This window comes from Centrocercus urophasianus, unplaced genomic scaffold (assembly GCF_019232065.1).
Source record: "Centrocercus urophasianus isolate 14NV4802_14NV808 unplaced genomic scaffold, USGS_Curo_1.0 seq_11, whole genome shotgun sequence".
NCBI lineage: Eukaryota > Metazoa > Chordata > Aves > Galliformes > Phasianidae > Centrocercus > Centrocercus urophasianus.
The window spans coordinates 80,539,303-80,682,472 of record NW_024884253.1 but is presented as its reverse complement, the minus strand read 5'-3'; the positions used below and the strand labels follow the sequence as shown (position 1 = coordinate 80,682,472).

Here is a 143,170-nt window from a genome sequence, read left to right as displayed (position 1 = left end):
CCCACATCTTTTCCTATGGAGATCGAGAGTTATGCAAGGCTGTAAATAAAAACTCTGCCCCCAAACATGCAGGGGCTGTCTGCCCCACATGCATCCTCGGGGAAAATTCTCCACATTCCCCTTTTCCTGGGGGGAAGGATAGGCCTGGGAAGGACAAGTCTCCTCCTTCTCATCAGGGGAATGCATTCACGAAAACTAAGGCATAGCCTCTACAATTTAGAAAAGGGATGCAGCAGTGCCCATGCTGTTTCGGTGATGTCCAAACCCAAGACAGAAGAGAGTTTCACCAAACAAGCTATTATAGCTCAGTTTGCTGTTTATCAAAGTCCTAAAATAGATGCACTGATTTTGTAAGTACACCTGTAGCAATTTCGAGCACCAGAACAATACAAAGGCACTATTAGTATTTCAGCTTTTTAAAGTTTCCTGGCATCTTTCATGCTGTGAATGCTCGGGAGCTTTCAGCTATATATACCCTACATAAAACCTTCATCCAGTGAAATCTGAAAGAGCATTGATTCGAATGAAGCCATGTTTTCCACCTCCACATGCTATTTACACATCTATTGATTTATTAAACACGTCAAAGCAGCCAGAATGAGACACAATCTTTGTTCAGCTTGGCCCGCTTGATAGTTCTGCCAGCACCCCAACTTTCATTTGCTGACTGTTGACCGTTAAAGATGAGAAACCTCAACACTTACACCAATCTTTCTTTTTTTTGGTCTTGGGAACCATGGAAAATCCTCAGTCGCTAGATTTAAAGAGCTTACATGTTCCAGGAGCTTTGAAAGCAGAGCCTGGGAATGGCTTGAGGTGTCTCTTTTTCCATGAGCTGCTGAGCTCATGGAATCCACCAGTTTTTTCCTGCGGAGTTCACAATGGGCATGGCTTGTTCCCAGGGTAACTGGCATCCATGGGGAGGTACAGATCACCTCACCCACCCCCAGGAAGAGGAGACAGACCTCCCACGAAGTGCAGGTAATGCTGATACAAAAATAACCAGTTCTTCACAATTTAAAGAAAAGCAGCTTCCAACAATAACCTACATTTACACCAGGGAATTAGGAGCACGGTGATACGGCTCTCAGCCATTGCACAACACGGCAGTCAGGCTCCTGCCAGTTCAAGCACTGCTAAGAGACCTTCCTGAGCAGAAAAGCCATCTATCTGCTGTGAAAGCTGGACGTTGAGCCAAGACCTGTTCCACAAGCTGCCCAGGACCACAGTTTTGAAACTCACTTGGAAACTGGTAAGTTGTACTGACGCCTGTTTGGATCACCTGATAAGGAAGAACCATTGACACCTGCAGCTGTTAGAAAAAGAGGCCAAAAGAAATACATTCTCCAAGTCAAGGCACAAGTTGTATCTTCATTGAGAAGCACTTGTCATTGCACTCACACTTCTTCCCCTGGAACGTACAGAGAAATCTCATAAAAGGGAGCCTTTAGTAACACAGCTACATCTCTCCCACAGCATGCAGTTCCACTCTCTGGACCAGCAGTGTTTCACCTGAAAAGCAACCCTCCTCCCACAGCTCTCCTTCCTCCTGTCCAAAAGCATCAGGACCTATAGAATGCAAAATATTTGTGCTGCACTGCAAGTTGATGTGAACATCAATTCAAGATATCTTCAAGCTTTTGGAAATAAGGAGGGGACAAAGCTGGCAAGTGCATGCACAAGATGCCCCAGCCACCTTTTGTCCTCAATACACACACAACTTCATCACCACCAGGAAAAAAGCACACACACAGGAAGAACAGCACACTGGTATTCACATCCTGGTGCTTCACGTCTGCTGAGAGATGATTTTAATCATCTGAATTTAATTTGATGAAGAAAACACATTCTGTGTAGTGAACAAGGAACTCAAGCTAGGCTCTTTTCCCTGCCCAAAGCTGCAAGTGGACCAAATTAAAAGTGACGTTGCTCCCTAAAGGAAATGAAAGGAAGTACTGCTACTTAATGTGCAAAATGCAAAGCAGTTCTCCCTTGTCCAAGCAGCAGCGATAGCAGTGTGAAGGAGCACGGCCTCAACACAGGAATGGAATTTATTGCTGTGATGCAAGTACTCCAAGCAGAACACTCCCAGGCACTGATACATCTGCACACTGACATCACCTGCTGTACGGAACGGGACTAACAGGGGCTCTCACTCAAACCAGCTAATCGCACACGATAAAAGAAAGGCAGCCATGCTTCAACGTGAGCATTTTGTTCCCCTCATCTTTAGGGAACAGGCATATACCTAAATTAACAAAAAAAAACGTTTGTCAGCGGTTGATCATCCTGTTTTCCAAGGATGGATGATGCTGACAACCCATTCCTACAACACCTACAAGCAAGGTTGCACTGTATCAAGAAGGCATGTGCTCTAGCACCTGTTAAAATCTCCACCAGAAGATGACAACCGGAGAAGTCTTTCATCTACCAGGGACTGGCACCTCCATTATTCACCACACCACACATTTATTTTCAGAGGCAAATTAGCAAGTCACCCAGGCACACCGGCAGAGAAGGCATCTCTAAGATGCTTAACTTTTTGCTTAAAAAGTGACTTAGAAGTCAGAAATTCATTCTTCCAAGCTGACAGCAATTGAACTGTCAAGTCTTTCAGCCACAGAGTGAAAGCAGCTCACCCAACACTTTCTGAGGGCTCTACACAAAGTAACATCCCTTGTGCAAACAGATCTTTACAGAAACACCAGACACCAGGACCAGGAGATGCCTTCTTCAAAGGCAAAAGTGGCCATCAAGATCCTAAGATTTAACATATGAGATTAAACCGGTAAATAAATTAAACACAAAACGTTTTTTTGTCGAGGAAGGTTAGATGCAGGAAAACGATGGAATTTCAAAGTCGCATTCCAGGTGCAGCAAAGGAGATGGCCATCAAGGTGTTAAAGGCCCCTCTCCCTAATGGTCCTTGGAATACCTGTTTCAGTCCAGGAGCCTAACAACGCCCCTGGGGGATTCTGGCAGCTTTTCTTTTCCCTCCCTCAAGCATCTCTGTGGATGGCCTGGGCTCTTCAGGTGAATCCTGCTGTTAAAACAGCTGCCTTTCTCTGCATCTTTAAAGAGGCATTCAGAGTCCCTTAGCATTACTTAGTTGAATCACTCTGAATAAACAGTCTCCACCCATCAACTCCTTCTTTTGTGTAAAGCACCTATTCAAAGGCAGCCACCTTTATTGATTGCTAGGCTGGCCAACCTGAAAGCAGAAATACCACCATTAAAAAAAAAGCACAACAGGATACAGCAGGGCACCCGTGCTATTTCTAAAGGAAGCACGGGTCCAGGTGTTGCTCAGTCGCATCAGACAATTCATCTCTGTCTGCAGCAAGTATCTGAGACACAGCTGTGAGCCAGGATCCCACTGACTATCCTCCCTTTTGTCCAGGCCCTTTTCCTTGTTCTGACCCTTTCCCACCGTTGCAAGAGAGCAGCACAAGACAAGCCAGCCATCCGACACGAAGCCACAGCATATGCTCCAACTGGCAATTATTGACACTTGTAACATTTCATCACAAAACATCAGCAGGAGCTGTAAGCAAGTTTTGTCACCCTGCTGGGACTGAGACAGGAAGGGGAAAGAGAATGGGATGCTCTGGTGCTGCTGCCCCACACTGACTGCCATGTCCCGGGCCCTCAGGGCTGCGATAGGGACAGCCGGAGGGAGGGAAGGACTTCAGGTGGGAAAATGCCACAGCTGGCAGACATCAAAGATGAGCCACCAGAGCTCTTGCACTGAAAAGCAAAGAGGCAACGCTCCTGAAATTCCTGTTCAGAAGTACCCCAGAGCCAGACCAGCACTTCCCATCCCAACCTCACCTATTTTCATTTGTAATGGAACACTGATAACCAAACCTGACCCGGCAAAGCTCTCTCCAAGCCCCAGGCCCTTCCCAGCCCTACACAGGCAGCCCACTTTTTGGAAACCGCTCCCAGGTGATGCACTGAGGGTACCTAAGCCTTGCATGTAGAGATGCTCCTAAATGGAAGGCGGGGGGGGAGGGGGGAAGCTCCCACAGCTGCTCTTTTACGTAGGATATTAAAAACCAACCAACACACACAGAAAGGATTCCTCTTATGCCTCCCCGAAGAAAATCTGTGTTAAGTTCTGAACAACAACATGACAGGTCAGATCTCTCACCCAGCAGCAAGCAACTCGCTGTCTGTCATTTCAAAACGCAACTCTTCTCACCCCCCGAGTTTACTTTTGCTCCTCCAGATCCTTTTCCAAAGAGTTGCAGGGTACCTGAGCACTACATCCGCGACGAAGCTGCACTCAGAGGAGCGTGAAACAGCTCCTGGCTCCTTTCCAACGTGCCAAATACTCTTGAAGAAAGCGCATTCTAAAGCTGTAATCCCACACTTTGCTCGGATTCAGAAAGGAAGTAAAGGAAAAAGACACGGAGCAACAGGCGTTCCCAGTGCCGCTGCACGCAGCGCTGCCATCCCCCTCCGAGGACAATTACCTCCAAGACAGAAAGCACCAGGTCGGCGAGGCGGCCGGCTCACACTGCTAGCGCGGCCCAACAATGCGCTCGTTTTACAACAGCCTGCATTGCACTGGAAGCAAGCAGGCATGATTTCACATGTTGCAAGAGTGTACACCTAAAACACACATTTCCAAACCCAGGCATCATCCATCAAAAAGCTAAAAGGGGCTTTTTCTGCACGCGCACGGAGTTGAGCCTAACAGGATTTACTTGTTTTCTGCCCGTTCCTGGGGAGCCTCCGCAGTCCCTGCAGGCTGCTATCCAACATGCATCAGATGCTCCTGGAGAAGTGAGCAGCAGATAACTCCGCAAGGACATTTGCAAAGGGCAGAGAGAGCCCAATCCTGGTCACATTTAGGCATACTGAGAAGGGTGGAATTACTTCTGTGCCTGGATAACTTGACTGCTTGACGCAGTCCTAAGGAAAGCCTTCTTCATGCTTCTAAGTAATTTCTGCCCAATGTCTGGCTATCTAAAATTTGTATTTGAAGTCAATCAAGAAAACCATTGCAACTTAAAAAGTGAATCCCTTACAAAAACACTCAGGTTAATTTTAGCATCCTTCTGTTTAGCTGCTTAGCAACACTTATCCTATGACCTTCTAAGCACCACCTACTTTTACAAGGGATAATGAATATAACCAAAGGGATTTATCTATATGTTTTTAATCTATACGATGCAAGTACACAAACAGGTTATACTTCAATAAGAAATCCTACTGAAAGCAATCCAAGCTGCATTTCTGCCTAAGAAGAAACTTTTGTTGGCTAAAGCCAAGCTATTGTTACGGTTGCAGTGCAACTTCAATGCAGACGAAGCGATAACATCCTTAAGGACCGAGAGAAGCAGGACACACGGCGGTGTCTGTTTGCCTTGGGAAACAACTGCACTTGCATTCAGTACCGAAGATTACGGATATTACTCAAAGATCATTAAGACACTTGGCTTGCCCAGTTTTGAAACATCAAGCCTCTCCTGCACCCTCAAAATCACAACACGAAGGGCAGGGGGGCAGTACGTGTTGCAAGGTATTAAGGACGGCTGCACAACCTGCGGGAGCTGAGTCAGAGCTCCTGCACCAACATCCGCACAGCCCAGCTCTGGGTGAGGGAAAAAATGCCAGCAGACACCCTGCTGCTTTCTGCCTTAAAACACATATTTTTTAGGGTCACTACTTATCGAAGGCAATTGGAAATAGCGGCTAGGAAAACAACCACTACTGCTGGACAAACAACAGTTTGACAACTACCAGCTTCCTGCAAAGTAGAATCAGAACCTTAGAATGGCCTGGGTTGAAAAGGACCACAACGATCATCTTGTTTCAACCCCCCTGCTGTGTGCAGCGGCGTCAACCACCAGACCAGGCTGCCCAGAGCCACATCCAGCCTGGGATTTTGAGCAGAGAAGGAAAGTAAAAGGAAAGGTTTGAGCTGTCCTCTGCACTGTATCCAGAGGACGGTGCGTTTCCAACCACTGATGCAGTGCTGTCCAGGGGTGGGATGCCGGCAGCAGGAAGGTGGAGCAGCAAAAGGGCTGCATCCCACCAGCAGGTGAGGGCAGCCCTGGTCCCTGGGCTGATGGATGATGGGCTCCTGCTGCTCCTAGGTTTCTAACGAACAAAAGGGCCCATTCTTCCCTGCACATACCTAACACCCGTTAAGGCTAATGGGCATTATGCAGGCACACCAAGAGAAGACTGTATACCCCTAAATCTTCAAAGGGAAAATTAGAACCTAAAACAAATATGGCTGGCCTGACCCTGAGTCACCGCATCCCTCTCACTCACGCTGACCCGGCGGAAAACAGGAACTGTGGTAACAAAACGCAGGGCTCGTTTCAGACCTCGATGCAACAGCCTCAGCCACCCTAACAGCTGTGAGCTGCGTGCTGCAGGGTGACAAGACGGCCTTAGTTAGCAACTGCTCCTGTTGTTAATAAGCAGAGTTTTTTTCCCCAAGGCAGAGCGCTGGAATGGCAGCGCACACCAACTGTGTGCTGCCCCAAACTCGGCCGTAGGACTCTGTTCTCCATGGCGAGGTGCAGGCAGGCAAAAAAGAGTTGGGATGGCACTGCTGTTCCCCACTCGCTCCGAATGCAGCTTGCTGCAGGCAGGATGCTGGCAGCTCGGGGAAGCAGCAGGGCATCAGCGGTTGGGCCTGGTGGTCTGAGGAGGGCTCGGCTCCCCCCACCAGGATGCAGCTGAGAGGTGGGACAGGGGGAAAAGTTTAGGAAAGAATAACAAGAAATGAAAAATACAGAAAAAGAAGGAGAAAAAAAAAGCCGCATGTGTGCAGAGGAGAGGTGGAGGGAGAAGCAGAGGGAGAAGAAGCCAGAGGAAACTTATCTGCGACATGACAAAGTTCAATCCACCGCCCTCCCTCCTCTGCTCGCAGAAAAAAAACCCAGTTGCAGCATCTCGCTGCCCGCGGCCCTACTCTGCCCGACAACAGCGCGGCCCCTCCTCGCCGGGGCTCGGCACGGGACCCCTCCGTGTCCCACAACGCGTGGCTCCCGGGACACCGTGGGAGGGCGGCGGAGGGAGGCTGAGGAGGCGCTGCCCCAAAACTTTGTCTCGGGTTGGGTCGGAGGAACGGGACCCTCCCGGCTCGGATGCGGCCCCGCTCCGCACAAAGGCGGCGGAGGGCGGGGGGGACACCCTGCCGTCTTAACAGCTCCCAGGGAGGGGGACGGAAAGTTGTGGGGGGGGATGCGGTACCTGCGGAGGGCCGCCTGCATCCCGGCCTCCTCGCTGCGGCCTCCGGGCGGGCCCCGGGGAGAAGTTAAAGGGCTGCGGGCCGGGGGCTGCCGGCGCCGGGCTACGAGAGGTGGCTTCCTCGCAGCCCCATCCCAATCGCGGCGCTGGCTGGTTAAAAATAAACTTTGCAGCGGGAGGGGGGGATGATCTGGCCGGATTCCTGAGCTCAGACGGTTTAATATGGATGAGCATCAGGTCCCGAAGGCAGAACGCCGCGGCCGGTGCCGCTGGTTGGTAGAAAGTCTGCAACAGGGAAGGGGGAAAAAAAAAAGCAAAAAAAAAAAAAAAAGCCAGGAGCCGCGGAGGGAGGAGAGGAGAGGGAGGAGCGGGGGAAGGGAAGAGGGAGGCTGCACGAACTCATCATCATCTCCACCGCTGGCAGCCAAACTTTTTTCCTCCCCTTTTTTTTAAAAGGAAACTTTTCCTTCCCCCCCGACAAGCGCTTGCAAATTCACACCACCGCGAGCTGCTCCCTCCCCACCCCCCCGCACACCCGAAGGGGGGGGGAGAAGGAAAAAAAAAAAAAGAAGAAAAGTTTATTTTCCTCCTCTCCACTCCTGCTCTCCTCTCGTCTCCTCGCCGCCGGGGAGCAGCGGGCGGGGAGCGCCGCGTTGCGCGCGGCCCGCGGTACTTACGGCGCACTTTGCTGGGGCTGGGCTGCTTGCGCCGCGACATGCCGCCGGGATGGGCGCCGGGGGCAGCGCGCCCGCCGGGGAGCCACGAACTTGTTCCGGAAAAAGGAATCAAAATGGCGTTTCTGGGGATGTGCAAAGTTCATCAACTCCGCGCTAACTTCCCGTCCTCCGCGCCTCCCCGCAGGGGAGCGATGGGCGCGCTTCGGGACCCCACCGCGCCGCGCTGCGCGGCCGCCCCCGCCCCCGGCCCGCCCCCGCGCTGCCCCGCGCGGCCCGATAAGGACCTCATCACGTGGCGGCCGGCTCCCTCCCGGGGACGCGCCGCCGTCGCCGCCTGGGGCGCGGAGCATCCCGGCCCGGCCCGCGGGGTGCCCCGGGCGGGGGGAGCCGCTGCTGCGCGGCTCTCGGCGGGGCCCCCCCGCAGCTCGCCAGGTGACGGCCGCCGCCGCCAGGCAGCTCCCGGGCACGGCCGGCTGCCTGCCGTCCCTTTTTTCTTTACTTTTTACCTCACGGAACGCTCATCCTGCACGTTTCTGGGTCCCCGCGGGGGTCAGGAGTCTCTCAGATGAAACAAAACAGGCTGAACAAAACCTCATTCCAAGAACGCGTTGTGTGTGAGCGGGGGCTGTGCGGTGCACCTGGTTACAGAGTGCGTGCACGCAGCGGGGTGTGCTCCTCCCTGTCGTGGTACCGCAGTGTGAGCTGGAAGATTCAACAGGTGATGGAGGCAGGTTGTCACAGGGATCTGGCTGGAAAGCCAGTCCGGAGCTGTGTGGCAAATACTTTAGTTTCATGCACTCGCAGTGTGTAAACTCTCCATCCCGAGAGCTCGATGGGAGGGAGAAAAAAAAAAAAAAAAAAAAAAAAAAAATAAAAGTCAAATAAAACTGGTTGCGAGGAGTGCCTCAATGAGGAGCTGGCTTTCTCTTTAAGGAAATGGTTATTAACACTATTTCTAAGCTAATAAAGCCTGGCCTCTTAGCACTGCTATTCAGGAGGTAGGACCTGAAGTCAGCAGCTGGCACTAAGGGAGTCGAGGCGTGGCCTGGGGGCACCCGGCTGGTGCCAGAGACCTGGTAGCCTAGCTCAGTCTGCAAGGGGATTCATATGGAGAGGGATTGGCATGGAGAGGCATCCCAGGTACCAGCTCTTTTGCCTGTGAGGCATCGGTGTTAAGCTTGCCTTAACTCTGCCCATCCCGCATAAAAGCACCCCTGTCAGGAATACGCATAGCCCACTCCAAAGATGTGAGCTGTGCTTTGTCCCAGGGATAACCATCCTCCCTTTCAGGCTGCAAGTAAAACATCTGCTGTTCTGGTGATCTGGAAATGCCAAAACTGCCAACGTGAAAGGTACACAGGCGTATTCGGAAGACAGACCTTCAGCTTTACCTTATGGGTCTTTGCTGTGGCCGTGTCGGCAAGCTGAACTGCTGCCAACTGGGCCTTGTGCAGTGCTACCTGTGAGCTTCGTGTGCAAATTTCAGTGCCAACAGATCCATCAGAGCCAAACTGGTGACTGACAGAACAGCTGCATGCAGCTTACCCCACCAGACAGTAGGCATTAGAAAGTGTAATTGTTTGGCTATGAGGTTCTTACTTTATGAAAACAAACAAACAAACACAATGAAGAGAAGTCATTAAAAATAAATTCAGTGCAAAGTGCCTTCACCTTTTTCATCCTTGTCCCTATTCCAACTGCCAACCTGCAGCTGTAAAGGTGTCAGTAAATCTAACAGCACTGCAGGTGTCTCACATCTTTACATGAGTATCTTTGCTCTCAGGCACCAAATGAAACCCAGAACTGAACTGCAGTTGTCCACTGCAAGCTTGGCCCTCAGAACGTTTATGTTCACACTAGAAGACTGCCACGGTTTCAGCTCAGATGTGCAGTCATATAAACCAGCCGTAGGTTAGGCCCAGAGTTCACAACCTCAGGCCTTGTTTGCACAGATATTTGCATATGTTGCTGTCGTTTCAACCGGTGTTCTCTACAGGCTGGCACCTCACATCTAATTCACCTGTGGCTAAAGCCTCTGGAACGCTCCTTGAGGAGCTTCAGGCCACCTCTCCGTCACGTTTCTGACCCCCCTCCCTGCATTTCCTACCTTCAAGGTGCTCAGGCAGACCCTGCACAGGAGGACTGGCCAGGGAAACTGGATCTGTGTTCACTTCAGCATTTCAAATCTGCCCTAGAAGCATGGAAATGCAAATAATGCGAGCATTCTAAATCTCACGCTGGAAAGAAAAACGGGATTTTAGTGCTTGGGGAAAAGATGTGATGAATTTTTAAATCACACATTTTTACGTTATAAGCACCTCTTCTTTTACAGAAAAAAATTTAATGAAAAGTGAATCAGTGCATGTTACGTTAATGCTGTAGATTAAAAAAAGTTATGTAATAACTGGAAAACAGTAACTATCAAAGTTTATGAAAGAGCCTAAAGTTCTGTGTCTTTAACAGCTTAGGAATTGAGTCTGGGCTATCACTGGGCAAGAGAAATTAAAATGCAGTTTTCAAACTTTCCATCATTTGAACTTTTATGAACCATTACAGATGTCAAAACCCACTGTGGTCTGAGACTGCATGTGAAATCTTGAGCAGAAGTTTTCATTTGTTCATTCCAGTGAAAGGGAAAGTAGATATAACTTTTGCCTAGTAGAAACCACTTTTATGAGTAAAATGACTCCCTCAAATGTTACTGCTTCGCTTAAGTGATACAGATAACCCTTTCATTCTGTGTTTCTTTCCATCTGCGTTCTGTGTTTCGTCCCATCTCCTCTATTTGTACAACCAAAGTACCAAATTGCTGTTTTCCTAAGAGTGCACATGGTTTGTGCACTTTCTGGATATCGTGACAGCAATTCTCAGCAGTGATGGTAAACATGATAAGGAGCAAGAAGACTTTCTTCATCTCCTACACATCCTCACACACCTCTCTGCTCCTACGCTGCGTTGTTAAATACCATTAACAACAGTGCATGCACAAGAAGTTGTTCAGTGATGGTATTTTCTGTATCATTAGTTCCATTAAAAGCACTCACTGGGTGACATAGCCATATTGCTGACAGGAATGTCACCTGCTGCAGTCCCAGGAGAAGGACAACTCTTCCCCTACCTACAGTTCGAATATCAGAGATGGTTATTAAAGCTGATCAAGGAGAGAAGACAAAGAGGATATGTAGCTTACATGAAGGCTGCAGCTTGAGGATAAAATGATGTCTTAAAGCGAGGAGACCAAAGCAAATGTTGGCATTAAAAGGGGAGGTAAAGATTAACTAGAACATCAGTTTTTTTCTACTCTTGTTAGACATTGCCAGTGTCTTCTGCTTTAGATCACAGTATTGAGAAGTTACTTTAATTTCTTGCGATGCTTACTTTTCACTCTCAGCCAAAACAGCTATGTGTAAGTCGGTTCTTACTAGCCAAGGTACATGCTGCAGGAGTCAGAGCAGGCCCTGACTTCCAGGCTGCATCCAGAGGCTGGGCGAGTCCAGCTCCTCTCCCTGCCCAGCTGCAGAGGAGATTACCAGTATCAGAGGTCCCATCCGCCGCTCCAGCTCACGCCTGCACAGCATCTGGTGCAGCAAAACTGACATCTCCTCGTCCCCTTGCCCCTGTCCTGTGCCTGACAGCCTTGCTCCTGCCAGGAGGCAGAATTCGGCTGACATCCTAACGCAGGGAAAAGTGCACTTGGAGGAACAGAGAATGCTGCCCCGAGGGCATTGAGAAATAAGTCTTTATAAACCTTAAGACCAAGAGAAATGCTCAAATTTCCTTTACATTTCAACCGAGTATTTCTTGAATAAACATGCCACTGTTAGGTCTCCTCTAGGTTTAGGATTTTGTTTTGGCTTTGAGGGGCTGCTTCTCCAAGTGAAATGTAGGTTTCTTAAATCAAAAACTCCTTGAGAGTAAAAGTAGAACTGTCAAGTGTGTCCACCATAAAGGCAGGGTAATTATCCAGGGGAAAAAAAAAAAAAAAAAGTGGGAAGTTCAATTAAACGTATTTCCTGCAAAATGCTTGGAAGGCTAAGCTTGATGAATTCCAGCAGAGGAAAACAACGCAAGATGGCACACCATGTAGTACCAGCAGCAGATGCTGTCAGATGACACGATATCATACAACATCCCCATTTTCCGTATGTGGGTAAATGTGATGCACCACCATGCTCAGCTGTCCTGGCCTCTGAAAATCCTGCAGCCAGGGAGATACGGGCAGAGTGGTGAAACTTGCTCTTGCAGCCACCCCACCCATATCTCCAAGGGCAGCTTTGGATGATCTGAAAGTCAAGGCCACTGCTTCAGTGCAAACTTATCTTACTATCACCCTTTGGCGGGTGAAAGAAAACTCAGGGTAGCACAGTGTTTAAGCAGTTTGCCTCACATCTCAATGGGATAGCAGTTGCAGGGCTGGCAATAAGACTCATCTTTCCCTCAAAATCCTAGTGTGGTTTTCTCAGGTACAAAGCCATCCCCACTGCTTGATGTCCTCTCCTCAGCAGACGGCATTTTACTGATAACACACAGCAAAAAGAAGAGCTCGCATGTGAGGTGTTTGCTCCCTGTTTGCTTCAAGCCATTTCAGCAGTGCAAAGCAGACCTGCAGCTGACTCACCTAGCCAGCTAAGAACAACACCTCTAGCCTGAGGACTCATCTGGAAATACAAAGGCAGCATGAAACCCAGACTGCTTTTTCCCCCATGTACCACTGAATGTAGGGCATACTGTAGGACCGGTGGGAGCCTCTGGCTGCCTCAGTTGCTTTCCCATCTCCTCTTCTTTCACTGTAGGAGTCTCTGGCAGATGCAGTGCAGAGCAGCCCTGGGACTGGACCACCTTGATGAAGGAGTCCCTTCCCCAGCCCTTCTTTTCAGGGCATAAAAAGTTGCATGAAGTATTCCACAAAGCAATTTTAGCAATAGTCAATGTTTCTAAATCCTTTCTGGGGAAGATCAACAACTGCAACCCATTCTTTCAGGAAACTTTAAGATTTATTTCCTGTATAAAAATGGTAACTGTAGAGACAGGCTAAAGTGATGGGCAAGCAACTAGCCTGTCCTTGATCCCTGTCAGTGAAAAAGAACAGCAGGAGCACAAAAGAGTGTTATTATAATTTTAATAACCAAAATTCCCAAAAGAGGATGATTTTAAAAAGTAGAGTGTTTTACATGGATAAAACCAAGGAAAATCTACCTGTGCATACTTAATTGCCTAGCAAATTTTGGAATGGCACAGCCTACTTATTGCCTAAACTGCTCCAAACTGCAGCGTGACAAACCAACAAGCAGATGTTTGACATTTATAGTCTCAAACAGTTCTCTGATCACTACTGTACAGCCTCAGAAACAAGTTGCATAGCCTACGTGCTACGTGTAGAGACGGAGTGGGAAAAAGAACAACGGTAAGCAGAGCCACCCACTGCAATACTTCTGCTTCATTTAAGACTCCTCATTGTTGCTGAGAAGTGTTTGCTGCCAGGAAATGCAAAAAACACACGCGTGGAAAAATAAGTTAACGTTTAGTGCCCAGTTTGTGCTTTGGTACTGAGCACGACACATTCAATCTTACTGACCACCCAGCCTCTCACACCTCATTGATTGTTAGTTTAAATGGGATTATTTTCCCTAGTGTAGGCAAATAGTGAGCCAGCTGTGTGTTTCCCTATGTCCAATCTGTTATGGAGAGCTGATTCTGAAACCCCCAACAAACAAAATAAATGCCCATTTATTCATTTGCAGCTGTTCAAAAGATGCTCTGGCACCAGCAGAGACACCAGGAGCTGAAGGAAGGCAGTAACATCCACCTAAAGCATTATTTACTATCTGTTGGCTTTATAGCGTGTCACGGAATCATAGGGGTTGGAGAGGACCTCTGGAGATCAAGTTCAATCCCCTGCTAAAATTAAGAATACCTGCTGTTCATTCCATGTGACTGCCACAGTACAGCTCCATGCGGTACCACGTTAGTTTAAAGCATCCTCAATTAGGGAGTATTCAGCAGCTTCCCTCTGGAGCTTGGTCCATACTCTTGCAGATGCTACCGTTAGGATGTTTTCCTTGATCGCTTCAACCTACATTTTTATTTTCTTAACTTCATGCCATAGCTAAATATAGCTGAAAAGCTGCGAGTAGAAAACTGTGTGGGGAAGAAGGAAACCCCAACCAGCCCAGGGGAAACACGGTAGACGGTGCTTTGAGATGCGCCCACAAAGCAGGAGAAAACAGACAGGGCCAGGAAGCAGCAGAGAGGTGAAGAAATAGGAAGTGAGGCAGCAGTCATGAAGAAAGTATGCAAGGGAGCAGTTACCCTGCAGGGAGGGGAAAAGAGGGACGACTTTCAAGGGCAGAGATTAATGTAACTTGGGGGAGGCTGCAGTGACAGGATTTGGGGAAGAGAAGAGAGGAACACAACAACCGGGGAAAAAATGGCCAGAGGATGCAGTAAACAAAGAATCAAGGGGGAGCAGAAGGAACTGTCCCGTAAATGATCATGAAAAGGGTCCCTTGTGCTTTGTACCTACTTAAATTTGTGCTTAAATTTGTGCCTCCTTAAACCAGAGGCAAAATTGCCTCGGGCCAGGTCTCTGCTGTAAAGTTGTGCAGGCCTACTTAGAAGAGGCAGATGTACAACAGGGTATGATTTGCAGCTGGTGTTACAACTGAGCTACACTACCAAAAGCAGCTTATGTTCACAGCTATGTGTGCAGAGCTACGCTTTCATCAGCATTCAGACAATGATAAGAGAAGCCATATTGGCAAAAGCACAATATTGCTGATGGAAATTATAACTAGGGTAGATATACTTCTGCTGCAGCACGCAAAGATGTAACTAGCTGGTAGAGCTCTATGCTTGTCAAAACAGTCACCCACATGCGTGCAATTAGACTGTCCATGGCAGAGGTAGGATTAAGACAGGCAAAAAGAATTCTTCTGCTGGTACGATGAAATTATTTTCACAGCTACCACAAAAAACTGTCAGCAGAAGGTTTCTCATGGCAGAGCAACACCGGCTCGTGGACCAGAGGGCCTATGAGAGAGAAGCGGTTTCAATCATTTCTGGAGCATTCATATAGGAAAATACTTAGCCGTGAAAAGAAGACTCAGTACTTGGAAAGTATCTGAACGATAAGAAAATGTGGATGAAAGGATTTGAGTCATGTTATTGAAACTTATACTTTCATTTATCATTCAATTGTCTTGATTTTTAAATAAAGGATAATCAAGAAGAAACTATTTTCACAACTTCTTCTATTTTCCTTCATTTTGGTCTTCGACTTATATTACAGATAATAAGTTCACATTCTTGTTTCCTTCAGTGAGACATAAGTAAGGTGAGATCTCTCTTAATGAGAGAGGGAAGATCTGGTAGAGGGTAGATTGGGTAGATATGCTACTAAACATCTTTCCCCCTCCCCGTTTCAATGGCTTTGGTGATCAGATGGAACTCTGCTCTATCTAAACTGAAACTTGAAAATGAAAAAAACCCCAAACCACTATTATTAAAATGAGCATAACAGAGCTGTTACCTGAAATGATTCACTGAGTGGAAATCTCGACTCTTGAAAGACATGTTTTCTAAGCATAGTGCACAGACATCCGTGTCTTCCTCAAGAGAGCTCAGAGTGATTAGAAAGGCCAGAAGACATTTGAAGTCCACAGTTTCAGCTTGCAGTCGATGGTCTGGGTCCCTACGACAAAGGGTTATGTTATTTGAGATTTGTGCCTGTAAGAACATCCTGAGATCCTAACAGTCATGCAAAATTTTTTCCTGCAACTTGTTGCAAACTGATAACAGACTGCTGTGGCTTTCTAAATTCGCTGGTTATTACATTTGATTAAATGGCAACTGCAAATAAATAATAAGTTTATGAATTCAGTTCATGAAATTATGTACTTTAAAGCACTCCATTCTTAAAATTATGTATCTGATGTACTCAGTTCACACTGTCCTTCTGGATTTGTTTGATTAAGCTGCTTTGCTCTACGTCATTTCCCTCTCAGAAGTAGCTGAAAGTGTATCTTAGAGTGCAAATCAGCAGTCTGAATAGATTAGCAAAATCACCTTAAAAAAGTCATAAAATGCAAAGAAACAAATAGAAAAGACCTGAGGTTGGAGCTTAACTTCACTAGAATAAGTGTCATACAGAAGGCAACCCAAGAGAAGCACTGGGGAGAACACTGGTAGCACAGTGGATTACTGCACTGGCTGTCTACCTCTAGAGACATGGGTGCAAAGCTTGATTCAAAATACACCTAAAAATGAATGTGATGAATTCTCCATCATGTTTTCTAAGCAGTGGTCCATGTATTAAAATACATGTAATAAAAAATGCTGAAGGACACCAGTGTCTTCCACAACTGTTTATCCCACCCATACGTGCATATGGCTGGGAAGTTGCATTAAGGTCTCTCAAACTGAAAACGAATCCTTCATTTCTTCTCCTGTTCATTTTTAACTTACATTTATTGAGGCTTTGCTATGGTTGTAGTTACATGTAATAAAAAACAGAGAAAGAGATGCATTCTGAGCTGTGGTTTCTGCTATAGCAGCAGGAATGATTCACCTCAGAAAATGTAGCCTGTCGTTCTCTGGGCACAGGCTTGAACAACAGAAACACTTGCTTTTGCTAAGCTCTCAGTCCATCAGCCAATGGACACAATTCACCACAGTCTGAACTTTTTTCTTGGCTTAATCTTGAGGACAGATCTGCAGATGACGTTTCTGGTCTAGACGCTCGGTTACTGACACAGCAAAGCAGAGGAAATATACACTGTGCCTCCTTGTATGTGGTGATTGAATGGAGCTGATATCGTTCGTCCCGTTCTACTACAAACACCACATTACCCAATGATACTGGAAAATAAAGAGAAGGCCCAAGATTTCATATTCAGAAGTGGACAGTTCTTTTAAATCTTGGTACTTGGATAATACTGTGTGTAAATAGCTACAGCAAAACCTTGCGGCAAAGCAAAGCAACTTGGGGCTAAACATGAAGAAAAAAACAGAGGTTTGGAGAGTCAAGACAACAGTGGAATGAAGGGAAAATAAGATGAGAGTGGTGTATAATAGTTCAGCTCACAAAAGTTTAGTAACTGGGAAACGAATAGAGACAGTTCCTGGCATGATTTTGGGTTAGTGCTGACTGCAGAGAACTGGTGTACAGCTGGAGTACTCGTGTGAAAATGTTAGCAGCATATGTAATAAAAAACCACTGAACTGGAATTATACAGAAATAAGTTATTATTGAAACACAGCTGTACTTTGAACAAAGCACTGAGGAATTTAAAAGACAATGATTTGCCAAAGGGAACAGCATAAACTTATCTCAGCCAGTGAGCCACAACCAGTTCCTGTGGCTGCTCCCCACCACCGAGCACAAGCCCCATTTGCCTGCAGTAATGAAATGGGACCAAAAGATTTCATTACATGGCATCCACCGCATCAGTTTCTGTGAATTTATGTCCACTCTTCATATAAACTAAAACCATGCCAAGTGTCTCGCAATTTTTTTCATCCTTTTTATCGTTGCTATCACACTTATCATATGAAAGTTGATCACAAGGGAACTGTAATTATTCCTCTAGCAGCTAGTGGTGATAACATCAAAGCAAGAATATGTTTATAGGGTTAATGTATGATTATTTTAGCATCCCGAAGGCTTTAGGCTGCCATACCACCCGATTATCCCAGGGCTACGTGAGAAGAGGGAACTTCATGTAATTAGGAGGCCCTGAACTAAGGTTTCAGATTCAGCAAAATATGTCATGTCACGACTCATACTGCCAACCCAAATTGTATATAATGTAGCACCAGCTTTTGTAGAATTTAGAAAATGGAACAGATATGTTGAAAACCAGACTCCAGAATTCAGTAACCACATTTTAGCTCTGAAATAGCAAAAGCATGACATTTACTGGACGACATAAATGTATGTATCAGGTTTATCACACCCAAAAGAGCAAGAGATCCAGTAGGTCATATGCTCCACCTCTGGTGGGAACCAATACTTCGGCCATATTCGATTAATTAGAAAAAAAGCCATTTTTTTTCCAGAGAGGATAATGGCAGCTAGATTTCTGATTCTACGTTCTCTAGGCACCTACACAGCCTGATTTTCAGAGATGCTGAGCACATTCACTACTGCTGAGCAACCCTGAAACAGAAGTTCACAAGTATGGGTTAGATGCAAAACTACAGTCAGAGAATCATAAAATCGTAGAATCATTTGAGTTGGAAGACCATCTTAAAAACCATCTAGTCCAACTCCCCTGCAATGAACAGGGACACCTACAGCTACATTGCTCAGAGGTCCAGCCTTACCCTGAACGTCTCCAAGAACAGGGCATCATCCACCTCTTTGGGCAACCTGCTCCAGTGCCTCATCACCCTTATTGCAAAAATCTTTTCCTTATGTCCAATTTAAATCTATCCATTAAAAAAAATCATTCCATTAAAAAGAAAAAATGAATGCCATAATGCTCACAACTAGTCGTGAGATCTCTGATGGAAATGGAATGAAAATGAATGGAAACACTTTTTTGCAACCCAGGTAACTGCCCAGACTCCTGGGATATCGTATGAGTCAGCTTTGACTCAAGAAATCCTCCCAGGAAAGGCTTAACAAGCACTCAAACATTAAAGTGGGAAAAAAAAAAAAAGAAAAAAAAAAAGGATGTAAAAGAATTGCACCTTGAAAATTGGTGGAAAAATTCCAGAGCAAATGTACTTACCAATAGTCTGTGCTCTGAATAATACCAGGAAGTTAGTTTAAAAGTGAAACTTGGTAAGAAATATTCTCTGAGAATCCTCTGCAGTTTGTCAAATGTGCTGCAGCATGTTGAAACACTTGAAAAACTATTACTAAGAAAATAAGTTAAATTCTTCCCAGCGGATTCTGAATAGTTGGGAAAAGTGATGAAGGCCACTGCAATTAACTGAGCACATGAAACAAACAGCTTTCATGCAAATAATGCAAAGGAGTAAGAGGTTGAAATTTAAAGAAGAGTGACACAAGAGCTATTTATGTAGATAATTTCAAGATAAATATGATTAGTAATGTTTTATTTGATTATCAGGCACCTACGATAAGGATTTGGAAACAGGATAACAAAATGGTCTCCTAAAATGACTTTTTGCTGTTATGCAAGAAAAGTGAGAGGATGGAGCCAGCTGTCTGGGGATGGAATACTGTTTCCCAGTGCAGAGAGGAGGCAGTGTGCAGATACCAGCAGAGAGAGTTGTTAAAAGTACTGCATATAAAAACTGCCAGGTAACAGACATCCACTTGTAAATGTGACCTGCACACATCTTTAAACAATCCAGTAATATTAGGAGATGTTTGCCCAATGCTTCTGAATACCACAAGCTTCTATGAATTATTAACCTGAACATTAAATAGCCTTGTGTTTTGTGATAGAGTCTCCACAAAACTCTGGGGATCTGTTCTTACTGATGATCCCACGTGCTCTCTGCCAGTCATGTCTCATCCATAAACCCTTTCTGCAGACTTCAGAGGGCCTACAGTTAGAAAGGTAAAAGTTGTCTTACGACAATACTTTCTTTAGGGCCTATTTTTCACTTCAGCATTTTATTTATCATTTGGTATTTGCATTAACTCTTCATAGCAAAATTCCCAGTCCCATTACACAGACACATTGTTCCATTGTAGGAATATGCAGAATGGTAATATCACCCACACAGGGCTTTCCAGGGCATTCTTTTAGACAATGAGTGTCTAACCCAGTCCAAGGCCTTTAGATATTAGGAAGAAGTTTTTCCCCCAGAGGGTGGTGAAGCACTGGAACAGGTTGCCCAAGGAGGCTGTGGATGCCCCATCCTTGGAGGCATTCAAGGCCAGGCTGGATGTGGCTCTGGGCAGCCTGGCCTGGTGGTTGGTGACCCTGCACACAGCAGGTTGAAATTAGATGATGGTTGTGGTCCTTTTCAACCCAGGACATTCTATGATTCTGTGATATGATTTGAGTTACACTGAAAACAAAACGAAAGCTGTCAGTCAGTGAATTGAGATAACAGATTAAGGACCAGAGACTCAGAGTTTTGTACTGGCCCATGATTCAGTGCAATTAATTAATTTATTTTTAATTGGAATTTTAACACTAAATTACTCTGATTTTCTTTCAAAACCAACTCAATGTCAACTTGGGCATGTTCATCAGCAAGAAAATCAGGCAGTGTGGCTAGGTGGTCTAAATGCTCATTAAACTGCTTCTGAACTACTTCATGTCAGCAACATCCTCCAAGAATAGCTTCTCACTCCTGCTCTGAAAAAACTTGAAGTTACAAAAATGCTGACATACCCAACTGTAAGGAATTCCAGAACCGTGCAGTTCACTTTCTATCAGTTTTCTGCAAAAAACTGAAAGAAATGAAGTAACACTTTGTAATAAAATATCAAGGCATAAATGATTAGAAACCACCCTGATTTCACAGATCAAGAGAAAAGATAGCATGCTTAAGGCATTTAACTACCTCCTCATAAATACAGGCTGTCTTAAGGTTAATAATCGGTTAAAAGAGAAATTTCTTTTTTCTTTTCTTCCCTCATTAAAATATCTGATCCTCACTTCTGCCAGGATCCTGACAAGATCTTAAGAAGACCACAGTAAAGATATCACACCACGCAAACATTTTCTTATCTGAGATGCTATTGTACCCTTGCCAGGTTGGAGAGTGGAAGATGCTAACTGTGAAAAAAGTTTTGCTGCTTTCTGTATGCTAATATAACGTGGCAGAACCCCCCCATGAAGTGACAATGGTGCGTAATACTTCTGCAACAGCTACTGCTGCCTAATTTCACATCATGTTCTTCTTGATGAATCTCAAAGTACGCTGTAACAAAAAGGTCGGTTTTGTGAGCCCCGTTCTGCAGCTGAAGGAACTGAAGCAGTGAGAAGGGAACTAATGAACAAGATGTAGAAGGGCCAGGAACAAGAGCTGCCTCTCCTAGCTCCCGACCTCCTTATATCAATAGCGCCCATTTCAGCACAGGAAATAGAACAGGCTGTCATTAAAGGAGGAAGAGCTGTCAGCCATACAACCATGTTAAAAGAAAAAAAAAAGTTAGAAATTACAGAAGTCGCATCACTCTGACACACTTCTACTTTTACAGCTTTTGAATGCAAACCAGACTGTAGCTGGACTCTATGCACACTGGTAATAAAGAAGAATCTGCCGTGCCTCGGACACTCAGGAATAGATAGAGAAATAAATATAGGGAATGATGGATTGATGCTTTTATGAAAGCAAGCTGGGGGTTGAGGTATACACAGGAAAAAAGGAGGGAGCCAGAATTTAAAACAGAGTGGGAGGTGAGAGGGGGAGGGTGAGGTTTAAGGGAAAGATTTTGCCATGTCCAGGCTTTTTCTCTTGCAGTAGCTCCTGACCCCAGCTTTGGGGGTGAGACGGCCCTGTGACACAGCGGAGCTGGTGTGCGTTTGTTACGCAGAGAAATAATTTGAGGAGGGTGTACAGGTGTTTCCTGTGTTGCAAAAGTCACCTCTACAGAGACTCTTGTTTGCCATTACCTAAGACTTCAAAGAAAATACCAAGACATGTGTAAATGGTCGTGTCAATACCAGGATCCATCTATTCTCCACTTAGCAAAGCAGTCGTAGACACAGCTCCTGGGAATGCCCAGGAGGAAGCAGCAGCAGCAGCTCTTCAAAACATGGCCCTGAACATAGAATCTACTGGGTAGCTACTTTAGGAAGCATCCCCAGTGATTCATGTACATTGCCAGAGTTTCACTCTATATGTTTTTAACACAAGATGTACAGTTATCTCAGTACCTTGTTGGTTTGGTTTTTTTTTTTTTTTTAATCTTATACTACTGACAGTGGAAGACATCTCATCTCTAGCAAATTTTTTTTTGTCCCGAGCTCATATGTTTCAGGCTAAATCAAACCCAGTTCCTCATGCTCTAACCTGATGCTAATACTTGTTTGCATTAGAATGCGTTTATCTTGAAAAATGACATCAGTGATTTCTTTAAAATACTGTCCTACCATTTTATGCCATTCAGTTCTGATTTCTCAGAGCAAGCCACGAACAATGCTACTGTTTTTCATGAGTGCTGAGTAACCCATTCTGACCTGAAGTGCTTTGCTACATGTAAAAAAAAAGGGGTGCTGTGAAGTACTGAGTGATCTGCATTTGGAAAGGTGGAAGATGATGCGAGCATGCTTTGCAAAGACTGTATGCATCCACAGTTTTCCTCGTGGAGCCCACACAGCAGAGCAAGCCCTGCCGGGTGGCTGCAGAAGAGCTGATCCTGTCAGCGCTCACCTTTGCTCTGGGCTGGGGTGGGAGGACCTATGCACAGCCCTGTGACCTGAAGCACAGCCCTTTTGTGGGAAAGAGTACAACCCTGGGCAACGAAACCGTATTTCACTTCAAGGAGTTCTACTTAATGGGGGCCTCAGAGAAAGGAGGATTATAACACACTAGCTGTTTCTGATGAAGTATAAAAACCCTGCGTTTCCTGTGGTCCAGTCACTGCAAAGCCTCTCCTGTGGGTGTTGGCTGAGTTAGAGTGAATTAAGATAAGGGGAGCTGGTGGGTGATTAAGACTTCAGTATGCATGTTTTGAAATGGGATCCACTGCTAAAGTTTTGAAAAAGTAGGGTAGGTTAAGCATTTGGAGTCCACCATGTTCTTACTTGCAAGATGCAAATCTTCTGCTCTCCTTCTGAAGCATCTCACTGGAAGAAGGGCTATAAATCATTAAATGCCTGGCTTTTGTTGCTTGGGACACTACAGAAATCATGGAAATGTGTTTAATGAACATTCTTCTAGTTCAAAGCATTTCGGTACTTCAGTTCTGATATTGTTTCCAAACTGTTTTCTCAAGGCCCTGCAGCACACGGTGTTCGAAAAAAAAAAAAAAGTCGTCAGACTGGTTTTAACACATCTTTTCAGTGCTGATAAGCAAAAGCTCATTGAAATAATTCTGAGTAAGATGCACGTGGAATATACCTTTCTGAAAACCTGAGCTCAGGCTTGGAGAAGAGCAGTTGCATCGCAAGCTCCAACAGACGCTTTCGAAGGTATTAGAAAAGAACAGGGATGTGTCTCGCAGTGCTCTGAAGAGAGCCTCTGTCACATCCTGTTAACCTTGTCTGCTCTTAAACCTGTTTTGTGAGTACAGCGAGTGGCTGACAATGCTCAGCTGCGAACAGCTTTGAAACTACACGAGTGAGTTTCAGAAGCAAGGCAGACACTGCTGGATTTTGGTAGCTAAAGGTAAAGCATTCAACAAACAGCGTGCTTTTCTTAATGGAGTAAACGATTGCGTCGTGAGACTACTTTGCTTAACAATGCCATCATTAAAATGGTAATAGGTTTTGAGGTCCCTATTCAGCCTGGTGTGGGATCGTACCTTTGCTGCTATTGTTTCATCCTGTTTACAAAGAAGTTTCTGCAATTCCGTCTGGTAAAAACAAGATGTTAACCAAGGAAATAAAGCTCCAAAAATAGCAATGTGGCCGAATCTTTAAATCTATCTTAATAGGACCCGATCTCTAATTTTCCTGAAAACAAACAGCCTCTGGATGTAAAATTATTCCCCTGCAAAGTGGAAACAAGACGAGCTAACGACTTTTCTTCTTGTCACTAGTATTAATTGTGTTGGAAATGATGGTTTCCGGACCCAAAATGTGCAGAAAAGTTATGGAGTGAATAAGTATATCCAAGCACACTGTTAACACGATTTGGTAAAACTTCATACACCTTATTTGCCCTCTAATAGACATGAGGACTTGACTGAACACAACTAGAAAAAAGAAGCCTTTTTAATTAGGTTTTTCTTTTTCCTCCTGTTTTTTTTCAGTATACAAAGCAAAACCAAAGCAAAATTACTTCTGCAGACAGACTCTGGTAGCAGAGCTATAACTTCCCCATATTTCCTTTCCATACTTTTGCATTAACAAGCCTCCCACGGTGGATGAGGCTCATAGACACAGTTTGGCAGTAAAGGACGAGTCTCAGATGCCACAGTCAAATTGCTTCCAGGGGCCTAATTCTCCATTATACCTACACTGTGTTCCATGTCTTGCTGTATTATCTGGTCCTTCTGGGGATCGCTAAGGCAGCAACACAGATTTAGAGCAGCGTCAAGGCCCCTGCCATTTACCCTTGAATTGAAAGGCCTTTGCTAGAGCCAAGAATAGCTAGAAAGCAGCAACTTGCTGGCCACACCTCCCTCCGCACACCATAGTGTGCATCCCTACAGAAAGGAGTGAAGAGAGTAGATAGCAAAGACTGTGGTCCCACTTTGAGCGCAGGACGATTTTCTCATGGCTATTTCCATAAGGCTCAGCACCCCCTTTGCTTGTCCAGAGGGGCACAAAAAAGGCCCAGCATAACAATGAAATCAGATCCTCCTTCCCAGTAAGTGAAGGAGTGGTTGCTGAGACAAGCACTTCTCTGTCGTGTTTTGTTTTCCCAGCTCTCTAGGCTGCCTCAGCTCACACTGAAGTTTGCTGATTATAGGTGTGACCATTGAGACTTTCTGTCGCAGTGTCCGAATAGGAAACTTTCTAATCTTTTGTTTTCATCCAGTATCGAGGGATGCTCATGGGATCCACATGCCCAGATCTGCAAGCTTCCACGGAGGCAAGGGCCTGTGCAAGCAGGTGGCATGAAGGACCGTGTCCACAGCCAGGAGAGTTCATAAAACCAAGTGATGTTTGTCCACAAAAAATAAGCATAAAAAACCAAAGCAATTACTGATCTTAAAACTGAGGATAAAATTGTTGAAATATTTTCCATTACTGGAGGCAATGGGCTACATTCATCTAGGATGTACCACCCAGGTTGGCCACTGATTTTTTTGTAAGAGCTTTGTGCCCCACAGCACTTAAATCATTATCCCTTCCTACTTCTTCTTCTTTTTTTTTTTTAAAGCAGGAGTAGTGTTACAATAGACTAGCAGTGTTTTACCATCGTTTGCTTACTTCTACATAGCTTTAATTATTACATTTAGCTTCTAGAAGCACGTGATTTGGGAAATCAACATCATACGTTATCTCACACAAAGAGCGAAACAGTAAGATTCGCTTTTGAAAACTGAATAGCCTTCCGAGATGAATGAGGCTGAAGGGATGTTTGTTTTATTTATAGCAATACCTCCTTGACAAATAATTCAAACGGGTTACAAAGGAATAGTTGTGCAGTTTACTTCAGTGACCTTGTTCCCATAGAAATGTACACGCATACCCTCCTCCACGGACTGGATGCATACCTATCTGCTGCTGCGTGGCCCCCACCCATAGTGCATCTCCTCACTCCTGACGTGGGTCTGACTGCTCAGTTCTCCCCTGCTGATGCTCAGACTGCAAGCAGAATAGGTCCCATACAGCAACCTGGATTTTCTTCAGAGAAGTGCTTTAGAAAAAACAACACCGGAAAAAAGCTGAAGAAGAAAATGATGTATCACAGTATCTGCCCTCCGTATTTCCTTTCAGTTCTTAATTCTCACTCTGAACAGCACTTCTCCACCCTAGTGAATAACTGTTTCTGTTCCTCTACAAGAGGAAGATGATCATCAGACAACAAAAGCTAGAGGGAATAGGGACGAACGCTGTGTGACTGGGCCTCACGTTGAATTATTTTTTGCTTGCTCTTTTAGTTTGTTTTCCACCTTGAAAGTATTTAGTGTGAGGATTTCCTGCAGGAGAGTTGATAATTCTCTCTGTTAGTAACAATACTGAAGGTTATTAATGTAAAGTAGCAATACTGAAAAGACAATGGATGCAAAATTAAGTGTTTCAGTCTTTTCTTCCTTTGCACCTCTTCACTTTCAGAAAGTAAGGTTATCAAACAAAAATCACTTGCATCCTGATTCTGCGAAGAGGCTGTACTGCAACAGAGCTCTGCACCTCCTGCTACACCGGTAAGGCAGTTAATTTCTATCTTGTTTTCCTAATGGTTTACAATACGTTGGGGATAAAATCTGAACATTTTACTGCCGCAGGAAATGTAAGCCTTGAACTTAACTAACACAGTTTGTTGGGATATTTTGTAAATGTTTCCTGAGCTGACTGCAAGAGTTAGGCAGCCAGTGCAGCTCCAGTTTTCTCCTCCTCCAAAAGTGAGGCTCACCTATGATATTTACTGCATCATTGCATCCAAGCCAAACTTGGTTACTGCGGCAACTAAGTTTTTCTTCTCAAAGGGTCACAGGGAAACACATCCTTCAGGATCCCCTAGTAACCGTCAGCCGTACGACTGTGGAACATCAACAGTGAAATGCCTGCTTTCCATCGCTAAGGCAGCGCCGCCTGTGCCTGCAACAAGGGGGGCAGAGTCTGGTTACATTCCTGACCCACTTTCACATCCCTCCCTCCTCCTCCTCCATCTCCTCCTCCTCTCTCAGAGAGCACAGCAGCAACCAGCAGGGCAGCAGGAGCCTCCCTCCATTTAGCAAGGCTCCCAACGCCCGTAGCCACCGAGCCACGTGCTGTCTCCTAGCAAGCGGCAGAAGCGCAGGTTTCCCCAGCAGCAGGCCAGGCCCTGTGTGAGTGGTGATGGTGCTTCTTTTGCCCAGGCCTTTCACACACCCGCACCACACACAGCGTGAGCTCCCCCTCACTCCTCTCCTGGTGGGTGCGTGGAAAGCTGGGCGTGCACCTTGCTCCCTCCCCAGCACTCATTCTGCCATCCCCTTGGATTAGCCTCGGTGCGCCTGTCTGACTGCCCTGCTCTCCTCGCCCACCTCCTTTATGTAACCTCGCCGATTCGCTCCCACTCTTATCCTCCTGGGGCTCATCCCTTTCCCCAGATATTGCAAAACCCCCTCCTACCCATGGTGGGCAGGTGGGTGAGTAAGAGGAGGAAGCCCATGACCGGCTCTGTATCCTGGTGGCTGCTCACAGCACCCATCTGTTACTCTGCAAGCAACACTCCCTTTCCCCGCAGGCAGTGCAGAGGGATTTCAAGCCATTCAGGGGCAGGTGTGAGCCTTTGTGCCCCACTTTGCTGGGCCCCACCACTGAGGCTCCCCGTACATCCCTGGCCTCCTCACAAGGCTGCAGGGCCCCGGCCAATGCAATGTGTACGGCCCGTCCCCACAGAGGTGCCCATGGCCCCAAGACTGCTGGCCTGAGACACCGTGTGGAAAAAAAATAAAAAAAAAGTTCTCCGCTCCTTATGCTTATATAACTTAAAACCACCTGTTTTCAAGTTTGGACTTGATACATACTTCTGCTCTGCTCTTGTAAGTGCTTCAGCACATGGTACACACATGCTTGCGTCAGTGGAGAGGGGGGACTTAGTGTTTAATGTGACCCCAAATCTTCAGAGCTGGACCAAATTAACAAAAATAGTTGAGTAATAGATTAATAATGACTCAAAATAACATGACACAGAAGCAGGAGATTGTTTCCATCACCATGGTTTTCCAGATACTCTCTCTGTAAATGTGCATGTAGCAGTGTTCTAGATACTGAACGTGTAGTACATTCATGTTTTTAATTATTAAATTCAAACTAAATGTTCATTCTTCTCATTTAAAGTAATGTTTCACATGTAGAAATGCCTTGAAACACATGTAGGTATTAATTACGTAGGGTTTAAATGACCCCATGCTGTACTGTGTGTGACCAGCACAGAACTGGCAGCGCTGCCTGAAGCATGGATGGCACTCAGGCCTTCCTCAGGTATTTCTGCCTGACGTGAGTTCACTCCTATCATGGGGAAAAGCTGCTCACTGGCAGGGATGGGAGTACGAGGCTGCACCAGATTTTGCTCCCCGCTGATGGTTTTATTAAGCCAGGCGAATGCGGTGGGCTTCCCTTCATTGGCTGTGACCACCATGGTGACTGTGAGCCCAGAGACCGCAGGAGGGACAGCAAACAGCTTGGGCTGCGCGTGGGGCGGGAGCCTGAGGCAGTTATCTAAAATCACCTCTCTTCAAACACCCGCCGGCAGCCCTGGAGATGGGCACAAGAGGGTCCAACCTAAAACAGCGTTTGCCAGAGTGCGAGGCACGCTACCATCATAGGTGAGGCCTGGTGCGTGCCTGCCCAGGGAGCGGAGCTGGGAGCACCCCAAGGAGGGCCCTGTGAGGCAGCATGGTGCCAGAGCAGCCAGGACACAGAGGGAATCGCCCTGCTGGCCTCTCCTCCTTCCCGTGTCCTCCAGCAGTGCTGCTGGCTGCTGGGAAGGATGGGGCATAAACATAAGAAGGGAGGGGGAGAACAAGAGGCAAAAACACAGACAAAACGCCTTTTATGCCTTAAATTTCCAAACAGATGTTAGGGCCTGTCTTTTTCGCTCTCGAGGATTTTTTTTTACTTTGCTGTAACTGCTGCTGCTGTGGTGAAGTCGGCTCCTCCAGCAGCATACCCCAGTCGGGTTCCTGACCTTGCCTCCTTTGCCTTGCAGAGTGCTGCAGCTCCTTGGCTCCATCGCTTTTCACCTTGGGATAGGTCAGAAACATTACCCCGAGGTAAAAAAGCTCACCTCTTTCAGCTGTGAAGGCAAGGCCCAGCTCTGCCTCAGACATCTCCCTCCGTAACTGGAATTTCAACAAGTACCTGCCCCTAAGATTAATGTTGCGCAGCATTCCCAGGCACGCCCCGCCACAAACACGGCTGATCTTCTTCTGGGCCCCAGCACAGCACCAGCAGCCTCCTGCCCGCAGCAACGTGCCCCAGCTCAGGAGAGAGCTTTCCTGCTCAGCCTGAGACACCAACCCACGCCACTCACTAGTGGGCAAGTGGGGAAACATCTGCCCCATGGCGGGACCGGCAGAGCAAGCTCTTACCTAGCTGCAGTGCCTCCCTAGACAGGAGATCTTTTCCTTTCCCCGCTGACCCTGTTCTTGAAGATTTATATGACCAATTTATAATCTCCTTTTAATTGCAGAGATAATATATTTAAAACATATGTGCTTCCCGCAGCGCTGTGTGCGCTTTGAGTGTTGTCTGCCTTTTGCCCCGTGTGCATTCACCGAAGGTGCTTGTGCATATGGAAACAATCAGACTACCCAAAAGACAACACACTTGATACTGTTAATTACATGGAGTAAACACCACTGGGACTATAACCAGTCTCTAGATCTGAGTCAGTACTTTGCTGCTGAGCTAAAGACGAAAGTCCATTATGTGCACTCATACAGCCGGCTAAGTCCCTGCTGCACACACTGCTGATTTCTGTACATGCTACATGGCAGAGAGCCAAGGAATTATAGCGCAAACAGGATTTTATAACCAGCATTATTTAAGGATGGGCAAACTGTGAAACTGCAAAAGTCAATGATTCTAGTGCACTTTCAATTAATTTTTATTGTCAAGTTGTATTTCAGGATACTAAAGACCTCTGTGATGACAAGAAGGAGGCTGTGGGAATAGGCAGGAATACAGTATGCACGGTTCTTCTGTCTGATTTATGAATCAATGAATAACCTATCTAAATGGCAAGTTATTTCTTTCCTCTCATGCTAGATGGAATTCATCTTTGTCTTGAGTTCCTGCCAGAAAACACAGATTTAAGCAGTATAAATACAGGTATCAGGCATTATATTGTGCAAATGGTGTATCTGAGTCCTTGCACTGAAGTAAATATCACTTTTTGTGCACTAAAGATGGCTGTAATACGTGTGTTGTTCAGACAGTTCATCATATCATAGAAATAAATAAATGGAGTTAACATCTCAGCAGCTTCCAGAAGGAACCTCAGAGAGGATGCTGAATTTTAAAACACCAGCATACACTGACGTCTACATGCCCAAAGTTTTAAGCCAGAACTAAAGCAGGCTATGCGTGAGCAATCAAACTGATGTGGGCTTCCTTCCTTCTTAGGTTGAGTGTCCAGTTCATCAGCTTGGTATCCTCCATGTCCCACTAAAACTAGTAGGGCAGTTTAAAGGGACATGCCATGCTTAAAACCTTTCAGTTTTACCTGAGATTAGTTAGAAGGTTTGGAAGGGGTTGGCAGGAAGGCGGAACAATTGCATAAACCTTGTGTCCTTAGAAAACCAAAAGAAAAAAAAAAAAAAGAAAAAAGAAAACAAATCCACATGCACTGGAAAATACTGAGGGAGCTGGGCTGCAGTTAGGTGTCCTCCAGCTTACAGCTGGGAGAGGCTGCTTTGCTGGTGTGGTTTCTTCTGTGCTTCCTCAGGTTATTGCTCCATTGGCTGTCTGTCTAGCTGCCCTTTAAACAAAGTCTGTGAAATGATCCACTTAAAATAAGTGATTTTTTTTTTTTTTTTCTTAACCCAAAAGTCTTCAACAAAGTCTTCAATGCAAAGCTGTATCAACTCTTGACTCAGTGGATTGGGACTGCAGATGTAAGTCTCTGCAGTACAGGATGCAGTCTGCATCTTTTAGATGTTGTACTGAGGGACATGGTTAAATGGGGAAATACTGGTGGCAGGTGGATGCTTGGGCTGGATGATACTGGAGGTAGGTCTTTTCCAACCTTGGCGATTCCATGGTTCAGTGATGGTGTGTCCATAACCTGAAGTGGCAAAAATGTGTCTCTGTTGAGGTATTCCTACTTTTCTCAGGTCCACGGCCATCAAGCAGCCTTGCTCCTGCTTCTGTACTGGCTGATCACTTTGTGCTCAGCTGACACAGATTGTTCTCCATACAGGTGGGCTGGCACACAGTGTACACTTAGCCCAGCTTCAGATGTGTTGAGCATTTTCCTTTGGATCCACTAGTTTTGGCAGACCACATCTATGCTGATTTTTGCTACTGAAACTCTATCACACCGATTTGAGAATTTAAATAATGGCAAAGCCAAGCCTGCAACATTTGAAATGTTAGCCAAGTTGGATGTGTTAGCAGCAGGCTTATCTCCACGTGAAAGCCTGTGTATGACAAGGCAAAGCATGGATGCTTTGTACACTGTCACAGTGCACGTAGGCAGCAGACACTCATGCAGGCTGTGGCAGAAGCCACCATCACTGGCTCTCTCCCAGTGCTGGAGGTTTCTGAAGCTTCAGTCCAGGCTGTGGACTGAGTGAGAGCTTCCTCTCATGCATAGAGGGACGTTGTAAACAAAAAATGTATGTCTCTGTTAAGCTGCCCCTGTTCTGGCTGAGAAAATGCAAAAAGCATTCAAGCACAGTTCAGCAAAGCAGATCTGAAGGGATTGTAACCACAGGCACGAAGGATAACCTCTTCCACCAGCACATTAACCTGGGAGGACGTGCATCTGTAGCCCAGCCCCCTGTGTGGACTTTGTTAGATTATCTCTAGGGAGATGACTGCAGAGGAACCTGCTGCTCATTTGTAGTGTGAAACCACGCAGCTCCTCCTCTGGCTGCCACTGTGCTCCTGCTTATAGGGTAGCTACTCAGTTCATCTGTGTTTGCCTTGAAGAAGGGGGAAGGTGTAACCTTTTCGTACACCCAGCGTTGTTTATCCCTCCATGAAACTCAGGTGAGCTGCTTCTTTGTTGACTGCAAACAGGGAGCATCTTCACAGGGAACTTTTCCGCTTAAATCAAAGTGAAACTTCACCCTGGGCTTTCTTATTGCTGCCTCCTGAGTCACCACATCCTTCTCTTGTCACCACCACCTTTCAGTTTAGAAAGTGGCAATGAGACACAGCATTCAGCAGTGTGAACTGGGTCTGTGTGTGAGGAATGAATTTATAGAGGGGTTAAAATTTGCCCTTTGAAAGCAGAGAGCACCAGAAGGTCCACCTGGGGAGTCAGTTTTTGGCGTGCTGTACTTTTACAGCACTTACCTACATTTCTTGTGGAGACAAGCCCCAAGGAATCTGAAGACTTGGCTTATTTTCCTGATCCTGCAAAGATTTCCTGCCTTGCCCAGCCATGGGTAAGTCTTTTAGGTGCACATTTTCAAGCTCAGGCTTTAATTTCAGCCCTCTGGCTTAAGATATCCAGAATCTGTCCTGCACGTGTATTAATACTTACAGCTCCAGCCAAAATTAACAGAAGCTGCCTATACACAAAAGTGCACAGAAAACGAGATGCTACTTAGAAAAACAAGGCCTGCCCTGTCTTACTCAGCTTGCTTTTGTGTTTAGTGGGGATGATAACACCTGTCCAGCTGCGAAGACATCAGGCTAAATTAATTAAAGTTAGCAAAGGATGTGAAGCAATTAATTAGTTGCTTGCACGTGTAAAGGAGAAGAGCTCTTTGAGCACCGTTTCTCTTGTTTTCGTCTTTCTATTAGAATCAAATGAGGATAAACATTACCTCCTTTGCAGAAAGCTCAGCTAAATGTTATATGCCCATGAAGAGTTTGGTTTTACCTGCAAGGATTAAGGCATGAGATTTTGGTTCCTCTCACTTGTTTATGAGCGTGAATTTACTACACATAAATCACTGCAGGTCAGAACATTGCTGTTGCCTTAACACAAAGTAAGAGAGCACAGAATCACCCTTTAATGTTGTGCAATTGGACAGGATTTGGCTTGTCCTCATTTTGTGTTTGGAGAACTCAGGCTGCCCTTTGTGCTCGATGTTCTACCTCTTTTTCTCTTGAAGGTCCAGTGGAGAAATCCGACTGGGCGCGTTTGCATCACTCACTCACTGCCTGTTCTTTGTCTGTGTGCAGTGTTTTGCTGAAATTAAAGCACAGCTTTCTTCTCTTTGCTCACTGTGGGATTTCCCAGTGTTTCACAAGGATGCTGTTTGATGAACATTTCAAGCTGGCACTGATGCTGAAAGAAACAGTCATGTTTTCTTTATGTTTTACCTGTTCCCTTGTATCTAGTCCAGGGTGCATGTGGCTGTAAGATGGACCAGATCAGGGAGGGAATCTGGCTCAGAAAATAGCTGTTTCTGTCTTGTAATCACATTTGTTTTATGTGGTTCCCTTTCATGACAGGGCTTAGCAGCAGGGCAACGAAGAGGAGCTGGGGAGAGAGGGAGGAGAAGCCAGGCTTCTCCAGGTGGGGAGCCTTACTGTTTCTCCATGTCTCTGTCTCTCACTCCGCTATCTCCTGGACGTGGCAACAAGCTAATGTGACTCAGGAGCCAGAAGGTGAGGGGGTTGCTGTGGATGAAGGCCTACATTGTGTCCTTCTGAACCCAAGGCTATTCCCCTCCCCCTTTCCATTCTTTGGGTTACTCAGCAGAGCTGCTCCGATTCACATAAGCTAACAATCTGTTTGAGAAGAAACAATTAGGGCTGTAGAAGTTGTTGACATCCTATTTTCTTTTCTTTTTTTTTTTTTCCAGTGACATAACGGGTACTCCAGCTAGCTCATCCTTTTGTGCTTTCCATCTCTTGCAATGAATACGTGAGGATGCATGAGGGCAGAACTTCAGTCCCCCCCAAACAGCTGGGACCAACAGCTAAAGACGCTCAGTGTTTCTCACAACCCACAGCGTGGCTTTTGAGCTGGCTGGTAATTGGAAACACTGTGCACTCCGCTGCTCGGTCTCACAGGCTCCCTGGCCAGCTGTGGGCTGCTCACCACCACCACCACTGAGCCCGCAGTGCAGGGATGAGCCACAGCACACAGTGAGGATGGGCTGTGGTTGCAGGAGGCCATCAGGTTGGCTTGTGTGTCTTTTTCCAGGCAGTCGAGTGCATACTCCCTGCTTCTTCTTTTTTCATGATCTTCGAGAGTTCAGCTTAAAGCAGCTGCAGAAAAAAAAAAAAAAGCATTCTGCTGCAGAAGAGCCAATGGCCCTGGGAACAGACTGCTTTTATAAAGAGCCTTACGAGAGCCAGATGCCCCCTACCCTGACAAAGACTGATCAGGTGGCTGCTGGTATCGCCTTTCACTGCTCTTTGGCAAGGGTGGAAACACAGAATGATGGTGAGTTTTCAGGTGGAGATGTGTTTTATTTTTGCTTCAGTGATGTAGATGGAAGAAGTCGTTCTATGCAAAGCAGCACCAGTGTAGGGATGAAAAGGAGGACTATTGGTGTCTGAGAATGCGTGCAATTACTGTAATTCTCACATGCAGGGTGCTACGGATTTATGCTTTGTGAGAGGTCAGGTCAGATCATCAGCATGGAAAATAAATCCATTGGATGTATCTCTGGGGGGTACAGGAGGCTGTGCTGCAAGTCTCTTGGCAGGGGATGAGTTTTTTGGACAGGCAGTCACTTTGCAGATCGGAGAAGGGAGGAATAGATGCTGAGCTGAGCCGCAAGTCTTTGCAGAACCAAAGCACTAATTCTTCCTGCAACCACTCTTGGGTCATTTCTGAGCCAGGTGGTAAGTCAGGATATTTCTTCAAAATGCCACGTAGGGCTTGCAGAACTTGCAGAGATTATTCAGACCGTTTATTGCAGTGTTGCAACAAAATCTCCTTTTTCCTTCCCTCTCTCATAATCTGAATCCTGCTCACACCAGTACCTAACACGCATTTCATCAATTATTTTGGGGATGAAACAGGAACTCCCTGCTTGATCCAGCAGCCTGAGAGATTTGTATCTCAAGAAGATTTTTTTTTTATTTTTTTTTTTACAGTTATAAATGCCAAGAGATGCGACACAACTCCAACCCTAACCTCGCTCCCAATTCACTCTCAGGCATTTCTCCAGCACTTCTCCTCCCGAGCGGCCGCAGCAGGTGTTCGTGGAGGAAGAGGAGGATGAAGCCCGGCGTCCGGGCCAGCCCCGCCGGCTGCCGAGTGCCAGCAGAGGGTGCTGCGCCGTGCCGCCGGCCGGCAGGGACGGGTGGAACGGGAGGGATGCGAGAGGGACGCGGGAGGCTGCGGCCCCAGCCAGCTCCCTGCCTGCCAGCCCCTGCTGTGGTTGCCAGGCTGCTTGGTTTGGTTGCCCCGCAGCTAGCTAGCTCCGTCTGATGAACCTCTGGAGAAAACAAACGTTTGTGGCCGCGTTGACGTGCAAGGAAAAAAACATCGGCATCGCAGATAATGTGGTTGGTACATCTCGAGGCAACGTGTGTGGAAAACAGCACTTAAAAGGGTTGGTTTATTAACTTTGCACTCCTGTGGTGTAACCAGCCATGAGAGAGAATTAGTCTCTCTTTAGCAGAAGGCATCACATCCCCCTGCTTATCTCCTGTGCTGCTGCTCTCCCCAGCAGCCGCACGCCTCGGTGCCTGCTGTCCCACACGTCCGGGGCTGCTGTACAGAGCGCTCCTTATACAGACGTCTCTTGGCATGAAGGCACTCCCCGGGAGCACGACTGTAGGTTGAAATTCTGCCTTCTTGGAATAAGCAAATGCCAGGGGTTTATTTCCTATTAAGCTAGCACGGCAGTTTGTGCATTTAGCTGCAGTTTGCTGTCTCCAACCAGATACGGGTGGATACTTTATGTTTTCCTTCCTCTTTATATTTCCAGCCTGGGAAACAGCAAAAAGTTCGTGCAAAAGCAACATCTGTGAGAGAGAGAGAGAGAAAAGGATGAGGCAGGCTGGCCAGGCAGCCAGCCTCAGGAGATGGTAAGACAGAAGAGCTATTCACTGTGAGGCAGTTGCTCCTCACCCTGCTAGACTATAAATTGGACACCTTATTAAGAGCTGATCCTCCGACAGCTCCACCCCGGGCTGTGCTCACGCTCCAGAATAGAAGAACGTAATTCTGTTTCGCTCTGGGTGCCTGCTGTTGGGTGAGCACATGTGCGAGCAGGACAGAGGACACGAGGCAGAAGGAAGCAGCACACTTTTTGGTTCAGCTTAGGAAAATAAGGCAAACTTTTAGGAGGGAACGGGGAGGAGGTTGGATGGCAGAGAAGTTTGGGCTCTCGCACTATGATGCGCTGGTTGCCTTACCAAATAGTGAAACCAGTACTACATTTTTTCTTTCATTTTTTTTAACTTGTTTTCGCAGTTGTAACTTAAAAATGCTGACTCACTTGCACTGTGTGCCAACACAAATGTTGCTGCAGAAATCAATCATCGTGAGAGCCTGGTGAGATATAACCCCAGAGTGGTACAGGCTGTGAGTGGGCCTCTTTGGTCATTCCAGGTTTCTTCTTCAGACCATCCACCTGGTAACTTCCTTCTTGTCAGGTGAGCCCAAAAGTCTGAGCAGACTTAGGCAGATGGCATGTTGAATTTTTGCTGTGGTGAAAAATTCACAGCAATGTGAGGTTAGCAAATTCATCAGTTGTATCATCCTTGGCAAGACTTCTGAGCTTTTCAGCCTTTGCAAGCCTTTAACCATCTGAAAGGTTCTTGGGCTTGCATTTGAAGTGCACAAGCTATTGCCAGTTGCTGTCAGAAATAAATATCTTTGTGTATTCTTCAGAGCTTGTTTTTGTGCTGAAGAAAACAGGATGGATTGCAGGCCTGTTGTGCTGTATCTGAACACTATTCCTGCTCATACAGTCATGTTTTTCCTTCCAAGTGAAACCAACTGGAGGAATCATGCAATACTAGATGTGTTGGGAGGATTCTGCATTTTCAGAACATCTGCTCATTGATTCCTCTGTTGAGGTTCCTCTGTTTTACTTTCCTTGGCAGGCAATTTAAACACAGTTAGATATATTGCAACTGAGCAGTGATCAGGTAACTCAAAGTAACATGGAAATGTGACCTTCATACAAGCCCCTCTTCTTCTCATGTGAAACTGAGTTAAGAACACAGATTCAGGTGCATTTCAGTGGCATCTCCTAGGCTTGCTGACTTGGGTTGCAGCTCATATAATTGAAAAACAGCCTATGTATTTCCTTTAGGAGGAAACACATTTTTTTCAGACCTGAAAAATCTGGGATATTGCTGTGGCTCATTTGAAAATGGTCGCGTGATTCTCTAGGCTGTGATTGCCTGGCTGTAGCTGGCGTATTGGAAGGCACTGACTCACAAGATGTTCCTGGGTACCTTAATTTGTGTGCCTCAGATGACTTTACATGCTTATAAAAATGAATACAAAGCATCTTCAGCTTTTCTCTTGCTTTTCGTCTCCTACATTCTACTTGAGGGACTTCTTAGTTTTGCCAGTGATTTTCTTTCCCAGTAAAACAATGTGTCTGAATACACACTCTGTGTGCAAGTCTGTCTGTGTATGTGATTTCATTGTGCCCTAACCTCCCCAAAAGTATGGGCTTGCTGGTTGGTTTTGACTGAATTTGGCAAAATAATTGAAATTTCAAACTGAAATTCCAAGAATGTTTTAAAAAGAAGGGCTAGGTAGGTACAGGAGAGGGCTTTTTTGTGCTACAGGCACCCTGGTGCTGTCAGCTCAGACCACCTTTTACCGTGTATCAGTGAAACTGCACTGTAGTGGGCCCTTGGAAATCAGTCTTCAACACATCTGTCGGACATGGATTACCTGTTAGTACTGGTGGTTACAATTAGAATAGAGGAGGGGAGGCTGGGTTGAAAACCTGGAGTTTTGCCTTTTGTTCTAGACTTTTGAGATTTATGGTTTTCCCCTGTATGTAGTCAGGATTTTGCAGTTGTGTCCTAGGCGCTAGAGAATCTGTCCCTAGTGCACCTATCCTTCAAATTGGGTATTTACTGTGTCACAGAGCAGTACGACTGCCAGATTTCAACATAGCTGCGGCTGTCTTTGCACCAATTTTTGCTGAGGTGTTGAAAGATTTGAAAATAAGGCCTTTGGGACTAAGCGGTGAGCAGAGCAAAGATCAGAGTTTGAACTTGCTTGGAGGTCTTGTGTTGCTGAATAAACAGACTGACATTTTTGTTTGGGGCATCATTTCTAAACCCATCGTGTTCGTAGAAATCAAGCATAAGGAACAAGTTCAGTCTAGCAGGTCATCTGATCAGAAATAGCAGAGAAGAAGAACGGAGGTATTTGCAACAACAGCTGTTGGGATTTCTAGAAGGAATGAGTTCAGATAAACATTAAATCTCCATTTTGTCTTAGTGCCAGTGATGGAGAATGACATTACGGAAATGTGAAATGCTTTCCTCTACCATCTTCAGCCCAGGCTCTTGCAACAATTCAGCCTCTGCCAACTTCTCTTCATTCATTTGCTGATCTCAGCCAAGCCCTTGTAGAGCTGGGTAACGGTGTTATTTGCATGGGAGGTGAAGATGATGGAGAGATGGGTGTCATATGTGTACTGCTGACAAGTCAGTCCATGGTGCCACTGAATCTTCTCTACAGGCTTTATATAGATATTGAACAGGCTGGGTGAGGGGAAAGAATTTTATGTTATTCAGCAGGTGGAAAAGGTTTTGGAGGTTAAGGAAAGAGCAAGTGTTTATCATAAATCTCTTGAGCTTACTGCAGATTGATGTAAGGGATGTCTGAAGACGAATCAGCTCAGTTCCAAAGGGCTGTGGACAGGCATTTATTTTCAAACAGCTGAGCTGGCTGCAGATCTTACAGCCATTCCAGATGCTTGCTACCAACCCTCTGCTGATGGTTGCCATAACCATTGCTCTGCTGTTAGAAAAGGTAGTCCAAAGTCTTCCTGATCTATCAGGTGAAGTCCCTCAGATAGTTGTAAGTGCTGATAAAGGTGGTGTTGTTTAACACAGCTGAAATTGCATTACCTTTACAAGAGAGGATGTTCACATACTGTGAGTTTTAGAAAGGAGAGAAAGGAGAAAAGAAGACCTCAGCCTATCCTATAGAGCATTCCCACAGCCCCAGACAGCTTCTGCATTGCCTCCTGAGGGCCTGAAGATGGGCAAGGCACGTGTGTGTGGGGCTGGGTACATCTTCTGCAACAGCTGCTGTTTTGGGGTTTGCTTTTATGAGTGAACATGTGCTTGGATATTTTGTATAGATCTTGTGCTTAAAATATATATAAAATGCTTGTTTCTTACGTGAGTGACTGAAATGATGCATGTGTAGTTGTGTCAGCCTCCTACAGGGTCAGATACCTCATGTGGCAAAAGCTCAGGTAACCAAGAGTTTGTTATTATCCAACTTTTCTAACAGAGCTCTTACAAGAAATTGTTATTAATGATTATATTAATACCATTATGGTTAAAGCTGAAGCAGCAAGTTACAATAAAATGTTTAAGCTGGGGCAAAGAAGAAAGCTCATGCATTTGAGTGTTCATTCAGAAACAGGAGAAATGGGAAGAACTGGGATGAAAACCTGTGGGTGTTTTTCAGACATCCTGGAATTCATGCAGGTTTTCCAGATCCAAAAACACAGAACTGCTGGAGATTCCTTGGCTTGCACACAGGCAAAACAGAGCAAGAATACTGGTCATCCTTGATGGCCATTCTGTCTCTGAACTGGGCCAGAATGAAGCATCCTACCTTAACAACAGTCCAAAACTCTGCTGGAATTTGGACTAGCATCCAAACTCAAGGCACAGGCTCTTCTAAATAAAAATAACTTGATCACAAGCTATTTTGGGGCGGTGACTTTCAGACAAGAAATGTAGGGCTTACATAGGTTTTTACTTCTGTCAAATACATCTGGATTCTTTACTCCTTCCTGCTGGTACTCTGAACTTGCTCTCTTCAGCTCAGAGCCAAAGAACCACAACTGGAAGCTACAAACATACAACAACTGATTTTACTCAAGGTAAACAGCAAGGATTTTTCGGTGGTTTATTTATTCCACAGAGGATATTCTGCTACTCTGGTTGCTGCTGATGCTGATAAAATTTCTGTAATGGCCTGTGATGAACAGCATGCAGTGTTGGTTCAAGATAAGAGCCAACAGTGTGTCGAAGAGTCTTCTTCACATAGGAACCATAGATCTGGCTTTTTTGATAGGGTGGTAGTTAACAAAACTGCCACACCTGGCACCAATGACATTGCTGCCAAAACTGTCCGTCACCATCCTCTCCCCTTCCCACAGCACCCAGTAACAAATCTGTTTTTTCCTGTTTACTTGGCCATACCTGGTGTTATGATAGGAACAGTTCCCGTTCGTGAGGAATGCGGTGGGATATAGCTAGTTGTGAGGGACAGGAAGCAAAGGAGGAAGCGGTGTGCTGGGCTATTGTTGTTAATGGCACTAAGCAGCAAATGCTAAAGCATGTTTTACATCAGTGTGAGCGCTGCTGCGTATGATGTCCTACTGGGAGTGCCTGCACCGCGTGCAGCAGATGGGCAGCAGGAGTTTCACCGCGGGGTTCTGAGGTAAGAGTGCTTCCTACCTCAGGAGCTCCAAGCAGTCTATGAACTTGAGTTAGTTTAAAGCTTTGGACCTTCTAAATTATTATCCAGTTGTATCCCGGAGCAAGGCATATTTACTGAAGATGTCACAGGAAGTTTTCAGCTGTACCAAGTGTATAAACTACATCTTCTGACTCATAGATCTAGGGTTTAATTGAAGGAGTTTTCTTCCTCTTTACATAGCTAGCCTGCCTTCTCTTCGACATTATCCCACCCTCCCCTAATCAGTGGGTGACATCTGATCCCTGTGACTCTTCTACAACCTTTAAGGTCTATTGTATTGGGTCCAAGATCTTGTGTTTTATTTCTGGCTGTTCTAATTTTGAGTCCATTCCCACAGTTCCAGGGTTCTCACCCCTGGACTGGCTGCAAGCCCTTGGGAAGCAGGGTTCCCCTTGCTGGTACATCCCACTGTGGAGCAGAGATTTCCCTGAACCAGTCACTGTCCTCCACTAAACCCTAGTGTGGAGGATGGCTATTGCCTCCCACATGCTTCCTGCAATTTCTGCTTAAGTATAGTATTCTTTGCTCTCTCCCTGCAGTTGGAATGTAAAGCTGCTTTCTGTAGATTTAAAGTTGCTGCCTCCTCTGAAGTGGCTTTATTTTAGTGCTCAGCTCAGTGATTCCTACACTTAACCAAACAGGTTAAGTACTGAAATCCAAATAGTTTATTTAGATTGAAGTTAACACACAGCATTGCTACTGTCAGTATTATGAGATTTTCTTGTGTCTTTAGCCCCAGTGTTCTTGGCTCACTTCCTCCTGAAAGGATTTGCAATTTTCAGTTTGGGCCATGGATGTAAAGGACCAGATCCTGCACTAACTTAAGTCTGTAAGAGCAATGGAACTACATCTCTGCACATGAGAACACAGGATGCTGAAATAATTCCCCCATTTTGAAAAGCACATGCTCTAGAGGACTGATGCTGAGAGATGTCATTTAGGATTGTCTAATTCCTGACCCTGTAAATCCTGATGTAAAGATATATTTTTCCCTGGTTAGATACTTTTATCGGTGAGGAGATTCTTTAAAAAAATAAAAATGAAAAATTAGATGTTGGATGCTGTGCATCTAGAACTCCTAACTGGACTTATAACACCTTTATAACAACATTTTACACAACACACCACTTTTTCCATCCTACTTAGTATCAGAGGCTTATCTCCACCAGCAGAGTCCATGGATTGAGACTGATTTTAAAGTAACGTTTAACATTTTCACAGATGATGAAAATTCAGTTTCGTGTTCAGTTTTGTAGTTTTGTAGATTTTTATTTTTCAGAATTTGAACTGGCATATTTAAAAATGTGTCCTGTGTTTTTACTCCCAGCTTCTCTGTTTGCTTTGGGTCAATTGCAACTTTTTATTTTGTGTTTTGCTGCTTACCTGATGCAATACATGCACACCAAATTAAACTGACACACAAAATTAAAACAACAGCAGTGTTCAAGTTAAAAAAAAAAAAAAAAGAAAAAAAAAAAAGCCATGTTGTGCTGGAAACATGCTGAAAAGAAATGTTTCAACACTGCTGGAACTCTTTGTTTTCCTGGTTTTCTTCCTGAATGAAATCCTGGCGAAATCAGCTGGATTTTGTGATGTGTTTTGTCTCCAGCAGAGCAGGATCCTAACAGCATTGCTTCTGATGGCTTGAGAAGTGCAGGAGCAGAGGAGCTCCCAGAGCGGAGGGTTTTGTTCCAGGAGAAGAGTCCTCCTGGTCTGTGAAGAGGAGTGATTCAACGTGCCTTCCGTTCGGGGGTAGGAGGGGAAGGAGGGAGAGGGACGAGGACACTTCCCTCGCAGCGCAGCGCTTTGTCAGGGCTTCTGGCCAAGAATGTAAGTCTAAATTCAAGTCGTCGAGTACTGTGCCAGATCCTGAGAGTTTGGGAGTCCCTTTGTCCAGAAAGCTTGCAAAAGTTAAGGTAGTTGCCAAATGGGATGTGTGGCATCCATGTACTACATCTGACGCATGAAAATGGGTTCCCGTTGAGCTTACCGTGGTGCCTGAGGCAAAAGTACTTCTGATGATTGTGATTCTTGTGATTGCCTGCATGATGCAGTAATTACTGGGCTGCTGCTGCTTGCCTTAAACCCGGCTACAGTGGCAGCTCAGGACAACCGCCAGCCTCAGGTCAGGCTGAGGCAGATGGCACGCTCTCAGGGAAGGAAGGTGGGGCTGCCTTTGGTTCTGCTCTCTCTCTGGGGTGAGAGGAGAGGACTTGATGGCATTTGCATTTCTCCTTAGACTCAACCATTAAGTCCGGTGACAGAAATGAACCTTTCCCCCTTGGACATGAGCCAAGAAACTATTTTTTCTTCTTTTTTTTTTTCTTCTTTTTTTCTCCTGTCTCTTTCATCACCGTCATTTCTGTGTATCTCTGGAACATATCACATACTACTGTCACGCGCTGTGGGTGTGCTCCCCTTTTCCTTCTGTTTCCCATCTGCCAGGTGAGAGCTGATGCTCGCTTGCCATAGGTGACAGGGGGGACTGAAACCATTGTTTCTGCCCCACAGAGAGCCTGCGCATCTCAAAGAGAGGGAAGTCTGCCCTGGAAACCCCATGAGCTGTGTCAACAGGGTTGTAGCGATTCCCATAGGATGAGGCGGCCTGTTTTCCTGTGCTTTGCTGGGAAGTTCAGCCAGGCGTGCTTGTGCAAACCCCTGGAGGGCTCTGAGGCTGAGCAGGTGTCAGCAAGGACGTAGCTGGGGTTGCAGAACTCCTATTACAGGCTGTGCTGGCCAGAGAGGTAATTTGTCTTGGTAGGAATTGTCTTTGTGTTCCATAGGGATGCTGCTGGAGAACAATAGGCAGGGGAAATCCCACAGTGACATTTCCCAAGCTAATAAAGTGGGTTTTTCATTTATGTACTGATAGGGGCAATCCCAATCTATTAATAAATCTGTTGAGTGATGTCCTGTGCTGAGGGGTTGTCAAGGGCTGCCAGTGGAATTGCTCTGATACAAGACACATCTTTGCAGACACATTGGTTGACATCTTACTGCACTAAGAAAATAAAGCTGTAGAATTTTTGAGGGCTGTCACAGCCTGGGTAACTGTGCTGTGTTCTGGGACACAGCTCAGCTGCTCCAGCTCCACAGGCAGCAGCAGCGCTTGTCCCCTGCAGCCTGTGCCAAGAGTGGGGTTTCCTCTGCAAAGCAGGGCATGGTCTCTCCTGTCTGCCTGAGTTGGGGTTGGAGAGCATGTCCCCTCCCCAGCATCTCAGCAACACAGGAACAGGGGCCTCCTAGCTCCCACCATCTCCTGTGTTTGCATTGGGATTGCTTTTTCCTTGGCCTCTCTGACTGCAGTGAGCCATCCTCTGCCTTTCTGCCCTGGTTGGCTGTGAGTGAGGCTTCCTCTGTGCTCCTGAGCAGCAGACTCACTTCCAGTGCACTACAGACAGGCCTCTATTTGGATGAACGTCCCTGTTAAATATGTATGAAGCTGACTGACTGCAGCTTCCTACTTGTCCAGGCTTTATTCCTTTTTTATTTATTTGCCTCCTGCTTTATTGGGACTTTTTTACTCAGAGGAAGAACGTACTCGTCTCTGAGAGTTTTGAGTTATTTGAGAGACTGCCCTCAATCTGTTTGTCTTTAAAACTTCCTCCCCTCCTCCTCCACTCCATCTCTCTCTAGCTCTTTTCTTTTTTTTTCCCCTCTGCAGCTGCTGGACAGCTTTGTGACCACCAGTCAGGATGGCTGTTTGCCACTCTCTCATGATTGCTGCCATGTGCTCTTCCCCTTGTGCTGCTCCCTGGGTTCTTCCCTAGTCAAAGAGGGATTCTCTTCTGCAGAGCCTGAGCACAGTTGTCCCTTGTCTGATGCAAGAGATCATGCTTAGCTCTGACTCCATGGAAAGCCAAGCATTTAATTTGGTGATTTTTGCCTTATGCTTCTCCGTACAACATGAGGTGTTCATTTGGCATTTATGTACTCTTTTGCCATGGCTTTGACTCACTTCTATTTGGCAAATGGTGGCTATCTCAACCTGGGTGTTTGTTGCCACTGTGCCACAGCTGCCAGGCAAACAAAACACATGCTTGTGCCTCTGTGGTGGCAAGGGGAAGTCTTTCATGAGAGCCCATGATGCAGCCAGGTTGTGGATGGTTGGTGGTTGGCTCTCCTGTGGCCAGGGAGGCTATCAGGAAGGAGGAGATCTCACCATGGCCACAGAAGCTGGATGAGCTGGAGCTTGCTTGTCAGCACTTACAGCACTGGTGGTGAAGGTTCATCAGGAAGTTGGGGCTTCATAAAAAGACTTTTGTTTTGAGTGGGGCAAATATCCTCCTGACAGCAGTGGCTGCGTAAGGGCGTGCTCACCCTGTGAGCTGGAGTAACCCACCTGTGCTGTGCCTGAGGGCTTAGGCTGAGGTTTGCAGGCGTGCAAAAGGAACTTCAGCACCCAGCTCCTGACGAAGCTTTGCCTTTAAAACCTTCAGGGTGTTGTGATTTCCCATCCTCTCTAGTCAACAGGGAATCTCTCAAGATTAAGAAAAAGCAAGAGAGATCTCTAAGTGCACATAGTGGACTGCAAGTGGGAGTTCCACTCACTGAAGTGAGGGCTGGTTAGAAAGCTGCCAGAACATGGATGCCATCAGTTGCTTGGAGATTTTACAACACATCAGCTTAGCGATGAGTTGCTCTGCCTGGAGGAGGAGCAGTGTGAGGTTCTTCCTGGCAGCCCTGCTGGTGCCCCTCAGGGAAGCAAGTGCCTTAGCTGTCACAGGCCTGGGAAGGAGGATATCTGCACCCTTGCAGGGGTTTTGTACCAGGTGACAGGCACTTTGCTGGGAAGGGGACACCTGAAGTCCTTGTCTTGCCTAACCAGGACAAAGAAGAGCTTTCCTTCTACTGAAATCACTCCTACATCTCCCTGCTTGTTTACTCTGCAGGGAGGCCCGCACAGCCCCAGCCTGACAGGGGTGTGCCGTGGCCCTGCTGACACCCAGCCAAGGCTGCCTGAATAATGGCAACATCAGCCTGGATCAGGGTCAGCTCACACCCATGCTCCTGCCTGTAGGGGCCTGGTGCTGAGCAGGGAGGCCCCTCCACAGCCTCCATGGGCCCAGAATCCATTGCGGTGGCCTCCCGAACCTGCCAGGGTTGGTTTTTTGCTTATCTGAAGAAACAAACTAATGGATGCTTATAAATATTCGGTTACTTCAGTATTGATGCATAAATTCAAAACTACTCTTGGTTAAAATCTCAGAAGAAAATTGTAGTCGCCCACTTAAAAAACTGTAATTAACCCAGAATGCTGACCGGTACTCCCATCCAACATCACTGTGCATTTTCCATTGATATTGTATGATAAAGCCATGAAACCTGGCATCTTTCAATTTTATAGCAGAAGCACATTCACAACAACAAAAACATCAGTGAAGTTAATACTGTCCAGGTCACTGGATTAAAACCCATCTATCAGTTGTTTATCCCACTACCTCTGGCTTTTCCTGCACCTGTTTCCACCGTGTTCCATGCTGATGTTCCATCTGTCTTTTCTCTGGTCACATGAAATCATCTGTGAGCATAGGCATGATGATGAAAGACAAGCGTGGTGGATTTCCATCTCTGGGATTAAGGGGGAAGCCGAAGAAAGATTCCCCCATAAGCTGGCTCTTATTATCAGCACTAACATCTTAGTCAGCACGATCTCAGACTGCCAAAATTGCGAAGCCGTGTGCTGTCACAGCCACAGCCCCTGCAGCTTCCTGGTTCCCTGGATTAAGCTAAGGATGAATCCTCCAGGAGCTCCTGTTCCTCTGGCAGGAATGACTGAGCCCAGGTCAGATAAGTGTCAGGCATCTGAAGCCGAATGCATGACCCTGCTGCTCTGGAAGTTGCTGGAAAATGTCCCATTTGAATTTATCAAATAATGACAAGGCTGAGGCCTGTCGTGTGTTGAACATCCATGGACACTGACTGGAGCGCGAGGCTGCAGGAGATCCCCCGTGTTGTGAAGAATCACCTCTGCGATACCGACGTGATGCTCAAGGGAGGTGTTGCATGTTTAAGTACTCCGAGTTTCCAGGAAGAAAGGATGTGCAGACACTGTGACTCGCTAGAAGAATTACTTCTAGTGACTCAAAAGCTTGTGTGCTGATGTTTCCTAGTTTGTCTCTGTATTCCACTGTGGGCCCAAAACCCTGCTTTGAGGACTGGAGAAAGTTGGCAACCTTGAGGATCCTCCTTGACCTTGTGCAGCACTCTGGTGGGAAAGATTAACCTCTCACTGCCTCATCAGTACAGCCTAATTCATTTCTGAGTTGTTACAACAAATGAATTGGCAGCCCAGGGATCCAGAAGCCTGATGGTGGCAGTTTCGCTTGAAAGAGGGACTTTTATTTTGCCTAAAAAGTGGAGACCTTTGCCTAAAAGGTAGTGATGCAGGACACATGGGCTTCGATAAAATCACAGAGGGATTTCAGGAGACTTCATAAGACTACTCAATGGTGGTGTGGAGGTTTGGGAATGATCTTGTGATTTGAAGATTCTGTGGGTGTGCTTACTCAAAGATGATAGATCCTAGCAAGAGACAGGTCCAGATAGATTTAAAGCTGGGCAGCTCTTCAGCCCTGCCTATTTTTTTCTTCTTCTTCTTTTTTTTTTTTTTTTAAAAGAGGACAGAAAGAGATGTCACCCTTTTCTCTTATTCCTTGTTTTATAGCTGCTTGACCAGGAAACCATTCCTGTTAGGCAAAAGGTGAAACTGAGATCCTTTGTAGCTTTGTGTTTTTGTTTCCTATGATTACTGCAGGGAACCAAACTCTACAAAACGTGAGTACTACACATTGAAATGAATCCAGATAGCTCATCTCCTCTGCCCTTAAACCAAAGGGTGTGCTGCTGTCAGCCTAGAAAAGCAGTATATTCAGGGCTGGGAATGAAGAATATTTCTTCCCAAAGTTTGTGATAATTTTTGCACTTAATTCATACGTAATAAACTTAATAAATCATGTTTAAAAACTGTTTTTTTTTTTTTCCTAAAACTATCATTTGAAATATAATGTGCCTCAAATATCCAAGACTAAAAGGAAAGCTTTAGAAAGAGACGAAGCATGCCCTCATGTGGCAATGTTTTTTCCTTATAATACCTGTTTGTTTTGGTTTTAATTCTGAAAGAATTTGTTACAGTGTGTTTTGTCACTACATCGGAATTGGCATTCAGAACAGGCATTCTGTTACAGTGCTGGTGTACACACAAAATGTTCAGAAATAATTATATGGGCTCTGATTCCCTCGTTACTTGAGTCTGTGCATGAGTGCTTTTATTTTAATTCCAAAGAAGAATAGTTCCACTCAGGAATTCTAAAATAAATAAGGGCGTGAATTAAAACTTGTCCTGTCCTCTGATACGTGGGAAAGTTGCTTTCCATGACTGAAAATAAAGTTTAAAATTATTACAAAGTCATGGATGGACAACTTTGTTTTAAACCAGAATAATTGATTTTGAAGTCAATTTAAAGCTAGACCAAAATAAACCAAAAGTGAAGTAAATGTTCACAGAGCATTTGAGTATCTGAGTATCTGAGTACCTCGCTTTAAGGATTGTGTCATTTGTTGAGCTGGTAGAAGTTGCTCGTTGTGTCAGTGTGAGGCCTTCTGAGAGCATGGAGAAACCTTTGGAAAAGTAACTGAATCTGTTGTAAATTTACAATTTTGACATAGAGGGATTGGGTATTAAAAACCCTGTTAAATGTTTTGAGGTTCAGGAAGTTCTAGTCTTTCCTGAGACAGCATCACCTGCTTTTACCATAAATAGACTTTCTTCCTTTATTTCCCAAATTTAAACAGCAAAGGTGATTTATACCAATTACTGGGTCCTAACAACTCATCACAATAGCCTAATAGTACTTTTTGATTGATTAGAGATTGATTATTATCTTGCTAAAAAGGGATGAAGATCATGAGGTGCCTGGTTCAGAGATGTGTGGTGGTCACCTGTCACTCCCTCCAGTTCTGAGAGTGGTTTGTAGGAATCAGGGAATATGAGAAGCAGGGAACAGAGCAGCTGAAGACCCACTGCGCTCCCCTTAACCTGGCTGGGGAGATCTGAACATGTGTGACTGCTGTGGGTGGTCTGAGTTTTAGGGGCTCGGGTTGTAGGTTTTGGGTATCGGTGTGGATATGCAAGTTGCTTTGAAAACACTTCAGGTTGAATGAGAAAATGAATTCCTTAAATCTCTCCCCTAGGGTCTAGTTGACTTCAGTGGAAGTGAACTCCTTTCTTAAAGACATCTCAGCCGTCTTCATTCATCACATCCTCAGCAATGCTGTGCTATTGAATTTCCTTTGAAAAAATTTTGTGCTGTACTTTGCTGGCTGGTTAGTTAACTTCATACAGACCTTCTCTGGTTGTTGCATGTCTTGTAATTTTTAAGATTTGATTTAATCTGCTTTATAAAGTGTAGGGAAATGGATGATTTATGAAATTCTTCCCCGTATTTTAGAGGCATTAGTACATATTGAAGAATGGGCAATCACACTGCTGTTCTCATGGGAATTTTAACAGCAAGTAAGGCTGCTAGATTAGCTACAATCCTGCTCTTACAGACACAATTCTTGTACTGTTTTTTGTACTTTGTTCAAAAGCTCATATGTGAGAATGTGTACTTGTACCAAGCCAAGTTCTTCAGCACCACAAGAATCCCACCAGCTTCATCTCCAAGCTGGTAATGAACATGGGCCTGGATACGTTCAACCAATTTGTTTGCCTGCGGAAACCATCTTGTGCTGTTTACAGTCAACTACAGCAATGTCCTTCCAATGTTGACTTTGATGCAGTAAACAGAAGTGCCATTTCTGCTTTGCTTTGTCTTCTTGCTGTGCCTTAGGCTGTTCAAAGCTGTTCTCTGCTCGCTGTTACCAGGCAGGGATGCTCTGGATCTGGAAAAACACAAGTGGGGTGGCTGTGTTGGAGAAACTGAGTCAGCCCTGCAGCAGCTGGATCAACTGTGTGCCTTGCTGCACATTTGCACAGCCACAGTCGGTCCCTGAGCCAATGAGTTTCCAGCTGTGCCTGAGCAGTACTAATGCCCTAACAGCAGCTGCATGGGAGCTCAGAATGTACCAGCAGTGCAGTTTAAGTGGAGATGCTTGCTGATTCAGCTGGTGAGATGAACTTGTTGCCTGACTAAATACTGATGGCACAGCAACTTGAGAAGCTGCTCTGAAGAAATGGGTGGGCCCCAGGCGCCTCCCCGCTTGCTATTGTGTTGTGCTCTCAAGCCTGGTTTCCGTTTTCTGGACACCCTTTGCTTCCTGCTCTTCTGCTTGTTTGGCAGGAGATGCTGGCCAGTTGGCTGTGGGAGGCACTCAGAAGTAAACGGAGACCTCCGTCAGGGAAACAAAGCCTGCCCTATAACCTCACAGAAGGCACGAGATGTCCACTCATGGTCCTGTCATTAGTCTGTCAGTCTGAACAAAAACTATGGAGAGATGAGCAGCCAGGGGAACAGCTGGCTCCTGCCCTGGCCGCACAACACATAGGAGATGCTGGCAGGAAAGGTAGGGGCAGGCAGGGAGTGATGCCTCAGAGAATGAGCTGGGCAACCGCATTTGCTGTCCCCTGGGCCCATCTGCTCCTGCTTGTCAAAGGCGATGGCTGTATGGTCGTCAGCGGCTTTGAGGCATGTAGGCTGTAATCCAGCTGGCTCTGGCGCTTACAGACTGGGAATTGCTGCCCCAAACTCCAACCACCTGAACGAGTCCCCACGTTGCCACATGAGCTTGAAGAGCTCACCCTGAAAATGGTGGCACTGCAGTCTCCTTGTCCTTATCACTCCTGCTTGCAAGTATAAAGGTGACGGAGTTGGGTCTGTGTGTCCTGTCACAGCTGGGTTGGACAGCAGCAGGGCTATGCATACCCCTTTCACTCCACTCTGCTTTTGGCCCTCCAGATTGCTCAAGCTACCTCTGAGGTCAGATCAAGGTCCTGCTCCCTGATGGGTTCTCTCTTTGATGTGCAAGAAGAACAGTAGCACTGATCTGGGCCAGGAAAGTTCTCAAAGCATATGTCCAGGTCTGCTCCTCTTCCTGAAGGGCCTACAACAACAGCATCTTATATACAAGGAGATGACTTAAATAGGACTGTGGGCCCCTACTGTCAGCTGAAAATTTGCATAAATACTTTTTCAAGTATGAGACCTTTCTGAATTGAACCAAAATCGCACAAGAAGCATAGAGGGAGTGTTTGCAGAAAAGGCAAGTCTGCTATGCTGCTGCCTCAGTTGAGAAATTGGGCTAGTACCGACCACTAAACATAGGCCACGAATTTGGTCTTTCTCAAGTTGAAGAAGCTCCTCAGCACAGTTGAACTGATCATCATATGTTAATGTATCAAAGTAAATTATGCCAAGAGTCAGCTTCTCTGGTTGTGGCAGTGAGGAGACCAGGAGGTCCCATGATGTCCATTCAGGCCAGCTCCGTGTAAGTCTGCGGACTGGAGATGGCCACATGGTATAATGAAGCAAGCTGTCCAAAACCGCAGGAAGAGGGACGATATTGCAATGCATTCTCTGGTGGTGTGAGAACAGCAAGGACAATGCCATGCAAGCTGATAAATTAATTACCACCCACCTGATGACCACTTGTGGTCTATTCAGTAACCCCCAAGCCCAAGAGCCATCCCCTTTTTGAGGAGAAGTTTGATGACATGGGTAGGAGGCAGGGGAGAAAAGAGTCTGTTTAGCATTATACTCCTACAGCCTTTTCCTCTGGTATCTCCCACAGCATTTTCCAGGGATGCAGTTATTGTTACTGCAGCTTAACAATGGGGAAACTGAGGCACAGCTGTACAGTGACTTATCCTTGCTCATTGTAAAGCTTTGAGGAGGACCTCAGTGTCTTGGGTCCCAGCCAGGTAGTCACTACTTGTTAAGCTGGCATAAAAATAGCTGTTCTGATCTCTTTATTTAGAAGACCTAACTTCCAGAGGGAAGCAGGTAGAGGAGGAATTGGTAAGCCCTGCTGCTGGGCTGCTTTTCCTTACTAGCCCTCCTGTCAGTTCCCTTTTACCATTTTACATATGGTCACTTGATACCAGCAGCTGCTCTGGGACATCTGTATCTGTCACATCCTTCTTTTTCTTGCGGTGTCCAAAAGCTTCAGAGAACCACAAAAAAAAAAAAAAAAAAAAAAAAAAAAAAAAAGGCATTTACAAAAACCTCCTAGTAGCTGACTTTCCTCCCAGGCTTGGTTCTAAACATGTCACTTTAATGATGTCTAAACTACGCAGTGCTTGATGAGCAAAACATTACTATCTTCTAGCCACATTTGTTTTCCCTGTCTCCCAGAGCATTATAGTCACCCAGGGAGAACTGCATGTTCTACTTTGCTGCTGTAAAGCTATTATGGGTATGAAAAGTTCCCATTAATCTGCTCCACACATGGATGTTTCTGGATAAAGTTCAGTAGCCAGATCCCTCTTTCTTTGTGTGCATCAAACGAAGCAGAAAAACGCCTCCAATTTAAAGACACCAAATGAATAACCAAATAGATGAGATTAATTTTTGTTTAATACATGCGGGCAATGAAGCCAATGGCCAGTGTTTGTATGCGGACTTCTCTTGGGAGTTCATTACTAGCTGAGCCTGTAATAAGTTAATGCAGAGATTCCATGGAAATAGGGGGTTAATTATATGCAGAGGATGTTGGCCAATGTACAGCTCTGAACAACAAAAATAGCCCAAAGTCTTGCGCTTTGGATGTGGAATCAATTAACGACGTCCATGGCCTGTACCAGAATTTGTTAAGATAGTCGTACTATAAGGATGCTTTATTAATTTTTTCTCTAAAAAGCTAAGAAAATAAGTGGATAATAGAAGAGCAGGGACTGAAAGACATGAGCCTGGTAATAAAACACTGGACTTTGGATTGGGGCCAGAGCAAGCCTTTCAATGGGCTTGAAGTTTGGACTGCAGCGGAGTTTGAACTGCCTTTCACTAACTGTCCGAAAGGTTACGAGTGCTACACAGAGAGAAGTGCTGCTGTTAGTTTACCAGCTCCCTGCTCTCTGCTGGCAAGAGCCTTATGCTGCTAATACGCCGTAGCCCTCAGACTGACTGATACCAGCATGTGGCATGGCGTGCTGCAGGCTCAGCTCTGAAGACCAAGCATAAAAATCCTGCTTGATGCTGGCTGGCACAGACCAAATTTCCACCTCCCCCCCCCCCCACGCCCCTTTCCCCCCTTTCCACATCTGGTCCTAATATAAAATGTGTCTATTTTTTTTCCTTGCCACATCTTTGGAAATGGCTTCTCTCAAAATAAATAAATAAATAAATAAATAGCGTGTTCCCCCCTCTCCTCTGTGTTTCTAGGTTTTAGAGGTGTGTGTAGTTTAATGACATAGGTATTGAACAGTGCTTATACAGGGATGTCATTTCACAGAAAAAAGCAGAGAAAGAAGAGTTTGCTTTTCTTTTTCTATTTTCAGAGGCATTAAATACTCCCACTTCTGATTGTGATGAGCTTTTGAGGAGTCCCATAAACAGGTAGTGTTAATTAAAAAAAGATCTGAGCCATTTTCACTCATTTTCATTTTAATACAGCGCTGGGCGTGCTCCAGATTCTTCTCAAAGTCCATCAGCTTCCACTGTTTTTGCCCTTCTTTTTCTCCCCTTCGCAGACTTATCCCTAAAGCCATCGGTTTGTTCCTGGACACGGTTGAAGCAGTTGGATAGTGTCACCACCCCCAGTGGAGGCTAAGGCCACGAGTCTCCATAGAAATGCCAGCAGGGAAGGGTTTTTTGAACTAATCGGCATAATCCCCAGCAGCTCTGCGGGTTGTAATCTGTGGGGTTCCCACCACATTCTGCTGTTTGTGCTCAGCTCCCTGCCAGAAAGGTGGGCCCAAATGTTTTAGCACATGGGCCCCCGGAGGCGCCTGGAGAGGCCTGGAGGTCTCCGAAGGGCTCACCGGAGGCCCTCACACCCCTGCAGCCCCTGCCCTGCTGAGACAAGGGCAGGGTTTCTGCCAGGGCGGATGTTAGCGTTCTGCAACACTGCAGCTGTAGGTGGGGGCACGCTGGAGAGAAAGGTGCACTTGCTCAGCAGAGGCAATGCACGGGGACCACCCTGACCTCTCCCCTGCCCGCCTGGCTGCTTGCAGTTAAAGTGTTACCAGCCAAGGTACAGCAGAGCTGCTGTGTGCCTCGCCTCCCAGGGCACCCCGGGACAAGGCTGGAGCAGCAGGAGGGAAAGGTTATTTTCGTGGCAGCTCATTAGGCAGATGGGGGGAAGAGAACGCAGGGAGGTCAGGCAGGAGGAGGATGCGGTAGCCAAGTAGAGGCAACCAGCCTCAGGCGGGGCAGGTTTGTGAGGAAACACGGAAGCTATGGGGCTCGTTAGTTAGGGTCCAGCCTGCCATAGGAGTCATTGCAAGTATTTGTGTTTTCTGAGACACTGCATGAGAACGGGCACCTCGTTTTGCCTGCAAAACCGTGGCTGGCTTCAGGCACTGAGTTACAGGTTTGTTGCACAAACAACAAACTCTGGCATGGCAACTCCCCAGTGCTCCCCAGTACCTAAGAAGTGTTAGAGCACCAGCAGGCTGCCTCTGCTCCCTGGCTTGCCATTTTAGATAGCTAAGGTATGCCCCAAGTATCCGTGTTGCCACTCAGCTGCCTCATTCATATTCTGTAACTGATTCAATTAGGAACAACACCGAGGGAAAAGTGAAAGTCCAGCCCTGCTCATGCACTGAGCCTAAGACAACAGCATTTTCTTGTTTTCTGAAGAACTGGGGATGAGAGAAGGAGTCCTGACGATCTCTGGATTTGTTGGCTTAAATTCTTCCTTGTTTGGAAGTGCTTTAGGATAGGGAGGCCAGCTGCTGACACAGCTGAATAGTACCTTGTTCCATGCCTTCAACTCAGCTGAAACTATTCACAGAGCAAGAATGGACGATGGAGTCTAATTGCTTTGTAACTAATCTGAGTGAGGAAGTGTAATTATGATAGCTATCACTGGGGGACATTTCAAAGGGAAAGCACGCTAGATATTGTGACTAAGCACTTAGTTTTTTCCATCAAACTGCTTCCAGCCCAGCAGCTAGCTCAGTGTACATAATAACTCTGTTGACTTCAATGAAATCCTTCAGCTCAGATCAGCTGAGTATTTGTTCTGTCAGAGAGGGCCATAGAGCAGATAGGAGACATGAGACATCACCTCACCTGCTCCCTTTTCCCCTTCCTCCAGACCCTCAGCCTCCAGGCTCTTTTTCAGTATTTTGTCTTGTATAGTTTTAAATGAATCAAGCTACATCTGATATTACTCTTAAACCACTCGATTATTTCCCCTTTAAAATTCAGATTTTTGTTCACACTCAAGTAAAAATACATATCAATATTTTATAAATATCTGTAGTGTATCCCTAGGCACAGATTATATTGTAATAATAAACTGGCTGGCTTATTTTAATAGTTCCTGGCTTTTGGCTTTACGTAATACTGCAGGTGTGAATCTAGTAGCAAAACTGTAGGTGTGAATTATTATCTCAGCATAATACTTTCTTGTGCTTTATTGCTTAATTGTCTTCTTCCATAAGGATTCTGCAGTTATTACTAGGAAATAATGCCAAGCTTTTCCAGGAAAAGAGTGATACATGTTTACAAAGGTCAGTCTGATTTTAGGGCACGACTGGGTGTGGAAAGTGAATGAAAGATGTTATTAAGTGAATTAAAAGAGTGAATACTGAGTCCTCAATAAAAACAAGAGCGGACTAAAAGATGCTCCAGAGCCCCAAAGAGCTGGCTAATTTTCTGGCAAATGTTTGGGGATTCCCAGGTGGTGAGTGATACCTCTGGGTGCTTACATACTCTGTGATCTCCTCTTCCCTCTCTATCCTTCCCACTGCCATACTTCTGCCAGAAAATTAAAGAAAATCAAAGTCGTATTTGCAGCAACACAGAGGCCCAGATTGCAGCTGTAGCCTGTGGGAGCACACCCCTGAGCCACCCTGCATTGACTAGCCCTGAAGCAAAGGGATGCAGGCAGCACTTCGGAGCAATGCAGGGTGGGTCTCCACCTGTGGGTCGTGCTGCTATTTGGTGAATTCAACATCTTTGTTAATGATCTTGATGAGGAGATTGAGCACTCCCTGTAAGTTTGCAGGTGATACCAAGCTGGAAAGGAGCGTTAATCTGCCAGAGGACAGAAAGGCACTACAGGGGGAGCTGGATAGACTGGATTGATGGGCCAAGGTAAATTATATGAGCTTCAACAGAGTCAAGTGTTGGGTCCTGCATTTTGGTCACAACCTCAGGCAACCCTGGGGAGGAGTGGCTGGAAATCTGCCTGATGGAAAGGGACCTTGGTGTACAGTTGGCTGAATATGAGCCAGCAGTGTGCCTGGGTGGCCAAGAAGGCCAATGGCATCCTGGCTTGGATCAGGAATGGTGTGGTGAGCAAGACTGGGGAAGTCATCCTGCCCCTGTCCTCGGCACTGGCGAGGCCTCACCTTGAGTACTGTGTTCAGTTTGGGGCACTTCAGTACAGAAAGGACACTGAGGTGCTGGAGCAGGTCCAAAGAAGGGCAGCAAGGCTTGTGAAGGGCTTGCAGAATGTGTCCTGTGAGGAGAGACTGAAGGAACTGGGGCTGTTTAGTCTGGGGAGGAGGAGGCTGAGGGGAGACCTTATTGCTTTCTTAAATACCTGAGAGGTGATGGCAGTGAGAGTGGGGTTGGTCTCTTCTCACTGGTGACCCTGTCAGGACAAGGTGAAATGGCTTCAAGTTATGCCAGGGGAGATTTAGGTTGGATATCGGGATAAACTTTACAGAAAGGGTTGTTAAGCACTGGAACAGGCTCTCCAGGGAAGTGGTTGAGTCACCATCCCTGGGTGTGTTTGAAAACTGTCTGGATGTGGTGCTCAGGGACATGGTTTAGCAGAGGGATGTTAGAGTTAGGGTGGTATGGTTAGGTCATGGTTGGACTCGATGATCTTGAAGATCTTTTCCAACCTGAGCAATTCTATGACTCCATGACCAAATGAACAGGGAGAAGTTCCAGGCATGTCAAGGTGCCCCGCACTCATCCTGCCACGTGAACACCAAGACACCTCCTGTAAGCACTGACACGCTGTGGTGTGGGCACCAGGAGTGTATTTCAATAGTTGTAACGAGTGAAAGCTGCTTCTCCTGTGAATCACTCAGCCTTCCACCATATACCCCTGCTGAAATTTTTCCTCCTCCCTCCCCTTTTCTCATCAGCTGTGTGCTGATGCTCACATTCATTGATGGCTTCTGTTCTTCATTTACGCCTTTTGGTGTCTGTTTGGAAATGCTGCCTCAGAGTAGGGGTATACACATGCTTTCAGCTAGGTAAAATTTGTATGCCTGGCATCTTGTTTTGTTGGAGAATAGCAAAGATATTTACTTAAGAGGGACTTCCATCATGCAGAATAGGAAACTTTTGATTTGCCCTTCTATTATTTTGCAGAACTATTAGTGGAAAATTAGGTCTGCAAAATAGCTACAAAATATGGATGCAGATCTAGGTTTTGAACATGCATTGTTTTATATGGGCTCCCCAAAACATATACTGTATGTGTGCTGAGTGCTATCTTGCCTTACAGGGGATCAAATGGAAAGCCTTCACAGCTGAAAACCCAAGGGGCACAACATTACCTGTGGCATTAATAGGAGCTATTAATGCAGCAGTTTGTCCTTTTGTATGGGTGAGGCACAAAAAAAATGTAGTACCTGGTCCTTCCCTTTTCTGGATTTCACCAGGTCCAGCCCATCGAGTATGAGCATGTTTGACCTTGTGGTTTGCTGTTTGCCCAGTAAGTAGACATGATTTGATCAAAGAGATCTCAGTGGTTTTTGCACTAAAGTAGGTTTCTGCTGTGTGGGATCTACCTAGGGGATCCATGATGCTCTCTTTGAGACAGAGAAAGTTCTTACACAGAAGACTTTGAATTAAGAGTCTTTTGTGAACTGCAAGATTTACTATCACAATTCATATAACTTAACTGTATTACTGCAAATTTGAGTAAAGTGGCAAATTGTCCTCCTTCTTATCTTTGAGGAAATGCAGTGTGCTCCAGCCCTGTTGACTCCGAAAGCAAACCCTACACTGCTTTGGTATATATGTGAATTGTAAGTACCATTGGAATATCAACAAACCTCTCTTCTCCTCTCCCCCTCCCCCTTATGCAGCTGCTTGGAAACCCAGTTCTGCAGATATATGGCAAGTTATGAAGGAGATGGAAGCATTTAGAGAGCTGGAACTTGATTAGGAACTGTCAAATTACAAGCAAAACTGAAACTCCCTTAAATCTCTCCCACCCCTCCTCTTTGTTATTAGGAACTAATACATGAGTCTTTGGCTAGTCTGTCATTCCTTGATGCAGTTTGTTTGTGGTTAGTGAGCATCTGAAGCTCTGGGCAAGTAGTTTGGACTTTAGGAAAAAGTCCTGACCTGGAAGAAAAATGGAGAATGGGTGAACTGCAGCACCAAGGATCACATGAGGGAGTAGCTGGTGTATGCATGCCAATGCAAGAGTCTTCACTCTTTCATAATGAGAGCTACATCTTGACTGCCAGATGAACCACCTCCTTTTGTACTTGAAATTGCAAAATAGCTCTGTAGCAGCTCTAGCAACTGCTCAGAGAGAAAAGAAATAGGAAAACATTTATGGCATCCTTAGCGTAACAGGTGTTTCTACAAAAAAGACTAGTTGTTCGTTTTCATCTGGCCCTTTGCTGTATCTCTGTTTGGTGCTGCTTCTTTGCCAGGGTTGGAATAGAGCCAGCCAACTTTTTGCAGACCCCTAGCAGTGTTTTTAGGCTTGTCAATTTTGGGATTGTTTTGTTGCGTGCATTTCAGTATTGCTTCTTGTTTTCAATTGCGCCGAGTAAATTCTTTTTATTGTGCTGTCATGCTGTATTTTGTAGAAAAAAAAATGTAGAAAAAAAAAAAAAAGACTTTTTTCTCATTCCCGATTGCTATGGTGGCCTCAATCTTGGGTTAAATTACAGGAGAAACCCAGAAACAGTTAATCAAATGTTAAACAAAACGAATGAGGCTTGCATGGTGCCCTGAAGGTCATTAGACTCAAGGTCTGAGCAGCTGCCAAGGGGAGCGAGCTGCAGCGCAGGAGCACTCATCTGAGAAATCCCTGCTGCTGGACTTGGAGGGGTCGAATGCAGCACTGACTGCAGGCGCCTCCCAGCTGATCTCAGCTGCCATGGCTGGACGAGGGGTAGGAACTCTTTCCTCCTTATTCTGCTGGCCTAGAGAGCTTTGGAAGTGGATGGGAGGGCTGCAACTTGCCTCTCGCCAGCCTCTTGGCTGCCTCCTTTTCTGCAGAGCTAGCAGATAGCTCTAAAATCATGAGGACAGACTGTTGCTGGAAATTAAGTGTGATGAAAGGGCCTGTGAACCACAGCTAATATTTGGAAGTGGCACAGGGGTGCTACAGTCAGCACGGAGGGACCGGTGTTGAGCTGTATGTCCTGTGAACCACTTTCCATCCCACCCGCATCTTTCCATCATAGTGACTGTGGAGGGGCTGCTGTTATCTTCTCCCTGCATCTTGTCTCTTTCCAGCTTTGAGGTGGGAGCAAAATCACAGGGTACGGCTGCAAAATGAAAAGAGAGAGGGAGAGCATTGTGATGTCCATTCAATTTCAGAGCATCTTCCAGTGTTTCTTTCTGGGTTACAGAAGAGCTTTGCCTAAATAATTCATTAAGTGAAAACTGCTGTGAGCAAGGATGAAGATGTATCCAAGTAGCCATGCGCTGTTACTCATGAATGTTAGTTTATTAAGCCTACCTATAGATCTCTTAGTGTATCTGTGGGATGATCTTGCTCTTTTATTTCTCATTCATGCCATAATTGCAGGAATCCTTTATGCCAGCGTAAATACTGATCTCACTGCATGTTGGAATGACACAGTTTATAAAATAGGGAGCTGCAATAATAAGGAGTGTTTTCTGAAAAAGTAGTAGGTTTCTGAAGGAAGAGTTTATCCAAAGGAAGCTGAGTTTACAGATCTAACTCATTCAGATCTTTCTGGTTCTGAAGCTGACACACAAACACACACAGTCCCGTATCTATTTCATGGGCACATTCTTCTCATCTCAGTGCGTAAAGGTCTTGAAAGCAATAGCTACTGGCAGTACCCCAATTCAACATATCTACTAGGTCCTTTCCAGTTACAAAATCACTACGGACACATGCCCAGATGAATGCATGGCGTAAGCTACCTTACTATCAGAAGCAATGAAAGTAGCTGGGCGTCCTCTGGGTCTTGGTTTGTGGGCTCTTTTGTTTTTTCAGTCTTGGTTTGCTGACTACAGCTCAAGAACTGTTGCTGGAGCAAACTCCCTAGCATAACCCCTGAAAGTAATCCAGCAATCTGCAAGACTTTTTAGATCTAATAATAAACTGCAGTGAGTCTTCATGATTTTCCAGATTTTGTGGATTAATGGGCTGCAGGTGGAAGGAAAAAAGAGCAGGTTTGGCTTTCTGTAAATTATCTCTGATTCAGTGGATACTTCCCTGCCCTGCCCTCGTGAGGACTCACCTGTAGCTCTTCCTCCAGTTTGGGGCTCTCAGCACAAGAAGGATGTGAACCTGTTGGAGCAGGTCCAGGGGAGGACCACAAGGATGATCAAAGGGCTGGAGCACCTCTCCCATGAAGACAGGCTGAAAGAGTTGGGCTTGTTCAACCAGGAGAAGAGAAGGCTTCTGGGAGACCTCACTGCAGGCTTCCAGTATGTAAAAGGAGCTTATAAACATGAGGGAGATAGACTTTTTATGTGATCTGATAGTGACAGGACAAGAGGGAATGGCTTTGAACTAAAAGAGGGGAAATTAAAGTGAGATGTTATGAGGAAACTCTTTACTCAGAGGGTGGTGAGGCACAGGCTGCCCAGAGAAGCTGGGGGTGCCCCATTCCCTGGAGGCGTTTGAGGCCAGGTTGGATGGGACGCTGGGCAGCCTGAGCAGGCTGTGACAGCCCTGCCTACAGCAGTGGGTTGGAGCTGGATGGGCTTTCAGGTCCCCTCCCAAGCCAGTCTATGATTCTATGATCTGTTGGGACTTATGAGGGCATGATCTACCTGTATACTCACAACAGGTATTTTAGATCAGCATCAGGAGGCCTAACTGCTGACTTAAACATAGCATCTCCAATTTACATCATCTGTGTTTGAACCTAGTGTTATGTGTGTAGGCATGCAGTCATTGGATTGACACTCCCTCCTGGCAACTCAGCTTTTGACCTGTGTACTTGTGAATATTTGTAGTGTCAGGCTAGAGAAATGGAAGTACATCTATGAACGCAAATTCTGTGCTTTACTGTGTTTTCCTGTCTGCTCAGGTAAATCTTAGCTACAGTAGCTACCTCAGAAAGCTTTTTGATGCAAACAATCAGAGTAAACAAATGACTTGAAAGCAACCCTTGTGCTTTGTACAGGGTAAGTACATCCTGAATCTCCAGGCTAACAGGAACAGTTCTGTACAAGCTGACATTAATTTTCCAGGCCTAAATTTCAGCAATTGTCATGCTGCCTACTCATACTTCTCTGCCTGGAGGAGTCGTGGCCAGGTTTTATCTTGGTGGTCTCTGCCCTGATGGTCACTGAAACTCTTTAGGCTTATTTTGCACAAAATTAATAATCGTCAGGCTATCTAGGAGTTTGGCTCGGGTGCTGTATTTCACTAATGAGTATCCAGTTGAAGAGCTTGTGTTTAAAAAGAATTGTTATCTAACGCTTACTGGCAGGTTTTGAGTCTCACATCCCTGTTGAGATTGATTTCCTGTACATGTCTAATTACTGATGACACAGTAAGATATAAGCTGAAGACCTATCTTGCAACTGCAAAGAAAGCTTGAGGCCAAGTTCCCTTTGGCTCAAACAGAAGGAGGCCTCATTTTATTTCATTTACTAAAGTCACCATAGAAGGATCCTCATTTGAGAACTTGCAGCAATATAGGAAGTGTGTACAAAACAAGTCCAGACATCAAACAGGGCAACTCCCAAAATGTCTCTGCATTTGTAAACATGCTTCACATCTGCTCAGCTTTGCAGTAGGCATGAAACATAAAACTTGGGATATCTTTCTAATTCGTTTGAATGGATGCTAATTCAACCTGTGGTTTGTTGAGATGGAGGCTGCAGCTGCAGCTGGCTTGAGAAAGTGTTTTAAGGAAAAACAAAACAAAACAACAAAAAAAACCACCCTGGAGAAGGAAAGGTATCTTCATTTAAAACAAAAAAAAAGAAGAAAATTAGAAAAAGATTGGTTTGCTGATCTGATTTACAATGCAGTCCGATTAATAGTTGTAGGCTCAAATGCCTAAACTGCACCATAACACAGAGAAGGGCAGAGCAAAGGAAGCCATAAGGCTTTTAGCCCTTTTCTGGGATCTGACAACAAGTCTTTGATCAGAAGGATGCTCACTGATGATAAGAGTGTGGAGGTAAGAAGAGCTTCTGTTTCACAGAGATATGCCAAGAGCATGTGTGAGAATGTCTGGGCAGCCTCTACTGGAGCCTCTGTTAAAATTCTGTGTGACCATATCAAGTACGGACTGGGTGACTTCAACAGGGGCACTATTCCAAATATCTTGTATAAAATCTTGCAGTGAGAGCGTGAGCTTGACTGTTTATATGCTTCCACTGGGGCAAGGCTTATTCACAAGTTAGAAAGCTATTATATTTCATCAGCTGAAGGCAGTTTTATAACAGCGTAGATACCTGCAAAGCAGAGACAATACTCTTAGAGATCACATCAATTATAAATGTATATATAGTAGCATCCACCTATATTTGGTACATAATTATAACGTGTGGAGAGTATACAGAGGACAGGCCTAAGATGTGCACTGTAAAGCAGGTAGCATGTGATGACCTTTGTCTGTGGCAAGGCACTAAATTAGACTGCTTGTTTCCGATGTAATGTTGTAGTCACTATTCTGTCACCTGGATCCAACTGCTGGAAGAATTTTTTTGCCCACAGCTGGTCATCACTGTCCTTTTTCTGCAAGTTACATCTCTAAGATGTACTGGCAGAGCTGCTGATCTGATTTGCCTTGTGCATTTCAGTCACAATATCTACCTGTCCATCTGACCATTGCAGAGGGTGTTTGTCCATAGCCTGAGGCTTTTAGCCTGAGGCAAATCATACAGAGTACAACAAGAGCTATCTGACCAAGAACAATCTGAGCTGAGAAGTTTGGGGGTCTGAAAATAAAAGAAAAAGTTCTAACAGTTGTACAAGCTTCTATACTCTTTGAGTCCATAAGTACAAGCATCGCTAATCATGCTGTCATTAGACCACCTTCACACTTTAATTAATGTAACTACTTTATTTCTCTCCTCATGCCAGTGTCTGGTCAGACATTTCAGCCTGGAACACTCATTTCCAGGGGAAATGCTCTTTTTTTATATATAAAGGATTTTTTGTAGATGTAGAGCCACTAAATCTGTCACCAGTTAAATGTGTTAAGCACAATTTCAGGAGTGCTGCAACCCCCTGGCAAACCTTGAGCTCCAGGATGTAGATGTTAAATACCACATAGGAAAACTGTACGTGTTAGTGGGAGAGAAAGGGAAAAATAAAGCATCCTAGTAGGTAAGGTGATGTCTGCTGTTCAAGGACTTGAAAATGGCCTGACCTTCCACCCATGGCAAAACTGCATTTCGTATGTGCTCTGTGGCTTGTGTCACTTGGCCCTGTCCCAACCTTAGTTCTAGCGTGGCTGCATGTCAGCTATCCATTGCATGCATAAGTGTTGTGAGTTATCATTTACATGACAGCAGTACCCAGGCTGCCCCACTGTGCACCATGCACCGTGCAAATACACGGCGAGAGTCAACCTCACTCCAAAGCTCTCGTGGTGTAAAAAGGCCATCAGAAAGAGCAAGAAGGGAAAGAGAAACAGAAAGAGCTGAGAAATGCATCCAGGGTCACACAGCGTGGAAACAAGGCAATGCAGGTTCCTGCTCGTGGGTGTTTTCATGCGTTCCCAGCAGCAAGACTTGTGTCACTTAATGCTGCAGAAGGTGACTTCTGGGTCAGAGCTATGCTCAGGGCCTTTCCCACTGAGACAATTCGAGAGTATTCCTCTTCCTGCACATTTGCCATGTCCTACTGCCAGAGTTACTGTCCTATTGCCCCGGTCAGTGGAAAAAGGCACACATACCTATGTAGTGATCTTCCTAGTGCAAAGTCCAGCCTTCCAGTTCCAAGCTGCTCACATTCAGCAGGCTGCTGCTATAGCGGGAGATAAACCTCCTATTGCCCATTAGCTTGCACAGTCCTCTTTGAGCTAGAAGATGCTGTGCAAAGGATAAGATACGTTGTTAATACAGCCAGTTTTCCAAGCGTGCTTTATGAGAGAGGTTATTTTTATTCTTCGTTGTTTTTCTAGCTCACAAAAATGTCAGATATCCTCCAGAGTACAATAGACTTCAGCCATGCTGCTCTTGCCTGTTTCCATTCATCTCCTTAATAGAATGAGTGAGCAGTGACCTGTCAGCACTCTGCAATATCACCATCCTTCCTGAACCATGTGAGTGACAAGGTGGGTAGGAAATGATGGCAGAGTGCTGATGAGATTAGCACTTCTTGATCTTCATGGAGTAAGAAATCCCCAGGACTAACTCATCCTTCAGTATTCTCAGTGACTAATAGGTGTTTTATCATCCTTCCAATTAGAAAGCATTTATCAGCAATCTTTGCTAACTCACTGCATGAATTGACCTGTCATTCAAACCTCAGCCCTTGGAACTGGTAATTAAGTTTAGCAACCTGCCTCAGCAGCTCTGATTGAGATATCTATGTGGTGTGTTTTCATGTTGTCAGGCAGACGCTTTGGGTTTTCCTTCCCAAAAGGAAAGGACTTCAGGAAAAGTGAATGAAGGCTCCTGGATGCATGGGTGGATGCAAGTCAGTACCTGCAATCATCAAATTCCTGCAAGCAGCACAGGGTGAGTGGCATGGAGTGGCTCCACCAGGGCTAGAGGTTTTATTTTGGTTTAGTTGACATTAGATGGGATCTGAGGACAGTGCTCTTTAGCTAAAATACCTGTTTCATCCCAGTGCTTTCCAAAGCTGCCTTGTCTGGGGCTGTGAAGGGCATCCATACTTCGTTCTTGACCCCTCCCTCAACTTCAGAGTTTCATATTTAAACCTGAGCTCGTGTCAACCTCTGACAGCAGAGAACGTTTTATCCACAATGTAAACTTATTTTAAAAACAGTCATTCAGTTTCCTGTTGAAGGGAGTTCCTTAAGGAGTTAGAACCTACAGACAAATAGCCAAACACTGAGCAGCAGCGTTACCCCAGGAGTTTCTGAGTTTGGCCCAGCCAGTAATTTGACATGAATGAAAGTGGTGAACTGAGGTCTGTGCCTCCCACAAACAAGTAAAATGTCTGCATTCTTGGGTTTACAGAGATAACGTTTTGGTAACTACGCTTCTGACTGGAGGTTTGTTTCTTGTAGTGAAGCTGATCTGTGTTGAAAACTGCTTCTTCACATCAAGATTACAGTGTGCTAACTTGAGGGTAACGCTAGTAATGTCACTGGTACTGCTGACACTGAGGCTGCATCTCCTGTTATTTCTTGGCCTTTCTCTGAGGTGTCTAGCTATTATTTTCTTTTAATGATGAGGGGAAATTTGAGGGTTGCTTGCACTGAGGAAAATCTTTTCCTTTCCTTGTCTAAATCTTGGGTTGATACCAGTTGATATAGGCTGATTTTCAGTAGCTAGCCCACTGTGTTTTTGGTTTTGTTCTGGAAAAAAAAAAAGCAAGCCACATCTTAAGAAAATCCTACCCTGTTCACAACTGCCAAGGGGCATAGAAGTGCCAGCATCTGCTACTCATTCCAAAATCAAGTTCAAGTTGCCTGGTTTGGGGTTTTGGAGGAAACGTAATTTGCAGAGCTCACTGAACCTCACGGAAGATTTGGTTTGGAATTTGTCTGGAACTGTCCTGAAATATTCCTTACCCCATTTTACCACAGGAAATATCCTGAGGGGATTTTTCTTCTTTTTTCCTGTTTCACTACAACAGGCTTTTCTCCATTCTGTCTTAAGAGACCATCTACAGTTTAAAAAAATATAGACCTTCATGAAAAGTACGAGCCAAACTTGTTATTTAAGGGACCAGTTCCCCACAGTTTTTGTCTTCTTGTTTAGGCTGGTCAAATCACACAGGAGAAAAGAAAGGCATTATCATGTGAGAGCTGAGAAGGTAACCTCTGTTAAAAATCAACAAAACCAAAACCAGCAACCTGAAAACAATGGGAAGAATGCCAAGGAGAGGAAAGTAATAGGAGTGTGATATTTATGTGATATGGCAAAATAATAGCACCAAGTGGTAGCATGACTTCCAAAGTATGTGCATTGTGAGTATAAAGCAGCACCATGCTTCTCCAGTTTGTGAGCTGCAGAAAGGCCCCTGACTAGTATGATTTATTTAAGAGATTTCTCCATGTTTCAAAGGAGGAAAAGTTGTCCTGAATGGAGCTAGAACAACAAAAAATGGTTTGGTTTCATTTTTTCATTGAAAATACCCAAAGGCTCTTTACAGCCTCCTGTTCTCTGAAGATCACGTGTACTAACTTCAGCCCCCCCCAAAAGAGAATGGAAGAAATCCTCTCAATTTAGTACAAAGGCCATCTTTTCTCACAAGGGAATGAGTACGGTCATAAATGATAGGATATCTGCTTCAGGCCCCTTTCAGTATATGTTCCTATAAGAGCTCTGGAGTAAGACAATCCCCTAGAGATCTGAGACAGCGCGTTATTAGCAGAAGCTCATCGGTTACATTTACTGGTATTTTGGGTACCTTTATGCTGAAGTGTTAGCATCAGCTTGAGAACACGTAATCTTTCTCCTGAGTCTGATTACATTTTCACTGTGCAGACAACAGAATATTCCTATGTATTTAATTAGTAAAAAGATTAAGTTTTAAACCCGCAAAGGCAAGGTAAGAAGTAAGGATGAAATGTCAAACAGCCCTCAAATTGCCCTTTTATCTCATTGTATCACTTACTGCCTGGGAGCCCCCACACCCTGGTGTGAAAAAAAACATTTGAATATAAGTCATAGCAGAATTAGCTGCAGCCAGAATGAACACCTAGACCTCTGCTGTGCTAATGATCAACTGAATCATTTCCACCACCTCAGACAGAAATGGAAATGTGTAGGGTTTGTGTCTTCTCAGTTGGGTAGTCTGCAACGTTTGTGATACGCTCTAAATACCCTTCATCATTTGTAAAGCAGTTTGATATCTGCTTGAGAAATTTCTCAATTACATTTTCGCATTTCAGAATATTAAAGTTCTCAAGCATCTGCATTATAGTTCAGTTAATAGCTTAACCAGAGGTTTATATTAAAATATAAACTGTAAAAAGGCTTCGTACTTGAAAATATAATGCCATTGCTTTACCTTTCTGGCTTGAGTATCCCCTTTCCTCCCCTTCCCTTCCCTCCCTTTCCCTTTTTTCATTTATTTATTTATTGGTGTGGTAAGTTAATTGGATCTTGCAGGTGTTTTCTGGAGCGCTGTGGTGACACAATTGTTCTATAAAGTTACAACAGTTATGTTTTTACCACAGAACTTGTGGCTAAAGAAGAGATCTGTGGAATTGGGAAATGGAGGCTCATGTTGTGCTTCTGCCAACTCACTTATTGTGTAGCCCTGGGCAAACTCTTTCAGCTGAAAACTTCAAGAGTGGTCACCTGGCTGACTATCAATAGCCCCAAAGGGGATAGTGGATCTCTGGCAAGTCCGTGTGCCCTGAAGTCATGCATCCCCAGCCAGACAGGGGTATCTGGTACCACAGCCAAAATCTGGATCCGGTCATGTTCATGCAAATTTGGCTCTGCTTTTGGTCAATAGTATAATGCCTTAGTCTCAAAGAAATTGAAAATCTCTATATAAAGCACAGGGCCATCAACCACAGCTGTGCTCCTCAGCTGTGGTCACTTTTGCTACAGATACTTCCTAGGGGAAGTGCAGATGGCTGTGCATGCATATCTCCCCCAAGCTCCGCAAGTAATTGCTAGGAAATTTTTTACTGGCTCTGAAAACCTGCATCTTCAAAAGTATTTGGATACCTAATTTGTCTTTGGTTTTTCCCCCACTGATTTTCATAGCTTGGAGAACGTTGTCACAGGACCCAATTTTAATGGCTCTAAGTGCAGCAAAATAGAGATTCTCAAAGTAGCCTGAAATGAACTTCCTTACTGTGGCATTGGGGTGCAAGGGATTTACCTTTTCTTACCTCCATGAAGAAGGACTGCCAATGCAAGTTTGTATTGCTGTAGCTTGACTGCTCTTCCTGAAGGAGTTTGTGCAAAGATGGCTCAGTTATCACAACTCTGCACTGTAGACACAGCTTCAGAGTTGCTGGCAACAGTCAGCTGGCTACTCGCTAACTGTGACCAGCCAAGCCTACCCTCTCTTTTCAACTTTCCCAATTTCCTGCACTCAGATGGATTGAAGTTTTCTACAGAAAGCTGTTCTGAAGTGTTTTGAGATCCAAGATTGCTCTGAGTGTAAAATACACCCGAGCTCTTCACTGCTGACTTGATCCATCTGTTGAATTGCCCATTTGCAACATGGAAATACCAGGTAATAGGTGTCCTGATGTAAATAAATGCTCACCCATGCAGCCTCCTTAATAGAGGAAATCAAAGCTGAACTTTCTTCCCACTTACCCTCCTCCATAGCTCTGGTCATTCAGAGATGTAATAGAGGACAGAGCTCTTGTCAGTAGGGCTTTTGAGGAACAGCTTGTTTGTTTTTTTGACAAACAGCTTGTTTGTCTTTTTTCTAAGTGTGAATTTACCAGGCTGTGCTATTCATGGGGCTGGAGACCTTCCAGTTTGCTGCACAGCTGGTTTTGTCCTACCTGGTGCTGGCCGGATATTGAGGAGGAAGGAGTGAGATTGTCATCAGAACTGTAAGCACAAACCTCTGGCCCTAACTGTGATTGAAAAGCTCCAGAAAGGAAAGGTTAGCAGAAGAGCATCTGTAACAGAGAAGTGTGGTTTCAGGAAGCTGGAGGGAATATGCAGCCATGCCCTGGTTACTTCTGTTTTCCTACCCTCAAACAATGTCAGTTTCAAACTGAAGCTTCAGACTTTTTCTCTCTTTTAAGAATGGAGGAAAAGGTCAAGCCAGAATCGACAGTGATTTCTTACAACCCAGTGTCCATGGCCTGGCTTTCCAAAGTCCTGAGCAAAGTCGTCTTTGCAGCTCCAGAACAACATGACCGAGCACATCTCCAGTTTCACAGTGCTACAGGCTGAATGAACAGAAAATTGCTGGTGGTTCTGGGTACTTCCAGTTATTATGCCACCTACCAGGTATCTAAAATGGAAGTTTTAGAGAGTTTGTTTGTTGGTTGGTTTGTTAGTTTGTTTGTCGCAAGGGTTTTAATTTTACTTCAAGTGATGTGAAGTGTCTTCTGCATGCTAACAAAGCTGAAGTTAAAACAGTGCAACTTTCTCATGCAGTTAACATATGTGAGAAAACAGAAAACAAAATTTTATGATAAAACACATGAATAAAGACTGAACTGGGAGGACAGCATTAAAGGCCAAGTGCTACTATGCAGTTTCCCATAGCTCTCTTTCACTTCACTTTTTAAGCCAGTCACGAGAGCTGGAGCAGAGGGCAGCAGACTCTCCCAGCTTCGTGCCATCCTCCCTGGGCAGAGTGTGAGTGCTGCTGGGACTTGGGGCAATGTGTCTCCTCCTTGGTGGAAGAGGGGGGCTGAGAGCCGTTGCAGACTGCTGTAAGTTGAAATGTGTTTCCCAGAGGCAGCTCTTTGTCCTGTGATTGGAGGATGAGGTAGGGAAATAGCTCACAGCCTACTTCCCACACCATAGCCTCCAGGTCTTGACCTCTGTACAAGGTTTCAAAACCCCTGCCATGGGCCAAGAGACGCCTTTTCTACTATTGCTTGCTTTCCTTTGCTGAGGCCAGCCTAGCTTTTCAACAAAATCCATTGGCCCAAACAATCTCCAGTTGTGAATACAGTTCATGACTGTGACTCCAACATGGGGTGTGAGGACATCTGCGTCTGCATGAAGGTGTAGGCTTCCCCGCTTTCCATTCCTGAGTCTACTCTCAGGGACTCTCACCAGAGCTGCTGGTGAGGAAGGGCAGTTGAGGCCAGCTTGTGCCGAAGTCTAACCCAAAATCAACAGGGAAAGCACGTCCCGCTTCAGGCCAGCTGTTGGGAGATAGCAGATTTCTTGGGTAGCTGGTACTTGACACAAATGAGGGGAAAAAAGGGTTAGGAAAGCTGGGCTGATGAGTTTTAGCTTGCTCATCTTTATGGGCTTCATGCAGGTGTGATGCTCCAAAGACCTAAAACTTAGCTAATGTCACTGGACTTCAGCTTTCTTCTTGCTGGAAACTTGGCCACCTTCCCAGAAGCAGAATTTGGCATAGAAGTCCTTGACTGCCTGTAGTCAGCATTTAAGCAGTAAAGGGAGCTGAGGCTGGGGAGGAGTGACCGGATCGACCCAGTCTGGTAAGAATGTATCTCCCCACTTGAGTGAGTGGTGCCCAGCATCTTTGTTAGGGTGAGGATGAGGGCTTTCTATGGAGAGCAGATGCAGCTGAGTCCACAGGATTCATCACCACCTCTGCTTTTGCTGAGGGATGAGAGAGGAAGCCTCCCTGGAGGAGCGCTTGTGGTTGCAGCTGCAGAAATCCCAAAGGAAAGCAGCAGGAAGCCGGCTGGCTAAACATGGAAGATGCTTGGAAATAAGTGCCCCATGGAGGTTCAGGCAATCTTTCTGAAACAGGTTTAAAACAGTTGGCCTCCACCTGGGTTAGACGGAGAGGCGGCTGTCTGGCTGCAGGGGCCTGCTGGCATCCCACATGAGGAGACCCCAGGCCGTCACATGGAGGCCTGAAGTGGGGCCCCAACCAGGACTCACTGGAGGCCCAAATCCTCAATGCTCTGGGGGTCCGAGCAAAGCTGAGCGAGTTGAACGAGATGCAGATGGCTTGTGAAGGAGGTGGGGTGAGGACACAGCGGGGCTGTGAGACAGAGATATCCCCTTCAGATGCATGCAACCCTGCGTGCGTCGGTGCTGCAGCCCTCTTAACGTGCTAACATGTTTTACGATGCAGTGCGAGTGAAACAAAATAGAGGCTCCTGACTCCTCGTAACTTGTGTAAACTCCAGATGTGACAATCCTGCTGCTGGCAAAGGGAACTGTTTATCCCCACACTCTCCTCGCATCGAGTTAGCTCCCGCTAATAGGAGCCTGCTGAAAATATGCCTGCATGCTACCAAGTGGCTGCATAATTGTCCCTCTGCCCCTTCCCAGAGCTGTACGTCAGAAGTGCAATCCAAATTCCTGGGCAAACCAGGCAGGGCCCTGGAGAGCAGTTTTTCGCCTCCCCTCGCTCTCAGGACTTGAACGTCATTCCTGAAGGATAATGCAGGATTAGGACAAGGGGAAAATGAGTGGCTTAAACGGCTCTGAAGTGCAGCAGGGCTCAGCAAAATGCATCCTTCTCTCCACCCCAGCCTGCCACCCTTTTTTTTTTCTTTTTTTTTTTCTTTTTTTTAAAATTATTATTGTTTTCCTGCAAGGGGAAAGAGGAAAGAAGGCCTCTGGGTTGTGAAATGGGCAGAAGAGGAACAACTGCAGTTGCCTGGAAGCCCCCAATCCCAGTAAGCAGGATGTGGCACAGGGATGGGGCACAGGGATGGGGCACGGTGGCAGCAGCTGCGTGTGGTTCCCCCATGGCCTCTCCCGGCACACAGGCACTGGTTGCTGGGGATTAGGGGGAACAGATGCACATAAGATGCTTACGGCCTTTTCCAGACACAAGGCTGCTTTCCAATCAGCTCAGAGGAAACAAGGTAATTAGATGGAGTCAGGGCAGGGAGCAGGAGGGAATTAGCCTGTCACCCAACCAAAGGCTGCAAGCCCACCCCTTCCAGTCCTCCAGTCATTTTTCCCCTCCATTCCACTGCTCACTCTCTCATTTCAAAGCTTTTTTTTTTTTTTTTTCTCCCCCAGGAGGCAGCTGATGCTGGCTGGCTGCTGCCAAACAGGTCCGGCCTCTGCAGCTGAGGCTGCTCATGGTACTTCAGCAGGGCGATGAATCATCCCTCCCCTTTAGTAAAGGTGATCTCCTGGGATGCTGTGACCCCCTCCCTGTAAGTATGCATGTGAAGGCAGCTTTGGCTGCAGAAATATGAATGGGAACTGACTGCTTCCCTTCCTGGTCCCTTAAAAGCCCCAGGAGTTGGGGTTTTGTCCACATCCCTAGAATGCCAACACCAGAAGCAGAGGCTGATGACCCTGAGCTGCATTGTGCTTGGCAGATCTGTGACACTGTGGGGAGTCTTTCTTTTTTAACTCCTTTAAAACGTTGCGTGGGCATGCGAACGCTCCCAGTGTGTTGTTATCTTTGGAGAGATTTTGCTGGTTAAAGTTCTTCAGATGCAGAGACTGGTTCTGTTGCTGCTATTCGGTGGGCAGCTGTTATAAAGAATTGTCCTCAGGCAACACAGGCAGTGATCTCGTCAGTGATTAAAGGGCCCACTGTTGCATTAGTTAGCATGTCCCCCCACCCAGGCCCTGCCACGCTTGTCTTACTTCTGAGGCCAGCCTGTGTTGCTGTGTTGCAGAGCTCTTCTCCTAGATGTTTTCTTTCAAAACCATCAGAATGTCCCAGGGCTTTTGAAAGGAGCTTTGCTGTGTCACGAAAGGCAGTGTTGACCACGGAAGGATTTTTTCCTAATGACGGGTCAGCTGGGCAGTAAACACATGAGAGAGGATCACCATTACAGCTATAATCGAGCAGAGCAGAGTTGACACCAACTTTAAGGCAAAGAAAGCAGCTGGTGTCTGAATTTCTCCAAATGAATGTGTTGCTTGCTGCTGGTACCTTGTGCACATCCTGTAGATAATTTTCTGAGATTGACATTAACCTCTTCTCATACATATGTGCAAACGCTGAGTGTTGAAATCCACTCGAGAGCTGGATGGAAAATTTCTGACAATGGTTTGCTGTCAGGAAATGCTGGTTCAGCAAGAGGAAAAGATGTCAACTCCGACAGAAAAAAAAAAAATCAGAAAGAAGCAGAAAAAAAAAAAAAAAAGATACCATTGCATATAACCTCCCGGGGGCTTTTTGAAAAAGTGTGGTTTATTTTTTAGTGCTGTGTTTTCATTGCTCACTGGCATGTGAAACAAGCAAAGGCCAGAGCAGAGGCTGCACTGTCTTTTTCGCTTGGCTTTGTTCAGTTTGTGGCACACAACTCCTTCTCAGTGCAATGCAGCAAGGGAGACGGTAAGCATGCAGCTGGGGGAAGAGGAGTTCCCTCCAGTAACCCATCCCAGAAAGAGTGGGGAGGCAGTGGCACAGGCTGCCCAGGGAGGAGGTGGAGTCGTTGTCCCTGGAGGTGTCCAAGAGCTGTGTGGATGTGGCACTGAGGCACACGGTTAGTGGGCATGGTGGGGATGATTTGGCGGTTGAATCAGGTGATCTCAGAGGTCTTTTCCAACCTTGGTGACTCTATGATTCTACGATTTTGTGTAAGGAAAGCACCTCTGTGGAGCACAAAAATCCCACAGAGACGTACTCTCATCCCCTGTGCTGGCTCTGCGCTGTGTGCTCCTGGCTTAGCGAGATAACCACCCACCTAGGAAAGTTGCTGGCACCCTGTGCCTCAGCACACTGCTTGTTTTTGTACCTCCAGTGCCGGAGGTCCAGTGATTCTAAAAATGGCATCTTTCCTGAACATCTGAGCCCTCGCAGGAGGACAAAAATAAATACCCAGAACAGGAACAAGACATGGGTGAGCTGGAAGGGTAAACACGTGTTGCATGTTAAATATGTGCTGCGCTGGTTACTGCTCTGCATTTTTACTCTGAGATTGAAAAGTAAACAGACAAAAAATATATGTTGAGGCAAAAACCTAAGCAAAACAGTATTCTAGTGCATTTCTGGAAACTGCTAACCAAAAAAAATCCTCCCAAAATACACCGCTTCACTAGAAAGGGTGGTTGTTTGGGTCAGGACCTCCCCAGTTAGCATTAAAACCAGACTGTAGTGCCACACGTGTTTTAGCATAAATTGCTCGGTACACTGTTACTGTGAGATAGTAATAATCTCCCTCTTCAGCACTGCACCATATAGTGGGGGATGCAGGGAGGGAGCATCACTTTTGTGATAACAAGGATGGCATAGGGGGTGCTGGGACTTGGCCTGCCATGCGTTTTCTCTTTGCATGGAATAGCTGAAGTGAGTCCTGCGGTGCTGACACGCAGCAAGTGGTTTTGTGCTGGAGAGGCTGGCAGAACCAATGTGTATTTCAGAGGTATTATGAGTTGTTTATTAGCAGGTCAAGGACCGCCTGCACTTTTCCTTATCTGTTTCTGCAGCAGCAAACGCTCATCTCAAAAACCTGCCCATCTGCCTCCCCCTATGAGCACCCTGCTCTGCCCCTCTGCACAGTTCTCCAGGCCATGCTGCCCATTAAGCATTTCCCTGAGCTACGGGGTACAGACTGAATGTCTGGGAATGTGTGTACACCTCACATGACCCGAAACAGCCTGTTTTTTTATTTTTTTTCCCCTGTTGCTCAGGTGCTCTTTTGCTTTGATTCTACCTCTTTATTACCTTCTGGGGTGTTTCTGTCTGGCAGTGTGGGCAGGGGCAGCTTGACATCTGTGTAGGCAGCACTCAGCACCGAGGTGCAGGCTGACCTGCTCGCAGGCTCCATGCATGCACTGCTGCTCTGACAGCCAGGGTGACTTTTCCAGCAAGATGCTGGAAGAAGGAAGTAGCTGATTCCCATCAGCCGTGTATTAATCAGGAGCTGGGTTTTTGGGGCCCTTTTGCATGCCTGTGTTCCTCTCGCAGGGATCAGCCTCTAAGTAGGATGCTGTGTGGCCCAAGCTTTGTCAGCCCTCATGGGCTCTGGCATTTGTCAGTCACTTTGTAAGGTGGGAGCTCGAGTGAACTCCTTTCCCCATTGCCAGATACCACCCATATGTAGGTATGCTTCTGGTCCCAGCTCAGAAGAGCTATTTGTTCTTGTGGCCTGCAGCCAGCAGGCAACAGAGCAGGGGTAGGGATGCCCAGGCCTCCCAGCTCCACCATGCCTGCTTTTCACCTTTAGCATGGGATGCAGCTGCATTGCAGCTTCTGCACGCAAACGCTGTTCAGAACCGAAGGGGCATGGGAGAAGAGGAAGAAAAATTGTTTTTCTTCTTTCTCTTCCCCTGCCTGTGCTCACCATGCTGCTGCTCTCCTCCTCCTGCTCCCCAGCAACTTGGCAGATTCGCTGCCATTGCAAATGTACGTGACTAATCTGTTACTTGAGGAACAGGGAAGGCGGACTCACAGACATGAATGACCCAGCCTGTCAGGAAGCCGATGAGATTCACTGCTGGGAAAAGTTTTTTCAGAGGGATGGTCCCCTCGTTAAATGACGGGAGAGAGATACTCATCGGAGGAGGAGATGCTGGCAATGTGGTCTCTACTAAGGAGGTAGCCGTTCCCCTCCCGGCCCGGGAGGCTGAGCAGGACGGCACGTCCCCCTCTCCCTCCCCAAGCACGTGGCTGCCTTTCCCTGCCATGGCAGGCTGCCATCAGCCGCAGCGTGCTCGCTTGAGGAGGGAGCACAAGGGGATTGCGGAAGGTCTGGCCTTCCAATTGCAGCAGCTCCTTGCTCATTCGTGTCTCGTAAGCGGCTCATGTGGAGGCTGGAGGCTGCAGGGATCTGAGTGCCCCAACCTGAAGACAGCTGCAGCCAGCACCTCTGTGGCTGCGCCTTGCTCTGTTTCAGCCGTGCATCCTTAAGTGATTCTGAGGCTTGAGGCCAGAGGGCTCTCTGCCTCGGAGCGCTGGTCCCAGTGAGAAGGGGTGATGTGCCAGGAAGCCTGTGAGGCGAATGTCATTTCATCATTGTTCTCCTGGGAGAGGTAGAGGCATCCAGCATGGGAACAACGGGGGTGGGGGCAGGGGTTAAACAGGAGAAATGGGATAAATTAAAGCAGGGAAACTGTAGGCTCAGAATTGGGGAAAAACATATGTTTTATAATAAATATTACATGTTTAAATGCTTGTGAGCCAAGAAGTATTTGCTCAAAAAATAAAATAAGTAAATTCCAGAGAATGACTAAACTATTGGACACAGCCCCCAACTAGGCACCTAGGAAATGTGCTGGATTAGTCTGTCAGCACACATTGCTAGTCCAGCTCTGGAAAACACCCCAGGAGTACCAGCTTTCCTGGCTTTCCACTGATTATATACCAAAGTGAAACCTCCTGAGGTGAAGGGCTTGAGCATTCACTAACTTACAGTGCCATCTAGCCCCATTTCAGACTTAAGGCTTCTATGAGTGGTTGCTAATTTTGTTTCTGTAACTGGGAGACTGAGTCACTTGAGCTTGAACCCACCTCTTTGGTCATGTGCTGTGGATTTAAGTATACCTTGGTGTGTATCTGGTGGCTATATTTTTAAAAAAATTGCTCATCACTTGCAAGCATAAATGTCCAAGTGGGAGCCAGCCCAACTGGATGTGTTGCGTGCATGTTCGTGGCCACTGTACGTGGGGACAAATCTTGGTGTTGCTTAAGCCACCCTGACACTTCTCATTGATAAGACCTTACTTTTGATATCTGAGAAGTCTGTCAGCCTGCAGCTGCTTGGCCTAAAATCTTCCTTTGGGCTGTTCCTTTGTACAAGCTATAGGCCTCTGTGTGGATTTGCCCATCCCCCAAAAATAGACACATGCAAAAGCAGTATCTACTATACACATTGCAAAATGTGGTGGGGAAGAGGGAGGTGGATGGTTCCACACTGCCCATGCTGCAGCTGCGTCCTCTCCTGAGTGTGGGGCAGGAAGGATGCTGCCAGCTCCTGGAGCTGGAGTTCGGCCCATTTGCGTCCTAGGGGCCGCAAAGCTGCTATGCTGGTTCCTTGGGCATCTTCTATTTGCCTGTGCAGGCTGTGGAAGTGCTGCCAGGGGCCGTGGGTGTAGTTTGAGCTTTAAGCAGGTGTGAGCCTTTCTTCATTGCCAAAGACTGATGTGAGGAAACTGACAGGGCTGCCAAAGGCAGCCAAGGAACTTTTTGCTAGAGAGGAAATCTCCCTTATTCTAAGTGCATGGGGAGTGGCAGAGTGTTGTTTTGCACTTTCTCCTGTATGCTCCTTTCCTTTCCAATATCTACAGCCACACTTGTGCTCACAGCTGGGAATGGAGATGACTGCAGTCACATCCTTGGAGTCACTCAGCAGGGGTTCTGTGGATGCACATGCAGTGCTCTGTGGAGCCTGTCAGTACTGCATGTGTGCTTTTGGACTTCAAGTGTATTCACCCTTCAGCTCTGTGTGTGCTGTGGGAACAGGGAGCAGAAGGCTCGGGAACAGGCTCAGCCTGCTGCACATCTGGAGGCAGTAACTTGAGTCAAACTAGATGCCTCCTGTAATTCAAACTTTTTCCCCTGCATTGGCAATTAGAGCAATGGCACTGCAACGCTTCTCTTCAAATGGCACCTGCTCCGCACACGCTGCTCGATGTGGGCCTTAGTTTTTAGAGTGCAAAGGAGTTTGGAGCTGGGTTTTGGGGTCAGGCCTTTCTTTTTTTGCTTTGCTTCCTTTATCTCCCAAAGCAGCAAGCAGCACATGCTGCAGCAATGTAATCATTTAATCCAGGCTAGAGAAACCTGTTCTCCAGATGAGAGACTGGTGTATCGTTTGCACTGTAGCTCTGCAGCTCTGTGGCTCTGTATATGAATGCATTGTTTGTTGGGGTGGCAGGATGTCCATGCTGCCAGTTTTCCATCCTGGTTCCAGCCTCAGCCTGACAGCAGAGCTGGTTCCAGCTCCTTCCCTTTCCTCCTGCTCTGCCCTTGCTGAGGTTGCTGTGCTCTGAGGACCCTCTTCTCTGGCTGCTTGCTGTGGATGTGGTGGGTGCAGAGATGCCCACAGGGCAGAACTGCCTCTCAGAAGAGTTCAGCAGGCCAGCAGAGAACAGGACAGGAAAGTGTTTGCCTGGGGAGGCAGGTGACACCTGAAAAGGTGCAGCCAAAACTAACAAAGGTGTGTTCAGAGAGATAGAGTTTGATCTTTAGCCCCTGATACAGAACTTGCTTTGGTGGGGAGGCTGCTCTGCCAAGCCCGTCTGTCAGGGCGTATTGCTGCTGCAGATGACTGGGGGATGGATGTGCTGGCAGTGGTTTTTTGGAGGGGGGACTTCTGTTGCTTGCAGGGCAGGAGAGAGGTGTGTCTGCTACTTCAGGCCCCCAACGTCCTCACTTCTGCATATCAGACACAAGGAGCTAGTGGTTCATTGCACACCGAGCCTGTGCTCACCTGTTTCCTGAGCACCCAACACTGAAAAGCTCTCCCAAGTGCCAGCATTTCTCTTGGTCGGCAGATTTTCCTGCTCTGTTGCCGGAGGCTGCTAGCCCTTGTTTGCAGTTTCTCTGGTTTCAGCTTCCATCTCTTCCAGATTTTGTAACAGGAGCCACTTGGTTGGCTAAGGAGCAGCTGCCCATCTCTCTGCTCTGCTGATGGCACACGGGAAAGAACTTTGCAGCCATTGCTTCTGCAAACAGCACCAAGAACAGTCTGGGTGAATCTCTCTGGCTCAAGGAACAAGCCCAAGCATTGGGCTGAAGCTCTTCCAGGGCCACTTGATGCTTCTTGCATTGCTTGGTCTTGTTTGCATTGTCTCTGAGGGGGGAGAAAAGAAAGCTGCTGGCATTCAGACTACAATCCAAATTTCTTTAAAACATTTTTTTCAAGAAATGCATGTTTTCAGAGCCAGCACTGTGAGGCTGACTCCAACACCAGACACTCTTTCCAAATCTCGTTGCCCAGAATAGTGTGCTCTAAAAATGCACCGCATCCCCTGACAGGAGCTGGCCTAGTCTTTCGCTGTGGCTGCGCAGATGGGTTTTCCCTTCAGCTCAGATGATGGTGGTCTCATGCAGATGGCTGTAGAAGACCTCTTTGCAAAGGTGGCTCTCCTTCTAAGTTGGTTGGCTTAAGTCTTGTTTGAGCTGTGATGCAAGGAGCTTCCAAGGCCTCTTGCTCGACTGTTATGGTACACCTGTTTCCTCCTGTTTCTGCCTGCCTCTGATCACAGAATCATAGAATAGATTGGGTTGGCCGGAACCTTAAAGCCCATCCAGTTCCAACCATCTGCTTTGGGCAGGGCTGCCTCCCAGTGGATCAGACTGCCCAGGGCCCCATCCAACCTGGCATTGAGTGCCTCCAGGAATGGGGTACCCACAGCTTCTCTGGGCAGCAGCGCCTCACCACCATTGGAGTAAACGATTTCTTCCTAACATCTCACCTAAATTTCCTCTCTTTTAGTTTAAAGCCATTCCCCCTTGTTCTTTCTCTATTAGACCATGTAAAAAGTCTCTCCCCTTCCTTCTTATAAGCTCCCATTAAGTACTGGAAGGCTGCAGTGAGGTCTCCTCAGAGCCTTCTCTTCTCCAGGCTGAACAAGATCAGCTTGCTCAGTATATCTTCATAGGAGAGATGCTCCAGCTCTCTGATCATCTTTGTGGTCCTCCTCTGGACCTGCTTCAACAGCTCTATGTCTTTCTTGTACTAAAGGCCCCAGTTTTGGACACACTACTCCAGATGGGGCCTCATGAGGACAGAGCAGAGGGGGGCAATCCCCTCCCTCTCTCTGCTGGCCACTCCTCTTTTGATGCAGCCCTTCTGGGCTACAAGCATACTGCTGGCTCATGTCCAGCTTTCCATCCACTAGGACCCCCAAAACCTTAGCAGGACTGCTCTCAAGGTGTTATTTTTCCAGTCTGTACAGTTATGGGATTGCCCCTACCCAAGTGCAACACCTTGCACTTGGCCTTCTTGAATCTCATTAGGTTAACATGAGCCTGCCTTTCCAGATTGTTCAGGTCCATTTAGGTGGCATCCCTTCCTCCTGCTGTACTACAGCACTCAGAGTGGTGTTGATAATAGCACTAGCTGGTGCAGTTTTTCTTGGCCACATTTTGTTGCTCATGGATGAAACCAGATTGCACAGTAATCAGGTCAGTGAGCAGGGTTCCGTGGCTTTCCCAATGTAGCCGTCCTGGCAAAGTCCCCTTTGTGGGCTTATTCAGCACTCAGCCCAGACTCTGACCCCTCAGCCAGGACTGCAAGATCCATTCCTGCTGCCACGGTAGTTAGCAGTGTTTTTACTGTTTTCAGACAAAGCCCAGCAGAGGCTTTGGAAACCCCCTGAGTTAGAAGGGCTTAGGATCTGCCCTCTTGTTGCACATTACAGAGTTCAGCTTAGTTTCTTTTGCTTTCTCTTGTGCTCCTCCAGGATGTTCTCCTGTATTACAGGGTAGCCTGTGGGGTGGAGTGCAAGTCTGGGTATCACAGGACTACAATGGGAGAGGCAAGCGTGTGTGCACAGCTCAGGGCAGCACATGCTTGGGGTGTGGGAGGTTAAGACGAATCATTAACATTTTATCTTCATTTTAACAAGGCTCAGATTTGTCATCAGGACACCACAGCCCTGGAACCTCAAGCTTGAGGAGCAGCTGGAAAGGAAATCATAAAGTTCCTGGGTCTCTGTCTGTGGCTTCAGCTATGACTTCAAACACCCCCCCTCCTGAAAAGCTGAGAGATGTCAAAGTGCAATGTTTGCATTTATTACATGAAGTCTACTTAGACCTGTTCATCCCCCACATTTCCATTTCTTTTTTTTTTCTTTTTTTTCTTTCCCCCCAAGGATAACTGTTAAAGAAATGAGAAAATCTTGCTTGAAGTTTTTCTTCTTGCTGCTCCAGTGGCCCCCCCTCCCCCCTCCCATGCTCCCTACAGCAGGTGTTGCAGAGGTGAAAGCAGCGCTCCTGTGAAGCAACACAAGGAACAGCTGAAGTCACCTCCATCCTTCTCAAGCATCTCATAACCCAGAAGCTCCCATGTCTCTCTCATCTTGTAGCCTGAAAACACAGGCAGCCTCTGCTCGCTGTGTTGGGCCTGACAATGAAAGAGATAGTGGGCACAGTTTCTTGGTGCAAGTAAGAGCATAGCACCACTGTAGAAACACTAATTCTAGCTGTGGTGGAAAGAAAAGGAAAATCAAACAAGGAAGCAAGCACACACACACACACACACACACACACACACAGCTCTTTGCAGTGCTGGAGGGTTTGGTTGTGTTTGAGTGTTTTCTCGGCCCCCAGTTCTCCCAGCACAGCCCCATAGCTGGGTGCCAAGGAGCAGCACGGTGCTGCCAGCTGGAGCCTCACAGGGTGATGCACGGGGATTTCCTGGAAGGCCTCGTGCCTCCCTGACAGAGCACTGAGATAGATAGCTGGGGAATCTTGGCTTTCAGTGACAGAGAAAGAGAAGAGAAAAAAGCTAATTAAAAAAAAAAAAAAAGAAGTAGAAGACTTATCACAGATTCATGGAACAGAATCATTTGAGTTGGAAAGGACCCTTAAATGTCATTTAGTCCAACCTCCCTGCAACAAACAAGGTCTTCTGTCATGAGATCAGGCTGCTCAGAGCCCTGTCCAGTCTGACTTGAATGTCTCCAGGGATGGAGTTTTCATCGCCTCTCTGGGCTACCTGTGCCAGTGCCTCACAACCCACATTGTAAAAAAACTTCTTCATTATATCTAATCTAAATCTCCCTGGTTTTCGTTGGAAACAATTTCCCCCTGTCTTATCGCAACAGATCCTGCTGAAGAGTCTGTCCCCTTCTTTCTTATAGCGCCCCTTTAGATACTGGAAAGACTTGGCTCTGGGTAGGGCTCGTACTTGAGCCTATCTGCCCAGCCCCACATTGTGTTTGCTCTCAGCTCTGCCCCTGGATGGCAGCATTTCTGCTGGTGCTGCAAGGTAAAACGGCAATGAGGAAAAAACACCGGGGAAGATGAAGTTTTTGGGTAGTGCTGGGTTAATGTGCTGGAAGGCAGAGCGACCTTGCATGCCTTCTTGATGAGTGGCAGCGCCGCAGCCCAGCATGGCTGGGAGGAAAGGCTTACTCACAGCTGCAGCCCTCTTGCATCTGCAGGGCAAAGAGCAGCAAAAATATTTTGCTTCTTTGGATGCTATCTTATGGCAGCAGGTGGCTTCATCTATGGCGAATGACACAGTTAATGTTTCCTGCTCCTGGCTGCTCCCTTTTGCCAGAGGTTACTGCAGTGCTGCTTGTGGTGATCAAATGGAGTGTGTATGGTCCCTCACAGATTAACTCTTCAGCATTAGGATGTTTCGCTCAGCAAACTGCTTGCAAAGAGCAAGCAATCTGTCTTGATTTTTTTTATTTTGAATGTTAGACCCTGACTGCCAAGGTGAGGCCTTTCCTGCTTTCCTCTCTTTTCAGTATTGCTGCTGTTCTCCATTCACTCTTCCTTGCTTTAACTGTGGGTACCTGCAGGTTCCCATCCTGCTCTGCACAAAAGCAGTGTGAAGACCTGCAGATCCTGCAGATAAGCACCTGAGAGGCAGCCCTTGCTTTCTCAGTGAGGCAGTATGTTTGCACGGGGAGGGCAGCAGGAGCAAGGCTTATGAGTGACAGAGCAAAAATCAGCGATTACTACTTGGCAGTAGATGCTTAAACTTTGTCAAGCCAGGCAAGTATCTCCATTGTGGTCTCTGACTCACAATCCAAATATGCTGGGAACATTTGAGGGGGCTGGGTCAGTTCTTCAAGCAGTGGGAAAAACAAGGCTCTAATACATCACGGCAGAGCACTGGGTCTGTGCTCCACTGTTCTGCTTTTCTTTGAGGAAACTGGTGTGGCTGCTGGGGTGGAGAGGGTGGTGTTGTGAAACCACACACACACACACACGCACAAACACATGCTCCAGGCCTGATTTTGATCCTTACTGACAATGTTCAATTCTCCTTCAGCTGCAGTGAAGGAGCTGCAACGCTTGTGACTTACCCTTGCTAGGGTGAACCGAGGAGCAGGTCACAGCCATGTCCCACATCCTGCATCCTGGCTGAGCTGTGCCATGTGGACGGGTGTGTGGAGGTGATGCTTTACCTAGAAGCAGTTTGCCAATATGGAAGGGAAGGTGGGTGGGACCAGGCATCTTCTCCTAGATCACGTTGCAGCAGAGGATCCTCTCCTGCTTGGGGATGCTCCTGGTGCCCAGGGTGTGGGCGGCCAGTTGATGGGTGGCTGTGTGGCAGGGCAGCTGCTGGCTCCATCGCTGGGATATGAGAGGATCTGCTGGGCTCAGATCACAGCCTGGCTTCCTGTGTGTTCTTTCCCGCTATGGTTTTGACCAGAAATTCCTTTTTTGACCTGAAAAAAACTTCCAGATGAAAATTTAATTAAAAAAGTGATGCATTCCCACAAGAAACTTCAGTGTCAGCAAATAAAGCATTTTTCTCTGATGAAAAACTGCTTTATTCACACACCAAAAAATGACATCCAAACTGGCTCCCATTGAGTCCACTCTAGAGCGTTATCCTGGTAAAAGCTCTAATGCTTTCTTTAACAAAAATTATTCACAATTAGCATCCATTAGGCATACAGGTTGCAAAGAAATAATACTACCAATGCTGTCACTGGGATTCACGTAACATACAAAAGCCCTGCTGATGACAAGACCTGCTCCTCTACTCAGCAGAAAACTTGGTAAAATGATAGAGAAAGGCCAATTAAAATAACCTGCAGGAAGTCAACAGAGGAAGAAGCAGAGATGGGGTGTGCATGTGTGTATTTATGCAAACTATAGAATGATAAACTGTAAATGATGAAATATCTGCCAGCTTATTAATATATCTCCTTCTGAGTAATGCCAAGGGTATTCCTGCTGCCCAGCAGCCAAAGTGCAAACAAGGGAATGGCTGTAACTTCATGCCCAATATTTAAACACATGGGGACGATTCAGGCCACCCACGCTCCTATTAAATAGGACTTCTGCAGAGGCATTTCAGATCAAACTGGAGGGCAGCTGGGGCAGAAGCAGCCTTTACGTGGCCATTGCAGGTATTGGGGGGCAGGTGATGCCCTCTGCTAGCATGGGAAGCCCCTTTTAGCTTGCATGTACCCAGCTGCTGGCACAGCTGGCTCCTGATACTGATCAGACATTTTTTCTAGCTCAGTAAGTACAATTCTGCATGTAAATATGAGCATGGAACAGATCTGGACTCGATTATCTCCCAAGTCCTTGACAAAAAGCCATAATTGTTTATCCAGATGATTTTTCTTTGTCTCCCTTTTATTTTCTCGGCACTTTAAAACCCAGGTTTTAATGGGCTTGTAAAATAACAATGTGGGTGTAGAATACAGTGGTACACAAGGTGTGAGGGAAAGCCTTCCCTTTTCCTCAGCAGCCTTGATGCAGGGCTCAGCTCCCCTCCCACAGCGCAGGGCTCAGTGGCAGCAGGGATGTAATCTCTGAGCTGTGAGCCCCAGGCTCCCATCGCAGATGCGTTGTACCCCCCACATGTATTGCCATTCCTGGCAGGCAGGAAAATCAGTGCTGCTGTCACTACCTGGGGCAGAGGTTTGCAGGAGCAGGGACAAGAGAAGGGAATATGAAAAAACGCTGTATTTATCAGGGTAATCTAGTGTAGGAGCACAAGTACTAAAACATTTTAATCACAGTCATATGGTTATGTGTCACTGCAGGGCAGAATTCAGCCTGTTTGTACTTCTTGGTTCCGCACTGCCACACTTCTACAAGTTTGAATTTATTTTAGGCAAAACTTTAACTCTGGTTTCCCTGGGTTTGGGATGCTTGGACTGGAAATAAGTGTAACCTCTCCACCGTGCTTTCCTCTTAAATTAGGCTTTCCACTTTAACGCCATTTATTTCTGTTGGCTTGGCCATAGTGCAGGCTGTCATTTCCTGCCCTGTGGATTTTGCTGTTTAGATGGACAGGACAGCACACTGAAATAGTGGGATACAGCAACAAAAGCAGTGATGGGTAGCAAAGGCACCAAGCACTTTCAGGGCTTCTGCACATACAGCTTGGTTAGTCCTTTAATTGCCCACACCTGGCCGTCTCCTGCATGACTCAGTGGCTGCCCTTCATGCACAGGTGCCTTTGTTGGGGAGACAGGAGGAACACATGTGGGATGTGAAGCTGGCATCAAGCTTTAGAGGCTGTGCCAGTCCTAAGGGCAATCCAAGCAAGGATTTTCACCATGAAAGAAGTTCCTGTTGTGGTGGGAAAGGCTGGTGACTTAGAGAGCCTCAGAAGGATCTTTAGCACAGTTTTGGGGGCAAGGCTGTTCCTTGCTAGGAGGGAAGTGGAGCTGTGGCTCCTGCCTGCATCCTTTGCCTCTGCTCCCACATCCAAACCCCTTCCTACCGGCTGCTTGCTGCTCAGCATCCAGAGACGTACAGTGCATGTGTTTTCTCTCTTGTGTGTACTCACCCCCTCTCTCCCTCATTTTCTTTTCCACCCACCCATGCTCTACCTCCTGACTAAAGCAAAATTGCCCTTCTTTTTCCTTTTGGCAGCTGGCCTTCCCAGGGGCCCAGGCTAACAGAAGCCTGAGCCCTGACTCCGTGCCATGGCCAGAGTAGAGCAGCTCCTCACTGGCAGATATGCTCTCTTAAAGGAGAAGGGATGCTTTCTTTCCCTATCCCTATTTGCTTCCCAGCTCCCGTCATGGGGAAGCCACTCATCTCAGATCCTCCATCGCCCTGTCATCTCCCAAAGCCCCTCTTTTCTCTGCAGGCTCAACCCTGTCTGCAGAGTTCTCTCTGAGCCAAGCCTCCTGCAGTTAATGCACGCCTGGCTGTTGAGTTCAGCAAGCTTTGGCTGAGGCTTTTCCAGGGCTTGCAGCTCTCCTCCGGCTTGCTTCTCGGATGCCAAGTGATGAGGCTTCCAGGGCTGCTCCTGAGGGACGGCTCCAGCGCATAGATCTCACTGTCATGAAGCTTTTCCTGCTGCTTTGCCTAAATCTCCCCCTTTTCAAATGTCATCCCTGTGCTCCCACTTAGCGTGCGCTTTCTGTGCCTCTTGCTGTCTGCAAGCACACTGGTGCCTTTTTTCCTGCTGCCAGGGCCCTTCCGGCACTTGCTGGCTGCTTCTCACTTTCCTTGTTCTTGACATTGCTTAGCCAGGCTGGGCACACTAAAATTTCCCTTTATAAATCAAACCTCACAGCCAGCTTTTTTTTTCTTTGCCTCCTCTCTATGACAAAGGAACGATTTTTGGGCGTCCGCCCCACAGTGTGGAGCATTTTTCCCCTCCCACTCAGGCTGATGGGTTTTGAGGATGAAGCTCAACTCGACGGCCTTCACATCTGTGTTTGCTCTGGGTGGGCAACGGCCCCACGTTCACAGGGATGGGAGCAGGGAGAGGCAGCCTCTTAGCCACGCTGCTGAGGCAGGCCAAGGAGGCTGCGTGCAGGAGGAGCAAAAAGCCAAGCCCCCTCCCTCTCATCCCCCAGCACTTCTCAGGGCCTTGCTTCCATGCAGCAGGAGATCCAACCGTGCGGGTTGCCATGACAGCTCCAGGGAGAAACTGGGTCAGCCCCGCAGGCCGCATGGAATGCCGCAGCATGGTGGCCGCCCTGAGCCCGCAGGGAAGAGGCCTGGCTGCACCCGTGAGCTGGCAGCCTGCATCCGGCCCTGTGTGTCCCGGGAGGAAGCAGAGCAGTTGTTAACTCAGTTGCTGTTTTAAGCTTAGTGCGGCTAAAATTGTTGGTTGCAACCCACACCACTGTCATAGCAACAGATACATATATATATTTGAATGTGCAAGGAGAACAGCTTTCCTGGGGCATAAAGAACTTGTTGGCAAAGATGTGGAGTTTGTACTGTTGGGAATGATGCACTGAGGGGACTGGAGGTGCAAGGCCAGAGCAGCTGAACTCAGGATTACTGCACTTACAGCACAGAATGGGCGCTGAAGCTTAGGATGCACTTCAGCCATGCAACTTCCCTAACACTTAGCAGCCTTCAGGGGTTAAGACCAGGTTTAGAAATGCACCACTGTTTTGATGTCAAAACAGACTCTTTGAAATAAAAAAAAAGTGAGTGCTCATTGATGACTGATCTCTCTGGGGAACGTGGTGATAGGCGTTTTTAGTGAGAATGGCTGAGTGCCATGGAAAAGCTGCCCTCTTTCCCAGCTGTTTACCCCCCTTTCCTTCTGTGTGTACTCCTCCAGGGTATCACACTGATCTGTTAACATCTCTTTTCTCCTCTTCCATACCACTCGCTAGACTTGTGATGGCAGTGTCTGGGATCAGGGCACCCTCAAGCAGAAGGTTCTGGTGAGGCAGATGTGGTAGAAACCAAATTCACTGGGTGAATTAATCCACATCGATAGCAAGCATTGCACTGCTGCAACAGTGTGCAAATGGGACAGCGGTTCACTCGGTGAAACCTTGGCTGGACTTTCTGAACACTGCTGCTGCATGGGTTAAGCATTTGGAAATCCAATTCAGCCTTGACTGTATCTGCTAGCATAGGGGGTTGTGCTCAGGCTGGAGCAGGCTTGGCGTCACTCAGCTTAGGGATGGATGGAGCACCTCAGAGGATCAAAATGCACAAGTCCTTCCTGCTGGCATCCTCCCTGCCCAGTTTCTCTATCCATCTTGGCCATTATCTCCTCTCCAAGTTCATCTGGAAGCATTTCTTTTAAATGTTTCTAGAGTCCCAGAAGGAAGCTTAATCGCTTCAGCATCCTTCTCATGCACAGCGTACCTGGGGTGCCGGATGGCTGAATAACCTCTTATGCACTGACAGCCATTAGCATTTGAATTAATGACATGAGGATAACAGGCGATTATCCCATTTAACAGCTGTTGAGTGCTGTTAAAGGGACACTGTCGAGAAGTAGGAACAAAGATGTAGTTGTTTTTACTTTTCTAGTAAGGGCTTCCCTGCTCTGTATGAATAGTAGCATCCCCCTGAAATGTGGTGCAGCTTCCACGGGGACATCTTCAGGTCTTTAAACTCCACTGTGCAAAGCTGGGAACCTAAATGCAACCAGAGTGTGTCAGCACATGAGAATGTGAAAGTGGAAGTATCCCCCAGTAGAAGGGGAACTGGCCCCTGTATTTGGGAGCTAGGCTAAGCCAGGCATAAAAGGAAGCAGTCAGAAGCAAGCTGCAAAAAGAAGCAATGGTTTGCAGGGGCAGGAAGTGCCAGACACCAAAGAGAGCCCCTGGAGCAATATGAGGGATGAACAGAACTCCTCTCCATGAGGATCTGGCTACATGTAGAGGAAAATCACATCCTGAAAGTGTACAATCCGTCATATGCTGCCACACAATAAAACCCTCTTGTACGCAGGGCATTTCTTCAAGAGAAGTGAGGATAACTGAGCAGTAATTATGATGGTTATTAGCCTAGCTAATATTACAATACAGATAACTTTCAGTCATGGTCCTTGACTCCTTTTCTTCTGACTGTGTGTGTTTTAAGCAGAAGCCTGAAAAATGTGTTTGCCATCACAGAGAAGCATTGTCTACAACCCCACAGTAAAGATGGTAAGACATGATTTTCCAAGCTTTTGGCTTTCCTGGGCCACAGTGAGTAAAGAGGAATCATTTAGGGCCACGCCAGCTGCTCCAGAAGTAATTCCTCCTAGTAATTTCCATGAAAATGACAACCAATACAATAACACTACTTACCAGAGCAGATTCTCAGATACGAAACACTATGTTTCAACACAATCACCACCATTAGCTCTGGATTTTTGCCAGCGATGAACAAGAGTCTGCATGCCACACTTGTAAACATCTGCAGCAGTAGAGGTGACCACTGTTGCTGTCACTGCTACTGAAACACACCACCCACTGCCTCACTGTGCTCACATCCACTGTTTGGTCCCCAGAAATATTCAGCTAGCATTGATGAATGTCAATGTGTGCCTCTTTTTCTGCATAGAAGGGTTATGATACATCTTTGCTTCATATGCGCTTCCATTTCAGACACCATTTTGTCAGACTGTCCCACTGCTGCCATTTGTCACACAGCAACTAAATGTAACGGGATATTGTTGGGAAGATTCAGCCTCTACTGCCATACCACCAACATTCACCTCTGACATCATGGGGCAGCAGCATAAAATAGAAAGCATTACTTTCAGCGAAGCCCTCATAAAATATACAATAGAGTTATATATATAGTTACAATATACAGTTATATATAGTATATAATATATAGTTATATATATAGTTATAATATACATAATTAACAATTTTTTACTCTTTTAAAATTAGAACATATAAAAAAGAGAGCAACGAAAACGTACAACCAGTGGGATATTTCACCACATTTTTGTGAAATCAATGCTTCAATCTGGTCCAGTGGCAGTGGTTGCCATTCTTAGTGAACTCTCAAGGTGTTTGAGATTTTTGATGAACTTTTACTGTTCTCGTACTTTATCCTTGAAAACAATTGTTCATAAATGCACGCACTGCCAAAAAGTGATGATATGAATAAGATGTGGTTATGAAGTGACAGCTGTTTCTCTACGGCAAGAGTGGGATTATAAAAGTTTGGTAAAGAGACATGGTCAGATTTTTGATTGCAACTCTAAACATTCCATTTGAAAATTCACAAGTAATGTATTTATGTCAACTGAAAAAGAAGTCGCAAAAAAACCAATGCGATCTTGAAACCCATTCTCAACTTCATGATCAAAACAGAAAACACACACATTTTACTGTTTACACAACTGAGTTTAGGCAGTATATCACAATGCCTACAATTGTTATGCTATCACTTGAGTCAGCGCTGTGCTGCACCCTCTCTGTGCTTCAGTTGCAGCTCAGACAGTGCCGACTGCACACCGCTGTGTGGTTGTTGTGAGCAGTAAATGCATGCTGTGGGCCAAGCCAGGCTGCTTGGCAGGGAAAGCCATCACCATGATGGTGTGGGGCAGGGGGCAGCTGCAGTGCAAGCTGTGCTGGGTGGCATGCTACTTGTGGGTGATGGGTTGGACATGCCTGTGGTAAGATTTAGCTCTCCTTGTCTCCCATTCGCTGTCTCAAACATGACTCGTTCTGAGACTCTCCCTTCCACTCCAATCTGAACAGGCTGATGCTGCTGCATTTCCAAAGGAGTTCATCCTGCATCAGATCCTACTGTGATGCTCAGGGACAGTTCTTCAGCCTCTTCAGGCTATAGAAAAACTTATAAAAATAAATAGCAACCTTCCTATTTATTTCTCTTTTGATTATTTCTACCATCTGTGATGACCACTTTTGGTCTAACCAGTGAAAGCATTATTTCTATATGAACTAGCAGTAGTAACAAAGATGGAGATGCCTGTTTTTAACATTTCTTGTTCCTAACCAAACCTTTTCCATACTATCCTTACCACTTATCTGACCATTATATCTGCAAATACATGCAAACGGTATTTACTATGTTGTTACATGTACCTAGAGGCAGATGGTGAGCCAGTACCAAAGCTCACATTTTGGCAACTTTATGCAACATCTTGTGAGCTGGTTTATATTTTTGCCTTAGTTGAAGATACATAGGACCTCTGCCTGCACCCAGGGCCTGGACCAAAAGACCCTGATTCCTTCAAGATGCAAGCCTGTGCTAAAATAAACATTCTGCTTGCCTGGAAGTCCAGCATCTCTGCTGAGTTTGCTCTATGATGGCACCACACATGTCTCAGAATCCACCAGGACTGAGCTGCTGACCTCTTGCCTGCTGCTGCTATCTGTGCAGAGGATCAGGAGGAGGAGTTGGCAAGAGCCACAGAACTACGGCCAATCCTGGCTGTTATTTCAGGATATTTCCCTACATACATTATTAATAAAGGAATGTCAAAAACACTTCTTCTGCCCCCATGGCCCGTTCTACTCCCTTGTACTATTTTCAAAGAGCTGTGCCAAGGTTTTGAACCATCACAGACTGCATTGCTAGTGCCTCATTCGCACAGGTGTCCTCCTGCTTTTTGCAGATGAGATGGCGTGGTTTGGCTGGTGTTGCAGCAGCCCTTTGCACTGAATGTGGGCAGTTGTGGGGAGCTGGAGGGGCAGCAGGTCTGAGCTCAGGGTGATGATTTCCCTCTTGCTCACCTACATAGTTCTAGGGCTGGAGCCAAGCCTGTAGGAAGGCTCCCCATGACCTCAAGGCATGTGGAGGGTAGCTGTTAATCTCTGTAAGGCGATCAAGCCTGACTGTCCTGTGACCAGGGCTACAGCAGGCTGTGGGGACTTGAGTGACACTGTGTATACTGGCAGATACATGTGCAGACAGGTGCTGCCAGCAGAAGTGAAACCCACCTGAGAAGTTTGCTCAGGAGAGCCCTCCCTGCTGATGAGCTTGGGAGTGAAGCAGTGCAGAAACCAGCTCATGGCAACACCCAAGCCTGAGGAAAATCTCCTAGGAGATCACCCTCAAACACACACAGCCTTCATCCCAAAGGTCTGCCCTTCTGCTTGTCACCCAGGAGCACAGGGCTGGAAGACAAAAGTATTAGTTCATTTTGTGGATTTACCTTCTTCTGGCATATTTACAGTAGGTTCTCTTCTCAGAGAGTAGTAGATGTACCACGTAGCTGATGTTGCTTCATGATAAGATGAGCCGCATCTTCAGCATCTCTGCTTCTTGGGTGAATCGAACATCTCATAAGGCTGGGTGAATTCCTTAACCTCACCAGGCGACCTCTCACATCCTCACAGCCTTCATTTCAGCCCCAGTGCTGCACCCACACCCACTGTCATCATCCTTTCTCTCACTTTGTTTTCTGGAGGCCTCAGCTATGAACTAGAGTACTCTTCTCATCCATGTGGGTTCTCTCTTCTCCTGCCTCTTGCCTCATGGTGCCACTGTCTCTTCTCTCTTCCATGGACCTGATCATTTTAATAGAATGGCTTGGGTTGGAAGGGAGCTTAATGAGTGTCAAGTTCCAGCCCCCCTGCCACAGAGTTACCAGACAGTAGATCACGAACCAGATGAGATTGCCTCGGGTCCCATCCAAGCTGGTCTTGAAAACCTCCAAGGATATCCACAATCTCTCTGAGCAACCTGTTCCAGCACCTCTCTGTAAAAAACTTCCCCCTGACATCTAAGCTAAATCTCCCTTCCTTAAGTTTAAAACCATTCTCCCTTGTCCTATCACTATCTACTTTGTAAAAAGTTGATTTCCCTTATGTTTATCAGCTCCCTTTAAACACTAGAAGGCTGCAATGAGGTCTCCCTGCAGCCTTCTCTTTTCCAGGCTGAAAAAGCCCAGTTCCTTCAGCCTATGTTTATAGGAGAGGTGCTCCAGCCCTTGAGTCATCTTCACGGCCCTCCTCTGGACTCTCTCCAAAAGCTCCTCGTCTTTCCTGTGTTGGGGACCCGAGACTTGGATGCAGTACTCCAGCTGGGGCCTCATGAGGGCAGAATACAGGGGGACAAACGCCTCCTTCATCCTGCTAGCCACCCCTCTTTTGGTGGAATCCAGGATACCATTGGCCTTCCAGGCTGCAAGTGCACAATACTGGCTCTTGTCCAGCTTTTCATCCACCAGGACCCATAAGTCCTTCTCTGCAGGGCTACTCTCAAGGAGTTCTTTTCCCTCTCTATCCCTATGTATAGTCTGGGACTACCTCGCCCCAAGTGCAAAACCTTGCACTGAACCTCATTAGGTTCACAGCTTTTCAAATATGATGGAGAGTGGCTCAGCAACCACATCAGCCAGCTCCCTTAGGACTCAGGGATGCATGCATCTGGCCCCATGGACTTACACATATTCATTCTCATGAGTCAGTCTTAGACTTGCTCTACACTTACAGTGGGGGGAGTTTGCACCCCCGTTTCCCATCTAGAGGTTCAGGTTCAGGAATGTGAGGTTCAGGGATGTGAGGATCCTGACTGTCAGTAAAGACTGAGGCAAAGAAGTGATTGAGTACCTCAGCCCTTTCTGTATCTATTGTAGCCAGTTATTATTTCCCATTTAGCACAGGAGGTATGCTCTCTTTGACTTGCCTCTTCTGACCTGTGTACCTGTAGAATCCTTTCTTGTTGTTTTCAACATCCCTCACCAAGTTCAGTTCCACCAGTGCCTTGACTTTCCTAATCCCATCTCTGCAAGTCCAGATAGCATCCCTATATGCTTCCTGGGTGATACACCCTCACTTCTGCTGTCTGTACTTGCCCCTCTTTTCCCTCAGTTTGACCAACACATCCTTGCCAAGCCAACTGATTTCCTGCCTCCCCTGCCTGCTTTCTTATTCTGAGGGATGGAGAACTCTTGCATCCCCAGAATGGCATCTTTAAAGAGTAGCTGGCTTTGTTTCACTCCTTTGTCTCTAAGGTCTTCTTCCAGGAGATCTCTTTTCCACACAGAGCTGCCTTGTTGCGGCTTTTCTTTTTTCCAGTCCATGCTCTTCCTTATCCTCTTTTCTTCTCCAGGGCAATGGCTTGCTGCCTCTTTGCTAAGTTTGGTCCTTTGGCTGACACACACTTTCTCACTAGGGCATTTCCTGTTTCCCCCAAGCTACATACATATGTGTGAGGCACCACTCGTTCACTCCGGACTGTGACGCACAGTGGTGAGCTCAGCTGAGGATTTTAGCATGTTCTGGGCATGTTTTCCTTCTCTGTAGCATTGGGGTTGTTCAGCTGGGGACATATCTTATTTTAGAGCAGCCCCTTGCCCTCAGTTCCCAAAAGAATCCTTTCTCTTCTGCTGCTGCAGGGCCAGTGACAGGAACTGCTGGGGAAAGACTGACTACAGGACATGGTCTGTTTTCCCTCAGAGCTGCAGAGATGCTATGTTTATTGCTTCTTTCTCTGAGGAGATGCAATTCCCCAGGGTGACTGTACTCCGACATCAACCCAGTGCTACAACAAGAGCTGACAGCAACTCTTCCAGCTCTTGGGCAGTATTCCTGGCACTTGGTGCCTTTCCATCTGCAAGGAGACATACAACAGACTGAGGAGCCGTGCAGGTGAAGGTGAGCTGTCTTGGAAGTATGCCTCAGTATTTGGAAATGAATTGTTTTCCTGGGTGCAACTGTCATTTCAGATTTTATCAGGATACCACTAGCGGCACAGCTGTAAAATAAGTTTCACGTTAGTAAGTTCAACCCCCCAGTGCCCCTACATAGAGCACCTCAGTCTGAACGCATGCACTTCTGCTGCCTTACCTGCAGAGCAGATGAACGGTGCTAGATATTTCTCTACAGTTCTCAGAAAGGAAGTTGAGGTGAGGTAGGGGTTGGCCTCTTCTCCCAGGTAATAAGCAGTAGGAGAAGAGGTAATGATCTTATGTTGTGATAGCGGAGGTTTAGATTGGATATGAGGGAAAATTTCTTCTCAGAAAGAGTGGTGAGGCAGTGGCACAGGCTGCCCAGGCAGGTGGTGGAGTCACCATCCCTGGAGGTGTTCAAGAAAATATAGATGTGGCACTGAGGGATGTGGCTTAGCGGGCATGATGGTGATGGGAAGACAGTTGGATCTGATGACCATAGAGGTCTTTTACAACTTTAATGATTCTATGATTCTCCCATCCACAAGGGGCATTGTGAAGGCCTGCAGACAGCCTCTGCATATCCAGTGAGCATTGGTCCTTTGCCTCTGTGTGTTGGGATGCAGGGCAGTGCTGCAGGTGGGAATATGGCTCCAAGTCACCATGATTTACAGCTGCCCTATTCACAGGCATCTGCAAGAGATGGGAGATAACACTCCACAGGCATCCGTGCCTTTGACCAAGGGGAGGGAGGTGCAGCATCTCATGGTGATTGAGAAAGCTTGGCTGGCTTTGCACGTAGGAAGCTTCTTCAAATGTGTTTCCTCCCACCCCCCGGCCTTTTGTTTTCCAGCCATGCTTGACGCTAGTGATGGCCAGCTGAACTCCCCAAAAGTAAACTTCCTCTCCTGCTATAAACTGATCCTTTGCTGTTGCTATGGTGGCTGTAGAGCAGCAAGTGGGCTGAGTAAATGCTTCCCATGGGCACAGAGATGGGGGTCATGCAGGCAAGCCTAGCAGTTCCTCCTCTTCCTCTCTGCTACCCCACAGGGAAGTGAAGGCAGTGGCTGTCAGCAAGCACTGACACCTGGTCCTGATGCTATAGGAATCAATGGCAAATGCTCACCTGGGAAGCTTGAGCAAGAGGTGGGGAGGGATGGTGCAACTGGGTCCTCTGCAATATCTCACAGACTGCTGAGCTTCTAGCTGTGCAGGGGCAGAACTTATTGCACACATATGTATGGCTCCTTCCCTGTCACTGATTCAGTTGACCAAGTATGAAATCCACAGGATTCTGGTCCTCTGTTACTGACTTTGATGTCAGGTCTTCCTCTTTTTTTTTTTTTTTTTTTTTTTTTTTGAAGTGCATTTCAGTGTCTATAGCTGACTTCTGAGTCACTTCCCAAATGCTGATGCTTTGTGTGACTGCATGGGTCAGCCTGGCAACGCGCTGAAACACACAGGGAGGTGCTGCCTGAGCCGAGCCGAGCCGGTTGTGCATCCCCTACTGCAGATATTCTGCAATACCACTTATTTATATCAATATTCTGGCAGATACCAGTTAGCTGGGGGTTTGTCTAACTCAACTTGAGGAGGTGAGAAATACCTTCAAAAAGCAGAGGCTCAGCCAGCTCTGCCCCTAATGTGGGTACAAGCAGACGTTTATCCGCGAGGGTCTGGGTGCTCTTGTGCCACTCATCACTCTGGCCTCTGCTGCAGCCAAATGAAAGAGGGAATCAGGCTGGGCTGGAGCAATGCTTTCAAGAAATAAGATTGCCTTCTCACCACAACAGCAAGCAGATGACTTTAAAGGTTTGTAAAATGATGCCTGTGTTCCTCACCATCGAGACTGCCAGTGCCAAACAGCTGCACTGCAAAGCACCCACCTACGTGAGCTGCCACTGCATGTTTTTGTTTTCAACAAATCTTCCTGGCGTGAGAAAGGACAGGATTATGTCATCTCATCACTATGTACCTGGGTGTTACTGGCTCAGCTGATCGATTGGTACCTTTGATCCGACATCTTGATATGCAGTTGCAGGCCAACTGGAGAGTCCCTGAATTTCCATCCTTCCCACCTCAACTGAGAGAGCACAAAACCTCCGTTAGCAACAATGTTGGCAGGGCTGGGAGAGAAGGAAGTTTCTTGGTGAAAGCTTGTCTGTAATCCTAAGCATGTCCCTGTAATCAGAGCCTCTGACTCAGAGCTGGGGGGATGCATAGGGTCAGTATGGCCCCCTCATCCACCAACAGAGTGAATCATGATGCCACAAAGAGAGAAGCCTGAAAGCCTCACCCTGATCCCTATGTGCAATGGCAGTGGGACAAGTTGCACAAAGTACACTAAATCAAAGGCAACTCTGTTATGCAATGTGTTACAATACCCAGTCTCTATAGTGCCTCAGCAAACAGATGGCAGGAGATGAGGCTGATTACAAAGGGTTTTCTGAATCTCTCACAATGACAGAGGAATCAAGCAATACCCAGCTCAGAGTGCCTTCTAGATCTTTGCTGGTTTGCATTTCTCTGTTCTTGCTGTGCTCGCCTCGATAGGGCGTTTAAAATTAAAGTGGCTGAATGTGAATGGCAGAAGAGATGGCTGCACGCAGGGCTGGCACAGGGAGGCAGGAGGACAAGCAGAGCAGCTCTGCTTTGGCAGCTGTGGGAGCTCCAGGAACTTATCAGTTCACACGAAATCTCTAGCCAGGGTGGCCCCAACTTGGGCTGGGACAGCCTCAGATGACGTGACACCTGAATTTAGTCCATGGAGGCAGTGAATGTGGATGCTTGACTGCTTACTCAAATACCTGCACACCTCCAGAAACTGCAGCTCTTATGTGCAACTATTGGTAATCCTACCCAGGAGACCAAATTTGGAGGGCCCTTTGGAAAAAGGGCGTAGCTTAAATCTCCCAGCCCAGCTCCCCAGGCACAGGGCTGCATTTCAGCTGAACCATTGGTGCAGCATGGTCACAAGTAGGGGCAAGGCTCCGCGGTCTCAGTGTGAGTGCTGATCCAAAAGATCCGGGGACGCCCTTTCCAGCAGTGCACCAACACTGTGGCTGGATAGGGAAGCTAGAAATCACTGGGGAGAGAAGGGGAGAGGAGGCGCTGTTAGCACAGCCGGGCTTAAAAATGGGGAGGTGTGGGAGGCTGCTGCAAGCACCGCGGCCACCCGCCCTGTTACAGGGAGTGTTTCCAGCAGCTGCGCCGCAGGCGGCTGCCACTGCCTCCAAAAGCCGCAGCAGCAGCGAGGAGCTGCAGACGTGCAGAAGGGCTCACGCCAAGGCTGCGCAGTCACAGGTGATCTTTTGGTCTGTACATTTTCCAGCAGAGCTGGCAGCCGCTCGTGCAGCGTGCATGCTTCGTTGGCTGTCCAAAGAAGGAACGGGGTGGGCATTGATCCAGTTGAGGCGGTTTCAAGGAGCGAAGGCAGGAAGGAAAATTACCAACTTTGACATATGTTGCTCCCTACAGGTCTCTCCTGTTATAGCCTGGCAGGATGTCAAGGTGCACAGACAAGACCCAGAGCCTAACACCCGGTGGCTGCTTCGCCTCCCGTCCCACCCCTTTCACGCAGGCAGGAGTGGCAAACCCATTTCTGGCATACCAGGAAATCCTGGTTCTTGCTGTTATCATGCAGACGTTAGACAGCCCCGTGCTGCAACCAGTAGGACCTGTGGGAAGGAGGCAGGGAGGGAAGGAGGGAGGGGGAAGAGTTCCCTTGGAAAGAGTGCGGCAGCACCAGGCAGTGGGTTGGACAAGCTGAAGTGAAACTTGGCATCTGGGAACGGAGGGAATGCATTTGCCCAGTAGACGTGGCACTTGAGCGAGAGATCAAACGAAATGGCCGTGGAAATCTTGAGTGATCAACTAGTTAGCACAGGGGATTTTTCTGCTGTTCTGAATAAGGTTCCACTGTGCTGGCTGTCAGTCACCCTCTAATAAATATTATTTTTATGGCTCTGTAACTCTTTCCTCTGGCCAGCACGCAAGCAGTCAGTTGCACGCAGAGCCCTACTTGGGGCAGGGCCTCTGGCTTGCCAGCACGAAGTTTGGGATGGCAGAAATCTATTTATTCTCCCAGGAGTATTTATTCACTCCAGAGTGTCGGAAAGAATGCAGTGTGGCACAGCAGTCATCCAGAACGGTGAGAAATATTTGTTCCAGGTACAAAATCTTCTTGCAACATGCCTTCATGTGCAGTGTAGCCTGTCCTGGGGCAGATGAAAGGGTCCAGGGAGTCTTCCCATAATCTTGCTCATTAAGAACTGATTCTTAAAGACTTCTGCTGGAAGAAACACACATGTGTCCAGTGCATTAGAGGTACTCTGGATCAACACCTTTCATTCTCCCTCGTCAGCAAGTCCCTGCTAAGGGCTTGACTTGAAAACAAATAGTGCTAAAACCTCCCCATCACAAATTCTTTCTTCTGGGGCAGGTTCCCCACTGCTCACTGAACAGTGTGCTTTCAGCCGTTGTTTTTGCAGTTTGTCAGCACAACCTTGAAAGAAAGGACTTTGGCTGAGAGCTAAGCACACGGTACCAGCTGTACCAATTTCCACCTCCTGGAATGCAGCAGTGGACTTTTGCACTGTCCTTCCTCACTTCCCTCAGTTAGGCTGAAGCCTCTGGCCAAAGTGTTGGCAGTTCTGGCTGGCTAACTCTGCCTGGATGCAAGGAGCAGCGGGTTTGGGCTCCTGCTGCCAGGGTGGGAGCTGCTGGCCGGCCACAGGCAGCTATGTGGGCTGAGGGCCTGAAGGCATGGGAGGAATGCTGATCTCCCCACACACTTTGGGGGTGAGCAGGGGAAGCTGGAATGCAAGAGCAGAGCACAGGAGAGGCAGAAGTGAGGGAAAAAGAGATACTGTGTGATAGATGGGACGGAGAGCAAGAGGGAGGTGTGAAATCACTCAGAGGATGGGCAGGATGTGAAGAATAAGGGCAATAAAAGGGTGAAGGAGTGTTACAAGCTCCTCACCTTCCAGGGATCGGGTAACAAACTGGAGTCTTTTCCCTGCTGTGCCTGAAGGGTACTGTATTTTGAAAAGAAAAAAAAACAAAAAAAATTAGTGTAGTGACTTTTTGTTGTGAAATAGTCAGGTTCTTGCGACTGGTTATAGCAGCAAAGTAGGCTAAAAACAAAAGCACCACGCTTTGCTGTTAGTCACAAACTTCTCTGCCCTCTCCTTTTCTCCTTTCTGTGCCTCCAGCAAGGAGAAAAGCAAAGCACAGTGCTTTCCTCCTCCTTAGCAGGGATTTTACACTGATCACAGCACCCGCATAGTGCAGTGCTGTTACCTCGCAGTTCTGATGCTCTTTATCCTCAATCAAATGTTCATGCAAAACACAGGCTCTTTGTGTGAATAGAGGGAAATAGGGTGAAGAAATTGTGTAATGCCAGAAGAGCAGCGTGCCTGGAGCAAAGGTTTGGAAGGATGATGAGAAAAGTGAATGGTCCAACCTCCTCAACAAACATTCTCAGGGCATTGCCACATGATCCGGAAAGTCCTCACTGTCCAGCGTCACTGAGATGTAAGGTTTCTTCAACCCGTCGCATGGCCTGTAGGTACCAGTGACTACTGGCTCTTTTTACCTTCTTCCCCTCTGCATTCCTCAGAAAAGAGTGCAAAATGGTATTTCCACCCCATCTCTCCCTCTTGCCGTTGTTTTTCCATCATAAATGAACCTAGCACACCTATTTTCTCTGGTAACGTATTGATGAAGTTTTATTCGTTATCCCAAGGGATTTGCAGGAATTAGGGTCAACTTGACATGAGTACTGTACAGAGCTATTTACAGCTGTGTGCTCCTCTTGTGTTGAGCATGAGACCAGCAGCAATTAGGACCGAGGCCAGTGCTTTCAGTGAATAATGGTCTCGGTTACTGGGAAATATTGGATGGTTTCATCTTTATGTGTTGCTATGAGGAAAAAAAAGTTAAGTAAACAAAGAAAAAGAATAAGGGGAGGGAGTGGTGTTTTTCTACTGGCATAGTCAAGAAGGGCAGTGAGGAAGAGATCGAGAAACTGGAAAACAATACTCTGGGTCTTCTCCTGGATCCCGCAGCACAGAGTAGAAATTTTCTTCATACAGCTTGATAGTCAAAATCCTTCTCTCTGAACCCTTCCTGTCCCTCGGAGACATTTTTCAGGGTTCAGTTTTGTTATTTGGGTGAACCGTTGTTTCTGAGATTTGTTTCTAATGCCTAACTTGAGGTCTTCATTGCCATACAGCCCTGAAACAACTGCATTCCTCCATCCCATGGCCTCCACATGGCCTGTACTCAGCACATCCCTGGGGTCCAGAACACCCCAGTTCTTTTAAGTTGTCCCTTTTTACCGGATACAGTCATAGTGTCACAGAATCACAGAACTGTTTGATTTGGAAGAGACCTTTAAATGTTTCCTAATCCAACTCCCCTGCAATGAACAGGGACACCTACAGCTAGATTAGGTTTCTCAGAGCCCTTTCCAGCCTGACCTGAATGTCTCCAAGAATGGGGCAACCATCACCTCTCTGTGCAACCTGTTCCAGTGCCTCGCTGCCTTGGCTTCCTCTAGGGCTCTGAGCCCTGAGATGGGTGCCACAGCGGGGGAGTTGAGACTAGGCAATCTTTAAGGTCTCTTCCAAAGACCTTGGAAGGAACTATGGGATGATGATTACTCTATGGTCCTATGGTTCTCTGATTCTCTGATTCTGTATCAGGAAGCTGAGACTGAGATTATTTCTTGATTTTTCCGAATCTGCTACACTGCCCTTTGCCTGTTGCCTATCTGCCTCTCCTTCTTTTAGATCAGGGAGAAAGGCTCTCAAATTCCTTGCAATATTTTAATTTTTACTTTTCTCAGATAAATAAGATAACCAGAGGGAAGGAATTATGCCGTGTCAGTGTTATTGGGTGTCTAGGTGTGAATTCAGCTCTTGGCCACCTTTGCCAGATTGGCTCAGAGTCTCTGACACCAGAAGCAGGGATGGCCAGGTTTTGTAGGCTACTGGCCGCCACATAGATTTTTAAGTCCATCTCCTTCAGCTGTGCTTTGCAGAAGGAAAGTGAGCTCATTTTGCTGCCCTGCAGAACACCTATTGAAGAGTGTCCATGATGGATGAGACCTGACATGAGCAGGGTGGCAGGACATCTCCTTGCAGCTTGCTTTCACTTGGCTTAGCTGGGGTCGCTTCCTCTTGCAGCCTTCTCTGTGGTGGCCCACAGTTCCCTCTGGAGATGCAGCCTGTAATGAGATCAAGATGGAGGACAGCCTTGTAGCAGCCCTCCATCCTGCTTGAGCATCAGAGGAGGGCTGCCAGCACACCTGGCAGTGGGACGAGGTCTGGGTATTCTTGCCTTCGAGCAGCACATGGAGCCATTTCTTCCAGGGCAGTGTGCACTCACTGTGATGATGCTGAAAAAGCCTTGGCTCCTTGCAGGCTGCTGGCACACACGGCTCGCTAGAGCACTGGCAAGTTTTTAAGGTTTTGTCAGATGGGAACAGTGGTGGGGAAAAGAAAAGTGAAACCAGATGTTTTTCCTTACGGTTGCTTCATATTCATATGCGAGGGAGAGGAGAGGCCATAAAAATGTCATAACCCTTGATCCCTGAGGCTCAGAGTTATACCCTGTGAAAACCAGTGCCATAAATCCACGCCTCCACCTCAATAGCCCCGGGGTCCTGAAGGGGCAAGAGCACTGCAATGGCTGCAGGGAGAGCCTATCAGCTGTCAGGAGGAAAAAGATTTTGGATGTTAGCACTGATAGGCTACTTTTATGGAATCAGTTATTTTTCCAGATTTCTCTGCGGGACTCATCCCGAGGCTGACCAGCAGGCTTGGAAATTTGGGATGCATCTGTGCAGCAATTCATCTATCCTTCAGGCTACGCAGACAGAGCTGGGTTAACTTTATCCTCCCCAGCTTGGGTGCTGCATCATCCCCTGCACTGTCAGCTCCCAGCCTGTGTATGCCGATCTGCCATACACAAAGCAGCTCTGCTCAGAGGGACTGGCTGCCACCAAAGGGGACCTGCTGGGGAGAAGGCTGACTCTGTCAGCTCTTTTTTTTTGTGTGTGTGTGTGTATGTATCATAAAGGCCTCTTGCTCTAGTCAGAAAACGAGGATTGCCAGGCAGCTCGCTCCAGGGAAACTGTGTGTGTGAGAGCGAGTGAGGAGGAGAGGAAATGAAAGTGGTGCACACATGCCTCCAGCCAAACAAGGATTGGAACAGAGAGCCATCAGAACACAGAGAAACCAGGCCTTTTCTGCCCTGTGCTGTATTACCTGGATGCTTTTCTTTATATATGTATTTTCTACACCTGTTTTGTGCCTATGCACAAAAGTGAGGTGAGGTAGGTGAGGCAGTAAGGAAAAACAATCCCCAGTCTGATGCAGACTATGGGTGCTGATGTGGGATGTGACTTCAGTCACAACTCAGACTGAATGTGACTTTTCCTGCAAGGTCAAAGGTGACTGGATTTAGCACTACTTTTGGGGATAATGTGTGTTCTATCCCATAGGATGCTGTGTTGTGCAACATATAGCCATGGTTACACTGCAACACGTACTGGAGTGTAAACAAGAGTAGGAATGTGTGTTGATGGTGATGGAGAGAGCAGCAGGCTTGAACTCAAAAAAATTAATTTTGGATCTTGATTTGACAAAGGCTCCTGTATTTTCTGTGGTCAAATCACGTAAAGCAGCTTTCAGTGTCTTCTATCCTTTCACAAAGCAAGAGTGCTTTTCTTAGTCTCCACTGGTTCCGTGATTGCCAGCTGCCAGGTGTTACAACAGGGTAATGTGACCAATTGGCTAGATTAATTTTTAAAAGTGTTTTCATATGCGGGATAGTCATTCTGTTAAATAATTTCATGGAATAACTACAGTTTTCTTTAACTTTGCAGAACGTTTTCCTGACGAAATGACTAAAAGTTTGGACAACTTGTGACAGGAACCACAGACATTACTTCTCACTGCTTCATTTACTTCTCAGTTGCCACACAACAAGACTGAAAGCTGGAGACGTTTTCAAACTGCCTGGCATGATTGTTGCACTATTTGTGTGAATGCTGGCACCCTGGCCATCCAGGTACACTGCGGCCATCAAAAATAAACTGTTCTGTGGGTGACTGTGCTTCCAGCAACTTTGTATAGATTGGGATATTCCTGGATGGATGGAGTTCTTCCAGTCTTTTTTCACTGTGTTTTCTAGACCTCTTATCTTTCTCCTTCCTCCCTTCTGGACTTTTTCCAGTTTGTTGGTGTTTTTGTGTCCAAAATAGAGTAGCAGTCCCCAGGGTGGAACTATTACCTCACTTGTCCTGAGGATTATTCTCTTGTTTATAAGTCCAGCATGTTGCATGCCTTTTTCATAGTGATATTATAGCACAGACTTTTGATCCTGCCCTGAAGAACTTGTACCTAGCCAGTGGATTCTCTGTGTAATCATAGCATCATTTACACTGAAAAAGACATTCAAGATCAGTAGGTCCAACCATCAACCTGAGCTACAGTCCCATCTCTTTAATACCATCCAAGATGAGGACTCTACCACTACTCTGGGCAGCCCATTCCAATGATTGACTACCCTCTCCATGAAGAAATTATTCATAATATCCAATCTAAATTTCCCCATCTTGGGAACTTAGATATTTTCTCCCAGCATATAGTACTTTGGTCTTGATCTTCTCAAAATGTGTTGTCTTTTTATGTGACCGTTCTTTCAGTTTTCCTGGTGGTGAGGCTGATAACGGAAATAAAGTTTTATAATGGATTTAGACAGTTGATCAATATTCACTTGGGGAAGGCTGGCTTGGGTAATGGAGTTGCTGCTGCAGGATAGAGCTCTGCAAGACAGAGGCAGATGTTATGGGTGAGACTGAAATGTGGTGGCTGATGTTACGGCACTCTGAGCAGCCCGATGTAGCTGCAGATGTCCTTGTTTGTTGCAGGGGAGTTGGACTGGATATTCTTTAAAGGTCCCTTCCAACTCAAAAGATTCTATGATGATGTTTCTGTGATGTTACAATTCTCCATTGTGAAAATACTAGTTAGCTCTGTCAAGCGATGGGTGTTGCTGTCCGGCTTTAGAAGTAATTAGAAAAGATTGCCTGCTCATAGGAATGAACATAAGAATAGTTTTTTATCTCTCCTTGAGTGAGTGAGTTAGTAATAGCCAGAGGGTGAGGATTTAATGTGCATACCTCCTGGCATTTTGCAAAATGACTGAAAACTTCAGCCAGTTTGCGAAATGACTGGTTTCACAATGTGAGATCTTGTGTGCCTTAAAAGGCTGCTATAACTGAAATGGAGCCGTACTCAGCAGCAGGTCTGACTGTTCAGAGAGAGATGAAATTCTTCTGCAGAGAGCAGAGGCTGCTCTTGCCGTCATACGTTCTCCTGATCACCATTAGGGGAGAGAACTTGGAAGCCATTACGAAGGTGAAGCTGGTCTTTAAACTTCTGATATCCTGGTAACTCCCCTCGTGCTGCAGTTTTTTGCTGCTGTGAACAACCTCTCCCCCCACGCACTTGTCCCTGCTCCTTTTGCTTCAGTTGAGCACAGCAGAACTTCTGGGGGATTAAGAACCACTCTTTCTGCCATGCGAGTGTTAGGAGAGCAGAGCGATTGCTGGGCAACTGATGAGCTGGGGCGAAACAGCTTTGGGAAAGAGCACAATGTTCCTTTCTTTTTATGGAAAGTGATATATTACTATAGACTACAGTAATCCAAGGTCTGCTCTTAGCTACTTCACGATTAGCGAACAGGCCCCACTTGTGCTGTACCAACCATTTGTGCAGCTGTGGTAGACACGAGGATGTCAATTAATCTTGATTTGTGCTATAGGATTACTTCATATGAGAGGAAATGTATCGCTGGGTTTGGTTTCAGTGCAAGTCAACGGATGCTATATTTGCAGGGAACGCGCGGGCCTCTGCCGTGCCAGGCAAGCCCTTGGTCCCTGCTGGAACTACCCCAGCAAATTCCCTCTCTTCTCAGGAGTCCTCTCTTTTCTCGGGAGCTTGGGGTGAAAAGATGGAGGAATCAGCACTCAGCACCAAATGTTCTGCAAACTTTGCCCATTCTGTCCCTCCGTCGTACCCATTGTAGGGAAAAGAAAAATGAGGCTTTTCTCAGACATAAAAATCATTGTAATTATTATTTGCATGACGGATTAAACTCTGTGAGGCGCAGGGTAAACAGAGAAGCAGGTGAAGTCCTGTTTCTGCATCAGAGAGCACAAAGTCTACATAGAGAAAACAAATAAAAAGACAAAAAAGATGTAGGCAAGCACATCCTCTGCGAACAGACAAGTGTTGTGTCCTAATATCCCTTCTTCCATCCTCCTGAATCAGAGAAAAATGAGTTTATCTTCAAAACCACAAGGCTCGGGGAAATAAATAAACAGCAAACCACACATGTGGCATTCTTCTTACTTGCTTCTTTTGCAAGATGGTATTGAGGTGTGATGAAAAAATACAGATTAATGGGTTTTGGGACAAAATCATGAAAGCTGCCAAACTGTTTCTGAGTCCAGTGCCCGTGTGTACCTGTTCTTTTTTACCTGAGGTACCTGCCCTTGCTGCATGAATCCACCTTCCCCAAGGACCAGGCTGCTTAGCAATGGGTGCAGGGCAGCACGTGCTGGCTGATGGAGCCAGCACAGGTCAAAGCAGGGGACAGGGAGCAGCACAAGCTTTGGCAGAAGCTGCTCAGGAGCTTGGGAGATCTAAGGCTGAAATCCTCACTGCTGTGCATACACGACGATTGCTCCCTGCCTGACCTCGTGAGGCTGCAGCTAGCTCAAGTATGCCAGCCATGCTGATTGTAATGTGGAGATCACTGTACATGAGCCAGAGGAGAAAATAGCTGGGCAGATGGTGCTATATTAAGGAGAGTGTCTCAGAATTGTCTGCTGGGACGCTCTGGGGGCAAGGGCCTGTCTTGGCCTCACTTGCTCTCTGCTTTTCTCAGCGCCTCCTTCTTTTTTGCCCTTTACTCTCTTCCTGGTGGATCCTCCCTTTCTGAAGGCCCTGAGGCTGCTACCTCCACCTGCAGTTTGGGGAAATGATACCTGGATGTACAACGGTTGTGCCTCACCTATATTCAAGCACATCCAAAGACCCTCTATTCCCGCACCCCTGATCCAGCTCTGTTCTGCTGAGGGTCTCATGGCAGGACCAAGGCTGCAGTTTTCTGCAGGAATGGGCTGGCACGGGCAAGGGAGGGCCTCCTAATCTTCCTCGTCAGCAATCAGCTTTCTTCTGTTGTCATAGGGGGAGGACTTGCAGCAGCATGTTCCTCTCCCCAGCCTCAGCTCCCCTCCTTCTCCATCCTCCCACCATCCCAGTCAGCACCAGCCCTGCTCCGCTTCCCTCCCAGCTGCCGCCCTTCCAGCTCTCCCCTCCGGTTCCCAGCTTAGCTCCAGTGAGCAGGGCAGCAGGCAGGGCAGGGAGGGGAGGACTGTGACAAGACACAGCCGCTGGCTCCTCCTTGACAGCACTGCAAGTGGCCCCTAGTGACCAGCAGCGGGGCAGGCTGGGCACGGACGACTGCATGGCACTCAGCATCCTCTTGGCAGGTCAACATGCACTCCCCCAGGTCACCTTCTGCAAACAAACAAGATCCATCCAGCATGAAAAACAAATGGTACAAGAAAAATGCCTGGGCTGATGCAACTGAAGGACCTGGAGATTTGTGGCTCTGTAGTATTACACTTAAACTGTTTGGTTTTTTTTCTTTCTTTCTTTTTTTTTTTTTTTGGTGGCACTAGGATCATTTCCTAGAGCAAGGAGGTCTCAAGGAAGATGGGCTGAAGTTCCTTTCCTCATATCCTCTCCAGCTCTGTACAGAGTGTACACATTGCAGGACTTTTCCAGCCTTTTGAAACATCCTACTGGATGAAAAGAGAGTAGCTGAAAGTATGTGGAACAGCCATCCTCCTTTATCAGTGCAGGCATCTGGTGTTTGGGGGCTCTGAAAGGAACAAAGCTGTCTGGACAGATGTGATATGAGCTCCAGTGCAATATATCTGGGCTGTGGCTGCGTCACATCACTGATCACTGCAGAGAATAGGAGTGTAGAGAAAGCCTGGAGTTACTATAAGAAACTGTTTACATGTTCAGGATCCAATGTGTGCAGTGAGAAAACAGGCTGCCTTCACCAGTCCATCAGAGGATCAAAGACGGCAAAACTGGGAGAGATCATGCTTGCTGTCGGTAGGGATGCTGGAAGATAAAGAAGCACAGCAGCAGCCCTGACATGGTGACAAAGGCACACAGGGACACTGCAAAAGGCACGTGGGACAATGGTCATCATTTGCTCTTCACACAGCACACATCTTACTTAGCTCTACCACTGGAAGAATAATTTTACCATCTGTGAATGGTTTCACGACACTCCTTTTCCACACAGCCCTTCCACAATTATTTTTTCCATATTCAGTTTTGACAGGTTTTCAAGTCTAAGACTGTCACAGAGAAAGAATTTTTGTTCTTTTTTTTTCTTTCTGGCTCTCGAACATTTAAAAATCTTGTCCACAGCATTTCTCCCAAATAATTGTTGTGGCTGTGTAAATATGATGCTTCTCAGCTTATCTTGTGCGTTTCATTATCGCTATGGAATGAAAAGGCAAGGGAGATCCCTGGCTGCCCGATGCAGAGGGTCTGTGCTTGGAGAGGAGAGGGAAATACTAATTCTGTTGTAGAAAGCAATGTGACATGCCATGCACACAATGCTGGGCAGTTATGGTCATTCACTTTCAAAAAAGATTGATTCACACTGGAACAGGTGCAAAGAAAGGCTGCGGGAGGATTAGGGCGTTGGAGAGCTGGTGTTATAAAAGTAGACTGAAAGAGCTTGGCTTATTTAGTCCAGCACCAGGCAAGCTGAAAGAGGGATATGATCGCTCTCTATAAATACATCCTGGAGGCTAGCGCTAAGGAGGAAGAGGAGCTATTTAAGTTAAAGGACAATGCTGACACAAAAGTGAGCAGGCATAATAAACTCGTCCTCTATAAATCATAGGATTACAAAATGGTTTGGGCTGGAAGGGGCCCAGAAGATCACCTAGTCAGCTCCTCTGCCACAAGCAGGGACACCTCCCACCAGATCAGGATGCACGAGGCCCCATCCCACCCAATTTTTTGAGCAGTTCCAGTGGTGGGGAATCGACGGCTTCTCTGGGGAATCTGCTCCAGTGCTTCACCCGGACCTGCAGGGCTGTGAGACAGGCAGGGCCCTGCTTGCTGCCATGCTGTCTCCAAGCATGTCCAGGCTTTCCTGAGGAGGATGGCTGGGTGCCTGCCGGGCCTGAGCTGACCTCCTCACGGGACTTCCACCAGTCCATCACCTGCAGGCATAGCAGCCTCAGTTCTGTCTGGAGAGGGAATAACCAGGTGTGGGTGGCTGGCTTTGTTTTGTGGCTCAGGAAGGAGAGATTTTGGAAAGATTTCTCTTTGGCCTTGGAGGTTCAGGCTGTGGAAGGAGATGGCTGCCTGGCCTGGGCTGAGGAGCACTGGTGGCGCTGGGGCAGCAGCATATGGCTGTGGTCGGCTGACCAGCATGTCCCCATGAAACCGTGCACTTTTCATCCCTGGTATGAAGCATGGCTGACTGGATTCAACCCTGAGAAGATCCTCCGGGGCATGTGTCACTAGAAATCACTACTGTCATGTTGTACTTTGAGTCCCCAGCTTCTCCTCAGATCTCGCTGCCCACAAATGTCGGCAGCGTGAGCCTAAGTTGCTCTTGGTGATGGGAGCTGAATCACTTGTGGCTTGCCAGTTTTATTTCCACCTTGGGTCATATGTTCACAGCATGAGGAGACTTCATCTCCGCGTGAGCAGGATGGAGAGGCACTGCCCGTCCTGCATCACTGTGAGGCTTTGTCTGCAGCACAAGTGCTGGCAGGGATGGGAGCGGCCGAACGCCTCTTCCCCCAAGGAAAACATTGCTGCTTGCTTTCAGGACGCTGTGCCAGCACAGCTCTGAGCACACTGCTGCTCAGCCATGCTGCTGAGCTGGGCCATACGCCTGGGGCCTGGGTCACACAGAGCCACAAGGACCATGCTGAGGTGGCAGGGCTGGCTTTCATGGCTCTGTGTTGCAGTCACGAGTATCCTGGCTTGTGTGTTTCAGTGCTTTTTTCCCCCTCCTTTTCTATTTCATTACGTGAGGATAAGGGCAAGCCATGGAATGCATATTTCACAAAGGACTTCCATTCAGCTGTTAAGTCAGGAAGTTTGCCAGAAATGTAATTCTTTCATATATCTCCAGGATAAAAGCTGGGCAGGATGGCGGATGGCTCATTCAGGATGAGACATTACAACACTTTTCTTCCTGGCATAGGATGGTATGTGGCTGCACTGTCTGTGGGTAGGTGCCTGGCTAACAGGGCTTTTTGAAGAGGAGAGTTAATATATATTTTAAAATACCTCTTCTCTTGCTTTGCCCAGTAAGTTTTGCTTGTCTGGACATCCAGCCTCAGAAAGGGACCGTTTGCTCTATGTGTTGGATTCCTGCTGCCCTCTTATGGCTGGCTGGCTCTGAGTGCTGTGAGAGCACCAGTTTTGTGCATTCAGTTAAAGAAACTGGCTTAGCTCAGAGCTCTATTCCAGCAATTTTGTAGCATGGGACACATTTCTGTAGAAAGATCTGGAGAAATCTTTTTACAGCTCCTCATGGCATAACACGTCTCTTCCTTTTCTTCTCACTCAAAGTAAAACCCGTTCTTGGAGCAACTTGCTTCTGCCACATTGCATCCCACTTAATTCCTCTTAGGAAAGTACTTTCCTATCCCAATGGATTTAGTAGTGATGTAGGGGGTGGACAGAGAAGGAAAACAACAGTGCAACCCTTGAACTTCAGCAGCTTTCTGCAGATCACAGGAGACCTCCAGAACAGTGCTGCAGAGATTGGACTTGCCAAACACTTGGAGAGGATTCAGATGGCTGTATCTGTGGAAGGCTTTACAGTGGTAATGGAGACGTGCACTGTCACCTTCTGTTGCTTTATTACCAGAGGTGTAATAATGTCTGTTTTGTTCTGAGAAAGCTATCTGTGCCCTGCCTGCCTTGTTGACTTAGAGGGATTACATTTCTTACCGAGGAGACCACGCGGTTCACTGCGGAACGGCTCACCACTGCTTATCTATGGGCAAGGTACAGCCTGCTGCTTCAAGAGCATTTCCTTGATCAGCATGGGCTCTCTGGGAAGCCTGCTGCTCATCACATTTTGTGAAGTTCCTGTGGCTTTCTCCACAAAAATAAAATCCTAAAGACAGTCTGGACGTACGCTGCTGCACTGCAGCAATAGAAGAGAAGATGTAAGATATCTGGAAGGAATTTTGCAGATGAGTTAATGATCGGTGGAGTGTGAAGAATGGTATGGACACAGCCTGCATCTCTTTGCCAAAGAATCTAGCATCCTACTGAGGACTGGAGGCCGTAAGCAACAGGGGAAAAGGAAAGATGAATTGTAGTTAAGGAGACAAACAAGCAGTATTGGAAGAAAGTTCCAGCAGCTGGAGCTGAACTTCATTCATAGCTTTCTCACTCATCTGACTTAACTGCTTTTGCTAATTTTGATAACAATCTCAATGAGAACGCAGGATCACAACTGTTGTTGTTTCATCACAGTTAGCCAAACTTGGTGAAAGTTTAATGAAAACAGCAAGGCTGCATTCTTTGATGTTCCTTCTTCTATCCAGCCCTGGAAAGAACATTTTAAAGCTGTATTTGTAAAATGTATTTTAAATCTGAGCACATACATTGTGGAAGGTGGGGGTGAACGTTTGGCTTCATTCAGAGCTGTGGGAGTTTTGCCATGATTTTCACAGGCCAGAATTTTGTCCTTGTTTATGTAATTTTGCAGCCAGGCTGAAGAACTATTAGGATGCCTGGTCCAGAAAAAGAGATCTTGAATCTCAACTTTTTTTTTTTTTTCTTCACTATTGCTAACAGTTGGGGTAAAAATGCTGGGAAAGTCCCGAGGAAATTGAACTGGTATAGAAGTCGTATGTTTAGCTGGCTGTTTTCTAGATGCTATTGTGGTCTCTCAATCTCCTCTCTTGCTTCCTGAGCTGAGAATGATGTGCTCCAGACCTGCACGATCTGCAGAAAGCTGCTATCCTGTCACAGAGACAGTTGCATTGCCTTCACTGGCAGGGGAATGCTGGGTAGCTCTTTAAGATCAGATAATAGGTAGGTGCAAGACAACCAGAAATCTGAACATACTTACTAAGCAATGTTCCCGACTAATGTAGGCAGCAGTTGGTTTAATAGCAATTCACATCTGGTAGCCAAGGTGCTATGGGATGTGTTTGGATCAGGTTTGGGCATGCACCAGGTGAAAAACTGCTCTGTTAGACGACGAGTTGCTTTTTGTAAGCTTCCATTATAGGTCTGTGCAACATACAGAGCCACGTATGAGAAGGATTTCCAGGTCACATATTTGCAACCGTGAACTGGCACCAATGGGGCTTTTAGGTGGTCTTTCTATATCTAGTAGCACTCATCAGCTTCCACGTTCCCCAGTGTGAGTCTGTGCAACAAAGAGTATGTGCAGCTGTTCATTTCATCTGACAAATCCTGCACCTCATATTCCAGGATAAAAGTCAACATACCTAAAATTTCTGTTCTGGGGAGAAACCAGCTAGTGGCAGTGCAGCAGAAGTTGCACTGGCTGCAAAAAAGGGTTACATCTGTGCAGCTTCTTCTCCTAAAACATCCCCTAAGATGCAATGTGCCAGACAAACTGGTCTGAACACACACACACACACACATACACTCACACACACGCAGTTCTGTGGCATTTTAAAGCTGTTGTGTGATTTTAACTGTATTCTGTTTAACAGTCTGAGCACTGCACCATTTGCAGGGAGAGTTTTGCTGGTACCACCAAGGCTGTACTGGATTGATTATTAAAACTGGCATCACTTAAGGTAGAGGTTTGAGCTAAAAATAAGCCACTCAGTCTAAGTGGCCACATAAGGCTGTGCTATGCTACACAGCTTATCTGGTAGCGGTGACTTCAGAGGAACTACACTGAAAAACACAAGAAGAAATTTGGTCCCAGGCTCTGATCTCATAAGCTCACATAGGCTCTGGATGCAAACAGAGAAAGCATTTATGCTTGTTTGATGCAGCACTGTCCCCTTCTTTCTACAGAATTCGCCTCAGAAGAATGAGAAACTTGTCAAGTACAGACTAATCCTTGAACATGATGGTTGAAGAGTTGCTGGACTGGATCCTACAGGCCTAGTTAAAAAGAAAAAAAAAGAAAGAAAGAAAGAAAAAAATGACAAACCCAGCAGTCCTGCTGACACAGGTTGGATTTTTGCCTGAGGCCTACAAGGTTTGACAGTAGGTGAATTAAAAGTGAAATTGTTGAGTTGAGTTTCCCATTTTCTTAAAATAAACATGCCAGCACTCCCATCAAAAATGGCACTCTGAACAGAAACAGTTTGGCTTCCTATCTTAGTCGGGACCCACCAGAGAGAACTTCGTTGAATCCTGCCAAGAGGTTGGTGGCTGTAATAAACTGGATATAAGCAGGGCAAAGGGACAGCCCACAGGCCTTCCCCTGCCCCTACCAGAGGAAAAGGCTGGGTGAGGTTTCCCTGCTGTTCAGCTGCTGGTTAACAGAAGCTGTTTTCTATTTGGGCTTACACTGGTTGAGCAGCCCTGTCTGCAGCTGTATCGTGTTACACACTGTTATGCAACCCCATCTTTTCTTGCAAACAATGACAGGAGCAACCTAAATCACAAAACATAAAGACTATAATTAAAGAGGGGAAAGTGCTTATTTTGCATTTGGATACCCGCAGCAAATTCAGATTAGCTGAACTAGCAAATCGCATGGCAGAGGCTTAATGAGGATAACACTAGACTAAATGATGGCTGTTGTACCCCAGTGCTGGCCAAGACAGTAGTGTGACCTGACTCATGCTGTCACGACTTGGGCAGTTCTCTCTGTTCTTGACAGACTGTGAGATTTACACTAGGAACTGGCGCCTGGCAGCCAAAGGCCTCAGCTTTCTGGACCACTAGAACTCAAGGATCCAGAATGATGCTTCAGGTCCATTTCTTATGAGTGGAAGTTTGCAGGTCCACAAATTGGAGAGTAGCAGCTAAGACTTTGCCCAAAGGCTCCACGCTAGGTTTACCCCTGCACTCTGGCAGGGAGGTTTGTTCATCCATGCAGCTTGCTGCTGTGGTTAGCTGTGCGAAGTGGAAGCCCCCACCCAGGAATTCTGAATTTGAAGATTGTGTGACTGTGTAAAGTTCCTTAGAGCTCTGGAAAAGAAAGCACTCCTGACTCCCCTACTTCTTCCCTCCCACCTTCTAAGGGAAAAAGAGCCATAGATTTTAAGATCTGATATTTCTTTCAGATTTTTCTTGCTGGAGGTCTTCCTTTGGGAACTCAAATTAATAGCTTACTCAGGCACTAATGGAACAGCAGCTGTTTAATGTTAAACAAAGAGAGATTTTCATCCAACTGATTGCTAGATATTTGAGTTAAATAAGAATTAATTAAGAGTAAAGGCCCTGCTTCCCTTTCAGCATGCAACTTTTACCCTGGTGAGCATCTCCATGAGACTCAGTTGAGTTTTCTGTTTTATGCCAGAGTTATTGGGACTCTATAAGTTCTAAGCAGGATGAAAAAGAACTGAATGTATTGATGTTGCTGCTTTGGTGGCATATAAAACTATAGACCTGAGGGATCTTCAGTTGACCCTAAAGATATCTAGTGCTGGGGAGGAAAAGAGCCTAAGCTTAAAATGTAAAATATAGGGAGGATGATTCAGCACAACTGTGATGCTGTCAGCTCCACCCATCTGTTTTAATCATGCATCTTCCCCTTTTTCCTGCTGTAATAATTCTCTACACGTAGTTAGAATTTTTTACAGATCACTGAATGCCAGAAATGTTGCAAGTTATACTGTCCCAGTATCAGTGACATGCACATCTTGCTAATTTATATTGGATATGAAGATAATTACCCATGACTTTGGGCAAGTAGGAAAACAGTTTAGTTTATGGAGAGTTCTGCAAAATGCTGGTGATAAACGCTGCAGCATCTGTACCACTGGTTGCCCTGTGAACACTTTCTTGTTCTACTTTTGTTGAAAACTCTGCATTATCCCTTCCCACAGCCAAGAGCTTATCTAACTCAAGAGTCAGGCAGCTTCTCAAATAGGAAGATGTTGTATGATACTGAATAACAGCTCAGTTTCTACATACATGTGCAATTTTCACAGTTAATATCTCATTCTTTTACCTTATTCTCCAAGAGGAGAAGTTCAGGCATCTTAGCCTTGAGAACAGCTCTTTGTTACCCAAACAGCTAGCTAGACTTGAGATGCAACAGGTTATTCTATGGAGGCATCAAATAGGCTGGGGGCTGTACTAAGGGGAGAGTGCAGTATCACATTTTGCTGACAGCAGTATCTGCCAGACATGAGATATTGCCTGTGCCAACACAGCATGCCAGTTCTGCAGCCCAGACGCACCTATATCCGAGCTTTCTCTTTGGGCCCACAAGGGATGTTTCTTCACTTCACCCTGGGTTTTGTGCCCTCCATTTTTGTGCACATCCTGGAACAAGAACTACAGTGCCCATGGACCAGACTAGTCCTGCTCAGCTTTGCCATAGGCTCTGGGAGGAGCCATGATGATTTTGTATGCTAACAAGCCCTTAATTGCATCTACTTTTAAAGGCCTTCTCCCCTTAACTTGGCTGAGTTCACAGCATTCAGTTCATCCTGTGCCTGAACATACAGCAGGTGACTAGTCTTACATGCTGATGGAGGAAAGGGATCATTTCAAAGCTATAAGGCAGAGACTGGGCAGGCAGACAGCTTGGGGAGGCAGGGGGCTTCACAGAGTGGAGCTAATGAGGTCAGCTCAGCAGTGCATTGCCTTTGGGGCTGTTCTGTGTTGTTCACCTGCTTTCAGTCAAATGACGAAGGAGCAGCTGGTGCAAACCATCATTTTTGTTACCGTTATATTTGACCCTGGAGGAGGCAAGAAACACAGTTTAAGCTTGGCTTTGCTGGTAGTTCTTGTGGTTTTTTTATTTCTTTAGGAACTATGGAGGCAAAGACAAGATGGCTGGAAGTGCTGCCCCTAGTGCTCTCTCATGGAGGCAAGCTGAGCTGGCATTCCCTTTGTCTACAGGAATTTCTGTGCACACCTTGATGCTTTTCTGGCCGTGAAAGTACTGTTGCCAGGTAATTTTTATTTATTTATTATTTTTACTAGTCACTGGTGTCTCCCCCACAAAGATCCAAGAAAAGTTTCCCTAGGATGAGGTGCTGGGATTTCCCTGGATCCCAGTACCTCATTGGATGGAGGAGCTGTTGTGTATTTGATACTTCTTCAGAAGTCATGCATTTGTAAAGTCAGATGCAAAGTCATATAAGTCAGATGCTGACATCAAACACTTGGTAACTTAAGAAGATGGCATTGCATGTTACGCTGGTGTATTCATCTTTTTCTTCCAAATCTTCTCTTCCTCTAGAACAAGAGTCTTTAACTCTCTCTTTACTGCTTAAAACCATGTGAAGCAGGGTATTCTCTTTTTCAGCTTTCGGTGACTCCAGTCAAAGAGTTAATCTCTTCTATGTATGTTAAATACAAAAGTTCTCTTCTGGCTCTCCTCTGCTTTGCTAAAGTCTGTCCTTGTCCTTCCCCACCTCCTCCTCCCTCCCCCCCTTTTTTTGGGGGAATCAAATTTATGGTTGCCTCTCCGCAGAGTCTGAAAGTTTCTTTTAGTATTATTTTAAGTAAAAAATATAACTGCCTTGGTGTCCCACTTCCTGGATGACATTGGCAACCTTTTGTGTGGCTACTGACATTTCAAGAGAGCCATGTCTACAGGCAGTCTGTGTTTGGCTAAATTTAGCAAGCCACGGATCAAGTGGCAAGTATGTTCCACCCTGAAACTTATTTTAGGTAGGGACTCGGCATAGGCACCAAGAGGTTAAAAAGTTGTGTGGGGGAGAAAAAAAAAAAAAAAAAAAAAGACAAGAAGCAAAATATTTTGCAAGAATTGTTGCTATGTTCTAAGCTTCAGCTTGTGAACGTTGAGGCTCTGAATCACGTTCACTGGGGAAACAGCTGCAGCTGTTTAAGATGCTACTGCTCCTCAGCTGTTTGTTACCTACTTTTTGCAAGCTGGGCCCTTAGCACAAACTTTCCCAGCAGCTAGAGCTCAATGCATCAGCTTCTAACCTGAAGGAAAAAAAAGCAGGGGCATGTGCCTCTCTCACCAGCATTGCTGTGGGGTGCAGTAGTCCCCCCCCAAGGAGGACTGTGGAGGGCATGGATATAGTAAGAAACAGCAGGAAGTTTCTGCAAGAGGTTTTGGAATACCATATTTACGTGTGCAGTGTGCCCGAGTCCTCCTGACTGTGCTCTGGTGTCCCAGATCACAAAATATATTTCTACAGTTCAGCTGTGCCTGGGTTAGTTAAAATTGTTTTGGAAAATTGGCTTGGCTAAATCACAAAGAAAACATGGTGTGGACATGCTGGTCTGTAATTAATTGATGAGCGCTAACCAGATTGTCAGCTCGTGTAAGTGCATTCAAATGGGCTCGTGCACGCTTAGCCAAGCAGTTCAAACCCCGTTTTGATTCTAGACCCAGTTTATTCCCTTGTATAAAAGCACAGGCTAGCTAAAAGGAGGTGCGAGGCTCTCGTGGCATAGGGCAGACTGCTGCGTGCCCCCATCTTCCCACTGCCTGGAGACGGAGGATCCCAGGAGGCCTGCCAGCACCTGACTCAGGGCAAAGCATCGCAGGGACTGACTGTAATGGATGAGAGCCGCACCCGGGCCGGCTAAATAGCACACCTGGGTGCTGTCTGCTCCAGCAGCGATTGGGAAAGACGCCGGTGTTTCCTGGCAGGGCCCCTGACAGCATGCCCGTGGCTCACCTGGGCCCAGCCGTGAGCAGCCCTGCGAGCTCACACAGCTCCGAGGCCTGGTGCTGCCCCAGCCTGCGCGGGTGGGAGCTGGCACAGCTGCTCCTGCCCTGCCTGGGGAGGGATCTGGGTGAAACTCGGCTGGGGCAGCTGAGTCACCCACAGATGTGAGAAACAGGGACACAGCAGCTGCTTTCTGGAGGGATGCTGGGCATCCAGAAATGTAAGAAATTCCCGGCTGTGCTGCTGGCCTCAATTTCCCTTAGAAACAAAGCAATAATTACTCTATCGCAAAGTTCAAGCTCTGGAATACCAAATGTTACTTAAGGGAGTGTTCTTACAACTGTCGTTTGTTTTGTGTTTTATTATCAGCTCTAGCACTTACTCAAATGGAAGCAAGCTGGGGAGCTAGCAGATTGCTCATCATACAGTTTGTGCTTCACTGAGCCCAATAGGTGAAATAGTTTGGGGTCTTCTGTGCTGTTTAGTGCAATGTGCAAATGAGCACTGTAAACATTTTTAAATGCTTTAGTATCTAGTCACAGGAAAAAGAAGAGGGTGTGCCTCTCTCCTTTTGTTAGGATGCACAGAACAGACCCTTATTGTTAAATGTTAACACAGGTTCTGACCAGCCTGAAGGGCATGTTGGCTTTGGGATGGGGAAACCACTGTACTCGGTGTTTAGGAGAGATATTTCCTAAGTATTCAGCACTCCTGTTTTCCACAGAAAGCATAAGAGCACTTCGTACTCAGCCCTCAAATATTTTTAATCCTCTAGAAAAGCAGAGGGCTGTGTTCAGCCATCTTGGCATTCCTAAAACCAATGGGAGAAACCCTAGAAAGGAAGCACACTATTTCTCCTCCCTGACCTCCCATAGAAAAAAGACCAAGCATTTCTCCCAAACCTCTCAATCCCTAAGAAAGTTCCATGAAGGACTGATAGTGATGCATTTGCAAGCAGTCTAAAGTTTTAAACAAAAGATGACAGTTAAAAATGTCGCTTTCTCCTTAATTGGGGAGATGCAGGTTGGAGTATAGTCTTCAGATCAGACTCAACCTCCTCCATTTTCATTTCTGTGCAATTCAGCAGAAGTAGAAAGGACTGGTTCAGAAGAAAGCAATACTTCAAGGCTGCTTGGAAAGAGAAAGAATTTAATTCCCACCTTAATCAGTGAAAATGGGCTCTTTTCTATTGATTTCAGTAAGTGCTGTAGCAGGCACTAATGGACTGAAGCGAAATCACAAATAGACTGAACCTTGCTGAAAGAGATGGTGGAGTGGGAATCTGCACACTGGGAGTAAGAAAAGAGTCCGTAATGGAAATCAGAAGATGGAAGTGGTTGAACCCCAGGCCCAAACACACATTCCTGACAGGTGACGTGTATTTCTACTGACTGTTGACTGTTCCGATACACAAGGACTAAGAAGAATCAGTAAAGTTATGGTGTCCTCTTAATGATGGAGAAAGGCTGTCTTAGTGCTTAATTGCTGCTGAACACACAATCCATCTCTCCTCCTGCTCTGTTCCTCCTCCTAACTCTGAAACGAGCCACAGAGGAAACCAAAAATTACCCCTGCACCCCTCATACTCTCAACAGCAATTTTTCCCCCTCCAGTAGGATCACCTTGCTGAATCCACCTGCTTTGGGATGGCAAGGATTGTCATCCTGGCCTCAGAGAGAAGCACAGCTCTGGATGGGAAGCGTGAGAAGGTAAGGGGCTGCAAACTAAGGGTGGTTCTCAGGAAGAAGTCTTCTGAGCCTTGTGTTGGCAGGTGAAGCTGTTAACGAACAGGCTGCAGACCTGCTGTGGGGGATAGGCAGCTGTATCAATATCTGGTACTGAGAAGTCTTCTGGTGTGCTAGACTGAAGGAGCAGGTGTGTGCCATGTCCAGCTCCTCTCTGCAGGGCAGCAGTCTCTGGCTGAGAAGGGTCAATCACCAAAGCTGGTAGCACCCTTGAGTTCTGCAGCAGGAGCAGCCAGAGCTGCTGTCACGCTCTGAAGAGACCTTTAAACAGGGTATGAATTTCAAAAAGGACGTGAGAATGTGAGCAAATACATTGCTCTGTGTTGTTTGATCTTTGCTGTGCTCACAGTGGGTAGAAAGAAGGAATTTATGCATTCTTTGTAAGGGATGGAGGGAACACCTTATTTAGCTACCAAATCAGCTTGTAACGGAAACTTGCCGCTCCCTACATTTTTGGCTGGCTGCTGAGGTCAGATGGGATAATGCCAGAGTTAGCATTTGTCCTAGTTACTGAGGAGAGAGCTCTGTCTTGTTAACGTAGGTTGAAATCACCTCATGCTGTGGATGTACGTCGCTAACGTGCAAGGAGATTTTTATCACTGAAATCTTAAAGTGCTAGGAAAGTGGTTTTGATACAAATCAAGATGATTGCTTAACTGGAAGCTTTCTATTTTCATGCTGCGTGACACTAGATATGTGCCAAAAAGCAAGGGCCCAGAAGGACAGTTCAAGAGTTCCTAAAGTTTGTGGCTGGATCCTCACTGCTTTTTGCCATTACTTTTATTATTTCAGAGGGGCCTGCTTTGAAGGGCCACTGGTGATGGCAGAGGTAGCAGCTGGGGCATTGCAACCTTTTTGTGTTTCATGATGGCCTTTCCTGTATTAAGAGCCCAGGTGTGAGCTCTTGTTAGGAGAGGGGAGGGGCTGCCAGCTCCTTGGGAAAGCTGCTAATGGGGCTGGTTGCCAGAAAATCAGTGCTTCTGGGTAGCTCTCTTACCATATTCAAGGAGTTCCTGGAAAAACATAGGATTATTGAGGTTGGAAAAAACCATGGAGATCATCTAGTCCAACCATCAACCCTTCACCACCATGTCTGTTCCTCCTGATAGCCTTTGTGGGAAGCAGGCTTGTATGCTTGCCTGCAGCAAAGGTAAGTTTTCTGAGAGACTTTGAGTCTTTTGATAGACTCTGGACATGTACATGGAGTAGTTCTTCCACCTGGATGTACTGCATGATGTTCAGGGGAAGATCAGAACTTCTGGCCTGTCTGGCTAGAAATTTGGGCACTGCTGTCCTGGATCACATGGTTTGCAGAGCCTCACTTTTTGTTGGCAGTTTCTACAATTGTGGTAGAGAAGGGCCAAGTTTCACGGAGGAAAATATGGCCGTGAGAACTTTTAAATCACTAAAAAAAGACACAGTTCCTGCAATCTTTGCTATGACTCATCTGGGCTGTTACTTGAGGAAGACAGGCTGGTGAGCAGTTGTGGACCTGTCTGCTCAAGGGGGGCAGCACTCATTTGTGAACTTGTTGAAGTCCTGAAAGCAGAATTGGTGTAGGTGAGTGGTTCCCATGCTGAGCCTCTGACCACTGATTTCCTTCCAGCCAGTGCCAGATGCAGCTTACGGAGGGCAAGCAAGTCATGGCTGCTAGTTTCTCCACTGCTACTGTGCAAGTCTAAGGAATTAAAATCTGGCACATGTTTTTTCATGGTTATCTTTCCCCTGCAAACAATGAAATAGTTGCAAGAATATCAATGATTCCTGCACGACGGGGTTTTATGCTGCAGCAAGTGTTGCAAAGGGGCTGGGGAGGGCCTGCAAGGAAACCTGTTGTCTGCATTACTGACGGGAGTGGTGATTTCAAGATGTTTTAGCAATGCTCTTCCCACTTAATACTTAATTTGAAGTTCACCAAGAGTAAAAGCACTGCTGTGAATCAGTGTGCAGTAGCTTGTTCAGACACCTTCCTGCAGTGAACAAGCCATGCTCCTGTGGGGCTTTGCTGGGACATCAAGGTGCCAACAGAAGTCTTGGCAAGTCTTGCAGCATGGCTCCCTCCTCCCTGGAGTTGAATCTCAGCAGGAAGGAGCGCTCAGCCAGTCCTGGTGCAAACTGCTTGCAGAATGGCAGGGTTGTGCCATTTCCCTGCCTGGGAGCTGGAGTGGCTGTCCCCTGCCACCCCTGCTGTTTGCTCAGGGAGAGGGAGCTGGGGTGCTGAGTGGCGATAACGTGTCCGTCCTGATAAAGTGCTTTTGTTGTTTGCCTGCTGGGTCAGCACCAGGTAGGTGTTCTGCATTACAGTGCATTAAGGGTGTAGGCTGCCTGGAAAAAAAAAAAAGGAAAAAAGAAAGAGGAAAAAAAGTTAAAAGGGACTTTGAATGGGCTGGGTCCAGGTGTCAGAGGGTTAAAACAGAACAGTTCCGGTAGTTGCTCGAGGGAGAAAGTTGTATAACATCACCTTGTGCAGAGTAAACATCTCTATCTCAACTAGCCAGTCCGTTAAGGTTCTGATGTGAGGGAGAGAGAGAAACACTCCCGCAATCATAAAGCCATCGTCTGTTTTACGGAGGTTTAGTTTGTTGGCTGCCTTTTTTTTTTTTTTTTTTTCCCAGCCAAGCTTTTGCAATGCTGTATCGCCATCCTCAAGGCAGGAAAAAAGATTACGGGGGAGGAGGTGGGAGGGGAAAAAAGAACAGCGACTCGTGGCAAACGTCAGCAGTTTAACAGTGCCACCTCCTGGATGTCCCCGGCCCGGCGACAGCTCTGCACTGACGTGTCCTATGCTTACTTGTCCCCAGGAGAAGCCACGAAGCCCCATACAGCGACTCTGGTCTCCTGCAGCATCTCGCTGAGGGTGTGGAGTTGCAGGGGAAAAAATCAGCTGCAAGTTACACCTAGTCAGCACAGCAGCCAGAAACAGCATGATATACAAGGGCTGGTGAGGGCAGGGTGCCTCCACTTCATGCAAAACCCACAGGTTTTGCAATATGTTTTTGTCTGCAGGGGATGAAAAGAAGGGATGGTGCACGCAGACTATAAAATGGTTTTGTTTCAAGGAGGGAGAAGGGGTGATCCTCTTTGGGAAGGTCAGCTCCATTGTTCAGGTGCTGATATTTAAACTTCACCAAATGTTAATTAAATGCAATTGGTAGGAAGCTATTTGAAAATGAGAAGCCTTGTTCCTGTAGTTTGGCCCAGAAGTTTTGAGATCAAAGTCTTTTATGGATCTATTTATTTATTTATTTTAATCTCTTACAGAGAGGAATGCCCCCCTGAAGTCTTTTGTTTCAGCAGAGCATCGCTTTCTAACAGGCTTTTTCCACCTGGTTGCAGGGAGAAATCAGACCTACAGTTAAGAAAAAAGCATAAGGCTTTCTCTTTGGGAACAGAACAGGATTTACTGGAGTTATTTGCTGCCCTGTTCTTTAGGCCCTTGATTCCCTACTCACACCAACTGACCAAGGACATGGCTGCTGCACAGGGCAGTGTGGCTGTAGCTGGGCAGTCTCACGGAGGCTGTGCTGCTGAGTGGTGCTACACATGCCTCCTGACACAGGGTGGTGTGAGGACCATGTGATTCTTCCTTGAGATGGGGCATTAAGCTGGAAAGCAAGGACTTGCCTGTGTCTGGCACTGAGGAGGTGGGGGTTGGCATAGTGAGGAAGTAACCATCCCTGGGCAGCCGGTGCTATTTGGCTCCAGCTCCAGATAAAACCTCAGTATTGATGCTGTGCTCTGTCACAGGCACCGTGTCTGTGATGGGCACTTGAGCAGCCAAGGCAGACATTTGGGCCTAGGGTGGATTTCCTGAGGTACGCCAGCTGCTTCAACACACTCTTAAGAACACCTACAGATGGTTATGGCCTGATAGGCAGCATCTTCCATCTCTAACAAAGTAATCCATCTTTGCAGAGGTTCTGGTAATAGTGTGGTGTTTTTTTGTTTTGTTTTTCCCTCTAGATGGTACAATTGCATTCACTTATGCAGTACAGTAGAACAGCTTCCTAATGCTGTCTCTGTCATACTGTTCAGGCCATTTCTTTTGATTTATGTTTGTATTTCCCTGTGCTCCCCCTTCTCCTCACTTTTTTTTCTCATCCTATAGTGTTTTCTGTGGGAACAGTAACTACCGAGAAAGCAGGAATGAGCTGCCAGGAGCAGCAGAAACTGCTTGAGATGAATTTGTTGGGAAAACCCGATAGCGGGGTAGTGCCTCCTGAAGGGCACTTCAGCCTGCGGTGTGGCAATACAGGAATCTTAGCAGTGCTTTAGGCTTAAAGCAGCAGTCTCATCTTTGTCTCTGGGAATATGGTAGAACAACTTATTGTAGAACAACTTATCAAGTGTAGTCAGTGTGGGTTCGCCAATGGGAAGTCATTCTCAACTAACCTGGTAGAAGTTGTGACTGGCTGGGTAGAGGTGGGGAGAGCAGTGGATGTTGTGCAGCTTGACTTCAGCAAGGTCTTGTTTAACATCTACATCAGTTCCTTGAATGGATAGAGTCCACCCTCAGCAAGCATGCTGATGATGTGAAGCTGGGAGGAGTAGCTGAGACACAAGAAGGATGAGAAGGCTGTGCTGCTATTCAGCAAGACCTGAACAGGGTGGAGAGGAACCTAATGAGTTACAACAAGGGCAAGTGAACAGTCCTGTAACTAGGGAGAAATAACCGCGTGCGTCAGTACAGGTGAGAGGCTGACCTGCTGCAAATGACCTCTGTGGAGAAGGACCTGGGTGTTCTAGCGGACAACAGGCTGGCCATGAGACAGCAGTGTGCCCTTATGGCCCAGAAAGCCAATGGTATCCTGGGGTGCATTAAAAACATCATGGCCAGCAGGTCAAGGGAGGTGATCCTCCCCCTCTGTTCTGCTCTGGTGAGGCCACATCTAAAGTGCTTTGTCCAGTTCAAGAAACACAGGGGAGTACTGGAGAGAATCCAGTGGAGGGCCGCAAAGATGCTGAGGGGCCTGGAGCATCTCCTGTATGAGAACGGCTGAGGGACCTGGGATCTTACCAATGCTTATGAATTCAATGGTGCCAGGCACAGTGGTGCCCGGAAACAGGACAACAGACACAAACTGGAACACAGGAAGTTCCATCTGAACGTGAGGAATAACTTACTTTGAAGATGACAGAGCACTGGAACAGACTGCACAGAGAGATTGTGGAGTCGTCTTCTCTGGAGATATTCAAAAACCCCTCTGGACACTTTCCTGTATGACCTGCTGTAAGGATTCTGCTTTAGCTGGGGGTTGGACTGGGTGATGTCCAGAGGTCCTTTTCAACCCGTACAATTCTGTGATAAGGAACACTGAATCTGGGACCTCAACTTCAGCACAGACAAAGAATTTCTGGTTTGCACCAGGCCAGGAAACTGACCAAGCCTAAAATAAGCGCATAAAGCCACAGTGCAACTCCCACGTGTTGATACAACGAGGAGTTCTTGCAGCCAATTCAGCTGTTGGAGGCCCCACAGCATCGAGACACCATTTAATAGTTTTTTGGATTTCCTTCAAAATGTATCATGAGTGAGCCTTCTTCCTACTGGCCGTGTCTGCTGTGAGCACCTGTCTGGGAGGCTCCTTTGCTCGCTCCATCTGTTAGCCAGCACCCTTTCAAGACTAGCTACTTTCCTTGGCCTGGCTGCTTCCTCTGGGCTTGAGCAGATGAGGATCGTGTCTTCATATTCTACCATCTCACAAATGTTTGGGATTTCATCGTAAGTGGGAGGTAAAAAAATAAAATAAATCCAACCATGGCACAAAAACAAGAAATGAAACAAAACCAAAACCAGATAGCAAAAACAACACAAAATTTGTAGAGAAAATGCCTCATAACCCTGATGGAGATCTTAAACGTATGAAGATCAGCCCAGAAAGATTGTGACTGCCGATAAATCAGTGCAGACTAATTTCCGTGAACTCTCACAGGTGGACAGGAGGACGGGACTTTGTTCTTCTGTGTGTGTGCACTACAGAATACTCAGCTGTGATTAAACACTGAGATGCTTCAGAGTGTGCTCGAAGTTTCTTACCTTGGCTGTGCTTGGTATTTGTACCTGTGTTTCTCTTGCTTGCCAGTAAATGCCAGTGTCAGAGCAGTTTGCATTACTGACAGGAGTATACAAGAAATCTGTGTGAGCAAGCAGCAGCAGCTCGGAGGTGAAAAAATCCTGCAGTGTTGTTTCCTTGCCACATTCTACAATTGCAGTACCGAAGCTCATCCTAGCTGTGGCATTAGGCCTTCCTGGTTATTTGTACTCATCATCCAGAAGATACTGATGTGTTTGTAAATTCTCATGTCTTCTGCCACATGTTAACCCTTGGAGATATTGACACAGGAATTAGGGATGGAAAAGCATTGTGCATTCCTGATCTGGATCTGCAGTTACCTAACTTCCAGGGAGTCCTTGAATTTGTTGCTGCATTCCTGTTTCTTAGGGAACAAACCAAACTATGAATAATGAATCTGCTCTGGGGCAAAACTATTTTCCATTCATAAAATTCAACAGCAAAGCCCAAGTAGTAATTTCTCAAACTGTTACAAAAGCAATAGGAACTCTATCTTGGGACCAGAAAGCTACTGGCAGCTCCTAGCTTTTGCCATGCCACAGTTAATAGGTAAAGTGGTTCAACTCTGATTTTTAACTAGAGACAACAAAGGTTTCTCCATGTTACTGATGCAGACTGGTAGAGCTCCTAATCTTGCTCAGCTTGAACTTGGGAAAATAATGAAGGAAAAACAAAACCCATTTTCCTTCTTTTGGCATTCAGAATGGGAAATGGCCGGGGCATAGCTCAAATAAATCAAGTAGAAAGAACAGATGAAAGTTGTAGCATTGTGTTTTTGGCTGCATTAGAAGCTACTGCACAGACAGTGACGTTTCTGCTTCATATGAGGGAGTGACGAAGAACTACTGGCATGTTATGATCTGCTACAGTCTCAGCTCTGCAGTTGTTTCAAGGGTCCTGTGGGGGTTCAGGCAGAGCAGTGCTTGGAGGGACATAAATCACCATCAATGCATCATGCAGAGGTTAAAAGGGTTGTTTGATTTGGGTGCTCTAGGAAAGGGTACCTCAAGCCTTCCAGGAAAGCCTGGTTAAGACTCACTCTTCTTTTGCCCTGCAGCAGCCCAGGCTTTTCTACCTGCTTGTCAAGTGATAAAGGAGGTGAAGTTTTGCAAGGGTCAGCAGAGCACCCTGAATCAAAGAATCTGTTTTTTTCAAGGTAAGGCTGCATCAAAGTGGGGGAAAGCAAACGAGCATGGTGGAGAATAATCTGTGCTTTTTATCGCTCTGACCCCAGCTGTAAAACTTACCATAAGAAAGCTATTAAAATGGAATCTACACAAGCAAACAAAGGGCACGGGATTATCAGCAAACATTTGTTTTGGCTCTAGTGAAGCTACTCTCCTGATCAAAGCGGCTGGAGTTTGAACCTCTTTTAAATTTTCCATATCCTGCTTGGTTTGGGTATGGGGTGCCATGCTCCTCCACTGATGGCATCGGTATCTTTTGTGCAGCCAAGTGGAAGAAAGAAGGTATCAGTAGGGAGAAAGAAGCTATGTGTGAGGCTGTCATGCTGCAGTGTGAGACAAGAATAGCTTATTTTAGCTTTGCCAGACTCTGCCTGCGTTAGGAAAACAACCTAAGGCTTATTGTATAACTAGATAGTACAGACATTATCACTGGGCCAACAGGGAATGTCTTACCCTCTTGCAGGCTCATGCCTAGCAGGCTGAGAAGCTCTGCAACCCTTATCAACAAAATACCCCGCTGGCAGAAATCCCCATGAGCTGCAGGCTGGGCCCTTTGAGAGCTGCTTCTCTGATCTCTTTGTTCAGGGTTTCCCCCATCTGGAGGTGCATGAGTTACTCTTGACAGTTTGTCGCCTGGCTGATACTAATTGATCCTCTGTGATCCTTTCAGGTTCCTTGGTCAGTGTCCTGTGCTTGTGGGGTGCAGACACTTGGAGGACAGTGGGAGTGCTTCTGGAAGTGGCTGATATGGGTGTAGAACACAGTAATGGTATGAAAGCAGAGGGAGGAGATGGTTTTAAGGCTCCATGAGCAGGATCTTTTTATGCAAGCATCTCTCATTTCAGTGCATAAGTTAAAAGCAGAACAAAACTATCTTTATTTCTGATTCTTTTTTAATTGCCTGCTCTCTGATTTCTCAAAATTTTCATTCCTTCTTGCATGCAGTTGATAAGATTATTTTAGACACTGATATGCTTGAGATCAGGTCCAGTTCTAGGGCAAAGCTGGGAGGATAATGTCTGCTAACACAGTGCCTTTTCTCACTGCTTTGGGGCAGTGCTGAATGGCCATGCTGTCACTGTCCTGTGTGGGTACTGAGGGGAAAAACTATAGCAGTCTGGAACACAGGCAGAGCAAGATTTCCCCCTCCTTGTCTGAGGAGACAGTGTGGGACTCTCTGTCCTCCTGTCTTTTGTAACCAGCTCTCTCATGCTGCACGAGGAAGGTGCTGCATCCTGTGTGTGAGGCCCAGGAAGCTTTTCCTGTTTTAGGCTGGTTGAACACTGACGAGTGCCATGTGTCTGGCAGAGGGCTGCCTTTTAGGGCTGCAAAAGGGGATCTCTGCAACATACAGCCACATAATGGGGGTGGGTGGGTGAGAGCTAGAAGTTGGGGGCAGACCTTTATGTCCATCTGTGGGCTTCCTGGCACATAAATGTATGGAAGTTCTGTTTGTGCCTGGTATCTTGAACTTTGCCTGCTGAGATGCTCTGGCAAGTACAGTAACCATGGCTCAAGTCTCCGACTGGACTGCCAGATATGCTGTTCTAACAGTTTCATTTTGACTTTAACTGATATTGAATGTATTTGTAGCAAGCTGATCATTGGCCATGAAGATGTTCAGGGAAGCTGAGAAAAATGGGGTGGTTTAGCCTAGAAAAGAGAAAGCACCCAGGAGCTCTCATTGCAGCTTTACGGTACTTAATTGGAGCTTATAAGCAGGAAGGGGAGAGATTTTTTACACAGTCAGATAGTGATAGGATAAGGGGGAATGGCTTTAAACTAAAAGAGGGGAAATTTAGGTGAGATGTTAGGAAGAAATTTTGTATTCTGAGAGTGGTAAGGCACTGGCACAGGCTGCCTAGAGAAGCTGTGGGTGTCCCATGCCTGGAGGTGCTCAAGGCTGGGTTGGATAAGGCCCAGGGCAGCCTGAGTTGCTGGGTGGCAGCCCTGTCAAAGCAAGTGATTGGAACTGGACGGGCTACAAGGTTCCTTCCAATGTAAGCCATTCTATTATTCTGTTACTGTGTTTGTCTGAGACCTGTGGGAGCTCCTGGGGAGCAGGATCCTGCTCCTCCATCTCACTGATGCACTTGTCAGTCCTGGGAAGAAGGTTAATTCAGAAGAATCCACATCTTCTGTGCAGATCCTCCATTACAGTCTGTTGCGTGAGAATTGTGGGCAAAGTTATCTTCCTGCTTTACCTTCCTTGTGTCCTTGAGAAGAGCTGACTAGAAATGCTCAGGTCTCTGTTTTTGCCAAATGCAGCCACCTCCTTGCTCAGATTGCAAAGCCCTGCAGGATACTGTTCTCATCCTCATGGCTAAGCTATATTCAGAGCCTGAATGTTTTTACAGTGCCCTTATTGAGGCTGTTTCAGAAAGGCAGCCGCAGTAACTGTCAAGCACATTTGAGTTCAGGTGTAACAGACTGCAGCACAAGACTTCTGGGAGAGCACAGAACTCATTGGCTGCTCTGGGACTGAGGAAGATGAGGTTTTTGTTGCTTGACCATGCAGGATGTTGCCTGGTGAGAAGCAGGAATTCAAGGAAGAAGCTGAGGCCAAAGGGTCAGAGATCTTTTTAATTTAGAGAGCAGCTGAGGCCTTGAGCTACTGAGCCCTGAATGAAGTTTAAGACAAGGAATCTCTGTGGCATGGTAAGCTGTCCTGCTCTGGCAAAAGCCTTGGAGTGTGGGTTTAAAATCTAGTCTTAGTTCTTCAGCCTAATTCCAAGAGAAAAATGGCAAGCATCATGTTGGATAGAAAGCCAAACATTAAACATTTTTCAGTACTGCAACAGTGAGGCTCTATAATGAGTTTGAGTTAGATAGGCAGCAAAGGGTCAGAGATGGAAGATCTTGAGGGGAATGCTTTCTGCCTGAAATTCCCGCATTTTTCAGCAGTAGAGACCTCCTGCTAGAGATGTTCCAGGGCAGCACCATGTGGAGGCCAAGGCTGCTGTGGTAGGAGTCCCTGCAGGCAGGCTCCAGTGTATATGGAGCCTGACAGATTTGACTGAGAGGAACTTGGGCTATTATGGGATTGATTTCAAGTAGAAGCATTTCAATAAGCAGATATTTGTTTTTCTTTGAGTAAATTTTACATCGGATAAAAGACCTAGAGATTGGTGATGGGCATTTGGATTCTAGTCAGGCTTTTACTCCACCGTTGCAATGGAATAGGGCTGAGAAAGCCCAACTGCCTGTGTGAGTGCCTGGAAAGTGAAAGTTATGGTTGCTGCTATCACCATGGGAAGATTGAGATGTGTGAGATAGTAACTGTCATTACAGAGGTTTGATCCTGTGTAAATGGTAGAGCTAAGTGAAGTTTTGTTTGTTTCTTCTCAAGATACCTTTTTGTGGCAGTCATGGAGAGAAGTGAATCTAGAGAGCTTCTGAGATGAAGAATAAAACTGAGTTTGTATCTGTATTGTGACACCCCTTTATAATTTTACATAATAAAGAAATACATTCTTTATTATTCATTTTGAAGACCTTAGCAAGAAACTGCAGTGACTTGGGCGATCTGCTTCCAGAGCAGCATCACAATGTTAGAACTGAGTCCTGATTTGGAGAGCGGTGGCCAAAGCTATTATGGGGATCCTCAGCGTTTTTTTTTTCTTCTTCTTTTCCCTTTCTTTCTCCCAAATCACTTTAAAAATGTTTATATATATATATATAAAAACACACTGTGGCTCCCATATATATATATATATATATGGGAGTCCATATATATATATATAAGGGTGCCACAGTGTGTTAATTATACTCCTTTCCCATTTTGTGGTGCTTACTGTGAGTTAGACCTCAAGGACATGCTCACCTTTAGGATGGCAGGTGAGAATTTCACTGCGCACAAGGGAAGCAAGGGACTGTCCCTTGCCTTCTCACTGCTGGCTGCACTACAGTGTTGGTCATCTGTGTGGCAGGGATGCTCCTGCTGCTCAGGAAGTTGTGCCGTAGGCATGTGGGTGTGTAGGACAGACTGCATGCCAGAGCTCCTGTGTGGCCAGCTGTGAGCCACAGCCCCAGCTGCCCTTGTTGAGCCTCTCCAGGATGAGGCGTGCAACACAATGCTTGCTTATTTGTGAAGCCGTGCTCGGCTCCAGAACCTTTCTATAGCTGTAATTCATGCCCCTACCTCTCCAAATCAGCACTCAAACCCACTCCTGATCCTTTCCCTGCAGTTCCAGTTCTCCAAATGGATCTCCAGACTCGTGATCCTGACCTCCAGTATCTCTGTGCTTGGTTATCTATTATTATCCATCAGCTGCGCCAGATCCAGAGGTTCCTGGAATGGGAGGTTTGGGATGTGCTGCACCTGGGAGCTTAAGTTGTGTTTATGTCTCACTCAGGAGCTCCTTGCTCAAAGAAAAGAACAGTTTGTCCTCTCTTAACATAAGATGTGCATCAATGTGGCTGATGTTTCTTTAAGACAAACAACAACAAAAAACAACTAGCCCATTTAATTTATTTCCCTCAACCTCCCCCCTTAGGTGCTCTTCTCTCTGCTTGTGGGTGTTTTATTTTTCCCCATATTAAGGTTTGGAATGGTCCAAGAATCATGAGAAATGTGAAGAAAATATTTTTTTTCTTGCAAATTTATTGACAAGCGAGATCAGCATGTAGCTTAAACAAAATGATTCTCATATTACTGTAAGCATTAAAGAATAAAAAATATACAAGAATCCTGAAAACGTAAGTGATATCAATAGAGTGGATGAACATGGAGGGATGAAAAGAGTCATGCTCATCGTATTTGGTCTTTATTCTGTGGTTACAACAAAATCTATAGCAATGGAAGCTCCAAACAAGCCTTGTGAAAAACTGAAAATGTTGAGGGCTGTAACTGCATTATACATACGACAGTTTTCTTTAACCTGTGTTAGAAATGGATACTTCCATAGCTTACTGCAAAAATCTGTTTTGGCTCTCGCCTCTTCTGCCTTGTACTATTTTCATCCTGAGATGGGAATGTTGGTATCAAATACTATGTTAAAATCAAAAAGTGGGCTACAGAGTGCATTTGGAGATAAAATTACCACTAGAGGGTAGGGTCTAGTGACTTCTCCAAAAAAGTGAATTACAAAGAGGAACAGCATCAGAACCACCATGTGAGAATTCTTTCCTTCAGAATCACTGAAGCATGCAAGCAGCTCGCTGGGCTTGAATAGTTTTAGGAATCTGTAGTTGTAAGGAAGTTGGACTGGGTATGTTGTTTTAGTTAATAATCTAAATAATTTTTCACAGTAAAATCTGCACAAGCAACAGTGACGCCATCTTCGTTAGTCAGCCTTGCTGCAATGGTGTAATCCCCCTGTGTGAGGCAAAAACAGAGCAAGAGATTAGCCCAAGAGTAGTAAATAATTGCTTCTGGTTTAGGAGTGAGTGCTCTTCCTAGAAACAAAATAACACTTCTCCCCTCGTGTTCCTCCAAAATATTTTCTGTCCGAATGCATTTCAGAACTGGCGGAAGAGTTGCCTGTATTTTCTGCCAAAATGTTCTCATCAGAAATATCAATGCTGACAGCACAAGTTTAAAATTAAAACAGTGCATGGGGAACAAAATGTTTTGATGCATAAAAATTCCTTTTAAAACTATGTAGCTTATCATGTTGCTTGTGAGCAAGCACAGTTCAGGAATAGGAATGGGAAGAGGTGCTCAGTTGTCTGGCACTTCTTTCTTTCTTGGATCTTGTTGTTCAGGGTGTATGTTTTTATATAAGATGGAGACTTGGAGATGTGTGTGTATATATGAGTCAATCCGTGATTAATTCTTATGTGGTAAAAACAAGAGGTAGTCTAGAATCAAACTGTGCAGTTAAAAATACTAATAATTTTTTTTTTTTTTTTTTAGGAGGGAGGTTGTATTGGTCAAAGCCACCCTCTCCAGTAGAGAAGGAGAAGCATGGCAGGGAGTTGACAAGCCTCAGTCCAACAGAGTGAGAGAAAGAGGTGAACTAGATTTCATCCTCTTTGGATTATTGGCATTGTGGTATTTTTCAGTGCTCTCTGCAGTTTGGAAGAGAACAAGTAAGGGTAGGCATGCCAGCAGCAGGGGAGAGCTTGGCAGAAGTGGCCTTGAATTATAGAAAGCTCTTACCCTGCTCAGGGCATTTCTGGTTGTGAAGCAGAGGGTACCATAGCTAGAATGAGTTGGGCTTTTCTCCATTTGTCTTTCATTGTGGGATTTCTAAGGCAGTAACTGGCCTGTTTTCTCGCAGAGTGGTTCAAGCTAAGCATAACATCCAAATTTAGAAAGAGGCCCAATGGCAACACACTCACGAGAATATAGCCTTGTTATAATTGCTGTGAAGATTGTGTAAATGTCCCTTAGGCTGGTCAGATGAGACTACTTTGGAATGAGCAGAAGCTGATTGCTGCATGGAAGGATAGTGTTATTTGCCTGATTGATTAATTAACAGTGAAGGCTTCCTACTCCTTTCCTCACAAGCATGTTAATTCTCCAGAAGTTTATCGTTTAATTCATAGAAGTGAGTTTTTAGTAACTCATTTTCATAGCTCATTAGTGACTAAGTTTTCTCATCCTTCAGAATAATATTTTCCTCATGGGTAAAAATTGTTATTAAAAGAAGATAGTGAACAGTCTTAGAATTTCTGTCTCCAAATTCAGCTGATTTTCCAAGAATTGGAGTTCTGCTGCTCTGTGTGCACGTTTCAAAGTTTCTTTTGATATGATGACCTATGCCTAGGTTTCCATAGAGCCTTTACTATGGGAGTGCCATCAGTATTTAGCAAAGCTGCTCCTGGAACAGGATGCTGGCTGATACAAGCTTGGACGTTCCTGTGTGAGGGGCTGGAGGAGAGAAGATGTTACTTGACATGGCGTCTCTAAGCATGACATTAAGGAAAGTACATTTGTGAGGATGGGACAACAGCCTGCATAAGGGAGCCCAATTCCCTGTGTGAGTGCCTGGAAAGTGAAGGTTATGGTTGCTGCTGTCACCAAGGGACGACTGAGATGTATGCATAGTAACTGTCATTACAGAGCCTTGATCCTCCCAAAACTCAAATACCTTCATTCTTGCCTGTACAAGACTCAACTGTCCAGGGCTCGAGTTCTTGCTCTGTATCCCTATTATGATCCTGTCTTTTTCTTTTCTTGTGCTTGGACCATTGCAGCACTGATCAGGCCTTAGACTCTCCTCTTTGAGGCTGTAACATAGGTTCTTTGTCAGGTGCTGAAGAAGTGGGCATTCTTGCTATACTTCTCTGTGTAAGCAAGTCTACAGGGCGTCTGACCGACTGAAGTGTGTGCTTCCATTTTATGTGACTAGAAATCATTTTTTATAGGCTGGTCAAATACAGCTTGAAGTTGTGCCCAGTTAAGAGGGATCATGGTGCTTTCAGCATTTAAGACCTATTTTGCTTTCAGTGTAATTGGGTTGAGATTTAGGAAGGAGACTTAGCTGAATGTGAAGAAGGCTGCTTGTAAAGAACATCTATAGCGGACAACTCGATCAGAGTAGTGCCAAGGGTACTGCCTGCTTTCTCACCTTGCTAACAAATTCATCTTATTCCATGAGTCCAAAGAAAGTGTTCTTGCCCCCATAGCTTCTACTTACACTAAAAGCTTAGAAGACATCTGTCTCTAACACTGTATATGCATGGTGGATCAGGTACAGTTGCAATAATTACCTAAATTGCCTTTATAGCTTGTGAGGATGAATGAGCATCTCCAAATTGTTCAGCCCACTAAGGGGTGAGCTGAACAGCAGCCTTGGTCTCTCAGAAATCCCTTGGAGGAGCTGCTTCATTTGTTGTCAGTTTCAGAGTAATAGAGGGGGAATCAACTAAAGAACTGTATGGCTGCATGGCTTAGTGCTGGTAGAGGAGATCTGCTATCTGAAGAAAACCTGGCTGTCGGGATAATGTTGGCTCTCCATGCTCTAAGCATAGCCTCTTAATTTTGTATTGAAAAGACCAGCCATGCTGCAGTGTGCCAGCTGGGGGAGCTTGGAATATGCTGGCAATCATTGCTGATAATCTTCTGATTGTATCTCCTCCAGAAAGCCCTTTTGCTTCAGAGCACAGTGGTGATGAACTTACCTGTGGGATTTCTTTGATTCCCAGTGTAACTGGTCCCTCATAGTAGAGATGTTCTGGAAGCAAAAATGATGATGGATGATTAGATATCATGCAGCACATTTCGGAAACAAGCAGCTGAGAGTAGATGCTTTTTTGTAATAGCACTTAAATGTGCTCCAGTGACAAGTGTTACAGAACTGCAAAGTGCTCAATATGTAGTCTTGCAACAGCTATCCCCAGACAAATGTCAGGACATGTAGTGCCTTACGGGGAAGGCAGTGCCTGAGCTGAAGGAGATGGAGGAGGGAGCCCTGGCATTGCACAACCAGGTGGTTGTTCCTGTGTCAGCATGCCCCTACAAATGGGGAAATGGAAGGGGAGCTGAAAGTTGCTAGACATGAGTCCTTAGCATGATCTGTTCAACACCTGGAGATGCAATAGTTGAACTATGCTTTTTCTTGAAGTTGTCAAAATGATGATCTGAGCCGAGTGTTTCTGTAGGTGTAGAGTTCTGACTGCTTGCTGAACATGACCTTAAAATAATAACATTTATCTTGCTATTGAGGGAGCGTTCACCGAGTTGCTTGGTGTGCTAACGCCATCACAAATTGTGTTGGTGACTGGAATAGAGCCCAGGAGTTGCACCTTCTGATCTTTATCTCCCTAAATGTGAGACACACTTGCTTTTCGCTGTGGAAGAAGGAACAACTTTAGCATTAATAGACCGACTTCACAAACTGTTCTGCAATTCCTCCTACTTTTTCATAGCTTGCTGGGCCGAACTGTGTAGACTTGACTGCAAATAAAATTCGTAGATGTTTTGGTACAGAATTTCTTACACAAGTTGCCCTGTACCAGTCATGGAGAATGAAGAACTGTTTAAAGATTCTCTTTCATAGGTGTCATGAAATATTCTTTACTTTGACAGTGACAGTGGAATAAGTGTTTCGTCATATTTAAGTATGCGCTGGCATCTTGATGCGTGTCACTTCTAGAGAGTTGATTTAGTACAGCATCGCTGTGTTTCTTTAAAATGTTTCTTGTTAAGGAATGGACAAGAGGTTTGTCATGTATTTGTCACATGGTCCATCCCACCATACAATAGGTGTCTGAAATGGAAATCAGTCCTCAGAACATCTTCCCCATATATCGTGAAATATTAGTCAATGCCTTCATTTAACAAACTTAAAAGAATCACGACTATAGTATGCACCAGAAAAAGAGGAGAAACATGAGACATCATGTTTCATCAGTGTCCCACACCTTTGTATTAATAAGAAGTTTGTTAGAGGTGATGCCTTGGTGACTGTGGGAGGTAGAGAAGTTGCAGGACTTCTAAATGATTCTCTGAATAACCTAATACCAAAACTAAGAATACACTCACAGTGTGCTAACTTCTCACTCTCAAACTCTTAACTGTATAACAGCACTCCTTTTCCTCTGCTTCCCTGGCTACTTCACCTGAGCCCCAAGGAGTCCTTTTCTTTTCAAAGAGCAATTGCCATCACTGTTTGCTGCTGTGCATGAAGAAAGAGCCCTGGAGTCTGACACATCTCTGCTGCAGAGAGTGGTGACTCAAGAATCTTAAAAATACAACACAGCCCACTTAGTTCACAACTTACTAGAACCTAAATAGGAGTTTAAAGACACTGCATACTGCATGATGTATGTGACAAGTGACTTGCCTGGGACTTGGGCCATATGTGTATGGAGGTGAGCTAAGGCTTACTGTGAGTTGCGCCCTTGGAATGATGCAGACTCTGCCATGGTTCATTTTGTGCTTTGTATACACTTACTTTCAGTAAAAAGCCTAAAATAAGCCTTGTCTTTCTCTTCTTCAATTAGTTCCGAGCTTAACAAATCTTAGATGACAGCAGAGGAGGGTAGAGAAGAAACTGGGCTAGGAATCATAACCTTTCTCTGAAATCCTTTTTCTCTGGGATATGGAAGTTCCTCTTGGATCATGTAGTCCTACCTAGACTGCTGGAAAGCTCTCCAAAATCAAAATGCAGAGAAACAGCATCCAAGTTCTGCAAAGCCTATATTTAAAATGAAATAAGAGGCATCAGGCCATTTGTTTCTGAAAGGATGGCAACACTTGGCTCTTTCTGGTGGTGCCTGGTGTCCAGTGACAAGCCAAGAGGCAATGGACACAAACTGGAACAGAGGAGATGCTATCTGAACATCAGGGAACAGTTTTTCTTTGAGAGTGATCAAGCAGTAGCACAGACTGCCCAGAGAAATTGTGGATTTTCCATCCTGGGGGATAGTCAAAGGCTGTGTGTGTATAGTCCTGGACAACCTGCTCTGTGAGGTGCTGCTTGAGCAGGAAGGCTGGACCAAATGTGAGGTCCCTTCCCAACTCAACTGCTATGTGGTTCTGTGACTCTTGTGACCCTCCTTACTTCTGTGATTATGTAAAAGGACTGTGCTTTTTGAAAGTATATTCTGACTGGAAAGCAAAAGCAGTTTTGAGACCTACCAGAAAATAATACAGAACTGATTTTTCTTGTTCATACTCTTTCCTGACTATGGCAACCTTCTCAGTGCCTACGCTGGCTGAATCAGGCTTCTCCAAGTCCATTCAATGTTTCTCTTGCATGGAGATTTATTGTAATTCCAGAAAAGTAAGCATCCTCAGAGGCTTTAAGGACTGTTGTTTATCACAGCATCCTTCATACAGTCATACACACTTTCCTCCATTGAAAGAAGATGTACACATCTGTTGCAGTAACTGTAACTGTCACAAACACTGAGCTTAGCTCATTGACAAAATTCTGTGGTCTTTATAGAGAAAGCCCAGATGCTTTTATATTTGCATAAAAAACATGACTGCTTGCTATTTTTATGATTGGGAGAAATACAAATTATGGCTACATTTTTCTCATTAAAATTTCCCCCAGTGTTTTTATTAGTCTGATACATGATAGCATGGAAAGTATGCTGTCATTAGTGATATGCTTTTACTCCATGTTCAGCCCTTTTTCCTAGAGACTTAACTGCAGGTCATTTCTGTAGAGGATCCTGAGAAACGTTTCTAATGTACCGTTGATTCAAGGTGATATTGTATTTGCAGCAGCTTTTCACTGTTCCTTCAACCAAAAGTAACTTAATCCCTGTAAGCAAACAGGCCTTTAGCATCTTCCAGTCTGATGCAGAGCTTTCAAATGCATAAGAACTTCCTCAGAACTACTTGAAGTTACCAGTTACCATTTATCATGAAGATGCCTCTCATTCCCGACAAAACACCTATAATGAATTTCTCACTCCTCTTTCTCAAATCTTCCTTGCACTGAAAATCTTAAACGTTCTCACACTCTTGTACTATATAAAGGCCCTGTACATCTGCACCCACCTCTTCTTTTTCTATGTCTTAAATCTTTTTAGAGCTTAAATGCTCCATGTTGGAGCTCTTCTAGGACACGATCTTGCACCCGTGCGATTGACAGAAAACTTTTGTGAATTTTAGGGATGCAGGAATGAACTGAATAACTGCCAGCTATAGATATACAGTCAAGTGAGAAAAATGTATATAAATACATAACTTGGGGAGAAACATCCACTCTCTTTACTGGGGAAGAGAATGTGAGATGAAGGGGCCAAGCAGGATGGCTTTGTATATCAATAGACCTAGCTTTGTCAGAAACATGTACCTAAACTCCAAGTGATACTCAGCTCTGAATCTCATGCGTTATTCTCTATTTTTATTCCCAGATACTATTTCAGAACATGCTCACTGTAAAACCTACTGAAAAAGTCAATGAAATATGGAGTGGAGTTTTAAAGTCAGGGCTGTATTGTCTGTGAGTGTGAACTTGCAGAGTTATGTTTAAGCCTGCAGGTTGTGGTTGGCACTCTACAAAATATTATCATTTTAAGCCTTTTTTCTCTGATTTTAGTGATTGCATTAGGAAATCTGTTAAATATTACATAACTGTTTTCTTTTGAGGAAATAGAAAATAACCAGCAGTTCTTACTGAAAAAGAGGAAGAGCTGAGCTCATGTTTTAAAACAAAGAATTTAGCAAGTTGGGTTGCTGTTGTTGTTCTTAAGTGAACAATGGCTTATTTCTTTGAAACCTTTGAGTTTTTGCAACTTCACAAGAGAAATATAGCTCCAAAAAATACTTCAGTGCCTTACTTAGGAGTCCCAGTGAGCTGTGCCAGATGTGAGGTTTGCTTAACATACATACTAACCTCCAGCTGTACCAGGTCTCTTAAAGTATTTCTTAAAGTCATTTCAAAGTGGTAGCATTACAGGACAAAAAAAGGTGTTGGTAAGGGAAAACCCTAAACTTTGCCAATTCCATCTTATATCAATCTCTTTTAATTAACACTTTCTCTGTTCTTGATCCACACCAATGAACCAACAGAGTCATTGGCAGAAGTACGTTCTGTGTCATTTTGGGAAAGGGAAGCACAAGTCCTCCTTGTGGTGGGTAAATGCATTCGGTGTAGAGCAGCTTTAAACTCAGGTCACATCTGAACAGATGTTGGAAATACTGTCTGTAGACAACAGTGAAAATAAGGCTCCAAAAGGGCTATCTATCCTTTCACAATGTTGTCTTTCTGTGTAGGTTTTAGGTCAGGCTTATAACTGTGCTAATATGGTCAAAATACAGCTGTGCTGAATTGCCTCAAACAGGTGAGGTGTTTTAAAGAATGTGAGATGTATGTCCTGGCCCAAACTTAGGGATGCTTCTAAAGGAAGATAATATTCAAACAAGCAACAGTGGTATTATATCATAGTGCACTTCAACTAGTAGAAACAATCACCTGTCAGTCCAAGATTTAGGGACTTGAAAACCCTAGGAGATTTTAGCTTTGTAGTTTAATGTGCGAAGAGCAGTTTGTGCTTGGCTCAGGACCGGCTCCACTTCCTAATGTGTTCCCTAAAGGATGTTATTAAGTATCTCATCAGAGCAAGATAGTTTTTCACTAGGAATATGGCGTTTATTTTTTTTCTTATAATTCAGTACTCAACTGAGGAAAGCTGCAATTTTTTTTATTCTGTCTGGCTTACAGGATTTACATAATTGGTTGCTCATGCAGCATTTCTCTATTATTCTTTGTGGTATTTCTATGGGGTGTGAAATGTTTTAGTAATTTTCCAGGGGTTGTCTTAGCACTGTGTGTGGCAATGAAGCTCACAGCCCATGCACGTGAAGTGGTACAGTGTTATCGTGATGGAGATGAAGGTGAATGGAAGAAAAGCAGAATTCCTGAAACTTTCTCTAACAGCTCTGTGGCAAACTTCTCTGCGATTCTACTTCTTTAGCCAACAAAATGATTGTGACATAGAAGTGATTTCAAAATAGTGACAATAGCTCTTCCGGACCTGCTGTGGCTGTCTGTGCCCTATCTGGCCTGAGTCGTGGCAGAAGAGTCCCTGCAGTGCCCAGGCTCACTTGAGACCAAAGAGTGGTCTGTGCACAGCTAATGCTGCTGAAAACCAACTACAGCACTGGTTGGCAGTTTGACTGACAAGAGCTATAAATCATCTGACAGCAGCATAGACACATGGTGGGCAGAAACAAGATGCAAAGCATAGATGGTACCACATTCTACACTGATCCAAATATCCTTTTCAAGCATAGTTCTTGTTAATTTGTGTTAGGAACTGCCTTTAAGAACAGGAAGTATTATTTGCTTAGTAGTAAAGAATGTGTTCAGAACGCCTTGTTTGTTTGTTCAGCCCTTCCTCAGACAAAAATAAAGGCCAGTTCTGAAATGCTTTTTGCTCACATGACAACCACGTGGCTATAAATAGGGCTTATGAACCCCTCTGCTGTTGGATGTGGTCACGTAACCAAAGTTATTTTTTATGGACTTGAAATCCCATATGTGTGCAATATTCTGTGATTAAAAGAAAAGCGAGCAAGCAGGTTAGAGGAAAAGCGTGCTATCCTACTGTGTTTCTGCCACCCGTTAACATGCTGTTGAAATAAACATAACATTACAATATATTGGTGCATTCAGTAGCACAGCGGGTGCATACTGCTTGCAGTACTCAGTAGCCATCAGACATTTTAGAGTGCTACCTAAATTACCTCCTTTCTTCTTGCCACAGAAAATTAGCTTAGTAATGCCTGGTCCACAAAGTGTCTCTGAGTAGCTTAAGACAGTCTTCCCATTTATGATCAGATCAAGTTTGACATACAGTTCCTTGATGCTTTGTCCTGTACAGAAAATAGAAGGAGTGCTCAGAGAAAATGCAAGGTTAAACAGGCTTGTAAATTTATGTATTATGAAACTTTCTATTTTTTCCCTCCCTGCCCCTCGTTTAAGCAATTATACAGTTTTTCTTCACCGAGAACTCCTGAAACATAGAAATCTATGCTTCAGGAACAGTTCTCCCAGTCCCTCATATACCTTGACAAGGGACATAGTAGCTTACATTTGTATTTTAAACTGTGGTCATGACCATTCTCTGGCATAGGAAAGGTTGTGTCTGTAAACCTAAACTTTCTTCCTGTCTCTAGCAGTGTGATCAAATCTAGTGAGCTCTTGGGAGCAGCCCCTGGCCTGTACCTGCTGCTTGGAAAAATGTCCCAAGCCAGACTTTTGCTGTGAACCAGCAAAGCATCTAAGTAGTGCTGCGAGGTTGTTTGTTTGGGCCTTTATAGACAAGCTAGTGAGGCTGCCAGATCTAGAGGCAGGTCCTGTAATCGGAGTTGTTGGAAAGGTATTTGCAAATGCCTGTACTGTTGTGTGTGGGCTTGTTTAACTTTGCAGCCACCTGATAACAGATGCTCCCCAGGCAAAAGGGCAGCATATCAATTGAGAGGATGACTTCTGCATGTAAGAGGGCATTCCAAAGTGCTGAAAGATGCTCAGCTTACAAACTCATGTTTAGTACCAGGAGTATGCAGCAGTGCACTCTCATTTGTTGTAGCAGCAGAAGGTGAGCTTGGGGCCAAAAGGGTGGTTAGAGGTTGGCTTGTCCATGGAATGGTCAAAAGTCAAGCTGTAACTAATATTAACTTGTGCACCAGACCCTTAGCTCAAATGCAGTACTGATTTTGACCTTCAGTTGCTGCTCAGGGAAGTGCTGAAGGATGTAATTCTGTGGTGCTGACACAAGGGTGTGGGGTCTGAAGCCATCTCATTCAAAGAGACTCTCCCCAGATAACTTAGCTGTGAAGACAAGCCCTAGAGCAGCCCCCACCTTGGCTATCCCCACTTAGAGATGAAGGGTAGGAGAGGAATGAGGACTGACAACTCTGTGACTTGCTCTGAGTTACATACACGGTTTGAGGCAGGACTGGTAACATACCTGACACTCTTCTAGCCTCACACCAGTTTTGAAATTTCTCAGAAATGAAGTATTGTTTTTACTTTATAGGAGGTTTCTACCCTTACTTACTTAATACCAGTGCTTAAACAGACCTGCTTACGGCACAAGGAAATAGGAACTCACTTACTTAGGACCATTGCAGCTCTAACATCAAAGGTGTGGGTTGTGACATCTGAACAACGGTCAATGCTGAAAGCGAAGTCTTGCTGGGGATCTGTCAGGAAAAACAGAGCAGTGAGTAACAAGTTATTTTTTTTATAATGAGATACTGACTGTATAGAAAACAACAGTAGTACGAAAGTGTCATAAAAACCAAATTAGATATTTTCTAGATATTTTCCATGACAGACTCAAAGCTCTTACACCCTGTGTTTAGTAGTTATTTCTGTATGAAGTTGACTCGGTGGTTGTCTGGGAATCTAAATCCTGGCGTTTGGAAAGTCCAAAAAGGAAAAACAGGTAGTGTGGCTGAGATCCTGCAGTGCTTCGTGCTGGGCCCACCAGCATGTGATATTTGTAACATGGGAAATATTCTGCATTTCTTTTCTGGGAGACTTTAGCAGAGCTGGGGACAAGGGGAGCCCTACAGCTGCTGATTGACGCAGATGTGGCTGTTACTGCTTTTTGTTGTGCCCTTTTCTCAGCATGAAGCTCCACAACTGGAACAAATATTTGTACCTTCTCCCTTCGTTCCCTTGGCTCTGTGCTATGCCCAAAGGCTCGCCAATGTGTCACTTTCTGGTGACAGCAAGCAGCAACAACTGACAGCTCCGTTGCTGTTGGCACTGCTGCAACCAGCGGCACAAGAAAGAGATTTCCAGAGCCGTGGCTGGAGGTGGAAGATGTGGCTAGTATGACTGCGTGTCACCTAACCTATGGGTGTTTGCTGTAGCAGAGCCTTAAGGCCTGTTTTAGGCACGTGTTTGGCCCTGCTGCATCTTCATGGCCTGCCTGTGCATCTGTCTCTCTGTGCAAACGGAAGAAGCTGGGGGGACGATGGGCCCAGGCCCATGAAGTGGCACGCACAGAAGCAGCCGCAGGCTCCACGCTTTAGAGAGAGCTGTTGGTGACAAATTATAGACTTGGAAAATGAATTCTGTTTCTAAGTTATTATGGCTTGTGCTTTGAGGTGATCATCTTACTGAATGGAAAATAATGGCTTGGGAGAATTTTGCTTTGATGCTGTGGTGTAACTTGAGTCAGCGTCTTCTGTGCGGCTGAGTTAGTGTGTCTGTAGTGCTTCAGCTCCCTGCCTGGCCCTGTTTTTGCAGCAGTGTCCTACTGCTGTAGCAGCTACCAGGGACCAAGCCTGAGTGACCGAGGCCTGTTTATCTAGAGGAGAGCACCAAGGGAATGAAAGCACCAGGAGGACCTGGCAATGTTAGCCAGACTTTGCAGCCCGTGAGTTGTCAGCATGGTCCAAGAGGAACTCCCAAGTCCTAACTCCTGACAACTTTAAGTAACTGTTCAGAAGAGAGAGGTAAAAACCTCTGGCATTCCTTGTAGCTCTGTACCTGAGCTGTATTTCTGCTTCCATAACACTAAAGCTACGTGAACTGCTTGGGGCAAGAAGCTGGTGCCTGGAGTTGTTCATGAGCTGCTCAAATGTGGCAGGAGTTAGAGGACTGTCTGTCCTCCCCTTCCATGGTCCTGTCAGTTCTTGCTTTGTTATTGCAGCTTCAGAAGTTCCCATAATCGAGTTTCCTGCTCTAGCTGGAAAGAGACCCAAACTTCCCTTTTTTTCCCAGGGCCGTTATACCTGCTTCCTCTCTGGTCTCTACCACCTCTCAAGGCTTGGTTTTCCCTTTGCTCTGGGCTTCTGCAAGATTTTCATTTCTGTTCAGTTCTGGTTTTGGTGTGTGGTGCGAGGATAAGGTTCAGGAAACAGCTGCTCAAATCCTGAGCAACTTGGAGATTGGTGCCTACATACAGCACTGGTTATCAAATGACAACAGTTGTCAGTCCTGTAACGTCCAGAATGGAACAATGGTCAAAGATGGCACTGCAACAGCAACATAGATCATGATCTGTTTCTTTTCAAAGAGACGAGGTTGTGCTTTAATCAACAAATAGATTTGTGGTATTGGGGCTAAAGGCATTGTTGTTCTTTCAGCGTGATTTGTTTCTTTCCAAAACTGCTTGATGGAAAGGGGATTTTCATGAAAACAAGCTTTGCTGGAAAGAATGGGTTTCTTATCAAGAACCTGACCTCAGGATTGCTTTAGTTTGAATGCCTCCTATCTTTTTTTTCTTATGGATTGAGCTCTTTTGCCAGGTGACCAGTAATATAACCATGGTGTCTCCTCCTCCATCCTCAGAGATGCAGTACAGAGGGACACTGATGTATCCAGACAAGTGACAGTACCTGACAAGTACCTGTTTCCCAGAGAAGAGGAAACGTGTGTGAAAGCACCAACATGAAATATTCCAGAAATATTTATATATTTATGAATTAGAGCACTTGGATTTTATGTTGTTGCTCTGTTGCTGTGAAACCAACTTTTCTACTGGCAAAAAAACAAACAAACAAAAAACACCAAGCCCAAACAACAAAAACATCCAGCAAAATAACCAACAATTAATTTTATGACCATCTTCCTGTGGAAATTCAGGCTAACCAGCATCCTAGATACTGCTGTGTACATTGCAGACTCCTACTGAAATCAATTGAAAGGAAGGCTGTTTTGCTAAAGCTATGGTGCCAGGGAGTCTGGATTCCAAACAACGTAGGCAGAAAGGGTACTGCTAAAAGGAGATTAAAGGAAATAGTATTAATTTTCTTAACCATTTCATGTGCAAAGATGCTTGTAGATTCAGTTGTGCACTGGGACCAAAGGTAGCGTGCCTCATTCCTCTTTCCTTAAATATTGAGGAGTGCCTTGTGTGACAAAAGCAACTTGCCATTTTTTCTGTTGCACAACTGTGAGTCACTGTTTCTCTCTTATGGAGGTTTAATACTTACTCTTCCTTCTTGCTTCAATCTGAAGCGAGCTGGTTAGACTGAAAAAAAATGCATGTTATGTCTTTCACATGTGCAGAGCAATAACATTTACCATTAAATCTCTCAAACACGTGGGGCTGCCCTTCAGCCTTCCACTTCCCTGCAACATTTCATAGTGCACAGTACTGTATGTTCCCAGACTTCCCTCCACCCACTCC

At 46.0% G+C, this 143,170-nt stretch overlaps 3 protein-coding genes and 1 long non-coding RNA gene across 6 annotated transcripts in view; 2 read left to right on the top strand and 2 right to left on the bottom strand.

Moving 5' to 3' along the window:
* The window catches only part of RREB1 (ras responsive element binding protein 1), a 121,038-nt gene extending 112,957 nt beyond the window's left edge, over positions 1–8,081 (bottom strand). Inside the window, exon 1 of one of the 2 annotated variants that reach the window (XM_042808907.1) lies at positions 7,893–8,081. In XM_042808907.1, the coding sequence (XP_042664841.1) occupies positions 7,893–7,932 (40 nt within the window). In that variant the 5' untranslated portion in view covers positions 7,933–8,081. The remainder of the gene's footprint in view (positions 1–7,892) is intronic. The other variant, XM_042808904.1, reaches the window with a different exon arrangement.
* A 49,886-nt stretch (positions 8,082–57,967) lies between these two features.
* On the top strand, positions 57,968–102,501 carry LOC122155153. Of its 2 annotated transcripts, XR_006167154.1 has the most exons (4): positions 57,968–58,088; positions 63,705–63,829; positions 70,907–71,046; positions 101,633–102,501. It is a non-coding gene; the product is annotated as an uncharacterized LOC122155153 (long non-coding RNA). The 2 variants fall into 2 exon arrangements; XR_006167153.1 differs by lacking the exon at positions 70,907–71,046.
* Positions 102,502–117,295: 14,794 nt separating this feature from the next.
* F13A1 (coagulation factor XIII A chain) overlaps positions 117,296–143,170 on the top strand; it is a 191,927-nt gene continuing 166,052 nt past the window's right edge. The window contains exon 1 of the mRNA XM_042808748.1: positions 117,296–117,369. The gene's annotated coding sequence lies outside the window, so the exon portion shown is untranslated. The remainder of the gene's footprint in view (positions 117,370–143,170) is intronic.
* The window catches only part of LY86 (lymphocyte antigen 86), a 23,487-nt gene continuing 9,566 nt past the window's right edge, over positions 129,250–143,170 (bottom strand). The window contains exons 2-5 of the mRNA XM_042808757.1: positions 140,139–140,225; positions 138,765–138,893; positions 132,737–132,789; positions 129,250–129,983 (exon numbers count right to left, since the gene is read on the bottom strand). Of these exons, the coding sequence (XP_042664691.1) occupies positions 129,891–129,983; positions 132,737–132,789; positions 138,765–138,893; positions 140,139–140,225 (362 nt within the window). The 3' untranslated portion in view covers positions 129,250–129,890. The remainder of the gene's footprint in view (positions 129,984–132,736; positions 132,790–138,764; positions 138,894–140,138; positions 140,226–143,170) is intronic.